The following is a 139,308-nucleotide window of genomic DNA, read 5'->3' as shown; positions in this document are numbered from 1 at the left end:
CTCAACGAACCAAAGTGGTCGTTTGGCAAGAGTAGTTTAAGCCTGATATGCCAACTTATAAGGTATTCAAAGCTTTTGTGCAAGATGTTACTGGCCTTAAACCTTGGCATCTTAGTTCTTAACTCATCTGCCTTGCAGAAAATAAATGAAGATAAGCTTTTCAATCTGTTCTCTCTATATGGGAACATAGTCCGAATCAAAATACTGCGCAACAAACCAGATCACGCCCTTGTTGAAATGGCTGATGGGTTTCAGGCTGAGCTAGCTGTGCATTATCTGAAGGTACTCTCATATTCGCAATTATCTGCTTCATTGCATTGAGTAAAACTAATTTTCTATTTTCATATGTATGATTACTGTTTTGCCGCATTTTGGATGCCAATGTTTTTCACAGGGGGCAGTGCTATTTGCAAAGAAGCTCGAGGTTAACTACTCAAAGTACCCAAATATAACAAGCGCTCCTGATGCGCACGACTACACGACTTCAAGTCTTAACAGGTTCAACAGCAATGTAATCAAGAACTACCGTCACTGCTGCGCTCCAACCAAAATGATCCACATTTCAGCCCTCCCACAAGAGATCACGGAGGATGCGATTCTTAACCATGTTTCAGAGCATGGTTCTGTTGTAAACACAAAGCTGTTTGAGGTGAACGGCAAGAGGCAGGCGCTCATCCAGTTCGAGAGCGAAGAGGAGGCGACCGAAGCCCTTGTATCAAAACATGCCACCTCGCTGGAGGGTAACACGATCAGGATCTCATTCTCCCAGATGCAGAGCATATAGAAACTCATCGTGGGGAAACTTATCCAGCTAATCGGATGACGAGTAGCAAGTTTTATTTAGGAAAGCATTGAACTTTAGATGTGAATCCTGTTCTGTCTTCTCCTGTAGGCCGATGCTTTGTCTTTTGCTGTACCATGCTGTGAGACTGACTGAACAAGCTTGACGTTGGGGCCTTTAGCTGCACCAAATGGTTTTAAGCTTCTTTTCTTTCCCTTGTTGGTTTTAGGCATCCAAGGATTGTGTCTGGATATTGTGCTGTTCTAAGAGAGAGTTCTGCCCTGCCATGAACAAATCGTGCCTGTTGATCTAAAAAAAAGTTGTGTTATTATGGAGGTGTTTGATTAGGCCAGAAGGGCCATTCTTGCTTGTTTACGAATTTCTTCTCTTCTGTCTTTGTACTAATCAGAACTTGTAAAGTGCAACATCACAAAACCATTTTTTTTCCCGATAGGTACACCACAAAACTTTGTACTCCCTCTCTCAATGCTGATAACACTTGTTCTTTGTAAGACTGTTATTTAACTTTAAAATCTTTAACTAAAAATAGCTTTTAAAATGTCTTAGAAATAAGGTGACCACATAGATTAGTCTTAAATAAAAAGTTATTTTTTGAGACTGTTTTTGTCCAAAATAATAAGTATTATCAAATTGGAAAGGGAGTACTAACCAGAACTAGCAAGTGAAAAAAAGAAAAGAAAGAGGGGTAGACATACGAATTACCGTTCACGTAGTTATTTCGTCGATAACCACTACAGATAAAATTTCGACAATTTTTTTTTAAAAAAAATTTCAGTTTGTTTAACTTGTTTGTATACCGAGCAATTTCTCAATATGAACCGACTCAAAAGGACCAAACGATACATCAGTTTTTGGTTTCTCGATGGAAACATGCTCAAGATGACCAAGCGTTAACCTGGTTTCAGTTGAAGTGCATAAGACCGGTACACAGCCTCCAGATGACCTTAGTTGAAGTGCATAAAAGAACCAGGACGCAGTGAAGTAAACAAGGTACAAATGCTATCGTTTTTTTTTCTTTTGAAAGGAGTATAAATACTATTGGTCACAGTACTGATATACATTTGGAGCGTGATTGAAAGATTACACAACTTTTCACTCAGCGAGCAAACCTAAGCGATGCGGACTAGTCAACACTGACTTTCGTATTTTGATCTGCCTAATCTACCAGCAATGCTGCTTCTCAATCACCTTGTTCCAGCTTTGTCATCCACCGATTTGCCCTCTCTCAGCAACTCTGGGCAGACCTACAAAAGCTAGGTGGCAATATCAGTATACTATGTATATTCAACAGAACAGCTGCTGAAATTGAGATGGCCATGGATCAGAAATCTATTGGCAACCGCCTGGGACAGGTTTACAGGCCTGATCGCATCTGCAGATTTTACCTGATGTACTCACGCACTCATCATTCTGTTTAAACGGGTGCTCTGACCCTTATGGGGTGTTTGTCCTGGTGCTGCAATCACCTGCGGCATGGTCATTCCTCCAGAAACAATGATTTCTGTAAAAAGTACAAAGAGCATAAGATTAGATGAATAAGAGAAATGTACTAGGATAAAACACTGAATTGGATAGGAGAAAAGACCTAGCACACAAACGGTAACTTCAAAATTTGGAAAAGGAACCAACCTATCCCTTCTCGAATGGACAAATTCGGCCTTATAATCTCCTCAGACCTAACCAAGAAGATGTCACCGATATATAGATGATTGGTTGGCACATATACACTGCACAGTTCTTCATCACCTTTGTCAGTCTGTAAAGCAATATTAAATGATCATCTCAGAGCGCACAGAAAAAAAGTGTCAATCATAGATAATAATGGCGTTATGAAGTTGCACAGAGCAACAAAATATGGGCCTCTGTAATATAATTAATATGTAACCAAGTACAGTATTTGTTGTGCTGCTTGCTAAATCAAAATGTACACCAATTTCTAAAAAGTCGAAGGCATCAGTTTCACTGTTCCGACTGCAAATGTTTGCTTTGTGTTGCTGTTTGGCCTTGCATAGGTCTACTAGCAAATCTTTAGTAAGCTATCTTCTAGTATAATCTCTAAGTTCAATAGTCAGCTAATAAGATAAGGCCAAGCAAGGTTTTGTAAAATTTCTTGTGACCATTATTTTGACTCAGATGAACATAACTAATCGTTGCCACTTCCCTCAAAGTGAGGGAACTATTCTAGAAACAAGGAAACACAGAAAAGGAGCAACCGAACACATGCTTATGAAAATCAACAAATTAAAAACATTCAAAAAGTTTCTCGGAGTCAGCTAAGCTAAGCAAGGAAGTTATACATGAATGAGGCATCTGGAGGTAATCATCTAGGCAGGTGTAGGCTGAAACCATCAAGATTCTATTCATTCTAGAGCACATGATATGTATAAACAAATACCTGAAGGATCATCGTCGATGTTATGAATCCAAATGCATATTCACCAATACGGGGATGACTAATTATTGCAACTTCTTTAAATGCCGTTGTATTTTGATCTGTCAATAAGAAATAAGAAAAAATTCTGGTTGAGAAAATGAATTACAACAAAGTTGGAAACTTGTAATATAATGATTAAAATGATACATTAACCTATCAATACCTACAAAAACACAACATGAAGACATGAAGTGGGCAGAAACATAGTGTTGCAACTTGCAACTATAATTTATGAGTTTCAGAAACAGTGTCAATGTGTCACTCCAAGTGAAAAACATGAATGAGTTAAAAAGAAATATCATGGGTAGACTATTTCAAAGCACATAGATTTGTATATACGTATGAATCACCTGGTGAAACAGCAGTGCTAACTTGCTTCGATGCAGAATATATGTGCCTTACAAAAGGCATTTTCTTAATAAACCATTCTCCAATCCAAAAGACAGTTGAACCCACCCATGAAGAAACAAATATTCCAACTAGGAATATGAATAGCAAGGAAGTCAAAAACCCAAGGCCTGAAAAGATGTGATAACCATTTGTCATGAACAAAATATTAATACAAGACATAACTTTTATTACTCCACACAGAACAAACCATGAAATTTTGCCAGTTATAGCTTGATGTTGTTATTGCACGACATACTGATGAATGGCTAAAAGTGTCTTGTTATTGGCATTGTCAGCAGTTCAGGATCAACATTGTATCCAATAAAAATAAAGCATCATAAACTAAATTACCTGACTAAAGCACCTAAACCACATTATTTCGCACCCAGATTTGCAAATCCAAGTTAATATTTGGAGATCAAGTCTAGATCAAACACACACAAAAAAATCCAGCAGGAAAAAAAAACATCCTAGTCTAATTATGTTAATATACAACTGCATTACATATAAAAAAAGAGTAATATACAGACTGTTATTTCTCAACTATTACAGTATAGTATTTTTCCATAATAAGTACAAATATCCAGAGAGAAGCATTTTTGCAAGAGTTACCAAATATATCAAATCCAAGCTTTGCATACAGTGGACTGAAAAATCCATCAACAAACTTAACAAACCACCAGGTGATGAAGAATGTAACAGCAACAGGGAAAAGAACTACGCTGCAAATCAAAAGAGGGATAAAACAGGTTAATAGGCTTGGATATAATCTTTAGCTCTTGTGATATGTCTAGATTAATTGTTGAAAAAACATACCATCCTGTCATAAATTTTCTTGACACCCAGCTTTGAAGAACAGCAAAACATGCCTGTTTAATCATACAAGGTTAAGCACAGAACTACTATTTTGAAGATAATTTAGCACATGCATGGACAGGAGAAGTATAACTCATTTGGGTGAAAACAGAAAATTTGTTAACACAATAATTCTGGATCCAGGTTGTCTAATTTGCCCAGTGAAGTCAACAGAATCTAATATTTATCAAATAAGAAATAACCCTTCAAAGATGGAAAACATGATCAGACTGCATACAAAACTAAACAAGTAATAATTCTCAAATGTGATTTTTCAGAAGTGTCAACATTAGAATAATAGTTTGACTCAGGGACCAACGTGTAGGGGCAAATTTAGTGCCATTTGTCAAATTCGTACTGTCAGACACATATTCCATCATAAGATTTTAGGTCTGTTAGTATACGCAATCCCTGCTTATGACAAAAAGAAAGTGTTTAAGGCATGCTCTAAAGTAGACAATTCCCAAATGTGTAGAAGCAGTAATAACTATAGGTCAATACAGCAACCCAGATGATCCGTTAGCCCAAGAATCATCTAAACTTTAAATCCATGTGTCCACGGCAAGAGGGCACTCCTCTCCTACACACTAATGTACAAACTATCCAACATCAACACTCGAGAATTTAAATCCTCTTGTTTGTGTTTCGTACCTAATTTTTACAACAGTCAGAATTTACATTTTATCCAATACTATGTCGAAATCTATGTAAGCATCATCATCATCATCAGGAAGTGTTTTGAAGCACATAAAAATCCATGCATAAAACACGCGCATCAACGCATTATGTGCCATGTTCATCCCATCAAGCCACAGAACGCGAGGGCCAGGTCAACGGTCCAATCCAAACAGCTAAGTAGCAGAAGACTGGACATCAAAAATCAAAACGCAGCAGGAGCACAGGCGCGCGGCGGCCAGATCCAAGCAACCATTAGGGTTTAATACTTTAATCCGTCCGGGAGGAAGGAAGGGGTAAGAGGGCAGAAGGAAGGGTAAGACCGATCTAGACCTTGCGGGTGGAGTTCGCCGGCGAGGTGGGCCGCGGCGGCGACTTGACCGGGTCCTCGGGGTCCACCGCCTCCGGCGCCTGGCCGAGGGGCACGGGCGCGTACTCCTTCTCCTCCGGCATTGCGAGGCCCGGCAAGGCGGCGCGGGGGGCGGCTTCCTTCCCGAAGCTTCCGGAAGCTTCTAGATGGTAGCTAGTGGCCGTGGACCTGGAGGATGACGATGCCAACGAAACCGAGGTGGTTCGCCGGCTTCGCTGTCTACCACCACCAGCAGCAGCAGCAGCAGCAGCAGAAGGAAAAGGAAGCGGTTGGTAGCGGAGTTCGTAAGCGAGAGGGAGGAAGGAGACGGAATTGCCCCCCAGGTGGGCCCCGCGCGATCCGAGGGACGGTGCGGGCCGCGGGCCCCACCCACCCACTGCTCCGTGGGCCCCGCGGCGGAGTTAGCCCTGCCTGCCTCACGTGGACGGCGGAGGAGGCCACGAGCTTCGGCGCGGGGGCGGCGGCGGGTCGCGGGGGTGGAAGAAGAAGAAGAAGAAGAAGAGGACGAAGAAGCCGGCGTGTGCGCGGGTCGTCGGCGTGGTCGCCCCGCCCGTGGTTTGCTCCGCCCGCGCGGGCGCCGGCTGCAGCTGAGCTGGAAGACGAGGACGAGTCGGCTACGGTTTCCACGTGGACTAGGTCAAAGGTCAGGGTTGGTTGACGAGGGCGGGGGCACCGGCGGATTGTTTTGGGCCGCTTATCTTGCGTTTGGCTCTGGCCCAGTAGACTGCTCAGTGGGCCAGAATTAGTGTGAGAACATGAGGCGTAAGTAAACCTGCTTTTGTTTGGTTGGGTTTGTGGCCTATATACTCTATGTGTTAATCAAAGTTAAGTCGTAACCTTTCAATTTCGATGTTAGAAACTAATTATCAAGATCATCCTCGCAAAGATTACACACACGCAAAAGTTAGTCGTAACCTTTTAATTTCGATGTAGAAACTAATTATCAAAAATATCCTCACGAAAATTATAAAACTTAAATAGTGGAGCTCGTTTTGTTTGTTGGCTTATATCAGATAAAGTCAAAATTTTAAATTTTGAAACTTAGTATTAGAATTGATTTTGAGGTTTTTTATTATTCTTTATTTTTAACATTAACTTTTAAACCTACTACTACTAAGAATAAAGATATAAAAGTTTTACATATAAATTATTTTTTACTCCATTCAATTTTCCAGGTAAAAAATGCATGCCATCTTGCACTCTTTATGTGGTTTGCTGCACTCATCCATGTCTAATTACAAGATCAGGCGAAAAGATTATAGTTATTTTCGTTTTATTGACTAAAGGAAATGATAGAAAAGAACAATTCCATCAAAATAAAGAACAAATACAACAGTGGCACTGCCATGCACCTTTCTTTGGTTTCTTGCATGGATGCATTTTGAACACACAACACCACCATATCATCATCTTGGCTAGCTACAAACTGAAGACTCTTGGTTTCTAAGGAAGAAAATAACAAGCTCTTAGTAGTCTCTAAGTAAGAAAACAACAAGAATTAAGTAAGAGAATATTCAGAACCTAGTATGATCTCTAGCTACCACTTGCCATGGAAGAAGTAAGAAACGAAGAAAGAACTACTGCTGAGGAGGCCGAGGTGGCGGCGGGTACTGGCTCGAACCAGACCAAGAACTCGTCGTCGCCGGATAGGTCCAGCCACCACCGTCCGGCCAGCTGGTCCACTGCACCGCCTCGCCGTGCTCCGCCGGCGCGCCGTAACCCGAAGAAGACGACGCGGCAGAGGACGACGACGGCACGGAGGCGACGGTGACCGAGGAGGTGGGGATGGAGGAGTAAGGCCCCAAAGAGCTACTCATGGCAGCGGCGGCGCCGCCGCCGTAGTAGAGAGGATAACGGCCGCCGCCGCCGCCGCCTCCTCCGTGTAGGAGCATCTGGTACTGCAAGTAGTCCGAGACCGCGCTGGCCGGGTAGGCCACCGGCACCGTCTGCGCCGCTGCGGTGGCGCCACCGGCGCCGGCGCCGGCGGGCGGGCTGCTGAGGCGCGCGTCCTCGGGGAAGTTGAGCTTGGCGCGGCTGCCGCGGAAGCGGAGCGCGGCCTCGTCGTAGGCGCGCGCCGCGGCCTCGGCGGTCTCGAAGGTGCCGAGCCAGACGCGGGCGGCCTTGTGCGGGTCGCGGATCTCCGCCGCCCACTTCCCCCACGGCCGCTGCCGCACGCCGCGGTACCGCCGCCCGCCGCCGCCGCCGCCGTGCTGATCGGCGGAGGACGACGCTTCGACGGTGTATGTGGGCGAGTGCTCGTCCATGGCGAGACCGAGACTAGCGCCGCCCTGCGGCACGTCGGAGCTGAGCTGCTCTTGCTGCCCTCCTGCGCGCGAGCGATCGAGCGAATTAGATCGATGAGAATTGAAGCGAAGCTAAGCTAAGCTAGCTAGCGCTAGAAAAGCTCTACGTATATAGTGCATCATATTTGACGACTCCGTTGTCTCGCGCTACGCAGGCTACGTACGCACTTTGACACTTTGCTTCCATGCATTAAATGTGCATCTTATCTCTGTCGACCGGCTGCGAGCTTGCGACCAGCTGCAAGAACGTACTCCCTCCATTTTAAAATATAAACAATCGCTATTCTATATCTATCAGATTTTTTTTTAAAAAAATATTTATAATACTAAATTAGTATCGTTATAGTTTGTTTGTTTGAAATAACATATGTAAATATCTCTATAAACTTGGTACAACAATCTAAGAAATACTTACATTGTTTTTTGAGAAAAAAATGCTTGATCCACATTAACAAACAAACAGAAAAGTGTAACAATGTAACAACTTACATATTATAATATAAGATTAAGTGTGAAATCTTAGAATAGAGAAAAGTAGTATATTGAATTGAATATATAGTTCAGCTTAAGTGGAAGAAAGAATGTCATGTGATCCACATTGTCAAAATTTTCTTAATTATTTACGTTGTGTTTGATTAGTAAAGCATACATGTAGGATCGGACAAGGTTTTTCAACACCTAGATGCAATGAAATCAAAGTTTCATTCGAAACTGCAGTTCGGATGGGCTATTTTGTTTCACGCAAAATGAGGCAGATCATTAGGAGGTGATTAATTAACTATTAAATGTTACAAACTTAAAAAATGATTTATTTTATTTTTTTGAAAAATCTTATATATGCAAAATTGTTGTACGAACCATTATTTAGTAGTTTGGAAAATGTGTTAACAGATAACGATAAATTAGCTCAGCCGAAATGCTAAATCAAACTCAGCTTTATATCCCATGCAATTAGCATTAGGCGCAATATTGTGCATTGCATTTCTATATACCCATCGTCGTGGGAAGGCTTGTAATCAATTTTGTTCCGTTGCATGAATGTTGGGTATATATAAATTTGGATGCACACATTTTCTCCCCTAAATATAAGATATATATCGTCCTTTTGTAGCGGTTGGATCTAATTAATCAAATTTAACGACTTCCACCGCCCAACTTCCCTCGCCGTTAGTTACACTTTCTTCCCCAGCACAGTTGTGATTCTTCCATCCTGACGCCTCACCTGACCGTTAAATACCACATACGTAGTACGCTGATACGCATCAATGCATCGGCCCGTATATGTACGTCTCGTATACATTTTTGCTACCACTACCCAAAGTGGAACTCTCCTTCCTCTCTCTCCTATCCCTATAGGCTATAGCTACTTAGCTAGCAATGCCAGATGCATTACCACTCCTTGACACCTAACAATTGCATTCAAAACCGCAACTTAGGCAGCGCGTACTGTTAGGCTGCTATCACACCGGCCGTTCCATCTAATTAAAGATGGAAAATATATATACATATATATATATATATATATGCACAAAATTGTTCTTAACTTTTAAAAAAGGCTGATGTGGCAAAGTAAATCTAGATTTCCTATGACTCGATCCCGTTTAGTAAAATCGAACAATTGAGAGCCTTATTCGTAAGAGTTACTACCATGTAAGAATTAATCTTTTAGTACGTGCAGCGGTGTTTGTTGGAGAACATGGTTATTTTGGAGAAAAGGCACAAGGCCCAGCTTTTACTAAAAGCATAAGGAGAACATGGTTATTGCTAAGTCACAAGGCCGGAAATTTTACTGACCAGTGTTAGTGAAATTGTGCATGCTATTTTATTCCTACTTTTGTTTTATATGTAAATGACTTATTCTCCTATACATGTACCATTATCTCTAGTTCTATGATAATTAAACCTAAAATATTTGGAGGTACTTTCAGTAGATGAAAAACCAACTAATATCATGGAAAAATATGTTTTCCGTGTTCTGCTAAACAAGCTTAAATTTTGATGTATACCTATCGTTTAACAAATTAAGAGAATGGAGGGAGTACGCAGTACGTACCCATCTGTTCAAAAAAGACCAATCCAGACTGAACATGGAGAGATGTATGTCCAGATACATAGTTAGAATTGGGTTTTTTTATGGAACATGTAGTATGTTTGTTGGGTATTTGGAAATTTTGGAATGAGTTAAATGTGAAGTTGTCTAACCATCTTTCTTGGTGAGATCTTGGAAGAGTTAAATTGATGTGAAGTTGTCTAATCATTTCTCTTGGTGAGATCCACATGCACGCAGGTGTACGATGGCCCGATGATGGGACTTTTGGATGTTGGAAATTTTGGAAGAGAGAAAACTCTGAGCTTTGCTTGCCATTTTGTTTTTCTCCCCCATTTTTCATAAATATCCACATCCCCATGCATGCAGGTGCAACGGGTAGATCATTTGCATGTATATGTTGTGCACAATTGCAGATTTTTTTTTCCCGAGGTACTCTCCCATATAAAAATAACCTCCAGTACTAATATATATATCTCTATCCAAATCCGTTGTACTAAAATGTTATAATCAGTTTTAGATTTTTTTTTAAGATGGAGGAAGTAAGCAATTGCAGATTTGTAGGGCCGGCTAATTATAATTAATTAGTCGGGCTTTCAAATACCAACGAACATGGATAGCATCAGCTAGCTCATTCAAATGGATAGAGAAAGTGGATATATATCGATCGAGCAAACTAATGTGGATTTGGTTTTCATCATTAACCAATATTCCCAATTATTTTGTATGATGATCTTTGAGTTTTCTTCGAAGAATCGTACAAAGTAATCGGGTTTGAAGTCAGAACAGGGCAAGTTGCCCTGTTCCATTGTTCTTTGCTGAATAAAGAAAATTTCAAGTATGCAGTCTTTAGATGAATGAATAAGCTTTAGCTTAGCTGGCAATGCAAGATAAAATTCAATGCAAGATAAAATTCAATGGCTGTGTCGACACGTAGCACTCCTCTCGTTGGAACCAAATCAAAATATTCGTTGAAACGGGACAATATTAGCATAAACACCTTTATTTAATTTGATTCTACCACGCAACATGAGTAACACATGCTAAACACGAAGAGCGTCGAGAAAAAGAAAATGGGTAAAAAAAAAAGCAAAAGCGTGTAAGTGCGAATGGGTGACGTGCAAACTGTTGCTTAACTTGCTAATGATGCAAGCATGCAACCATTCTTAATAAGATTAAAAATAAAATAGAAAAAGAATAGAAGAGAAGGAAATGATCCTCACCTGCTACGAACTCCGGTGTCGACGTCGGCGCTGCGCCGTAGTAATAATAGCTCCCCTGTGCGCCATGCCCGTAGTCGCCGCCGCCGCCGCCGGCGAGCGTCGTCGCCGGCACGTCCACAAGGCCAGACCACTGCCCGCCGCCGTGGTCGTCGTGGCCGGCGGCGACGACCCAGGTCAGCGCCGACACCATCGTGGACATCTCCTGAGCCTGGTACTCCCCGGACAGCACCGATCCCCTCGCCGCCGCCGCCGCCGCGGCCTCGAGCTCGCCACCGTCGTCCACCACATCGTCGACGCTCGCCTGCCAATCTCCTCCGCCGCGAAATCTCCGGCGTTGGTCGGCCATTAACTCGGCTGCTGCAGAGGCAATGCCGGCGCTCGAGTGCACTGTAGCTAGCGCGCACTGATCAAAATCAAAAGCTCAAATTGTTACTGGGATCGAGCCGTTCAGAGTGCTGTCCGATCCGTTAATTCCTTGCACGAGGCGGACTCGGACGAGACGACTGTTATATATATATACACAGATCGACTGTGAAAAAGGAAAGGAAAACATGTGTGTTCAGCGCTTCAGAATTCAGATAGCCGCCGCCTAAAAAAAGGTGCAGTTCAGATTAGACTCGGTCTCACTCGGGCTACCGCTAGCTTCTTCAAAAATCAGTTAATTAACCACGGTAATTATAGTTGATAAATTATAAGTAGTTATCTGGATCATAAGTTCATTCCCAACCCAATGACTAGAATAGTGTCCATAGCATTAAATAAACTGTTACTTAGAATAAAAAATGATGTGGCAAATGAATAAATGAGAAAAGCGAAAGAAATCATGTCTTGCATGAGACATGGTTTACAACATCCAAGACATTATATGAGATAAGTAGTATTAAATTTAAGTATGTATGATGTTTGCATTGGAAGAATAATGTCTAGTACTAGTTTATTGATGACGTGGAGTTTATGGAAATTATGTCTAGTGTTTGGGTTGAGAATGGACTAATAGATTAGCGATAATTTGCTAGATCGATGGATGGCTCGAATCCGGTGGACAGGTTCCATTGTAAGAAATTTAACTAATTAATTACTACGGTTATTTTATATAATACCTCCGTTTCAGGTTATAAGACTTTCTAGCATTGTCCACATTCATATAAATATTAATGAATTTAAAAATACATGTATGTCTAAATTCATTAATATATATATGAATGTGGACAATTTTAGAAAGTCTTATAATATGAAACGGATGAAGTATTATATTCTAGGTAAATTTTAGTATTACTATTTTTAATATAGCAAAAGTACTTAAGTCGTCGTGCAGTTTACTGATTGTTTTGCTATCAGTATGAAGCCAAGTCTTAATATGGTTAAAGTAACATTTTAAAATATGATAAAATAGGGCATCAGCAATACCAATTATTTGGTTCCAATTCTAAACATCCCAATTATACTATTTAAGTTTAAAAAATTGGCATGACACACTTTGAATTAGTATCCATCCAAATCGGCCTCTAATTAAGTAGGAAGTTTGGTTATCCGCACTTCAAGCTTATATACATTGTTATTGATCTACTTCCTTGAAAATAATTAATATATAACTAAATATATAAACGTAGCCGAATTGACATTTGTTTACTAGTAACTGGCGATCAAAGTGCGTCATTTGGAACTGCACCCACTATTTAATTAAGCTGACATTGGTCAAACTAGCACCGAGCAATGCAACGACCAAGTGACGTTGTGGTTCATGCACCCAACAGTATTGTCCCTTATCTGGTCCACGAAGTTTCTTCATTTGGTATTGGAGATTGCAAAATTTCGTCGTCCTGACCCGAATTTGGCTACATTTATTCTCGGCCGGGCTAATCGAAAATTCATCAATCGTTTTTTCCACGACGGCTAGAACTAGTCCTTCGAAGGCACGCGGTCTCATACCTTCTTGAAACTAACAGTGCTTAGAATTTTAGTTCCGAGATGAATTGTCCGATGCACGCGAGAAGTAGAACATATTGGGTTCAAGTTAGTTTGGATTGAAACCAAACCAGTCAACCAAAGGTTTACAAAATAACTTGAATCGAATATGAATCTATATCCCCGTAAACAAAAAAGAATTTATATCAATCCTATCTTCTCTGGCAAGGTTATATGTTGCTAAATATATATATTTCAAAAGGAAAAAGTGACAGATTCATTTTTAAAGCTTCATCTTTTGTTATATTTTGGTGGATTGTATATTGTACAACATATTTTGTGATGCATGCTTATATTGATAATTGCATTATACATTTTGATCTATTTGTGATATATCTATAACGTATTACATTATGTCTTTTTTGGGTCTGTAAAAATGCACTTTAGCCATCCATTTCTTTTTGGGCCGATAACAGGTTTTTGAATTCAAAAGTTTAGATTTGAATATTTGTTCAATGAAAACTAGTACTCCCTCCGTCCCAGAAAAAAAAAACAACCCTATCTATGTATCTAGACATGAGTGCATAGCAAGAGTTTGTTTTTTTTACGGAGGGAGTATGTGACCGCTAACAAGCCAATTACTGGTCCAGCACTAAGGAATCAGATAAATCACGAATATAGTGAATTTTTACGTTTGGGCCCTTTTGAAATATTATTTGTAAATAGATCCCTTTGAAAGAACTTGTTTTAAAGATGGACCCAAAGCTTGGCACCCAAGTCCTTGGTGCCGAGGGTAAATGCCTCAGCGTAAATGATGTTAGCGATGACACCCTCACACTAGTGACATGAAGTCCGTTGTGGGTGATGATGTGAATAGGTCAACACAGTGTCTTTGCAACCAAGGTTTTTTTTTTTTTACCGGAAGAAGTGATAGATGCCTCATGTTTTTTTTCTCTTTTATTCATGCTTGAAATTTGCTCCCTTAGGGAGAGTCAAACCCAAGATCTAGAGATGCTACTTGAGGACTTTAAGACCCTTTCGTGCAGCCTTATTGGCATCGACCTTCAACACCCTCATCCCATAAACAATTTAGAGGAAAAGAAGTAGGTTCACCCAAAAGGCGGTAGAACTAGCCATTAGGATGGATCCATCTAAACCGGTCGTTGTCGGTATCACGTTCAATCCCACTAATGTCTAGGTTGCCATCGTGAGCCAACATAAGCCAACCGTACACCACTCACCATTGCGAAGGATGTTTAGGATCAGGAGGAACGACAGACACGAGGATGGCTAAACCGATCTTATTAGACAACATCAAGCATCCCTGTCTCCTTACCACCTCTTGCCATGGTACCTTGCCCTACTAGGGCCAATTTACCCGATACCATTGTAAAAATTATGAGTTGAATGATATATTGGTCTAGGCCCTCACATATCATTCTCATGTACGATGGTATCTTGCAACTCACAAACCCTTATGATGGTATTTCCCAAATCCCCCCTACATATTATCACTATTTACGGTTTACAGTATTTATGGTTTATATGGCAACCTTGGTATTTCCAAGCGACCTATATATATTCTCCTAGTACCATATACCATGGTGTCTAAATAAGCCACGAACTTTTAACTACCATGACCTCTAAACTCTGTCGTGTTTTAGCTCCCTCTATATTTTCTGTTAAAAAAACAGAATAATTAGTACTAGTAGCATATTTTTCACTGCAGACACTAGGGTAGTGTTTGGTTGCAAGGATGGGATGGGATGAACCCACTTTTAGGGTATTTGGTTGAGGGGTGAGTGAGATGGGTTGGTCCTTGGAGAGAAATATTCCTCTTAGATCCGGGACCAATCCATCCGGGAAAAATGGCCGGAGGAGCTCGTCCCACCCGGGACGAGCGCACGGCGTCAGCTCGTCCACACCCACCATCACCTCCGCATCCGTCGACGCTTGTCCGCGCACTCCGCCACCTCCGCGACTGCCGCCGCCCCCACGACCGGCCGACCGTCGCCTCGTCCGCGACCGTCGTCGCCCTTGCGATCGACCGCCGCCTCCGCGACCGACCGCCGCCTTGTCTGCTACCGCCGCCGGCTCGTCTATGCCAGGCGCCACCTCTGCGACCGACTGCCGCCGCTCGACCGCTGCTTCTCTTAGTTCCGGGAGCCGCCTCGCCTTCTATCACTCGTCCACGACCCGCCTCTCCTCCGCGAGTGACCACCACTCGTCCGCGACCTGCCTCCGCTGCTTGTCCACGACCTGCCTCTGCCTCTCCTCCGCTCGCGCCAACGAGCTCCTCCGCCCCCACGCTCGCCGCTCGCTGCGCCCCAGCCGCTAGGAGCCAGACGACACTAACGTCCGTGCAAAGTTGTCCATCCTATCCCACCTTAATCCCTTCTACCAAACAAAAAGCTATTACATTCCCATATCACAAACTAAATTGACAACTAGAACCATCACATCCAAAAAAAAACTAGGATAGATGGAACCCATCCCACTTAGTCTCAAACCAAACACACGCTACAGGTACAATAGATTCTACCGATTCTAAAAACTAGGTAGGTCAATTTTGACTGAAATAGGGTGTAGTGGCCTGTGATTAGTTGCATAGTCGTCGTTATTACATCATTGTCCAGCACCTGAAGCATGCGAAATGCAACTCCAAGTTGGTAATGGAATGTTTCAAGAAAAAAAAAAGTTGGTAACTGAACAAACAGGTGCTATAGCTTGCTGTCTGCAGAAAAAACAGAAAAAAAATAAAAGGGCAACTCAGCTGAAATCTTTTAGAAGTAATAAACAGGTCAATTTTGATTTAGGGAATTCGACTAGATATTCACAGAAGTGGTGTTAATTTGCTGATTTACCCAGAACTCATGAACTCTGCCAAGGCCCTGCTTGAGCACATAGCTTAATTAGGAGTCGGTGGTCACATGCGGTCAATAAACGCTTTACAATACAACCGTAATTTAATCATATTTGAAAATTTACTCAGATCAGATTGCAGCATTAGTACTAGTACTATCTTAATAGGGAATTTCCAAAAGGCAGCGTGTTTGCTGTCTGACGGCCGGTTGACCACTTGACCTAATCTGCATCTATGCGCTATACTAAAAGCACACACGTCAGACCACAGTTTGATTAATCCAAAGAATTGCTTAGGCTAATCTGCATGCTTAATCCACAATGTGATTAAGGTTTCCAACTCTGAACTTTGCTTAATACAAAGATTTCACAAGAGCTTCTAGATAGTGGCAAAGTGCATAGGGATTGGGAGGTTTGAGGGGGTCAAGTTTCTTAGCTCGAGGAGGGGCATGCGTGCATGCCTGCCTGGGAAAAGCAGCCACACGCGAGCATTTCGTCAAACGGCTTTGAGTTCTTCCTGGTTTTGCAAGCCTGATCAATCACATTTGTACGGGTTGAGTTAAAAACATCACATCGTTGAGAAAAATCGCATGGTTTGTCACTGAAAGCAGAGTGTGGCCCCTGCATTACTTGCATTTGATCCAAGAACATGATGACGACGAAAAACGTGAGCTAAATGGTTTATTGATTTATTCTTTGTTGCTTTATATTCCTCCAATGGCAAGAGTTCAAACCAGCCTTAAGATTGATTTGTACCTGACAGTGTCAAACGACATGTTGATTTTGTCAGTTATATTGATTTCACACTACCGCTGCTTCAAACTTAAAGATTGAATTGGTACTTTTGGCACTAAAAAACTACAAAAGGCGCAAATATTATTGTCTTCGGAAAATTAACAAAGCAAAGGTTTTGCCAAACACATGGCAAAGTTAGGGCATTTCATCTCAGGGCAATGATGAAAAAGGAGGTGACAAGCTGATGGCAATGGTTGGCATGTCAAATGTACTAAAATGTTGAATAATACCTTTGCAGCAAGACAGAGCAATAATGTAAACTTCCAAATTGGTGGGTTTTTAACACCGACAAATTAAGAATACAAAATAGAAGCTACTACTCTACATTTTACATTCCTTTTGAGTTTTGACGATGCTACTCCATGCATGGGTGTCGAGCATGCGTTATCCCTGACAAAGCTACTGTTTGTTTTAGCTATTGCACCATGAAGACTTGCAAACGCGGCTAAGTCTAAGGTCAAAAGGCCTGATTTGAGGGGCCTATCTATGGACTGATATTACATTAGAGGAGACTGTGCAGATGCCTTTCATACTAGTAAGCAGTCTACAACATGAACATCTATCTCTTGAAACCATGGCTGTGTTTAGTTCCTTTTAAAGTTAGAAGTTTAGGTTGAAATTGGTACGATGTGACTGAAAAGTTATGTGTGTATGACAGGTTGATGTGATGGAAAAAGTTGGAAGTTTGGATCCAAAGTTTGGATCTAAACACAGCCCATTTTGTTATTGATGGAGTTTTCTAATCACAGAAAAGTGAGAGGCAATTATAGATAATACATTTGACTTTTTTCAAATTTTATTTAACTATTAGTTTTTCTAAAATATTTGTGCACGTAGATAAACATGCTAAACATTCTTACAATCCTTTTAATGACGAATCTAGTGTTACTATTTCCTGTTAGTTAAGTAATTGATGAATACTACTATATTTGTCTCAAGATATAGCAAATTTTGCATAGATGGGACATATTCTAGTATTATGAATCTGGACAGGTCCAGATATGTCTCATCTAACCAAAAATTACTATATTTTGAGACGGATAAGTAGTAGGCATTATTAGTCAAAATTTGAGTAAATATCAGTTGCATCTTATATTAAAAACGAAAGTAATAGAACACCAGTTAGTGAGATGTCTCATAGCACTCATATTAGTATATACTTCCTCTATTTTATATTATAAGACTTTCTAGCATTGTCCCTATTCACAGAGATGTACGGAGGGAGTAGTAGACAACACTGTATATTGTACAGTGCCTCATGGTTGAACATGTCTCGATGTCCCAATAATGTAACTCCAATTGAGACACCTGTAATTCCAATGAAGTGCATTTAGTGGAAGAGATGGCCCTTGATTATTGCCACCTCCTATCAAATTCCAAGCATGGGCAAGAGAAGCAAGAGGGCTCACTCGCATGGGCGTTGATCGATTGTGCTCTAAAAGCAAGAAAGGAGCAACTATCTTGGATTAATGAGGTACTGTTGTGGTGTGGATGCTAGATGTGTCCCATATGCTGATCATTGCGTCCTTAATTAATTTGCACATAACAAACTGATCTCACAGGTGATGCGTGCGAAGCTCATCCTTCCCTATACTCTTTTAAAAAGAGAAAGTATGCTGGCGTAGCCAAGGGGGCAGGGGGCCAGCGGAGGACTCCCCAAGGACCCCAACAGAAATTGTTTCCTTAAGAGCATCTACAATATGGTAAGCCACTCCTATAGTGTCTTCAATGTCCAAAGCAACGGAGCAGAGATACTCCTGCCCATAATAGGTGTCACAGCCACGAAGCCCCATGTATATTTTTACTTCCCTACCGCTAATCCACCGACTACACTATCTCTCTCTCCCCCCTCTTTTTCTTCACCCGCCCCTCTTCTTCGTCACCCCTCCCCTTCTCTTTTTCTTCGCCTCGTCTCTCTCCCGCCACCCGTCATCGTTGCCGTCCCCCCCGCCTCGCACCGCACCACCCAAGACACCATCGCCGCCTCCCTCCTCGTCTAGACACCATCGGCTGACTCCCTCTCCCTCTCTCTTCCGCCGCCACCGCCGCTCGCCTCTCTCTCTCCCCCCCCCATCGCCGGCAGCCCCGAGGGTGACAAGGAGGACCGCTGGAGACACGTCGGTGACCTGCGCGTCCTCTCCACCGTGAGGGTGATGAGGAGGGCCACCTACTCCACCGTGCCGCCGTCGACTTCACCCCACCATGCCGCCTCTAATTCTGGCCGAGTGCGCCACTGCCGACTCCGCCCCTCCCCCTCCGCCCATTGTTGAGGTGGTCAACGGCGAGCGGCGCGCAGATTTGCGTGCCGGCAGCCGGATCTGGTGGGCCGGCGCCATCTCCAAGTCGTCGCCGCATCTATCCCTCTGCTCGTCACCGCCTCTCTCTCCCTCTTCATCGTCACCGACGAAGCTCCTCTTCACCGCCGGATCTACTAGGGCGAGGGGTGGAAGGGGAAAATCCGAGGGTGGAGCGGTGTCCACGAGCCGCTCCCTAGCCTCGGTGCACCCAATGCGGAGCCCAGCTCCGTGGCTCGACGAAAAGGAATACAGAGAGGCGTGTCCCCCTTAGAGGGGTCGTGGCCCTCTACTGGGAGACGGCTTCGGCCGAAAAAGTCGACGCCGTGAGTAGGGCTACGCCTCAGGGACTAATGTACATGATCTTAAGTACCAGCTAAGTAGCTACAGTACCACTTATGTTTTTAATATACTACGGTGTTGAATTTTTAACTATCATTCGTTCTATTAAAATTTTGAGTAAATTGCATTCACGGTGCATCAACTTGTTAGGTGGGTGTAATTTGGTGCAATAACTTGAGAAATGAGTGTTCTAGTGTAACAACTTAGCAGGTAGGTGCAATTTAGTACAAAAACTTTATATGTGATCGTATAAATGCAACAACTTATAAGGTCGGTACGATTTTGATACAATAAATTAAAAAATTATGCGACAACTTAATTATTTGGAGTATTTTTTATATAAATTCAATTTTTAAGTACTAATTTCGACAATATACTAGCGCGGATTTGTATAAGTATATTTATATTTTTATCCTAATAACTAATAACTGAAAGCCAATTAAACTGGATGTAGAAATTATTATATTTCAGTTGATATTTGAGAAGGTGAAGAAAACAAAAACAAAATCTAGAAGGTAATTGGATGTAAATTGTACTATTATATGCAGTATAATTCTTAAAGATTAAATTCAATATTATAAGATAATATCCTTATGATTAGTATGTAATGGCATATTGACATCGTGAAAAACCCACCTAGCATATTTATTTTTAGCCAAGTTGATACACCAAAATACTAAATTGTTAAGTTCTTATACTAGAACACACCCACTCATCAAGTTGTTGTACTCGGACGCTCAATTCTCAAGTTCTTGCACTATATCGCACCCACCTGTCAATTTGTTATACCGTGGATGCAATTTACTCTAAAATTTTTGTGAAAAAAGAAATATAAGTTATGCTTAAAGAATATTTAATGATAAATTAATTCACAATAAAATAAATGATAATTATAAATTTTTAAATAAGACATTCAAGCAAACATAATTTTTTAAAATTATCCGTGTTATATATTAAAAAACGGAGAGAGTGTATAATTATCTAAAGCAATTAGTGTATTAGGCTTCCTCTAATACTAGCAAACGAAGTGTTTACGTTGGCTTCATTTTGTGCACGCAGGAGCGCTGCAATTAACACCAAATTGCTAAGCGTTCGTATTGCCAGCTGCTAAGCGTTTAGCAATGTTTTGTTATGTATGTTCTGCTACGGTAACACAGTAGGCTGAAAAGGATTCTACTATGTTACTTCCTCTGTATCACAATGTAAGTTATTTTAGCATTTTTCACATTTATATTGATGTTAATGAATCTAGACATATATATTTATCTAGATTTATTAATATGAATATGAATGTGGGAAATGCTAGAATGACTTACATTATGAAACGGAGGAAGTATGTCAAAATATATTATTATATTGATGAGCTCTATTATTTTTGAACGATCAGCACGAGATAGCGTGATGATTGTTTTCAACTAGGAATATTATTATGCTATATTGCTATTTTTCCGCGATCACTGTCATTTACTGAGTTGGCCTCTCTGTCACGTTGAAATATTGTCTAGCGATTGTTCATGAAGTAGACAAACCCGTTAAATTAAACCTAGCTAGCCTCCCAAGGAATGTACGCCAATGCCTCCCAACTAACCAAGTCAACTTGACCTTCAGCGCCGCGCCGCCGCCATTCCTACATGCCCATCCATCCATCCATCCATCAATGCCACGTTCAACGCTAACCTGTCTGTTTGATCAACCCACATTCCCCGCCAGAATTCACAGATCGCAACCACATGGATAACACCATTGTCCTCTGCTCGATGCATGTGAAAAAGACGCAAAGCGAACAAAACTGAAGCTCCGAGAGGACAAAAGTGTATTCCACCAGTCAACGAAACAAAAAACGCTGAAGTCTTCGCCTTCCTCGATCTGCTCCTCCTGGTGTTTTCTGGGAGCAAAGGGTGATACTATTACTATTTAATGGTGAAGAATTCTGTAGTGGATTCCAACTTGAAGGATTTATAAGCTTTGACATGCGAACCAGACGGAATTTGTTTTGAAGTGGACAGTGGAGAGAGCGAGCAAGCGGTGTGCAGTGTGTGAAGTCCTCATCTCTGAAGAAGGTTGCTTTCATGGAATGATAAGTTGATCACTACCAAAAAGCATAGCTAGCCAGTGATGACTGGTGAGTGATGAGGATTGAGGATGATGAAAACGCGTTAAGGTCAGCGTTCAATAAAAAAAAGAAGTGTATGAAACGACTTTCCAGCACAAAGATTCCTACAGATGAAATGAGACTGTAGCACAAGCAGCAGAATCTTTTTGCATGAAAAGAAATGCTGTAAGGGCAATTTTTATAGTGGAGGTGTGTGCCACATCTAATTTAAACCACGTCATCTTCTCATTAATTAAGAGGTAACAAGTACAACATATCACATCTAATGCACAAACCCCAATATTAGTTTACTCTCATATCATCTTGTACTTTTCTTAGAGATTGTGTGGAGGTTGCCCCTTGCATGAGGGGTGGCTCATTCTCTCCCTCCTAACTTCTCTCCTCCACCTCATCACCTAATCCTACGTGGCAAATTTATGGGTAACATGTAGGGGCTTATAGTACTTGCCCTAATGAGCAGTAAAAAAGATTACTAAATAGGAGTCTTTCCAAGGTACTGTACTCCCTCTGATTCCATATTAATTGATATTTTGGACAAGATTGGAGTCAAACTTTTATAATATTTTGATCATCAATAATTTAGAAAATATTTAGTTTAAAGAACTAGAACAACATATATAGGGCTTGTTCACTTTGATGAAAAAAAACCTTACCAAAATTTTGGCATTATTGCCAAAATTTTGGCAGGATTTCTTATATAGTTATCAAAATTTGGCAGCAAACTAAATGTAACCACTTTTTTAGCAACTTTACCAAAATTTGGTAAGGTTGAAAATGGCATCAAAGTGAACAGGCCCATAGATTTGTCTTTCAAAATACTATAATAAAAGTAAACATACATTTATTTATTATATATATATATATAGAAAAATAAGGTCAAAGATATATTTTGTAGACCGTGTCATTGTCTAAAACGTTAATTAAAATGACACCGGAGGGAGTACTACTTAAGCAAAGAACAAACCTGCATGGATGACTACAAATGTTCCAATTATCAAGCAGATTAAATGTGGTTGCTCTACCATACCAATTTCAGATTTTTTTTTTTTGGGTCCCAGTAGGCTCCACGGCTTGACATGCCAGCGCATCAAACCAACCAGGTTCAGAAATTGCAGCACATTAATCACAAATATAGTCAAGATCAAAGTAATGATATGACTTGCTATATATCCGACTGACCGTTGAGTGGACTTTGCCGATTTGATATACACAAAGATCAGCAACTCTTCAAGTGGGAGTCAGTATCAGTGCACCAATGATTAATAAGATCAACCTACTATTAACATGATATTTTGAGTTTCACATAAGCTCATTGAAACAGCCGTTGCAAAAGCCAAGCATTCACTGGTCACATGCTCTGGTCCAAATGGACCCAAAGAATTGTGAAGTCGCCTGGTTTGGCATTATCAGAATTCATGGATTAGTCCTCCAGTAGAGTCCTTTGCAGTAGTCAGAATCCAACAGCTAACTGAAGCAGCACTCACCCTTGAGCATATGGAATTTCCACAAAATTACAAATGGACATATCAACATTGAAATAGCATATTCTAGAAAAAAAAGCAGTGAGTGTTTGCTATGCTTGCAAACAAAGATGACAACATATTAATGGATCGGTATTCCCAAAAAATGTTAATGGATCAAACTCGGGCATTATCCAGCCTTTTCGGGTTTGCTAATTTTCTTCAACAAATTCCTTTTTCTGAAAGTGTTGTGTTTGTTCAGTCTTTTAAAATTATTAGCATCAAGATTGCACTACAAATTTGAATGGTATAACCTCTTACCGGTCATTGCCAGTTGGATTGGCAACCCAAAGTGTTATGAATTATGATCCCTGGGTTGGATGCTTTGGTCTGCTAGAATGTGGCCCTATTTTGAAAATAGCAATTACACATGAAACAATTGACTTCGGTAGATTTATTTTGCGTACCAAATATGGAATGAAGATAGAATTCAACTCCATAGAGGTTTGAGACCTAATGGAATATATAATCAAACAGCATTGTGATCAAGGTGATATACTGACCACAATGGAAGGTAAAAGATCATAATGAAAGCTAATGGAGATGCACTACAGAAATTCCTGAAGGAAGCTGCAGAGGAATTACAGGTGGATGAGTATCATGCAATAGTAATTTACATAAAGAATCATGAAGACGCTGTGAGATCAGATTGCCACACAAAAAAAGAAAAAAAAAACACAAATATGTGACCCCAACCGCACGGAATCTTTGACTAAAGTAACTGTTCATACATGAAAAATGATTGAAAATACCAATTACGGCAGTCAAAGTCAAAATGCGTCATGTGCATTTTTCTTTCTTGCTCTCTGGGTATGTGTCATACTGTCATCATCAGTTAAACAGCCTTGAAATCCAAGTTCAGGTTTCTGACACATCTTCTCAATGCACGAATAACTGACTAGTGAGTTTCTGTTTGAAATGGAGGTGCAGCCTCATGGCCAGAAGCACTTCTTCTAATTACATCTGATGCACTTCTTCCAATTACATCTAATGACATGTCCCAATTCCCACTTCTACGATCCCAGCTCGAGTGCCGCACTCGTACCTCACTTCCGATTGCAGGAATCTGCGATTCAGAACCTATCGCAAGTTTGGCGTTGGGAATGCCTTCCATCTCACTGCAGTCCTGACTTCCCATTTCAAGATCAACATCCCCATAGTTGCGCCGCTGAGAGATCTGCAGGAGATCACTACCGATCTCAAGATCATCTTCTACTTTTGCCCGAGGGCCACCAGCTGGCTCTTCTTCCATCTGCCTGCCAAAGTTAACTACTGGAGCTCGTACTTCCTCTTGTACATAGGCTCTGAATTTGTGTTTTGAAGGTTTTGTCTTACTACAGAAGACTCCTAAGCAATTATTCAGACATCCTTGATCATAGACATTAGGCCTGTTGTCTGATCTGTATCGAAAGTTCTCGTATGTGGTCTGCAACATTGAAACATCATATTAGAGATTTGTACCATGACTTCAATGGGAAAAGAGACCTCGAGGCTCGAGCATATGACAAATAAACTCATAAGGCTATAATGTTGTTTTTGCATTTTCCATAGAAGCAATTAAAAATTGACCTTCCTGGAGCTTGTTGAGCATAGAACATATAGTATATCACTTATTCTAACCCGGCATTTGCGCAAGCCATCACAACCCTATTTATCATATTAGCGATTTGGCATGCTATAACACTTCTCTTTAACATTCAGTTTAATAAGCAGGCAAACAAAACCTTGTGTTCATGAACAAAAGTAATCACTAGACAAATAAATCACCAAACTTTGTATTAAAAAACTAACCTGGTTAGTGCAAATGAGATATGAATGAAATCCAGTGAGTCCACCAACAAACCAGAGGGCGATGAAACAGTATATCATAAGCACCAAAGATGCTGGAGAGTGTTTCAAAGCCTTCCACACTGTAGGATAGCCCTCCTCCATGAGGAACTTGATGTATAACGCCGACATTGCAAATACATAAATGCAAAGAAGAGTCGAGGAGGAAACAAACAGGAAAAAGAATCGATAATTGCGCTGCACAATGTAGAAATGAAACAAGAATGGTCAGAAACAAAGCAGTAAGAGACAGACTGAATCAAACTTACAATTAGATTTCAAGAACCATTCCTTAAAACAATTGCAGCAAGAACGATATTGTGAGCATCTCTCAATTTCAGATATGTTTTCCAGCTAGTAAATGTTTCAGTTGGTCGATCCTGTGACGTGCAGGGATTTTACAGGATTCAGAATAAAATTAATAGCTTCTTGCTAGTCCATAAATACTAGAGTATTAATACCTAAAATGTGTGGTTCCTAAATGTACTGAAGTTATGCACTATCTGAAACTAGTCATGGTGGAATTCCCCTGAATTGAAGTAAAAAACTGTGGGCTTATTATATGCATGTATAAGTTGGAACAGAAGCATGTCCTGCCAACTGGTGTTAAATTGGGATATAAAGAGCAGAACTATGCAAAATTAACTGAAGCCAGGTCAAAAAAGGTACAGCCACAGTAGTCCAGCATGAAATAGATCATTAATAATTCCAAGCACATCATACAGCAATTTTTGCACAACTGATCAGGCATGAAAGGTCTAAGGAGAACACCAACTTCAGCGATAGGGAATGAGTTATGCGTCCATTAACTAGAAGTGACTAATGCTCTTTAATAAGGCATGTTTGGCAGAGCTCCAGCTCCAGCTCCACCTCTCCTAGAGCTGGAACCCAACCAAACAGTTTTAGCTCCACCCTAAAAAGGAGCGGAGTGGGCTGGAGTGCTCCCACAAAATGAACGGAGTTAAATTTAGGAGTTCGAGCCTTGCCAAATAGGCCCTAAGTAGACAGCAACAATCATGTTAACCATGCCTTGTTCTATGGAGTATGATAACAATCATGACATGCTCCAATTGCTATGTTAACCCATTTATTAATAATTGTGCTCAATCAAATGGGTTTATTCCATCGTCCAGAACGAAATTGACCCTATCTTGCACAATCCATATAAAACTTATCATCCCTCTCTCAGCTCTTTGGAAGGATACATGTGAGATCCCGAGTTTGCTACTTACTAACAGTATTTAATAAAATGAATGCATAAGCCAAAGCCAGGAAAATACATTTCTTAAAACAACTAAATTTAACCCCAGAAACTACAATATATTGTGTATGGGTTATCTCTTGGTATACTTGCCCTCTAAGGTGTCAAGATAAATGTAACAAGTTAATGATTCTGTTGAGCTCATCAATTTTCATGAAAGCTGAAATAGCTTTAGCAGACAGAGAAATTGTACCTGTCCAATGCATTGTCCAACCCAAGGGCAATGATGATCAAAGCGCTCGACACAATTGTTGCATATTGAACAGTGCGAACACCGAGGGGGCCGGTAAATCATGCAGGTGTCACAATACTTTACTTTCACAAGCATCCCATTAACCATTATTTCTTTTACACGGGGAAATTGCAGCCTGCCTGGTGTGCCCCCGTTCAATGGATTGCCATAGGCAAACTCTTCCTCCGGTGGATGCGATGCGCGAGGCACAATGCCAGGATCCTGAGCTGAGGTGATGAACAACAAGGTAAGTACCTGCAAATGCACACAAAAGAAGGACAACAAAGCCGTATTCAGTCGAGTGCTCAAAATGCAGTACCATGTGGCTACTACCTGAAGGAACCAAACCAAGACATTGCACTCACATAGATCATGAAGAGTACTGCAACCGCAGGAATCGCATATCCTGCGTTGTAGGTGGAGAACTGATGCCGGAGATGCCGCGCAACGAACACGCAGAAGACGAGAACAGGCACCACGATGAGCGAAACAGAGACGAGCAGGGACTTGGCATCGGGTCCGAATATCAACCTCCCACCAAACAAGAACCTCTGCATATACGAAGCGAACCAACCATTGTCAGGGGCAGCAACACATCACATTGCACTCTGACATATGCAACAGGCCATCAGCACAGACAGAGCAACCCAGCAAATCTACTACTGCTCATACCTGGAAGCACCAAGAGGGTTCTTTTTTCTTTCTTTCTTTCAAAAAAAGAGAGAGGCAGCAAGAAACAGAATTTCCCGAGAAAGAGACTGTACCAATCGTCCACCCAAGATTCGGAGCTCAAGAGGAGGAAGCGCGAGCAAGAACAAGAGAGGTATGTGAGGGAAACAGGGGGGGTAGGATCTTACATTATTCCCTTTCCAAGCTTCGTAGACTCGCTTCTGCGGCTGCGCCATGGACGACGTCGGCGAAGGTCCTCCGGTCAGTGCCACTGCCCCATCTCAGACCGGCCCCCAAATCGGGTGGTGAGAGCACGGAGGAATCGACGCGCGCACGCGGAAAGGGAGATTCGGAGCAGAGGTGGAGGAATCGAGTGGGAGGGGAGATGGGCAGAGGCGAGGCGAGGCGAGGCCAAGAAAGAAAAGCTGCGTGCTTGCGTTGCCTTTGAGCGTGAGGTGAGGTGTACAACGGGTGCCTTTTTCCCTGCGTGAGGAAAAGAAAAGGATAATAAAATCAGAGAGACAAGCTGGCAAAGTGAACTGGAGTGAATTGCTGAAGAAGAAGAGGGAGTGTGTGCTGCGTGCTCTATTGCTCTTTTTGCAAATGAAACCTTGGATTTTATAGGAACGACACATATAACATTCAGCAGCAAAAGAACTTCGAACCAACCATAGCACATGTAAAATTGGTAGTGGTAAAACTTATCGAAGGTTTAACACTACCGTTAACTCGGCTTCACGGAGAACCAAGATTTCATAAGGACTGCTATTTAGCGCATATGCATTCTCATCGTACGCTTTTTCTGAAAACGTTCATCTAGAAAATTTTCATCTGAAAAACATTTAACTAGAAAACTTTCATCTGAAAAGGTTTTATGGGAATACTTTTATAAGAAACTTTCATCAAGAACTTTTTTATGAAAACTTTTATATGAAAAGGTGCATGCTATGAATAAATATGCGCTAAATAGTAATCTAGAATTCTTTTTCATTTGTATGAACCATTCAATACAAATAGGTTCAAGAGGATACACTGCAACTTGCAAAACTTAATTCATATCTAGAAGACATGTTTTCATCTTTATACCAACATGTACCTTCGTATTTAATTTAAGCTCCCATTTCACTCATATGGCAATACATTAAATCATTCTACAATTAATTCAACTCATTTGCATAGCCTATTGGTAAAGAACAAAGTGTTGTGACTTAAGTTATGAGTAATTAGCATGATCAAAATACACTTAAAAATGAAACCTTGCCTCCAAATTACTCTAAATTCTAGTCGGTAGCATGTTGCTACTCTCTTACTGATAATTCCAAAAATTTCTACTTCAAAGAACTATTCTTAAAACAATCCAAAAATGTGCGAGGGCTACGCGCAAAGAAAGCCAGGCAAGCAAACAAAAGCAAAAGGGCAGCAAATGCTCACTAGTCCCTGCACCGGGTCTAGGACGGGAGTTTCCAGGTCGCTGAGGGGCCCGCGTATGGTCAAACAGCCAGGGACAGTGATGGTTGCACGGTGGACCAGGCCCAGCCAGCGAAGTCCCCCTCCAGCTAGGAACATCAAAGGGAGGCAGGTGGGGCCAAGAGGACAGACACGAGAAGAGAGTCTACGACGCTAGGGTACTTTCATCCATTAGACTACTCGATCAAAGGGCAATGGTAGGAGTAATGGTTTGCTCAAGAGTTGATTATAATTGCACGTGTGCTCACCAATCCATTCGCAAACAGAGGATAGCAATCATATTGTTTGACCGACAAGAACATATTTACTCTTTTTCCTAATCACAAAAACTTTCACTGTTATTGTATAATCAGGGTCTGAAACTGAGGAAACTGACACAAAACATATTTTTAACTCTCTCGGTTCAGTATGAACCGGCACATCTAAGAAAGAGATGGCAACCTAGCAGGTGAGACCATATGGGCAAAGAAAGATTGTCCATGGTAGACCAGCATTATGACATCCAACACCGATGTGGAATGTAGGAGAAAACTAGAGGAAATCCGGAGGCTTTGGAATCCTATGAAAAAGCTGCTTTTCAGCTGTCAAGAACCAGGGAAGGACAATCAACTTTAGATCTCATTGCTACAGAGTCTGAGGGGAGAAAACACGCTGGATGGAACCTAGACAAAACTTTGATCGATCGCTACTAGCCTTGTCCCCAATCAAAATAAATCATTCCCCTTCATTTTGTTTGAAGGCAGAATTCTGCACTTTATTGCGGCATTCTATGTTTCTGCAGCGTTCAATATTTTAACGAAGCATTATTTTTTTCCATGTACTATTCTGTTCATGAAACCAGAAAAATCAAACCCACATTCGTTCTGTTCATGGATAGCAGAAGTGGGAAGATGGACCATTGTGTTACATTACGCAAATTCCTTAAGGCTTTCAGAACGATCAAACTCGAGAGATAAATGGGAATAGGAACAAAGGTAAAGCATTAAGGAGTACCCAGTACTGACCTCTTGCTGCTTAACTGCCATGGCATTAGAAGAACGGCAGGAGTTAGCTGGAATATGGGTTGGATGGCATCAATGCTGAACTGGTGGCTTCCGTGGTCCAGACTGGTACAGTACAGGATAATAAAGGTGATAGCTCGACCAAGAGAGCAAAACAAAGGCAAGAAGTCAGTGCCTGGAATGTGCATGTCCCAGCCAAATTGCCAATCACACTGTTACGTGTAGTAGTCTGAAGAAGGTATTAGTCACATCTAAAAAATTAAAAGCATGAAAGTCAGGTGGCAAGGGAGTGACCAGCAAAGAACACCTGAAGAACCGACTCATATCTGGAATAAACACCTTTACTTTATGCCCGGTTTGCCTTCTCTTTTCCATCTTTGAGATTGATAATATCTGAAAATTGCAACATAATTTCATTAGATATGAATATATGAGTCCACAGTCCACAGAACACATAGCTCTTAGCAATCATACCATAGAAGAACGAAACAAAGTTTGCGTGTTTACAGGTTGCAGAATATATTACATGAAGTACATTTACTGAAAGATTATAATACTACAACATGTGTGTTTGCTATTGTAATGTTCTTTCACTCAATATGTAACAATATAATTGTTGTTGGCTCAAAACTAAAAGAACAATTTCAAAGCAAACAATTACATAATTTTTTTTAATGTAACAATCTGGTGGAAAATCTGTCACATATTGTTCATCAAGTCACTCTCTAACGCAAGGAGTGCAACACATCGCATCACCTTCCTTTTCTTTCTTTTTCATACTTCAAAAGGGAATCCGACACTTCTTGGTGCTTCAAGGATTCAAAAGTGGTTTTCGGGAGCTCAAAGGCGAACTTGCATACGCTCGGTCGCTCCGCCTCCGGGGGTGACGCGGGCGGCGAAACAGGCCGCGCCGCCCCCGACCCCCTCCTCCCCTCCCCCACCTCGCCGCCGCCCGAGCCACCGCCGGCAAAGCCAGGCGGCTGCAAGGACGGCGGCGGCGGGGCTCTCTCTTCCCTCGCTCGCAGTCAAGCTGGTCGGGGCGCCGGCAAGACGGAGCTCAGGGCAAGGCGCCGGCGCCGAGGAGAAACCGACGGCGGCGTCCAGATCCAGCGCCGGGATGCATGGATACGGCCCCCTCATGGCTGGATTTGTTGCTCTGGGCGGCAGAGAGCCGGGGACGGCGAGTTGGCGGCGTCGGCGGCTGGAGTGGTGGCGGGGCGGAGGAGGCGGCGGCATGGCCATGTCTGCAGTGGCAAGCGGCGGCCGTGGCCAGATCTGGCCGGTCGGCTGGCGCCGGAGGTGGCTGCGGTGGCGGCGTCTGCGGTGGCGGGTGACGACGGCGACAGCTGAGGCAGCTGCTACGGCGGTTGGCGACGGCGGCAACTGCGCTGGCTGGTGGCGACGGCGACGGCTGAGGCAGCCGCTGCGGCGATTGGCGAAGACGGCGACGGTCGAGGCAGCCGCAGCGGGGACCATGCGGCGGCGGCTCAAGCAGCCGCACCTGTCGTGGCGGCTGCACGCGTGTAGCGCCCGTTCCGTCGTGGCGCCTAGCGGGAAAAATTATCTTTTAAAAACCCTAATTGCGAAATTTGTTTCTTTGCTTGTTGTCTAGTGTCCGTGCCATCTCAAGATCTCAATCCCCGATCTATCGTCGAGTTCAAATCCGAATCCAAATCCTTCCAAATCAAATTCCTCCGCAAAAGTCTATTTTGCCTCCCCCGGGGGTCGATGGGCCGATTTCCTCCCGGCCCATCTCCCCCTCTCCCCCGGCCCATCTCCCCCTCTCCCCTCTCCCCCGGCGCGCTCTCCCTCTCTCTCGCTCTCTCTCGCCCCCTCCTCTTCCCGGCGCGCTCCATCTCCCCCTCCCTCGCGCGCCGCGCGCGGGCGCGAGAGCCGCGCCCTGCACCGCTCCGCTTCTCCCCCGCTCAGCTCCGCTCCGCCTCGCCCGCGGGCCGCGCGCTCTAGCGCGTAAGCCGCCCGCGCCGAGCCAAGTCCTCCCCCTCCGCTTCTCCCTCGCTGCCGCTTCCCGCGCGCTGTTGTTCGCGCGCGCGCCCGCGTGGTCCTCGCCCGCACCGCGTGGTCGCCGCCCGGCCCCGCTGCCCTGCCGCGCCTGCAGCCGCTCGGTCCCGCAGCCAGCGCGTGTGCCGAGCCGCGCCGCTCCATCCGCCGCGCCCTCCCGTTGCAAGCCGCGCGCGCGTGCCGTGGTGGCCGACCGCCTGGTCGCCGCCGTCGTTAGCGTCTACCGCGTCTGTCGCCCGTGTCGTCGCGCCGCTCCAAACCGCCCGCCGTCATTGCCGTCGTCACCGCTTGGCCCCCGCCACTCCGCGCGCAAGCCGCCAAGGGACGGAGGCCGCGCCCCTCCTCTCTCTGCCGCGTCGCCCCGCTCCCCTCCTCCTTTTTCCCGAATCGGCAAAGGGGCAAGCCCCCTTTCTCCCCCTCCTTTTCCCCTTTTCCCCCCCTCGCCGGCGTCATCCTCCCTGTCGCCGCTTTGGCCGCGACCGCCGAGCGCCAGCTCGCGCCCTTGACCGCGCAAGTCGGTCCCCAAACCGACATTGCCGCCCATTTAAACCCCAGCTCCTTCCCCTCCAATCTCCCTCGTTTTCGCCTCCTCGCCATAGCTGCCGCCCCCGTGCTCTGTCTCGTCTCCGCCGTCCTTCGCCGAGCGCCGGAAGAGCCGGTGCGTTCGAGGACGCGGAAGGGGACTTCGGCCGCGCCCTCTTCTTCCTCTTCCTCGGCCCGAGGCTGGAGAGATTACTCCCGCGCCGTCGGCCTCTCGTCACAGCGCCCCTCCTCATCTCGGTGATGCCTCCCTCCGTTCTTCCTCCTCGCTCCATCTCCTCCCCCTAGCTTTTGGTAGTAGCTCGAGTAGACTCCCCGTAGATAGCCGGCGCCGCCCCGACCGTTGCCGTCGCTCGCCGTGCTCTCGCCGCCGTCGCCGCTCGAGCTCCGTAGCACCCACACGTCGCTAGCCTCGCTCGGCGTAGCTCCGTCCAATCCGACGCTAGCATCGAGTTCCCGAAACCGCGTAGATGCTCTCACCGTCGGGAATCGGTCCCTCGTGACCTCGTCGGCGTTTCCCTCTTCCCTCCCCGCCGGTTGTCGCCGCCGCGATTCGCCGCCGTCGAACTCCCTCTGGCGAATCCGAGCCGTTGGCTCGTCTCCCCTCATCACGAACAGCCGCCCGGTGTGCTCGCTTTTGCCCGTATCGCCGTGGTTCGCTCCGCCGCTCGCCGCCACCACCCGCCGTCCATTCGCGGCCGGGTCGTCGTCTACCTCCCGCCGGCCCGCGTGGCAGCCACGTAGGCGCCACGTCGGCGCCAGCTCAGCCTAGACTGGGTCGAGCCGACCCCGGTCAGTCCCTCCCCGTGCGCGCGTTCCACCGCGAGCCGTGAGGCTGCTCGTGGGCCCGCCGCATCCGCATCCACCGCGAGCCGCGCGCGTGCACCGCGTCCCTCCCTCGCCCGCGCGCGTACGCCGCATGCTCCCTCCGCACGGTGAGCCGAGCCACTGACAAGCGGGTCCCACCCGGGACCGCGCGTGGTGAGCCCGGTCCACCGGCCCCCTCTCTCCTCCCCTCCCGCGCGCGCTCTGGGCCGGGTCCTCTTGGGCCGGCCGGCCCATTAGCTCGGCCGAGCCGCGCTTCTTCTCTCGGGCCACGCCCTAGCCGCCCGAGGGAAGTCTACTTCTCCTCCCTCTTTCTTTTCTTTTTCAAAAAGGATTTAATTTAATCCTTTTTCCTTTAGACCAAAAATCAAATAACCTTAGAAATTCAATATCTTTCCAACCGTAAATCCGTTTGACTCCGTTCAACTTCCAAAATTCCTCAAATCTCGAGATCTTTCTAATGGCATGCTTAGAGGTCATTAATAGGGCTTTATTTTCGCCGTTTGTTGAGTTGTCCCGTTTCGCGTGTAGTATCGGAGCCCGAAGACCCGCGGTGCGAGGATTTCGAGGATCAAGCTCCAGATCTCGAGCAAGGCAAGCCACCTTTGAACATCTTGAGCCTATATTTGAAATCTAATTATATTGCTTGCAAAATATTATGCATTGATAGGATTGCACTTAATCTGTTGTTCCGTCTGCAAGGCAGATTGGCAGACCTACCTAACTTGTTACATTTGATCCTTCCATTGTTAATTGCTATACCATGTCCCCTTGTAACCATCCAGTTGCGCCTCGATATTCGTGCACCCTGTGCCAGTATCGACGGTCGCCTTCAAACTTAAAATCCGAGTAACAACTTGGGTAAAACTGGAGTTTTACAAAAGACTTGGAAAACCCGACACCTGGGTCGGTGCTTGCGAACTAAATGAATTTTCAAAACCGCGGACCGGGGAACGTACCGGGTGTACGGTTTCCCGCTCTCGCACTTAAGGACCGATTCCTTGGAATTTCATCCAAACATAAGACAAGTACGACCACATGGGTGGAATGGGACACCCCTGGCTGAGTAACTAGCTTATCAGGGGAGCCTTGATGCCGAGAGACATGTGGATTCGCTGGGGTGGTGTCGGGGAGGACCCCTGGGCTTCCTGGCACAGTATGGTATGGGACCTAACCTGTTGTTGGTCTGGGACCCCTCTCGTCGGCATATGGTAAACCTGTGTCGGCTTTGGAAATGCCTTGTCATGAAAGCTTGGAGGTCTCCCGACGTGGCTGATCCCCACGGGCTGGGTGATCCGGGTTAGTAATGTCGTGTGGGTAAAGTGTACCCCCTCTGCAGAGGTTAACAAACTGTTCGAACAGCCGTGCCCACGGTCATGGGCGGATGTGAGGTGATTCCTAGCGTAGTTTGGTTTGACTACTGCTTGTGAAATTGCTGTGTGAAAAGGGGTTCGGTGTTTGAAAAATCTGCAGCTAATGGGATCAGCTAGGCCCGGGTGGCCGTTGAAAAAGCTGTTGGCCGGGTGCCAACCTTGTTTAAATTCTAAAGACTGATACATTGCACATACTCCGACCGGACGAGACGCACTGTCTCATCCGTGTCGTTTGAGAAGCACTCACTTAGTTGTTTCAGAAAAGAGTTCAAATAAAATTAATTGCAAAAACATCAGCCTTTCCTTGAAGCCTGCATTAAACACTTACTTCCCATGGCTTGCTGAGTACTCCCGTACTCACCCTTGCCCTATATAAATAATCCCCCCCAGTTGCTGAAGAAGATGAAGCGGATCCTGCTGATGAGGAGTTCTTCCAGGAGCAAGCCGGCTACGATGAGTTTTAGGGTTTCGGCCTAGTTCCCAAGTCGCGCCTGTGTTTATTGGTCCAAGTCCTGGCTTCCGCTTTCCTTTTGTAATGCAGTTGTGAGCTCGGGATCTGTCCGCAGCCCAACATGACTGTACATCTACTCTATAATAAAGAGACCTCTGTTGCTGTGATATTCTGTCTCCCTGTGATACCAGCACTGTTTCCTGGGACTGGTATCGATTAACAGGTTAATTTGGAGCGTCACGGGCTAGTTCCGGTCGGGACTAGTTCGGGGCGTGACAACGCGGTGTCGGCCTACTGCGGCGGGAGACCGGATCCCCTCCGTTGAACTGCTGGTGGCGGTTGGCGACGAGGCGGCGGCTTGTGGCGACAGCGGCTGGCTACGACGGCTGGAGACGGCGGCGGCGGTAGACGGCGGCTGGCTTGCAGCTGCCGCGGCTGTGGAGGCGACGTGTGGCGGCCGGGGACGTTGGCGGATGCGACAACGGCTGGCGGCGTCGTACAGACGATCGACAGCGGCAGCAAGTGGAGGCGTGACGGTGGGAGGCATGGCGGTCTTCAACGGCTAGCCGGGGGCGTGGAAGACAGGCGCACCTGGACGGCGCAACAGCGATCGGAGAAGGGTCGGAAGTCGGCTTGGTGCAGAGAGGCGCAGCCGATGACAGGAGGCCGGATTGGTGCGAGATGCGCGTCCGGTGGAGGAGGCCGGTACGGCGCGAGAGGCACTGCCGGCGGCGACGGTGGCCAGCTTGGCGCGAGAGGCGCGGCCGATGGAGGGAGGCCGGATTGGCGCGAGAGGTGCATCCGGTGGAGGAGGCCGGCTTGGCGCGAGAGGCGCGGCCGGCGGTGGAGGAGGCGACCTCGGTGTGAGGAGGAGCTGCCGGTGGGTGTGGTGCGGTCTTCAGCGCACGAAGGCTGACCGGCGGGGGACGCCGATGCAGGGGTCCCACATGTCGGCAGAGCTTGAGTAGTGGTGGAGCATCGGTGCGTCAGCCGTGGATTCGCAGGTGGTGAGCGGCGGGTGAAAACCCAGCTCGGCTGTAGCCGGACCGACAACGATGTCATTCCCCCTCCTGAGGGCGTTGTCGTGCTGTCTCACCCCTCAAGGGCGGTTGCCGGGCGAAAGCCCAGTCTTGACTCCTTTGAGCCCTGACGGATGGCAACGGCGGTTCTTCCGTCGCTTCTCTTCCTGAAGACGTCATTTTGGCATCCTCTAGGGGCCGATCTCGTCTATGTTCCTTTGTTGGTCTAGCGGCGGTCGGTCACGCTTAGCGGCGGCCGGTCCGGTGCTAGCCTTCTCCCGGGTGTGTGTGTTAGCACTGTCGGTGTGTGGGTGGGGTTTTTTTTTCTTTTTCCTGGTTATGACCTTCCAGGGTTGTAATCTTATAATTTTTTCCTGCTCTATCAATAGAACTTCGCACCGTCTCGTGGGGTTTTTTTTTCTTTTTCCTGGTTATGACCCTCCAGAGTTGTAATCTTGTAATTTTTTCCTACTCTATCAATAGAACTTCGTTCAAAAAGAAAAAAAAAGGGAATCCGACAACACAAGATACTACTCCTGCAGGAATCTTGTCAACATCAACAAGAGGTACATAGAAAGCTGCAATCCGGCCATCAGGCAAAAACTGCAAGGTTCTTCAACTGAATCTAATACAAACGCATATCTACCTTGGATTTTCTGGATCCAACTCCTTCGATGCAAAGGCCAACTGCTGCAAACTCTTTGCTCGGAAAAAAAAAAATCTCCCAACCGCAATCCTGATCACACCCTTCCATTGTTTCTTGTGTGATGCTGAAAACAATGAGATAAAGAAAAATAGCAGTAGCACATTGTTTCTTGTGTGGTACTGAAAACAATGGGACAAATAAAAATATTACTACTATCACATTAGATGGTTATAATTCTTTTCTGAAGAATTCTGAACCTATTTCTACAATTCTACTTGGTGAAGGCTGCAGGTTTCGAAGAACTGCTCTGTAGCTATATCAATCGTAGAAGTACAACAAGAACATGTAGTAGTACTACTGAAGTGTGCAAACTGCAAAGAGGGGAATATGAAAAGGTGGGAATCTGCTCTGACAAGTAATGGTCATTGTCATTTGTCAATCCAGCAGTCGTCAAAATCTGCTTTCAGCTTCTCAGAATGCGAAGACGTAAATGAATGAAATATGTAAGACAATGCCGGTTCGCAAATCTTTATTTTCAATTTTGGAGGGATTCGAAAGTTTTTCTCTGAACTACCAGTATAGTTCCTTACTTGTAGCAATGTTATAATCAATCATATAGGAGTAAGTAATACCTGCTGAGATTATCGTAACGAAATTGCCATTCATCAGGTGAGCAACCGGAATGCCCATGTTCAACCAACCTGGAGAACACAAAAAAAAAGTTGGGAAGCATAGGTTAACAAAAAGGATCATCAATATCATCAGTAACAACCATAGGTTAACAAAAAGGCTTGTTCACCTCCCGCGTTCGCCGTCTTCATCAACCCGGGTTTCGCATCCACCTGCGGCTTGGCTTCCTCGCTTGGATTTTATTACCCATATCACCATTCGAACTCGCGAATTGGGCAGCGGAACGGGAAGCAACCCCTAATTTTGGTTCGGCTCCATTCCCTACATCGAATCCGTTTGGTATGATCAGGGATCCCCTCCATCTCGAACCCTTTCGACGGCGGCGGTAGGGGGGAAAATACCTACACCTGCGACGAGGGCGCTTTGAGGGGGACTCGATCGGAGCGGCGCCGGAGTCCGAGCCCTCGCTCCCGCCGCCGTCTGAGAGGGAGGCGTCGGAGGACGGCGCCTTGGGGGGGATTCTTCGCCGCGCCTCGCCTCCACCTCCACCTTCTTCACCCGCACCGCCCTTGCAACACCGGCCGCCGCCGGCGGCAACGAAGGGCGCGAACGCACGATGAGAGCCCAGCCCACAGCACAGGTTGTGCATCCGAAGGCCGGCGCAAGCGATCCACCCCCAAAGGCCCAAGATAAGCCAGTAACGGGCCAGATGGGCTGCCTCCCGTTCAACCGCGGCCATGTGAGCCTGCACGATCGCGGGGCATAACGCGCCACCGCAGCGTAAATAAGTCCATTTCACCTCCCTCATCTCTTGCGCTGCGTGAATAACATCCCTCAACCAGAAAAACGGGTATATTACCTCCCCAAGTGTTAAAACCAGTACAAAACAACTCCCTGGTTTTTGACAGTGGTTTTGCTGACGTGGCAGCCTAGTCATCGAAAAAATTGAAAAATTATGTGAGGGCCCACATGTAAGTGCCATTTCCACTCTTCCTCCACCACTCTCCACTCTCCTCTCCCCTCTCTCCGTGGACAGAGCACGGTCAGGGGAGGTGCCGGAGCGCGCGGGAGGGATAGGGACCGCCGGAGGATGTAGGCGCGCGCCGCGAGGGAGGGGTTCGCCGGCCACGGCGCCCGCGCGGGAAGGGTTCGCCTGCCACGGCAAGCGCAGGGGAAGCGGTTCGCCGGGATGGGTCATCGAATCACCACCACTGCCGTCGCCGCCGACGAGCTGGCTCCTCTCGTCGCCGTCGGTCCAAAGGGAGGAGACGGAGACCTTGCTCCCCTTGTCGAAATCGGCGGAGCTCAACCTGGGCATCGCCATCGCCGCCTCTGACTCCACCTCCCGGATCGGCAAGACAACGGCGGCTGCGCAAATCCGGCAGCTCAGCGGCGGTCTCCGCCGCGAGAGGCCGTGGTAGTGGCCGGCGGGGCGATGAGAGGATCTAGTAGGCACCGGTGTCTCGACATCAGCGGCGGCAACGGGAGCCGTGGTGGGAGACGGCGGGGCAGCGATAGTGGCCATTGTCGGGCGACGGCGCCCGGGCTTGTTGAAGAAAGGGGAAGGGGCGGCGTCACCACAGGACCCGCGCGCAGCCGGCTGACGATCTCCTCCCCATGCGCGTCATGGCCGGCTAACGAGCTCCTCCTTCCATGCCGGCAAAGTTGTCGGCAACGTCGCTGCCGAGCAGCAGCAGCCGTCACGACTGTCCTGCCGCTCCCGCCGAGCTCCCGCCGCTTTGCCGAGATCCTGCCGTCTCGCCACTCCCGCCGTCCTGCCGCTACCACCGAGCTCCCGCTGCCCCACCTCTCCCGCTGCCCCGCCGCTCCCGCTGAGCTCCCGCCGCCTCGCCGCTCCCGCTGTTCTATCGCTCCCGTCGAGCTCCCGCCACTTTGTGATCCCGCCGGCGTTCCTACCACTGTCCCGTTGTCCCGTCGCTCCCGCCGTCCTGCTGTCGCCGAGTTCATTTATTATTTTTTTTACTCACTGACATGTGGGTTCTATTTAGGTTTGTTTTATTTTAGAGCCATATAAGCGCTACGTCGATGCCACATAGAAAGTCAACCAACACGTAAGTGCCACGTAGGACAAAACCGCCTCCGAAACCACCGAGGGAGGTGATTTGCTCTGGTTTTTAGAGGAGGAGGCGTTATACCTGGTTTTCCGGTTGAGTGATGTTATTCACGCAAGCACAAGACATGAGGGAGGTTAAATGGACTTATTCCCACCGCAACGTAATACATGATTCTCAGCCTCTCAGGAAGTTGTTACGTAATTTACTCAGAAAATAGTAATCAAAATCAGATTTGCTATAAAACTTCCGCAAGTTTTTTTGCGCTCAAAACTTTCATCAGATTAATAACCATCGAATCGCCTCAACATTTATGCATGAAAGGAAAAAAAAATTGCTAGAAAGAATTTTTCGCACATGTTACACTTAAGATTTCTAGTTACGGTGTAGTTATAATACCGTTACAATGTAATTACACTCTAATTATACTATAGTTGCATCTAATAGTTTTTGACTAAAAAAACTTGCGGCAGTTTTTTTAGATACTCCCAAATCAAAATTCGGTCAAAATGTGAAACACTGGAGGATGTAAAAATCCAATGGCACAAGTATTTTGCAAGAAAAGAGTGCAGCACACATGAATTTCTGCGAGATCCCTCGTTTCAGACACGACAGTGTGCCAAGAAAGATATCACAGAGCGCTATTCACCATACCAAAATTCAGGAAAGATCCTTCCAACCACCAGGATAAATAAGTGTAAACAAGAGGTACCGGTTATAGTATTGCTAAACCACTTAGGATGCATTCCTCATCTACTCACCAGACCAAACAATTCTCAAAACCAGAAAGATTCTATCATGTGAATCATTTCTAAGTTCTAAGTGAGCTTGTATCCCAAAGGTCATCCAGCCTACTTAGATGCCGAAGACCTTACATAAAGTTTCTGAATATTCTAGTCCTCAAGGTATGATTGTTACTTGTTAGAGCCCTACTCTTTCTTTTTGTTTTGCTTGCTATCTGTATCTTCTTCACAAGCTTCCTCCTCTTCCGCTTTGGACTCGTTGTACTCAAGGAGCTGGCAATGTAATAAAATGTCAGCAAGTATAATCATAATAAAATACGAAAACAATAAAGGTAAAACTAAGGATACGCATAACAGAAACTAAACTACCCGGCCACTCCCACTCCCACGCCAGCAAGCATCAGCTTTCACATACACACTAGATACATATATTATACGTGGGAGGCGAGCCCTACTGGTGTATCAAGTCCTAGCTAGGATTAACGGAATAATTAACTATTTGCCACTCTTACAAGTGGTGCTAAATTATTTGCCACTGGACCCACATGTCATAGACAGTGAATGGCAAATAATTAATTGCCACATCTTAAAAGTGGCAAGAAGTTAAATGTCCCAGGATTAACCCATAGAGGCAATCCCAGGGAGTAGGAAAAAAGTTCCCCACTGACGCACAGATTTCAGTGATAAGGATTGAGCCCATGCCTGGCTGTTCACTCCACTGCGAACCAGCAAACCAAGTGATTTTTATCTAGTGATCAAAAGATAGAAGGAAAATAATCTAGTCATTTTTAGCTAAAAAAATAATTTGATGTTAGCAACAAAGAATATCATCCATGTTCAAAACTTCATCATGTTCTCAGCCTTTCAGCACCGGAATCGCATAATCTCTAACGATGCGTACAAAGCCATTTCATGCATAAATGGTACGGGCATTGCTCACAGCTTAGAAAATCAAATATTTAACAGCGTGTGGTACATAATAACTTAACCATAGCAACACCATTCTAACACTAACATCAAAATAAATACAGCGACTCTTCCAACAAATTATATCAACCATCCTATTGTACATAAAACTCCCACGTCTTTGCAGTAGCAATTAAGCATCATGAACGAAGGCTATTAACTTTGAGTTTTTAGTAATGTAACAAAAAAAGGGGCCCCTTCAACAGAATAAATTACGCAGCGTACTCTCAAGTTTCAGGACAATGGACAGGTTGGGAAATACCATGGTCAGAGTTAACAAACTTACCGGCTTTACTTCACCATTCCACAAACAGTGAACAGCAACAAAACCAATCACACCAGGAACAATGTACAACAGAGCAGGCTGCATATGATGAGAAAATAAAGACAATGAAAGAAGAGGGGCATTAATATTTCAGAGATGACAGAAATCAGAGGCAACTTTCTTTTCCTGTTATAACTGGAGTCCCGGTTGGATCTTGATGTAATTTTATTTCCTTGTTTTTCCTTTTACAAGGTTTATAGCTTCCTTTGTACTACTACAAGTTTATACAGGGTGGAGGTGGTCTGGTGGTGTAGAGGTGGCAGATGCACCAACATAATTACCTTCTTTTTCCCCTTTTATTTATGTATGTATAACAGTTCATTTTGTTTAAAATAATCTGTATACAGTAGGCTCTCCCTCACTGTTTCCCTTGGGAAAAAAAGAGGCAACACGATGGCGAGAATCCTTAGTAACAGAACTCACCTGTGCAGCTTGGAACCAGTTCATCACTATTATTGTCACAGTCAGACCCACGGTATAACCCAAAAATGCACTATTAAAATAGCGGTTCTTAATTCCTCTTGAGACATCAAAACGCAGCGCAAGTGCCACAAATATACCTGGAACCAAAAGTAGAAGAGCATATTATGTGTCAATACAAGAGTTGCACCTTGCAGAATATGTGTCAATTTCATGATTTACACTATTGAATGGTGTGAAGACTGCTAAGGAAAGACAAACGATCAGTGGCAAGTAGCAACTAGCAACAACAAATTCTTCGAGCTTTAGTGCTAATAAAGACAACAAGGAGTTTAATGCATTATTCAGTAGAAGGCATCCACATGCATACCCTAACCAACCAACTAAACTAATCCCTGGAAAAAAAAATTAACGAACCAGGGTAGTGCAAATGATTCTGCTATTCATTTTATTTAGATTCAAGTATAGAAAGTAATATCATAGCCAAAAACCAACATATATCCTCATTATAAAACTAAGTAGTTTGAAGACAAATAGCCAACCTTGTTGGCTTCATCTGGATAACAGAGCCAGAATTCAGACTCGGAGTACATTTTTACAAGCAACTCAAAGCAGCTGAAATGCTGAATTTACAATTATTTTCTGGCAATACACACAACTGTACTCCTATTACCAGCAAATGGAACTAAAATTATATCTACATTATTTTATGATATAGTTGATTTGATTCTCTGCTACATGCCTACGCACCTTTAGAGCCACAGGAGAAAAAAATAGGAACTCAAATGATGTAGCAAACAGATACAGTTTTGAATCGGGTTACTATTTTTAACAAACAACCCAGTTGAACTAACAGCTTGCTATAGATCATAAATTCAAACAAGTTCTCAATCTAATGCAGCTGACAGCCTGAATGACCCTATTCAACCAGAAATCACAGGCCAAATAAAAGTTGAAATAAATAATCTAAAGATTTTATTACTAACCAGGTATTACAATGTCACCAAGGCCAAGCATAGAGAACGGGCGTGCAGCATCACCTGTAGGAAATAGAAGCTGTGCAAAAAAAAATGAGTAGAACTAGATTAACCTTTTTTTAGAAAACTAGTATTTCTAAAACAGTATATTTGCAACCTAGAAAACGAATTCACACGGGATGGATTAAACTTAGAGCTAGGTCATATAGCAGCGTGCGTTGATGCATCAATGAAGGAAGCACGTACAAGAAGAGCCGTTCCTCCAATCGACGCAACAAAGCGGATCAATGTAGGTGAGCTTACTGACCATTCACACAGGGTTAAGGTTGCTGCCATGGCGGCTGCAGTGTGTGATTGGCTAATTAGCCACCGAGCACATAAAGAAACATCCAAAGAGTTTGAGACGACCATACAAACATACAGTAACATAGAGAGGGAGAAAACCTAGAGGTCTCCGGCGACAAAGAGGTCGACGAACAACAGGGAGTAGTTTCCGCGGATTGAGAAGCCAGATATTCAGGGCGAGTGGTGGCGGGCCGGAGGCGGAGGCGGTCGGATCTGGGAGAGGGGGAGCAACGAAGGGCGAAGACAGTAGGGGTCTTTGTGATGAAAATCAGGTGGTTCTAGGGTTTCTGTAAGGGGTCCCTTGGGCCGGTATTGTTATGGGCCCGATGGCTCATCCTTAGCCTTTCTTGCAACTGGACGGCACAAAAAAAGGAAAAAGCGGCGAAAAAAAAGAAACAGACGAAAATAACTACTGGAAACCTTACGTATTTTTTGATTAGGTATAGAAATGAATGGCTATTGCAACAAGAGTGAAATCAAGGAATACTTACCTTTATTGGAGCATCAAATGACTTGGCAACACTGACCATAACTGGAGTGAAGAAGACCCAGAAAATATCATAGAAAAAGAGTCCGCTCTGAATTAAAAGGGAATACCACGATACACAAAAGTTACAAATTAAAAATGCTTTACACAATACGGTGGTGTATACAAATATGGACTTTAATTTCGCAAGCAAAAGAAAGGCAACCATAAATTATAGCATATCAGAAAATTCAAATTATCATTGCCATGCTCAACTAGTAATGATTTTGATGGCTGAAATAATAAAAGGTGCTTTGACAAGTACCACCAGAAAATATAAGTTTCAGTTCAATACAAACAATCCATACCAAGAGAATAGCACCAGTTTTGAATGATCCAAGTGATAGCATCTCGATTCCCTGGATGGCAAAGAGAATCAGGGATTCAGGTTTCTCTACAAGTTGGTGGGAAAAAAAACATATCTACGAAACTTTCATACCGTAATTAATTTACTCATGCATATTAACATTATATCTCAAAAATAGCAATAAGATCAAACCTGAATGCAGAAAGAAATCCCCAGAACGTTGTTTGCTAGCCAATGCTTCTTCGCAGCATACCATATGCAAAAGAAAAATCCTGGGATCGATGCAACGACTTGAGATCTGGTAAACTCCACCGAGAGCGCTGAAATAAGAAGTGAATGAACTTAAAAGACCAGTAAACAAAGAAGTGACTTGCATGATACAATTTCAATGTTATTGAAAGGAGGATCCTTTTTTGCCATTTCAATAATTTCCTAACAAAAGGAACTGACATACTAACAGCACCTATATGGTTCACTCAGGAAAACTGGATACCATATCCATACAACATGCTGTTAATGAAAGCATATTTAGATGCCACTAAATTGTTTAGGAACAATTTAAATACTTAACTTTACTCTTAACGTCTTTTGAATAAGTTGTGTTACTTGCTTGTATTAAGCGATATCATGTATTTATGATTTTGTAATACAGTACAGACAGTTTAAAGTTCTGCTCTAGGATGAATTGGTCTACTGGAAAAAGACACCATGTTCCCAAAAATAAAACCAAATCCTTTCTAGCTATGACACACAATAAGTATATGGATTATGTCGCCACAACATTGTTTTGATGTATGGCAAATTGGCAATACTAGAGATGCAACCAAATAGTTCCCTCATATAGTAGACTACTAATAGATAGGATTACATAGATGTATTGATCTGACATGATACATGATGGCAATAATGAGGTGTGAGTCATACAGTGGAAAAGTGGAGCACGCCAAACAATGGCATTATCGTTCCATTCTTTTGGAAGAAATCGTTTTATGGAAGGCAGCAATGTTGCACTGCAAGAGAAAAACATAAACATTCTTAATTTCACAAAAACAGTATTAAGAAGTTACATGTGTGGAAAAACTCTTCTAATAATAGGATTTGAACTTACCAGAGAGCAGCGATGCCAAGAATGAAAAAGTAGGCAGTGAGAACAGTATTGACCAAATCTTTTGAGAGAAACTTGAATAGAAGGAAGAGGGACAAAAGCATAGCACTTCCCACCAAAGGAAACCGCATAGCATGTTCTTTGGACATTGTCTCCTATATAAGAAAAAGGCAAAAATTAAGTTATTCAGAGCCAGAGGTACATGTAGGAAGTTGGATGAATAACCTATCACATTAGTGCCCAGCAGATGGATAAAACAAGTTCAAGCATATTGCTTACAGCGGGTGGAGTTGGCTTAACAGAACGGTAACAGCCCACATAGACGGCAAGGCATGCTGTCAGTATAACATTCGCATTGGGGTTTACTTTAACCACAAGTGGAGCCAAGCTCAAACCTGCATACAATGTAAGATGCATAAAACTGCAGCTCAGCAAATATTCAGTTTGTCCAAAGGAAAACAAAAATGGTTATGAACACCGCCAACACCACGATGGCTGAATTGAGCATGTAAATGTACCTGCAAGAGCCAAATTGGCAGCTCTCTCATGTGTTTTCATTGTCACGGAAAATATCAGGAAGATTCGTTCTGAAGTTCCAAGGTGAATCCACGAAAATAACGAAGCAACAGCCCAGATACTTCACGGTATTGTCCCTTCTGAGATATAAAAGAGCATTGGTTAATTATGGTTTACGAAGGTCAATAATATGCTAGCAAGATTTCGCCTTCCAGTGTCTCTACTCATTTAAAAGTATCTGCGAGCAATACTGTGCTCTACACCCACAACAAAACCTAATAAACAGCGGATAGACCTAACGATTTTTTTTCTTTTTTGAAACACAAGCTGCTATTAGCACTACACCACGCATCAAATAAATTCACAACAAACTCGACGGTTTGATTGGACGGAGACCAATCAATCAAAGCCCTGATGAATTTGCAATCTACGCGAGGGAAGTAATCGCAAGACCTTCAATTCGAGTCGAGACGAGACTTGAGGTAGGCGGGAGGAGGTCGGCCGGCCGCGCCTTCAGATCTGCTCGCCGGCTGCAGACAAAGAGTACGACCGGAGAGGGTTTGAGGTGCCGCACGGCAGAGGCCCCGCCATGGATCTCGAATCGGAGGAGGAAAAGGGGAAGCGGGGATGGTTGCTCGCGTACCTCGGTTGGATCGCTCGATCGATCGATTGATGGATGGATGGATCAATCGATCTGGTTGATGGCTTTGACGCGTCTTTCTCCCCCCTCTTCACCTCTTGCCAGCGAGGGCTTTGGGCGCTCGTCTCGTCCGTGTCTGCTCGCGTACGGTATCTGCGTAGCAATATGTATCTGTATATACGTTATGCTGCTGTATAGTTACTATTCTAACTTTGCCTTTTTCTTCGTTGATTCTAATCTGATCCTTTTCTATTGCAAACGAAACTACTACTAGCAATCAATAAAAACTCCGAAATAAATGACCTCTTTTTTTTTAAGGAAGACTACCGAACAGAATATGTAACGGAATAGCAAATATATACCGATCTGGTACTTTCGATACCATATCATGCTGATGTCATCACACGTAAGTATCATATCTTAACATGATACATGTATGTACTTAATTTATTACTAAGTATCATGCTGATGTTAGCATTGTACCGTTGACATCAGAATCTGTATCATATTGATGTTAGATATTTCATTATAATAGTATATTGTTTCGTAGTATTTCTGTGTTTTTTATTATAATGTACTGCTCGCCTTCTCCTACTTTAGATTTTTTTCATTTTTTTAATTTTATAGAAAAAATTAATTATGTTTGTAATTTTTTCAAAGTATTACATATCCACACCTCTAACACCATTTGGGAGGTCATTTTTCATGACATTTAGACCATGTTTAGTTCCCCAGAAACTTTTTCAAAAAACATCACATCAAATCTTTGGACACATATATAAATCATTAAATATAGATAAAAGAAAAACTAATTGCACAGTTTGCATTTAAATCTCGAGACGAATCTTTTGAGCCTAATTAGGCCATGATTAGCCATAAGTGCTAAAGTAACCCGTATGTGCTAATGAAGAATTAATTAGGTTCAAAAGATTCGTCTCGCGGTTTCCAGGCGAGTTATGAAATTAGTTTTTTCATTCATGTTCGAAAACCCCTTCCGACATCCGGTTAAACGTCCGATATGACACCCAAAAAAATTTTATTTCACCAACTAACACAGGCCTTACATGTCATTGGGGCATGGTAATGGTTGCGCGAAGGAGGACTAGCTATTTTACAGGTGGCTCCTCTAGGTCTAACGGTAATACTTTGAATAATAATAAGAAAAAGGTCTCTAAATGTTTTGGTAAATCTCTACTATTAATAAAACTAGCATGGTGGCCCGCGCAGATTGTGCGGCTAGCATCATTATATTTTCTCTCATATAATAACATATATGTTTTCTCATTATATTATTCAAATATATTAAAATGACAACATAATTTTAAATTTTACAATAACTTTACAAAACTACTAATGTGTAATATTCATATTGTATTTTATATACGTGTTAGTTATTAATTATTTTTAATATCAAAGTTGTTTATAAATATATATATTCCTATATGGACTCTAGACTTGTCTTTTAATATTTCTTTTTTTTAATTCCGAATTTTTTGTAAATTGTATTTCTATATAGACTCTATGCTCTTCTTCCAATATTATTTATTTTTATTCTTAATTTTTATTATTTCTAATTGTATTTCTATGTGGACTCTAAACTCATCTTTCAATATTCTTTAATTTTTAATTTCGAATTTCAGTTACTTCTAAATTGCATTCCTATATTGACTTTAAACTCAACTTCCCATGTTTTTCTTAATTTCGAATTTTAGTTATTTGTAAATTGTATTTTTATACGGACTCTAAACTCTACTTTTAATTTTATTATGTTTATTCCAAATTTTAGTTAGTTTTAAATTCCTATATGCACTCTATACTCTACTTCTAACCTTCCTTATTTTTTAATTCTAAATTTCTATTATTTCCTAATTGTGTTTCTATATGGACTCTTGTAACGCTCCGCTTTTCGTGAGACGTTAAAAACTAATTCGGCAAAATCCTAATTGCGAAAATTCATTCTTTGTGTGCTGAGTCTAAGTCGTGCCGTGGATCTCAATTCAAATCCCGTTGTTCCCTCTCATTGAAATCAAAATCCTCCACCTCAAATTTCCTCTTCCAATTCAAGACTCCAAATCAAATCCCGAAATTCAAATCCTCTCTTGAAATCCTTGCGAAATACCTGTTCCTGATTCCCATTTGAGTTCCTTCCTTGACTCCACCTTGTTTCCCTAAGACCAAGCATCAAATTCGAAATCCAAATCCAAACCCCCAACTCGAATTCTCTCCAAATCTGTCTTCTCTATAAAAGTCTATTTTGCGTCCTCATAATTTTGGATGGGCTGGATCCCCTCCCCTCGGCCCATCTCCCCTCTGCCTAACTCCTCCCTCTCCACGTGAGTTGCACGTGCCCCCACCGAGCCGAGAGAGAGCGCCGCTCTCCCCCTCCCCCTCTCTCTCTCTTCGCTCTCTCTCTCTCTCTCAGTTCTCTCTCTCTCCCTTCTCTCCCGGCGTCGGTCTCCCGTCGCCGCCTTTCGATTTTCGTCACCGCCCGCCGGTTCCCGCCGCCGCGGTTTGAACTCTCCTGCCGCCGCTATTCGATTTTGCTCCGCGCGCGCTCCTACGCGGTGGCCGACCGCCCGGTCGCCGCCCGTGCCCGCGCTGCCGCCTGCGTCGCGCGCTGCAACCCGCCCCCACTCCCTGTGCGCGTGCTTCCAAAACACGGAGCCAGAGCTCGCCCTCCCCCTTCTCTCCCTCCCCAAAACGGCATGGTCAAGCTTCCCTTTCCCCCTTCTTTTTCTCTTTTTCCCAACCTCAGCCACCGCACCTCCACTGCCGCTGCTTGGCCGCTAGCTCCGAGCACGACCGCCAGCCGAGCTCCCTTGACCACCTAAGTCGGTTTCCTCCCCCAAAACCGACTTCCCGCACCTATAAAACCCAACTCGAGGCCCGCCCTTTCCTCCTCGTTTCCTTGCCGAACCTCCACCGCGCCATTGCCGCTGCACCATCTCTGCCGCTCGTCGTCGTCACCTTCCCCGCCGTTGCGCGTGCCGGGAAGCCGGCGTGCGCGCGGAGCCGAAGAGGACTCCGGGTGCCCTCTCCTTCCTCTTCCCCGGCCCGAGGCGGAGGCGATCCCACCCGTGCTGTCGGACCCTCTTCCCGGCGATCTCCCGACGCGGTAGCCCCCGTTCACCCTCCCCGCTCTTCCTCTCCCTCTTAGCTTGCGCGGTCACTAGCCTGGACCTTCCCGAATGTGCCTAGACACCGCCCAAGCGTCGGCGCTACTCGCTGTGAGCTTGCCACCGTCAGCACCCGCTCCCGGAGGCCGCCTCTCATCGCCGGACTTCCACGGCGCCGCTCTGCCCCATCCAACCCCGGGAACGAGTTCCCTGAGTCCTAGAGATGCTCCATCTCCGACGAATCGAACCCTCGTCGTCTCGTCGTCGTTTCCCCCTTTGCTCGCTGCCGGTTGCCGCCGCCGCGATTCGCCGCCGCTGGCCGCCCTCTGGCGAATCTGAGCCGTTGGCTCACTCTTTCTTGTCCTCCTTGTCGTTCTGATGTGCTCCCCGTCGCCCTCGCCGTCGCATGGTGTCCCGGTGAAACTGCCGTCGTCCGCCGTCCATCTCGGCCTCCCCTTCTTCCTCCTCCCGCCGGCCCGCGTGGCTGCCACGTAGGCGCCACGTCGGCGCCACCTCGGCTTTGACCGGGCCAATCCGGTCAGCCGCACCCTCCCTCCGTCTTCCCTCCCGTGCGCGCGGTCCACGACAAGCCGTGCAGCTGCACGTGGGCCCGCCGCCATCCGTCCACCCGGCACGCCGCGCCCGAACCATGCGCACCCGAAACCCTAGCGCCCGGCCCCGCGTGCGCCGCTTCCACCGTGCACCGCCTCACCGACAAGCGGGCCCGCTCGGGACCCCGCGAGGTGAGCCCGGTCCACCCGGCTCCCCCCTCTCTCTCCCCGCACCCCTCTCCTGGGCCGCCTCCCCGTAGCCCGCGCCGGCCCAATAAGCTCGGCTGAGCCACGCAAATCCCCTCGGGCCGCACCCTAGCCACCCTGAGGAAGTCTGATATTCCTCCCTCCTTCAATTTCTTTCCAAAAAAAGGGTTTAATAAATTATTAAATCCTTTTTCCTTTAGACAGAAATTCCTTAATCTTTAGAAAATCCATATCTTCTCAACCGCTCATCCGTTTGACTCCGTTCAACTTCCAGTAATTCCATAAAATTGAGATCTATCTAATGGCACTATTAATTAGTCTAATTAGGATCTTTCTTTTGGTCTTTTGTCTAGGTTTTCGATTGTTTGCGTATAGTTGCGGTTACCGGATTTTTCACCGATCGTGGTTTTCTCGAAGATTCGTGAAGCTTCGTGAAGACCTTGAGCAAGGCAAGTCACCCTTTGATCAATTGCTCCTATAATTGGAAAATCATTATTATTTTGTTTGCAACTTGCATTATTAGGGTCACACACTTAATTTGCTTGGCCTCGGTTTGCGTGCCAAACCGACGGACCTACCCAGTAGTCGCACTAATTCCTGTAGGCTGTACTACCCTGATTCCTTGTCGCTCCACCCTTGTTGTACTTAGGTATATGTGCTCTCTGAGCGCGTGTACCAAATATCCCACATACACCGTTGATTGTCGAAAACTTGGGAAATGGGTTTGTGAAGCCTTGAAAACCCGACATGTGGTGTCGGTGTGTTTGAAAATAAAATAAATTGTGAAAACTCGCGATGCGGGGGTTGTGCCTATGTGGCACTATCCCGTATTCGCATATAAGGACCGATTCCTGTGGGAAACTCATCGAACATAATCAAAGTGCAACCACAAGGTAGAATGGGACACCCTGGCTAAGTAACTAGTTGGTTCAGGAAAACCTCGCATGCCAATAGTTGGGAACGCCGGGGCGGGGTTGGACAAACCGGGTTCCTGGTAAGGCAAGGACGAGAAGCTTGCTCACTTACCGATCAAGGTGGTTGGAGTTGATTTGTGAATGCCTAAAATGGCCTATATTTAAGTGAGGATTTGATCCTTCTATGTGGCATGAGGTAACCCTGAGTCGGCTTGGGAAAGGCTTTGTCGCGAACCTCTGACACCGGCCAGTGTCTGGAGTAAGTTCGTGTCTTGTGGGTAAAGTGTACCTCTCTGTAGAGATTAATTAACTGTTCGAACAGCCGTGCCCACGGTCATGGGCGGATGTGAGGTGGTTCCTGTTGCGTAGATTTGATTGCCTGTGCTTTGTTAAAAGTTGTTGTGGTGTGGGAATCGTAACCAGAATCAGCCTATGTGGCAGATGGATGACCTGAGTGGTCAGAAACAAATCTGTGTGATTCGGGATGTCTACGGGCATCAAAGACTAGGCTTCCCGAGTGAAAGCGGATTGTTGTGCTGCCGGGCAGCTGGACTCTGGGAGTCCGAGAAAATGAAAAAGGCTCTGGGAGCCGCCTAATCAAGTGAAATGGCTCTGGGAGCCGATAAGTAATGATCTGACCCGGGAGGTCGGTACATTACCATTTGAGTTGTTGAAAAGCATCTCTTAAGTCGATTTGAGACGCAAGTCTCTTTTCGACCCAAACTTAAAAAGAAATAAATCACTTAGTAATTTCAAAAGTGTTTCAAATAAAGGATTTGCAAAACAACCTTGCCTCTCTTCCAAGCTTGCATTAAACACCTAAATTCTCGTGACTTGCTGAGTACGAAAGTAATCACCCTTACTCTATATAAATATATATGTAGTTCCTCTGCCTTGAAGTGAAGATGAAGTGAAGTGAAGATTAGGGTTTCGTCCTGGTCCCCAACCGTCGCCTGTGGTGTTGGGTGTTAGTCCGTTGGTTCCGCCGCTGCTGCTGTTGTTGGTGTTTCCCCGTCAGCGTCGTCGGTTGCATTTCTCAGGCTGTTCTGAGCTGCAACCTAAGTTAAGGTAAATAAGTCCTCTATTTATTTTAAGGATTTGCAATGATTCATATTTGTCACCGTGGGTACCAGCACTATGTCCTGGGACTGGTACTGAGATCGCGGTTTCGTAGGAAGCGGTTCGCGCCGTTATTACTACGACACGCTCCTGTCAGGTGCCGTTGTACAGCGATGCCGGATTGGGGTGTGACAACTCTATACTCTATTTCTAATATTCCTTATTTTTAATTTTGAATTTCAGTTATTTCCTAATTGTATTTCTATATGGACTCTAGTCTCCTCTTCTAATATTTCGTATTTTTTAATTCCGAATTTCAACTATTTCTAAATTGTATTTCTATATGGACTCTAGTCTCCTCTTCTAATATTCTTTATTTTTAAATTCCGAATTTCAGCTATTTCTAAATTGTATTTCTATATGGACTCTGCCTTTTCTTTTTCTCCAGTTAATGTGAGAATTTCTAGGCCATGAGAGCGAACGTGGAGGCTCCTTTTTCTATTCCTTTCATTAATAATATAATAGATTGAAGATGTTTTTGTCGGTACTTTGGTACATCATCCGTGTATGAGTCGGTTTTTAAATTCGTTTGTTTTTGGAAATACAGATCTATATTTGAGTCGGGTTTTAAATTTCTTCGCTTCTGGAAACACAGAAGGAGTCGTATAAGAAATCATTTTAAGAAAACTCGCATGCTAACTTGAGATGATCGGACTCCTAACTGTATCATGATTTTGTAGAAAAATATGTATCCAAGCTAATTCTCATAGTGAATTCCACATTAACTAAACCGCATAACAATAAGAAGATTAAAATAATTTTCACCCGTTGCAACGCACATACATTTTTTTCTAGTAAAATTAAAAATAAAATTATTCCCTACTTTGCACCTTGCCCCCTGGGCTAATAAGGCCAGTGGCCAGATGGGCTTCTCCTTCCCGGATCGTCCCAAACCGTATCAACCACCCCAAAAACCGCGGCCCGTTTCCCCTCTTCCTCGCCGTGCTGTGTGCGCGTCGCGCCCGCGAGAGCCCGAGCCGTCGCCGTCGCGCGGCATGCCGGCATGGCGCGCCAGTCGCCACAGCGCCCACCGCATCCACAAACAGCAACCTCCGCGGCATCTCAGGCTCTCGGCTCGCCATCCATCCGACACCCCCTGTTTGACCCCGGAACCGCAAGCCCGCGACCGACGAAGACGTGGAGGCGGAGCGAGCAGCCGCACGCGGCGCCACCACGCAGACAGCCATCCTTGTGCCGATTCTGCTAGCGGCTAGCCCCGGCCGGCGCCCCGGCCACGCAGCCGGTGACTGTGAGGAATTGATGAGCCAACAACGACACGATCCATCACCGTTCCAAGTCCACATCCCTCGATCGCGAACGCTACTCCACTGTACCGGTACACTGTAGTATCACTCTGTCACTCACCTCACTCCCGTCGCATCACCAACCGGCTCGATCGGTTGGTGCTGACACCGGGAACAGCGGCCACCTGCCATCTCATCGCCTCTTTAACTGTCTGACCCTCCCAGTTTCTTGCTTGGATCACGGGCTAAAATTATACTACCTGTCATATAGGATGTTTGATACAAATTAGAATTATAAATGTAAACTAATGACAAAACCCATTTCATAACACTGAACTAATTCGCGAGACGAATCTATTGAGTCTGATTAATCCATGATTAATCTATATGATGCTACAGTAAACATGTGCTAATTATGGATTAATTAGGCTTCAAAAATTTATCTCACGAATTAGCTCTCATTTATGCAATTAGTTTTATTATTAGTCTATGTTTAATATTTCTAATTAGTATCTAAACATCTGATGTGACGAGGAATTCAATCCATGGATCTAAACACCACCTTAAACTTCTCTTGCCCATGCACTGGTGTCTGGCGCTCTGGTTTCAGTGGCCTGTGCTGTCCCATTCAACCAAACTGCAATTCTTGGATGAACATGAACGTGAACGTCAGGAAACCGCCGAATGCAATAACTAATGTCTCAGCAGTTAAGAAAAAATCTGTCACTTTAGGTGAACTATCCGGAGAACAGATTTTCCTGATTTCCCTCACGAGCGAGATTGCGAGAAGTTTCTGTTTGGACATGACAGCGAGGCATAACCGTCTGTGTGTTTTATTTCAGGGAAGAAACCAAACGGGGCCTTGGCTTGGCTGTGCAGATTTGCAAGCATGAGATATCCTCACTCATCAGTCATCACGTTGCGTTGCAAATCCCTGACCTCAAGCTACCCAAAGGATCTTTCATATTCTTTCTCCTCACTCCTCACGTCGTTCCATTGCAAATCTTGGAGGTGATGATAATTAGTCGCGAATTCGCGATGCATGCACCTACCCGGGAGGCCATGAGGAACACGCCAATAAATAGGCAGGCACAATCGACAAGCCACAGGACAGGACAGCAAAGAAGTTTCGGTTCATATATACTCCTACTCATAGTAGTAGTACTTCATTTCTTCATCTTCGCCGTTATTTAAGATCAGCAGCCGCAGGAGTAGTACAGTACTTGCAAAGTCATGAACACGAAGGAGCAGTACAGTACGCATAGTAACCGATCTCCGTTGCAATGCCTACTACTCGATTGCAGAAGCACACCGAGATTGAGCCGAGCACAAGTGCACGAGCATTTAAACCCAAATGATCCTTTGATGCCAAGCAAGCCTGAAATTTTTACATTTTGGTCCTTTTTGAAAATTTATTTTACAAATAGACCCCTGAAAAAACTTAAACCGGAAATGGTCCTTTTTGGGACGCCAGAGTGGCTGGCGCCGTACCCCAACATGGCGGCGCCATCCACACTGGCGCCGTGCCCGTGCCACCGTGGCACTAGGGCTGTCGTGGAGGTGCTGACTAGGCCGAAGGGGGCGCCAGCCAAAGTGGCGCCGCCCCTCATACCACGGCGCCAGCATGGCTGGCGCGCCCCTCCTCTGCGGGCCCCACCAACTTTCTCCCCCCTAAAAATTTTCGCCCTGTTCTGCCTCCGGGCAACGGCTGGCGCCCCTCCCCGACCGCGGCGCCAGGGTGGCTGGCGCTCCCCTCCTCCCCCCATCGAAGCCCTTCTGCCTCCGGGCCTCGGCTGGCGCCGCCCTCATGGACCACGGCGCCAGGGTAGCTGGCGCCGCCCTCCCCCAGCCCGAAACCCTTCTGCCTCGCGGCACTGGCTGGTGCCGCCCTCCCCAACCGCGGCGCCAGGGTGGTTGGCGCCGCCCTCTGCCTCCCTGCAAATTGAAGATCCATATTGCACAAATGTACCAATTCACAGTTCGCAATTCAAATCACAATTCACAGATTCGTACAGACTAAAACAGGTTCCAATTGCACAAATCACAATGCCAAAAGTCCATCACATAGTCCTCTCATAGTCCATCACATATTCCACACATCAAACAATGCAAAAAGTCCATCACATATCCCACACATCAAACAATGCCAAAAGTCCATCCTATATTCCACACATGAAACAATGTCAAAAGTCCATCACATAGTCCTCACATAGTCCATCACATTTTATATCACATAGTGCACCACATATGTCATACTACCAACCAATAGATTAACTTCATACAAATTACTTCTTCCGTTGGCGCCGAATTGCTTGCGAGCCCGGAGTGTACCTATATTTGAAAATCCAATGTTTAAAACATTTTAAAAACAAAATAAGGGAAATCAAATAACATTTGAGAATGGTAAGCTCATTTTACCTCTTTTTCGCTGCCCGAGTGGATCGCAAGTTGTATTGCGTGGGTTGCGTCCCCTGAGGCGCGTCGGGAAGCTGTGACATGTCTATCTCCTCGGCGTCTGGTACGACGTAGTCCTCATCCTCCTCGTCTTCGTCGTCATCGTCGTCGCTAGGTGGAGCCGGCGCCTTCCCCTTTCCCCTCTCTTGCTTAATGCGTGACGACGACGAGCCACCAACTCCTTCACGCTCTTCTATCCTGATGGAGTGTCGAGCGATACTTGGACGCGCGGATTGAGGTAGTGGTGGTCGTAATCTCCCCAGTTGGTACACGTCGTCCAATCCAACCGACCTGCAACCTAATCTTGCTGCAAGTTTCCGGCACCTTTGACGAACTTTCTGCATTTCAAAAAAAAAAAGAAGTTTGTTAGGCATAACTCAAGTAATGCAAAGTGCTAAATAAATTTTACCTCTAAAACATTGCGGAGTGTGTTCTCCGTGTCCTCACCACCCCTCGGAGCTTGGAGGGCATGCCCCATTTCATTCACACTCCTGAGGAGCTCTCTCGACTGAAAGCGTGAGAAGATATATGTTAGGGTCTAGGGTGCAAATGGAAATAACTTTGACAAATGCAAGAAAACTTACGACTCTGTCTCTAAGTGGGGCGTGCTCCATTTGATATCCAACTCTAGTCCGGACATCATAGGGATTCCGCCCCTCATCAGAGTCGCGGTCATCCTCTATGTCGGCTTCCGTCCAAGTAGGGCGGAGGAACAGTCTATATGTCCTATGCAGCCAACGAAGGTACTCTGAGAAAAGATGATTTTGGTGTATAGTCTCGATGTACCTGTCGTTCCTTCCGGCTGTCCTCCATTCATCAATGTATCTATTATGCTCTAGCCCCCAGTCTTTCACCTTCTTTGTTCTCACCCTGTCATACCTAGACAAGTAGAAGGTGATGAAACAATAGTGAGCATCGACAAGGGTTAAATGGTACAAAATTGAACATTGATAATGAAAGCAAACAAAGATAAGAAATATTTACTTGTGTAATTCAACTCCAGTTGAGATGTCCTCAACCGGCCAATCTTGTTTCTTCCCGAACTGTCGCATGACACGGTGCGGAAGGTGGTACTCAACTGCCCAGAAACAAATCAATGGGCACTGGTACATGAAATAGTCAGAGTCTCGATTGCACATCGAGTTCAGGGTCAGGCTTGAAGCCTCATTTGTGTGGTATGGTAACCACTCAATCTGCAAAAGTTGAAGAGATGTCGTTGGTTAGTATCTCAATTAAAGAAGTAAATGTCTAACTAGAAGTGATATTGGAAGTACTTACATGTTGAGGCTGTAAGCAGTCCATCTCATTGACATAATGCTTGTATGCCACATCCCGGTGAGCATGTGCAGTGGCAGTACTCTCAAAAAGGTAGGCCACTGTCTTCTCCATGTCTGGCTCATTGTAGGGCCAAGGAGTGAAGCTTTGCCTCCACTTAGGCCTTCCAATCGGTAGTCTTAACCACATCCACATCTGAATCAATAGCACACAACCACTCATGTTGGATGATGGTGCCTGACGACAACAGGCCTCACAGAGCTGTCTATATGTCCACGCCAACACTGCTGAGCCCCAACTGAAACGGCCCAGATCACCAAGGTTGGTGACCAAAGGAATCCATATCGCCGAAGCAATGTCACCCCCAGCATCAGGAAACAGAACCCCTCCCAACAAGTGCAAGATGTATGCACGGGCATAACACTCAACACGCCATGGCTCAGCATCGTCGTCAAGATGTGAGAAGTTCTGACTCAGCCAAGACAGGGGTATTCCATTCTGCTTCTTCTTCCCCCCTTGCCCCTGCTCAATATTCAGTGGAATGCCAAACAGCTGCTGCACTTGTGCATGCCATCCAGGAGTCTCTGTCCTGCCCGTCACGGCATGCCCCCGTAATGGGAGGGCCAAGATCATAGCCACATCCTGTAGAGTGATGGTCATCTCACCACTGGGGAGGTGGAAGCTGTGTGTCTCAGGCCTCCATCTGTCCACAAGTGCTGTCAACGCAGGAGCGTTGAACACTGGCATTCCTCTGCTCACGACCAAGGCCACCCCGAGTAACCCGGCAGCCTTTAGGTACGGGATGTACCTATCGTCGAACACTGGGAGGGGCATGAGCTCTGACTCGGAGCGGTTGAAGTACCTACATTAGCAATTGTAAATCAATTAGTTAATATAATGTCAAATACACGCTACCGATACTTATGCACAAGTGAATCAATGCCGATTCATACCCTCCCCGCCTCGATCGCAGCCCCGCGATGACGGGCCTCGTAGTACGCCTCCAAGGCTGGGTAAGTCGGCGGTTGTCCCTCCTCGGCCATCCTACATGAAAAAGTAATAAATTCACCGTTAGTTACCAATGTGACATATATTAAAAGAAAATGAATGCGAGAACATGAGTAGGAAAACAAAATATTTACCTCCCTGACACTTATATTTTTTTTTGGACTTCTTCTTTTTTGGACGCTTAGGACACTTAGTTTTCTTGTGACCCTCCTGGTGACACAACGAGCATCTATTTTGCACCGGCGCAGCATCAAGTTGAACGCATGAAGATGGTTTCCTTCCAGAACCACCCAGACCCGAGTCCATTTCGTTCTTGAATCGTTTCGATCTCCTCTTCCCTCTTGTTTTAATCTTCAAATTTGGGTCAGCAACAAATTCTTCACCATCGTACGGTGGCCACTATGTGGGGTCGAGGTATGGCTCAAAGCGACTTGCCCATGTGTTCACAACGGCTATTGAAGAGAACTGATACGGCATTCTGTTGGGAGATTCCTCATCAATTGCATGAATCAGATAAACGTGTATAAGATGTGAGCAAGGCATATGGTAGAGCAATGGCCTTTGGCAAGAACATAAGTTCCCCTCACCTTCAACTTTGAAGGCTCTTGCGCCGAATCTAACACCACCACGCGTTATACCACCCCTCTCTGTGAACTCGTATGTCTTTTTCTGCTTATCAAAACACCTTGCAGTGTGTTTGTTCGCCTTACTTTTTTGCACCTTCATCTTACTATCAACCTTGGTGGACCAACGCTGCCCTAACTGGACTCGCTTCAAAGCTTCATCATGTCTGTTCACGAAGTAGTCATTGCACTTCATGAACGTAAATGATACTATGGCCGTCACTGGAAGCTTACGAACACCAACTAGCACGCTATTGAACTGTTCGGCCATGTTGGTTGTCATGTAACCCCACCGGCGGCCATTTCTATCGTATGCACGAGACCACTTATCTTTATCCAACAACTCATCTTCAAGCCATTTACGAGGACCTTCGGGAATACGCTGCCTTAGTGCCTCAACATCCCTCTTAAATATCCACTTCTCGTCAATCTGACATATCCTTAGGAGCTCTTTTGTCTGATGCTTGTCCGCACCGGCCTTGTGGAAATTAGCACTGAAGTGCCTCATGCACCACCGGTGGTGAACCAGTGGCAATCCTGGAACAGGAGTCGTCATGGCATTCATTATACCAGCATGTCGATCTGAGATAATACAAACCTCCCTATGCGGCCCAACCACAACCCGTCGGACAAGATCGATAAACCAGCACCAGTCTCGTAAATTCTCTTTCTCCACCAAGGCAAAAGCTAAAGGTACAAGTTGGTCCTCCGCATCAGCTGATAATGCAGTCATCAAGGCACCACCATATTTCCTAGTTAGGAAGGTTGCATCTATAGCTAGTACTGGCCTACAATGCTTAAAAGCCTCAATGGAAGGACCAAAGCACCAGAATGCACGCATAAAAATTTTCTTGGTCACTACATCAACGTTGACAACCCTATCAGGATGAGTATCGATGTGGTAGACCATACTGGGATTCCTCTGCTTAATGGCTTGCAGCAAAGTGGGCAAACGGACATACGCTTCACCCCATTCACCGTAAATGAGCTTCATAGCCTCCTCTCGTGCCCTCCAAGCCTTGCCATACTTCACCCTATACTGGAAAACCTCAAATATATACAAAGCTAACGCAGAAGCAGAGAGTGTAGGTTGCAGTTTTATGGCATTGCATAACCTATTTGCTATGAACTTTGATGTCAGCTGCCGGTGGCTCCCTGAACCTTCGGCAGTAGCACAACTATGTTCCTTACCTACCCGTGATATCCTCCACATGCCACTAGACCTCTTAGTTGCATGGACCTTCCATTTGCACCGTGGGTTTTCACATTTAACAGTGTACCTCCTATTTGCGGCAGAATTGACAACACGGTATGGACGATGGTGCACGATGGCGTACTCCTGGAGCCATAGCTTCAATGCGACCATGGATGGGAACTCTAAACCCTTTCTGAGACCATCCACCTAGAATGGTTCTGGCAACTGATCTAGGTTGATGCCGCCATCTAGTAGTGCACCATGGGCATGTGTTAGGTCCCTAAACTCAGGAATGTCCGGCTTCCTCCCAAACACCTTCTCAAACGCACGACATTCCTCTAATGCTAACTTGTCATTATTAGTAAGTGGAGGGAATGGACGGTCATCATCAGAGTCTTCAGCAAATTCAACATCATATTGCTCAACACTTGCCTCCTCGTCAACATCATCTCTATTGACTTCTACCGAGACAGAATCGTGACCACCACTCAATTCGACATAAAAGTAATCATCTGGATTCATATATTGGCCTGCTACTTCTGTCGGGTATTCAGGGTTGACTCCGTACGACGACCAATGAAAACTCGCCGACAAATGTTCACTTAGATCAAGCCCCTCTTGTACTAACTCCCTTTTCATCACCCTCGCTTCATCCACATCATCAGTACCGCAATGTCTCTTTGATGGTCCTGCCTCCCATAAATCATTTCCAAGCAAAGGTCTCTTCTTCTCTCCTTCCCCCTCCAAGTCTTCTCGTACCAACTCAGTCTTACTTGCACCCCCTCCACGACGAGAATAATATGTCACAAAATTCTTCTCAACGTAATGATAAGAAGGAGATTTGTTTAGATCCAAATTTTCTACGGTACGAACTAACTTTGATGCAAACACCTCTAGAGATCTAAACTGAGACTCTTTTACCAAATCAAAGTAAACTTCCCATTCCAACTGACCTATCACATTTAATATATACTTATGCCCTTGACCAATATCGTATCTCCCATAGAAACGAATCTCCACATTATCCTCGGTCCATCCAAGAACTTCTTTCACTCGTGACCTTAGTTCATCTAGAGTTGGGTGGGTGGGAAACAAAATGGTCTTCAATGACATATCCTCAAACTCAACATGTGCACCAACATAAGGTTCCACCACTCTACCACCGTAGTAAACACGAACAAGTTTATCCATCTACACCAAAAAATCAAATGTAACTTTGCAACAAAAATTAAATCTTCATTCCTAAACGTAGTCCAAACCGACATATTATAACCAATGCATAACTTAAATTGTCCCAAAGCTACTACTCCAAAAAAATATTTAATCCACCTACAACTATCAACAAGTTTACTAGTGCATTACACATCGAAATATTACAAATACTCCGTCATACAACCCAAACCTCCGTCATGCCTCAACCATAATTTTTCATCCATCCATCCAACCAAACCATCCAAAAATTAACATTACCACATATATGGTTAAAAAAATCATGACACCAATGAGTACATTGCAAACATGTAGCACTACAACAAGCCAATCCTAAGAACAAATGCTAAAAATCATAAATTTGGGTAAAAAAGGGGTTCTAGGGTTACCCACCGATCTACAAATTCAACCAATAAAAACGAAAAAAAAGAGGGGGGAATGAAGGAGTCTACCTTTCTCTTTGATTTCCACAAAAAATCCCGCGAAAAACGGCTTCAAATTGAGTGGATTTGAGGTGGAGAGGTGAGGGGGAGAGAGAGGGGAAGAACTCCTGCGCTGCTGCTGGGGCTGGGACTTGGCGAAAATGGGAGTGGGGAGGAGAAAGGTGGTGGGGCCCACGGGGTTTAAGGGTCGGCCCACAGAGTAGGGGCGCGCCAGCCATGCTGGCGCCGTAGTATGAGGGGCGGCGCCAGTGTGGCTGGCGCCCCCATTCTGCCCAGTCTGCACCTCCACGACAGCCCTAGTGCCACGGTGGCACAGGCACGGCGCCAATGTGGCTGGCGCCGCCATGTTGGGGTACGGCGCCAGCCACTCTGGCGCCCCAAAAAGGACTATTTCCGGTTTAAGTTTTTCTAGGGGTCTATTTATAAAATAAGTTTTCAAAAAGGACCAAATTGTAAAAATTTCAGCCAAGCAAGCCGCCTCCCTGCGACACTGCCCGTGTATGTGTCGCCATGCCTGCCTGCCTGCATTCGCAGTGAAAACATGCAGTGTCCGGCGAGGAAATGGAGCCCATGCAGTGTATTTCTCTGAAAAATTTCAGAGCTGTAATCTTCAGATTTTATTTTCTCCCAACGTATCACGGCTGCATTATGCAACAGATTTTGGAGGCAGGCTGCAGCTGATCTATATCTGTATCACTATATGGCTGCACTGTAGTGGTGGTTCTGAAGAAATGGGGCCATCTCATGACGGTGATCCGTCACCGAGGGAGACCTTAGCTATCATTGCCAGCTCGCCTCTTTTTGGAGGCAGCGGCTGCATTGCCAAGCTCCAACTGTGCTCCATGTCCCATTCACTCCCAGTAGCGTGTAAAAGCAGAGGAGATCGAGTCCTCTCTGCATGTAATTACTCCCCATCTTCTGGTACGTACTGATTATTCAGATCTATCGCATTAGAGAGAAATTAACATACGATCGATCGTATCCGGTTTATCACAAATAATAATTCGGTGGCAGCCTTCAATTTGCACCCCAGAGGACGATCAGAGCCGTCCTGGAAATCGTTATAAACGGATGAAAGGATATGCACATTACTGCATGCTAGCTGTACTCACCTTCCATTCCAAAATGCTACTGTAGCAAAGCATATAGTATCATTCTTTGCACTGAGCATGTTTATCACTAGACTGTAACAGATGGATCTGAAAAGGAAATGTTCCATTTGCAAGAGAACTCATCTGACGGATCGATATATGCTTGCAAGCTGCATTACACATGCATGCATGCATCAGCATGCTCTATATATGCTGGTACTGATTGAGCCACTTGTAATTAACCGTGCAGTTTTGCCATCAAATGCTTCTACTCATTGCTCACCGGTAACGAGCATTATATTGGAATCTTGTCACAGAAGCGACCTCCATTTCTTCTCTCACCTTGTCTCTCTGATCATTCATTCATTCATGGAGATCGAGCTTTTGTGCTAGCTAGGTTATTGTGACGCCTAGTCACGGGTCATGGCACGCTAGAAAGAAAGAAGGGCACTTAGGGCGCAAGGTTACTCATTTCACATCAACGCCACAGCTGCACAGATTGTCGGTAGCTTGCTTTGTGCTTGCTGGCACATGGTGACATGGAGTTTTTTCACAAAGGGAGAAAAGTGAGAGGAGAACAGATTGGCATTTTTCTCATCCTTTTGGCTTCTCCGTACGTGTTTATAGCAAGAGGGAAATGTTAGTAATAGATTTGCCCACATATGTAAAGTTAGTGGTAGTACAAGACAAGAGGCACCAACCTGTTATCCATTAATTAGAAGGTCATAGCACTTGCATACGTACAGTGCATGCTTAGCAGTTTCTCAGTGACTGGAGTATGAAACAAAAGTGTAAAGCCAAACGGAATAACGGTTGGTGATGGATTAGTGTTTCTGTGAGTAGTATATGTCACCATAATTCCCCCGGTGTCATCGGTCCTGTTCTTCATCTTGGAATGTCTCAGCTTGGTCCTATGGGTATATGTATAGGTGCTCACGTAATAGTAAAATGGAGTTTTATCCTCATTGTTAATTTCCTCCTCCGCTGATAAACCGTGGAAAAATAAACAAAGCAACTAAAAATAATTTATGGACATAATTTTTATATATGTGTTGTTACTTCTTAGTAACTTAAAAGCCAATGTTCCCCGCAAAAAAAAACTTAAAAGCCAATGTTAAAAAATAAATTAAAAAAGAAAAAGACCTCAAAACTGAAGTTAGAGACTTGAAAATTTAAGAGTAAAGTCCATCACGGTCTCTAAACTTGTACCGCTGTATTATCCCGGTGCCTAAACTCGCAAATTGACCGTTCAGGTCCTCAAACTTGTTCGATTGTGTTATCTCGGTCTCTAAACTTGCATGTCACTCATTTAGGTCCTCCAACTTGTTCAGTTGTGTCAGCCTGGTCCCTAAACAGGACGGTCTAAAAACTTTATATCAAAAAATAATTCATTACTTTTTCATGTGAACTCTAATGAAGATAAACTTTATATCAAAATTGTAGCCCTCGACGCGACCTACAACTTTGTAGTTGAAAAGTTTTTGAATTAAAACTTTTTAGGGTCCCAAAATATTGTTGCATGTTTATAGATTTTGAAATTTAATTTTAAAACTACATTTTGGGACAAAAATGACTTAAAATAAAAAAAATCAACTATAAAGTTATAAAGTTGTAGATCGCGTCGAGGGCTACAAGTTTGATATAAAGTTTGTCTTCATTAGAGTTCACATGAAAAAATTATGAATTATTTTTAAATATAAAGTCTTTAAACCGTCCTATTTGACCCAGATTGATATTCAAATCCAAGTTTAGAGACCGGGGTGACACAACTGAATAAGTTGAAGGAACTAAACGAGTGATCTGCAAGTTTAGGGACTGGGATGACACAGTCGAACAAGTTTGAGGACCTGAACGGTAGATTTGCGAGTTTAAGGACCGAAATGACACAGCGGTACAAATTTAGGGACCGGTGATGGACTTTACTCAAAATTTAATATTTGGCTCTATTTATCAAGACTTAAGCCAACAAGCGAAGGATGGATATATTTAAAACCCAATAAATTGCTCTTGACCAAAATGATGGTACGAGACAATGCGTAAAGCACTGCATCGTCATCAATAGCTAGATGCCTTCATCAACCAGTGTCAGATCAATGTTCTAAATCTCCGGCTATAGCTGGAGATAGCGGATTGGAAGGAAAACAGTTAGGATATTTCAATTTTAATGCTATAATTTATCGGCCTCTAATAGCTGCACTTAGCCAAAGATAGCCGCTAAATTAGCCGAATATAGCAGCACTTAGCTGTGGCTAAAAGATTTAGAAGCAAAACTGAAAATGGACTTTAGACATGCGTGGCCCACGAAGTCCGGCCCAACAACGAGCCCTAAACCTCCAGTCGGCTCCTATCCTCTCCCACTCGTGCTCTGTGAGGTTGTGGCCAGGAACGGCGGCAGCAGCGGCTCCTACGGCGGCAGCGGTGGCGGCGGCTCCTCGCCCAAGCAGCAGCGGTGGCTGCTTCTTCTCCCGGTGGCGGCGGCTCCTCCCCCAAGCAGCGGCGCGCGGCTGCTGCTTTTCCCGACGACGACGGCAGTTGCTTCTCCCAGCGACAGCAGCTGCTTATCCCGGCGACAACGGTTGCCTCTTCCCAACAACAAACGGCCACCATTCCTCACCCGTCCCTTTCATCAATCGTCCTCTATGTGCAATCAAGTAAGTGATATGTCAATTTTTAGTCCAAATTTTATCAAAATTTTGAATTTTTTCCTAATATTTTCGAAAACTGCTAAACGTCTTAGCTGTAGTTATAGTCGGCTATAGTTGCTCTTAGCTGCTGGAGAGCTTAACCGCTAAGAGGCTTAGCCGGAGATTTAGAATCTTGGACCAGATCATCAGATTGTCACCAAAGCTTGTCTTCGTGCATTAGACACTCAAATAAAAAAAAACTAGCTGGATGGACCGCGCAATTGCGCGGCTAGCACCCATATAAAATCACATATTTTTTTAGTATGATTTTACTTAAAAGTTATTAAATAGCTATCTCATTGTATTAAGACTTTGAAAGACCAAACCTTACCATCCTCGTGTTTCTAATTATATAGTTTTTAAAAGTCACGCTAGTTGCTACTCCTTATGCCATCTCCTTCTTTATTTGCTTGCTCGATCTACCACCATTATTTCTATTCATTCTTATTAGAACCTTTAAAAATTGGATTTTATAGTTTTTAGAGTTTATTGTCACGTTGGGTTTCATTTTTATAATTTCTAGATGTCCCATCAAACATTGCCATTATACTCCTCTACGGCCCGTCCACTGTATCTTTTCTTTATCGTCATTAAGATTTTAAAAATCGAACATAATTATCGTTTAGATTCATTTTTTACTTTCTAAAAGTCCCGCCAAACCGTCAGCGGCTTTGCCATTGTACTCCTCTACGGCTCGCCCGCTACCTCCCTTCTTTATTGTCATTGAGATTTTAAAATCGAACATGATTCTAATTGTTTTTTATTACTTTTTAGAAGTTCCGAACCTTTAAAAATTGGACTTGTAGTTTTATTTTTTATATTTTTTAAAAGTCCCATCAAACGATGCCACTATGCCCCTCTACAGCCCGTCTGCCGCCTACTCTTTATTGTTATTGTGATTCTAAAAATCGAACAAAACTATCGTTGGAATCCATTTTTTATTTTCTAGAATACCCGCCAACCGTCGGCGGCTTTGCAACTATACTCTTATACACCCCGCCTGTTGCTTCTACTTTTTATTGTCATTGAGATTTTAAAAATCAAATATGATTATCAATGCGGTTTTTTTTTTACTTTCTAGAAGTCCTGGCAACCGCCTTACTCGTTTGCTTTATGGCCTGCCTGACGTCCCTCCTTTTAATCGTCATTAGGATTCTATTTGATGTTCTATTAATAATTTTTATATGTCATATCAACCACCACCACTATACTCCTTTATAGGTATGTTCCTTAATTTATCTCGTCATGTATTTTAGATGGTCTTTTCTTTCAATAATCTTTATTTTTATCACAAATTTTAGTTATTTATAAATTGTATTCCTAATTGAAATCTTATTTTTCTTTTTCTAATTTCAGTTTTTTTTTAATTTTAATTAATACCGTATTGTGTTCTTTTAATGTTTTTATTTTTTTTGTTTTCAATTTCAGTTGTTTCAAAATTGTATTCCTACTCGAGCTCTCTTTTAATTTTTCTAATTTTGGATATTATTTTATTTTTTTTATTCTAAATTTTAATTAATCTCATATTGGGTTCTTATCTGGATTCTTCTTTCAATATTGCTTATTTTTAATTCCGAATTTTAGCTAATTTTAAATTGTATTCCTATTTGAACTCTTCTTTTATTTTCTTTTTCTAATTTCGGATTTATTTATTTTTATTTCGAATTTTAATTAATCTCGTATTGTGTTCTTATATGGACTCTTCTTTTAATATTCCTTATTTTTAATTCCGAATTTCAGCTATTTTTAAATTGTATTCCTATTTGGATTCTCATTTCCTTTCCTAATTTTGGATTTTATTTTATTTTTATTTTGAATTTTGATTAATCTCGTGTTAGGTTCTTGTATGGAAACTTCTTTCAATATTGCTTATTTTTAATTACGAATTTCAGCTATTTTTATATTGTATTTCTACTTGGACTCTCATTTTCTTTCCTAATTTTGGATTTTATTTTATTTTTATTTTGAATTTTGATTAATCTCGTGTTAGGTTCTTGTATGGAAACTTCTTTCAATATTGCTTATTTTTAATTACGAATTTCAGCTATTTTTATATTGTATTTCTACTTGGACTCTCATTTTCTTTCCTAATTTTGGATTTTATTTTATTTTTATTTTGAATTTTGATTAATCTCATATTGGATTCTTATATGGAAACTTCTTTCAAATTTGCTTATTTTTAATTCCGAATTTCAGCTATTTGTATATTGTATTTCTACTTGGACTCTCATTTCCTTTCCTAATTTTAGATTTTATTTTATTTTTATTTCAAATTTTGATTAATCTCGTATCGGGTTCTTAGAAACTTCTTTCAATATTGCCTATTTTTAATTCTGAATTTCAACTATTTTTATATTGTATTTCTACTTGGACAATCCTTTCCTTTTCTAATTTTAGATTTTATTTTATTTTTATTTCGAATTTTGATTAATTTCGTATTGGATTCTTATATGGCAACTTCTTTCAATATTGCTTATTTTTAATTCGGAATTTCAGTTATTTTTAGACTGTACTTCTACTAGGACTCTCCTTTTCTTTTTTTTTCTCCGATTAATGTGAGAATTTCTACCACTCATAGCGAACGTGATGCCTCCTTTCAAAGCCGTTTTAATAAAATAATAGATAGATAGATACACCTCATACACGACGCCAATATTTTTGCAATGTCAAAATCTAAGTAAATTTTAATAGTGTCATTTTTTTAAAAGATTTTTGTGTATTATTAGCATATTTTAATAACAAAATAAATAAGTACTATTTAAAACACCGCACATTTTGACATCAAATCAAAATGACCCGTAGGGCCGTCTAACAATCTGACAGTAGAAAGTAGTAGATGAAGGTGTGGTAAGCTATCAGCAAAGGTTACATGTCAAATACTCCCTCTGTTTCAAAATATTTGACACCGTAACTTTTTAGTACATGTTTGACCATTAATTTTATTCAAAAAATTTAAGTAATTATTTATTATTTTCATATCATTTGATTCATTGTTAAATATACTTTCATGTACACATATAGTTTTACATATTTCACAATTTTTTTAATAAGACGAATGGTCAAACATGTGTTAAAAAATCATCGTTGTCAAACATTTTGAAACGGAGGAAGTAGCTCACACCATAGCAAGTATAAAAACTATGTGCCACACTGTCAAGAAATGGTAATTGTGTTATATACTTCATTCGTCCTAAAATATATGACTCCATCGTTTTGCTTATTGACGGAATAAGTGAAATATCATAATAAAACTTTTATATACGTATTCATAGCGATTTAAAAGCAAAGGCTGAAAAATAAACTACGATGAAAAAACCTCAAATTTAACTTCAAATTTAAGGTTGAAAATTTAAATTTTGGCTTATAAGCATAAGCATAAGCCAAAAGATGGAGCTGATACAACCTTCTAGCTACGAATGATAAATATTTGTTTATATTTGTAGATAAAAATGCATGGAGGGAGTACATACTTAGAGTGATTTTATAGTTTTTGAGAGGTACCATGAGTTGTCATATTTTCTAGTGTAAAATATGGTACCTCCCAATACCTCTGGTACTAAGAGGTACTAAAATTTACAATAGAAACATTGGTACCTCAAAGATTATAAAATTACTCATATATTTACCATATTGCCAGGTCTATAAGGAGGCTAAGAACAACCATTGCTATCGGATATAATCAGATGGAGTTTCTGCCACTCAATTCTAGCCCTGAATACTACCGACTGTGTTGGTGAGACGATGAATAGTGCAAACTTCATATATAGTGTAAATATGTAAACTATCACAGGATATGTAAATAGATGTATGATATTTATTCACATCACCCTGAGTAATATTTTACTCTTAGGTTTAATCATGAGTATATTTTTACTTGAATTGGCACAATTTTGGGACAGAGGGACTATCATATTCAAGATAAATTTATACATGACATTTATATATTTTTCAAATAAATATTTTTAAATTTAGAAAAAAATTTGGCATAAAAAATCAAACTTGATAGTTTCCCACATTGTAGTACCAATACTCATCCGTCGCTAAATATAAGGGATTTAGTTAGGTGTGGTGTATTCTAATGAATTTGGACAGATTTTACGTTTAAATTTATCGTACTATATACGTCGTATCAAACTAAAATCAAACTAAAATCGCTTATATTTGACTGAGGGATTACCTCCTAGAACTCTCGATGTGTAAAAGAACTACAGGGAAATTTCACCGTTTTCCTCGTGAACTTGTCGTAGTCTGAGATCCTAGCCAGGGCCAGACCCAGAGCCCAGAGTTTCCCCTGCCATTCGCTGTTACCAAAAGAGATCACCCGATCCCCGATCGTCCCTTCAGACAATGCCATCCATCCGATCGACCGATGGACGGTCCAGATCAATCTGGACGCACACGAGAGACCTCCCAAACTTTTCATGCGTCGCACTCGTGCACTGTTCGTGCCCACCCGAAAAGGCGAGCAGAAGGTGTACACCCGGCACAGTATCGTGGAATTTTTATCCCCGACGTAAATACTGCCGCAATTTTGACAATTCGATCCTTTTTAAAAAAAAATACTTATTTTAATATTAAACCGTGTCACAAACTAATTTTAAAAATAAATCGTTTTCTTGTAACATCATAGTTGGCACTGAGGTATAACACCTTAGCGCCACTTTCATTAGCACTGAGATGTCATTCTACATGTCACGGCTAAGAGAGAAGGGCTTCCACCACCAGGCTAGATCTTCCATGCAGTAAGGATGTACATGCATGATGCATAGTATTAGTAAAACTGACGGTGTTACGCTGTATCACATCCAATACTATGGATCTGTTTGGAAGAGTTTAAAATTCTGAGAAACTGCTGATTATAAATAACTTTTGAGAATATGAAAAAGCTAAGTTTTTCAGTTTCTGACTACTAATTCATTTTCTAGATTTTACAATTACATCTTCTCATAATCTTTCAGATAAATTGTACTGTTTAAAGAAGTTTCTGATTTTGGGAGAAATTGTAGTTGTTACAAGCTCTTTAAACATACTCTAGATTACTGTATTATGAAGTTTCTCAGAATCTAGATGAAAAGTTGTTTGAAGGAGTTTCTGATTTTGCGAGATGTTGTAGGTGTTAGAAGCTCCATAACATGCTCCACATTGCTCCCTAGAGATTGATTTTGAGTTTTTGCTTGCACTGTTTGATCATTCGTCTTATTCAAAAAAAATTGGAATTATTATTTTTTTTGACTTACTTTATTATCCAAAGTACTTTAAGCACAACTTTTTGTTTTTTATATTTATATAATTTTTTTAATAAAACGAGTGATCAAATAATATAAAAAACTTAAAATCCCTTATAATTATAATTATAAGACAGGGGGAGTAATGTGTATGAAACGGAGGGAGTAACCTCATACTCATAGTATGTGACCACCCCACCCCGTTTTGACTTTTGTGGTAGGTGGATCAAATGGAATTTAGTACTGCAACAGTGGGAGACTAGGGAGAGTAATTAATCATGGAAAGTCTAGCTCCCATCTTAATTACTCCCTCCAGTGTCAGTTTAACCCAGGCTTTGCTTCACCCTGCCACGTACCGGCCGGGCCCACGCGCACAGAAACGGACAACCCCACTGACTCGTGGGCCCACAGAAGAAGCCACCCCCCAGCCTTCACTCGCGCAGTCGGTCGGTCACTCCACCCACTATATGCCGCGGCTGCTGCTGCTGCAGTGTGAGCTGCTCGTGGCAGTACTACCATGCAGTGGTAGCTAGCTAGTAGCTAGAGTGAGGAGGTGTGCGAGTGCGGGAGCGGCAATGTCGCCGCCGCCGGCGGCGGCGAGGGCGCCGCCGGTGCTGAGGAACGAGCTGTCGAGGAGGACGGCGGTGCTGGGGCTGCGGCTGTGGGTGCTCGTCGGCATCGCGGTGGGGGCCGCGTTCCTGCTGCTCCTCGCAGTCATCTCGTTCCACCTCGCGCAGGCCCGGCGGCGGAAGCCGGCCGCGAAGCGGGCGTCCTCCGCCGCGGCGGCGGCGGCGGCGCCGGGGGGCGCGGCGGTGCCGCTGTCGCCGGCCACCATCCCGCCCGTGTCGAAGGAGATCCAGGAGGTGGCCGTCCACGTCGGCTCCCTCCGCCACTACCTCGAGGCCGGCGCCACGTTCCTCAAGGAAGGCGGCGGCGTCGGCGGCGCGGTGGTCGACGGTGACTCGCTGGGTGGCTCCACCGTGTACGGGTCGCAGCGCGTGCACATCGAGGCCGGCAAGGGCCGCCGCATGGTGGCGTACGCCGACGGTGAGGTGGGCCCGGTGGCGTCCGACCTGGCGGCGTCGGCGCAGGCGGCGGTGGGGGTGGGGGTGGGGCCCGAGGTGTCGCACCTCGGGTGGGGCCACTGGTACACGCTCCGTGAGCTGGAGGAGGCCACCGCCGCCTTCGCACCCGAGCATGTCGTCGGCGAGGGCGGCTACGGCATCGTCTACCGCGGCGTCCTCGCCGACGGCTGCGAGGTCGCCGTCAAGAATCTCCTCAACAACAGGTGCGCGCCGCAGAGATCGCATCTTTTCTCGCCATGTGCCATTGCCATTATTTTGGCCCCGTCCGTTGCTGACAAAAACATCTCACACACTTTGTTGTTGCTGCTGCTGCTGCTCGCGGCAGGGGTCAGGCGGAGAGGGAGTTCAAGGTGGAGGTGGAGGCAATCGGCCGCGTCCGCCACAAGAATCTCGTCAGGTTGCTCGGCTACTGCGCGGAGGGAGCTCACCGGTACACTACACACACCACGCAATTGCCAAATCGCCGCCTTCTTTTTTTTCTTTCCTTTTTTTGGCTGTTCTCTTACCAGATCATTCCTACCTACCTACTCCGATCCTACCATTTCTTGCCTGTGATCTCAGGATACTTGTGTATGAGTACGTGGACAATGGCAACTTGGAGCAGTGGCTTCATGGCGACGTTGGACCGGTTAGCCCTCTGTCTTGGGACATCAGGATGAACATCGTGCTTGGGACAGCGAAAGGGTGGGTGAACTATCATCAATGCTTCCGATTTTCTCGTCATGCATTGATGCATCTTCTTAATTTGCAGCTTTTGATTGTTTTTTTTTTTGTGAAATTGTGTGATATATCTCAATTTTGGGGGTTGACATGGTTCAGGATCACATATTTGCACGAGGGGCTGGAGCCGAAGGTGGTGCACCGGGACATCAAGTCGAGCAACATACTGCTGGACAAGAGATGGAACCCCAAGGTCTCGGACTTTGGCCTCGCCAAGCTCCTCGGTTCAGACAACAACTATGTTACCACGAGAGTCATGGGAACATTTGGGTAAGATGGATGTGAGGTTCTCAATTGTGTCGAGCCCGGTGAAATGTAAGATGTGAGCACTGAACACTAAGGTCTCTCTGGCCATCGATTCTGCATTTGCAGTTATGTAGCACCGGAGTACGCGAGCACCGGGATGCTGAATGAGAGAAGCGATGTGTACAGCTTCGGGATCCTGATAATGGAAATCATCTCCGGTCGAAGCCCGGTCGATTACGCAAGGGCTCCAGGAGAGGTTGGCTCTTCATCTGGTTGAATACTGAAACAAGCTTATGTTGTGTGTACAATGTGCTTCTTGGCCTTAATTTCTGTGGGTGCATTTCAGGTTAACCTAGTAGAGTGGCTCAAGAATATGGTGAGCAACCGGGACTATGAAGCTGTTCTGGACCCAAAATTGCCAGAGAAGCCTACCTCCAAGGCACTGAAGAAGGCTCTCTTGGTTGCTCTGAGGTGTGTGGATCCCGACTCGCAGAAGCGGCCAAAGATGGGGCATGTCATCCATATGCTCGAAGTCGATGACTTCCCATACCGAGAAGTGAGCCTTCTTGTTCTTTGCATCTCTCTGAAGTCAATCATATTTGCTCATTTGCTCTTCAGATCATACTATATGTGCATGGTAACTAATCCCAAGTTACATAAGATGGAATCCACGCAATTGTCGGGTTACCGTGATAAGATGCTAAAATATTTGCTCGATTAATCTAATCTATGCAAATGTTTGCTGACATTAAAATGGTGGCGCGTCTGCATTTCAGTTTTAAGAAATGGACAAGGCAGGGGTATCAGGATTAAAATAGGACACTGTTGGCTCTGATTGCAAGCTCCATGTCTGACCCTCGGTCGACTGTTCTTTGCAGCCTTGTCGAGATCAAATTATGTTACTGCCATGTTACCTGACTGTGCTCTGAACTTCTCTACGAGATGTTAATTACACTGTCATCCCGAAAAAGAGTATTAATGGCCTCGAGATCACCACGTCAGACTTGATTACTATTGCTCTTGATTAACTAATTTATTCCCCTAGTTGGTACAATCAGCACGACCTGCATATTATTTAGTAGTTCACAAAGATGCCAATGAATTATTTATTCTGAACAAAATTAGCATGTTTCTACTGTTCTATGTCAACCTGTATTCTGTCGTTTTACATGCCATCAGAAGATTCAGAAACTTGGACTTCATGCCTGAAACAGAGCAGTATTCTTGACACCTTAAAATTCACCTGTCTTTTGCCTGTCCACACTGCAGGATCGTCGGACTCCGCGGGCGAGCCCACTGGACAGAACAAGAACATATGCGAAGCCGGTGACGGAGTCGGGCGACGAGGGCAACACCACCACAGCTGCCAGTACGCCATCCAGATTGCACGAGAGCTTGAGATAGGTCTCACTTGATCGATGGCCTCATCAGGGCTCTAGCTAGCGCTGTAACCTGTTTTTTTTTTGTCCGTGTCGTTTGCTCTGGTTGTGCTATTCGTGTTGATCGGTTGGTGCGTAAATTTTGTGCGAGTGTGGTGGTAGCTGTGGTTGGTTGCATTTGCCTTCCATTCATGCTGTTGAACGCTCTATGTACTGTGGATTGACATAGTTTGCTGCCGGCCGACTGCTGTATAGGGAATGCTTGCGATTCTGGCAGTTTGGAATTTTGATTGTTCACATCTTACCTGTCCATTAAACGTTTCTTGCGTAGAACTGTCAACTATTGAAACACGCCTCCCAAAATACCAGCTCTAATCGTTTGAAGAAATGGAAATGGCATTACCAACTTTTTTTTTTTTTGGGGTAAGATAAACGTATCCGAAAGTATGTTCCGTTTGATGATTTACCAAATTTTACCGCGGGTATGATTTATCAAATTTTACCGACGGTAAAAATAAGGTCATTTAGGGGACTGAGGAAGTGATTGGTATAACAAATTTGGTGTTGTGTTCGATAAGGTTGTGTTTTTGGGTAGGCTATTTTAGATAAGTATGATGATCAATACGTTCCAGACATAGCTCTAGGATACACATGTGTTAGATAGAATTGTTCTTAGTACTTGATAATGCCAAAAACAACTTTAATAACGTTAGAAACAGTAGCGAACTAATTAAACATGCCCATGGTATCGGACCACATTGATCAACATTCAAATCAGTTGGTCGTACAACTGTTCTTAATTAGTACTGCACAATGCTTAAGAAAACCTTAATAACATTATAGACTAGCTAGTGGTCCGTGCAGTTACGCGGCTAATACTATACAAAACTATCTAATTTTTTTATACATGGTCTTGTTTAAAACATTTTAAATAGTCATCTTATTGTCTTATACTAATTTTAAAATGTCAAACCTTATTATCATCATGTTTCTAATTTTATATTTTCTAAAAGTCATGTTACCCACCATCTCTTAGTTCTTCGCCGTCTCTTTATTTTCTGGCCTACCACGACTTTTCTTTATTCATCTTGGTCCTTTAAAAATTAAACCTTTTAGTTTTTAGCGTTTATTGTCTCGTTAAATTTTATTTTTATAATTTTTACTGTCTGGTTAATGTTGTCATTGTATTTCTTTATGGCCCATCTGCTACACCCACTCTTATTGGGATTATAAAAATCAAACCTGGTTATCATTAGGGTTCTCTTTTACTTTTTAAAAATCTTATCAACCGTCGCGACCCTACTCCTTCACAGCTTGTTCGCTGCCTACTCCTTCACAATGCTTAAGAAAACCAAAATAACACTATAGACTAGTTGGGTGATCCGCGCAATTACGTGGATAGTACTATACAAAACTATCTAACTTTTTATACATTGTTTTCTTTAAAATTTGTTAAATAGTCATCTCATTGTGTTATAATTTTAAAATATCGAACCTTATCATCATCGGGTTTTTAATTTTATAGTTTTTAAAAATCGCATCAGCCGCCATCTCTTAGTTTTTTTGCCGCCTCTTTATTTCCTTGCTTGGCCTGACACGACTTCTTTTTATTCTTCAAAGGGATTATAGTTTTTAGAGTTAATTGTCTCATTATGTTTCATTTTTATAACTTTTAGAAGCCCTGTCAACTGTTATCATTATATTCCTTTACTGCCCGTCTCTTGCACCACTTTCATTAGGATTTTAAAAATCAAACTTATTATGGTTTGGGTTCTTTTTTTTTTTGCCTTTTAGAAATCTTGTCAACCACTAGGACCGTACTCCTTTACAGCCTGTCTACTACTTTTTTTTTGTTAATCGTCATTGGATTCTAAAAATTAATTAATCTAATCGTCGTTGGGGATTTTGTCGATGGGTTTTACCCGTCTATGGTATCTATAATGTATGGGATACATTGGTACTTAGGTATACACGAGATTACGGTAAAAAAGATATGAGATAGAGATTTGTATACGCTTCGGGCTTTCTACCACGTTGATTAAAGCTCAAATCAATCGGCCCCTCCAGCATTTGGCCCTAGACCACGAAGTGTCGAAGGTCCTCCATGACGCTGAGCTGCGGGGCCGCAGTGATCAGCCGCGGGAAAAATGGAGGAGCTGCAGTGCAGTGCTGCTCCATGTGCTTCCGCGTGAACGGAAGTCGAAGTCGTTGGCCACGAAAGGAGGGGGACAAGAAACACCTTTCTAGCCTTCCTCGCACTTAATCCGGATCGGGCCGCGTATGGTGATTGGTGAATGGTGATCGACCTGGCGCAGATAAGTGCTGGCCGCAGCCGCAGAGGCGCAGACACGCAGTAACGATTGCCACCCAGTAACGCAGGTCGATTGCCACCCGTCCCCTGCATAGGCGCATAGCAGTGTTATGTTAACGTACGGTTTGCTTGGTTTGTTTGGTGCGGCGAGTACGGTACTGTTAAGAAAAAAGCACGAATTACCCCCTGAACAATTGCGGTCGGCCGAATTACCCTCTAAACTCGAAAACCAGTCATTGCTCACTCTGAACTTTCAATACTAGACGAATTACCCCCCTCGATCCAATTCACAGCGGTTTTGTCCTACGTGGCGTACGCGTGGCAATCCGGTCAGCATTTTCTTTCTAAAAAAATAGTGGGACCCACCTGTCATACCTCTCCTTCCTCTCTTCCTCTCTCTCTATCTTCACACTCTCTCTCTCAATCTGCACGGTGATGGGGAGCCGGGAGCGCGAGCGGCGCGTGGGGGCGGACTAGCGGTGGGCGGCGGCGCAAGGGGCGGAGGACGGCGGTGGGCTAGCGACGAGCGGCGCACGGGGGCGGACTGGCGGTGGGCGACGGCGGACGCGAGCAGCTGGACGGGTTGATGAGCGAGACGTCGTCGCGGAGGGGATCTCAAGGTAGTAAGGTAAAGCGGCAACACCATGACGCCGACGAGCTTCCCCACCCAGGCGAGGAACATGACGAGCTGCAGCGACGGCGGCGGCGGCAAAGGAGGCGAGCAGCGGGGAATGAGGCGGCGGCGGCGAGGCGAGGCGAGGCGGCCGGCCCGCGCACGAGCGCCCGCTACTCGCCACGCCCGCCGCTGCTCCCGCCGCCGCCGGTTCCCCTGCCTACCCCGGAGGGCGCCGTCGCCGCCGACACTTCCCCCGCCCGCACTGGAGGGCGCCGCCGCCGCTGCCCCCGCCCGCCCTGGAGGGCGCCGTCATCGCCGCTGGTGGTGTGTGATGCGAACCCGCTAGGGTTTGTGGCCCGATCTTTCGATGAGAGGTAAGGGATAACTTGATTGGATGAAGACGACATTCACGGCCCGACTACAACCGTCCAAAGACGTTGCGCCTTAGCAACCGATACACCGTCTCCAATGGTCGCCGCTAACTTGTGGTGCGCGTCAACCCGGCCACGAGGGCACTCGTCCTGCAAGCAATCGAAGAACAAGCAAGAACAAGTAGGACAAGCACTGAAATTGCTAGATAAAGATGAAAGTTTCACTATCAAACACAATATGGTGGGGTTCCGATTACAGGCAGACGGGCGGTTTAGCCAACACGCGCGCTGCGAGCCGATAGCAAGTAGCTATCTCTATCATCAAAACCCAAGAAACTGTAAAGGGGTATCTAACTATTTAAGGAGGTGGGAGGATGACCTAAGGGAACCCTAGGGTCGTGCTCCACCTGGTTGGGGCGCACCCCACATGGGCCCCACTTGGGCCGGGGTCCCATACGAAGTTACAAGCCCATAGGCCCATTATAGGTGACGCGGCAACTTGTTGCTTCAATTGCGGCTCAATAAGATGGAATTTCACAATGAGGATGGATCCATTGGAAAGAGGACTCCAAGAGCTTTCCATCAAGTACTCACGGGCCGAAAACGGAGGTCGTATGCAGATTCGGCGACCGTTTGAAGTCAGTAGTGTAGTAGGTGGCTGAATCGGATTCCAGCACTTGGAGGACTTGATCTTGATATCTTCTTGTTCATCCATGATGTGAGCAATGGTTGCATCCATGGTAGCCATGGTCACATCATCCTCCCCTTCTTCACGGAAAACTGTCCTCGGTTTTTCCATATGGTGCTCTTTGCGTAGTCCATTTACAACAACATGTTTCTTCCAGTCAAAACAAGGCAAACTCGAGACAATTTGGTTAGCAATAACATTTCGCTCTAGCTTGCATGTTTTATCCACATGTATAGGAGGTTCTAAATCTGAACATATGTAAACTCTATGCACCAAATATATTCCTCTATCATCAGATTCGCCAAATATATGAAAAATAGCACTAGTTGGACAAGGCAAATCAGACTTAGCAAATAATTTCTTCTTCAAATTATCGAGCTCACAAAAATCATCAAACTGAACATAGCCCAAAGTATTTAAAGATGATAGCAATTCATGTTCCTGTACTTCATTAGCAATGTGAACAACATGCTTAAAATTGGCACACAAAGAAACACTAGAAATAGCATGTTCATTCACCAGTTGTGGCATGGATATAAGTGAAGCATTATCACACAACTCTTCTTTATCACAAGGAACAGCAAGTAAATCAACTTGTGACAAAGGCATCTCAGCAATTGTTTCCACTAATGGTTGCTCTTCTCTAGCATGAAAAGCTGACATTTTCAATTCATTAACGGCACACTCACCTTGATTAATTGCAGCACCATTAAGATTACCTGTGGTTCTCTGTTCGGATGATGTAGCTGCATCAGTCTTCTCTTCTTCCTTCGTGAGTGATGGAGATGGCACCTCGATCCTATTGCTCTTCTCCCCGTGAATGTTCTGAGCTCCCTGCAAAATGTCAGTAATAGGAGGCACAAGCATAGCTTGTTTCTCCCTTAGGTTCTTTAAAATATTGCTCTCAACACTGCAAGCAAGCATGAACAAGTGGCCTATATGATTATATGTCACATTAGTAAGCCCAGCCTGAACATCGGAATTAAGCCCTCTAAAAAATCTAGTCATTGTGTTCTCATTGCTTTCTTTTAAACCACTATAAGTGATACAAATTTTAAAGTTGTGAAAGTACTCCCGCACGGTTTTGTCACCTTGTTTTAAATGTTCTAATTTCTCAAGGAGAGTACGTTTATAATATGAAAACACAAAATTTTTCCTCATCATTGTTTTGCATTCATCCCAAGTTTCAAGCTTATTGCCAACAGTATACCACCAAAAAGATGCAGAACCAGTACACTTATTACTAGCAGCCTTAATCATTTCAGTATTAGAGAAATCATACTCGTCAAATTGTTTGTCTACTGCTAGCTCCCAATCAACATAAGCGGCGGAATCATACTTACCATCAAAAACTGGCAAAATAGATTCTACCCTTGCAAGATCATTATCATGTACCTCATCAGCATCATGTTGATCACTCCTCATGTCGCGACGAAGATGTCGATATGGAGCACAGTCATCCCCAATTGTCTTGCGTATCCCTGCCATTGTTAGTAGAAAACAAGAAACATGAACAAAAATATGTACGCTCCTATCAACTACTAGGTAGTGGTAGCTCGAATATCACACACACTCAAGCTTTTAACCAAGCTCTTACAAGTTCTTACCAAAGCAAGCGGAATGGTGACATACACCGACTCAATCAAGCATCCCAATGGAGGTTGGATGTATCGATGCATTGGCAAACACCTGTTGTACGGCTGCAATCAAATCTGTGGAGCTCTGGGTAGGCTTAAATATGTAGCAAAGGAATAGCAAATGCTCAAATCAGAGAATGCAAAGTTGAATAATTGTTCAAAGTCAAGCACCGTGCTGGTCCTAGGCTAGAACGTACTAGAGACGCGAGCCTAGACACAAACGATACCACAAGATAGCACTAGGAACAGATCATGCACAACTCTGATATATGAAGTTCAGCTCAAACATAACAATATTTTCTCTTTTCTTTCTTTCTTCTTTCTTTTTTTTTGATTTTATTTTACAAAAATAGATTCAAGGACCTCAATGTAAGATTATAGGGACTCAAACGTAAATACAAAATTTACAGGGACTCAAATGTAAAAGTTCAAACCCAAAATTAGAACTATACTAAAATGGAATCCTCTCGTCCTGTAGGTTCCGTTTTTGCAAACGGATTTTCAATCCGATAGTCGAAAAATTTTCACCAAGCAGTATGCAAGATCACGGTATAGATTGAAACCGTGACCGAGAGGAGACACTCGGACTCGGCCTGGTCGCGGACCCGGGGTGGTGGTGGGTGAGGAAAGGAAGGATGCGGCACTACCTAGGAGTCCGGTTATGGTGAGAGAAAAAGGGAAACTGATTTCAAACAATCTGATCTACTATTTCTTTCCAGATTAAACTCTCATACTTCCAAAAACAGATTTGGAAATTCTTCTTCCTCCTCTCTACACCGGCAACAAGCACAGGCCGATCTATTCACGGGCAAATCAGAAACTCAAGCAAATCCTAAATGCAACTCCAAAACTGACCGATAAAAAATCCTGAAAACTACAAAAACAGAACCGTGGCAGCGAGCCGATTCCGTTTTCGTAGGTCCCGACAACAACAGAGACACGGTGGCAGCGACGACTGTGGTACAAAACGTGACCAGAACTCGAAACTCTAAACGAACTAGACGCTAAGACCAGCAACACGACGTGATGATGCAACACAAAATTCAACAAAGCAAAAACTGAAAAGAACAATGCAATGGCACAATATGGCTAGGTAAATGATACGAATTTTTTTGTATGGCTATTTTCTGGTTATAGGAAGATAAAAACTCACCGAGCAACGAAAACTCTGATACCACCTGATGCGAACCCGCTAGGGTTTGTGGCCCGATCTTTCGATGAGAGGTAAGGGATAACTCGATTGGATGAAGACGACGTTCACGGCCCGACTACAACCGTCCAAAGACGCTGCGCCTTAGCAACCGATACACCGTCTCCAATGGTCGCCGCGAACTTGTGGTGCGCGTTAACCCGGCCACGAGGGCACTCGTCCTGCAAGCAATCGAAGAACAAGCAAGAACAAGTAGGACAAGCACTGAAATTGCTAGATAAAGATGAAAGTTTCACTATCAAACACAATATGGTGGGGTTCCGATTACAGGCAGACGGGCGGTTTAGCCAACACGCGCGCTGCGAGCCGGTAGCAAGTAGCTATCTCTATCATCAAAACCCAAGAAACTGTAAAGGGGTATCTAACTATTTAAGGAGGTGGGAGGACGACCTAAGGGAACCCTAGGGTCGTGCTCCACCTGGTTGGGGCGCACCCCACATGGGCCCCACTTGGGCCGGGGTCCCAGACGAAGTTACAAACCCATAGGCCCATTATAGGTGACGCGGCACCTTGTTGCTTCAATTGCGGCTCAATAAGATGGAATTTCGCAATGAGGCTGGATCCATTGGAAAGAGGACTCCAAGAGCTTTCCATCAAGTACTCACGGGCCGAAAACGGAGGTCGTATGCAGATTTGGCGGCCGTTTGAAGTCAGTAGTGTAGTAGGTGGCCGAATCGGATTCCAGCACTTGGAGGACTTGATCTTGATATCTTCTTGTTCATCCATGATGTGAACAATGGTTGTATCCGTGGTAGCCATGGTCACATCAGTGTGGGACATCACCAACCCGTCCAGCCGCTCGCGCCGCCGCTCGCCGCCAGACCGCCCTCGCGCCATCCGCTCGCCGCCAGTCCGCCCCCGCGCGCCGCTCACGCCGCCGACCACCGCCAGTCCGCCCCCGTGCCTCGCTCGTGCCGCCGCTCGCCTCCAGTCAGCCCCCGCGCGCTGCTCACGCCACCGCCCACCTCCCGTCCGTCCCCGCGCACCGCTCGCCGCTCGTTGCCAGTCCACCGCCGTTCTCCGCCGCTCGCGCCGCCGCACACCGCTAGTCCGCCCCCGCGCGCCGCTCGCGCTCCCCGTCACCGTGACAGAGAGAGAGAGAAGATAGAAAGAGAGGAAGAGAGGAAGGAGAGGTATGACATTGACAGGTGAGTCCCACTATTTTTTTTTAGAAAGAAAATGCTGACCGGATTACCACGCATACGCCACGTAGGACAAAACTGCTGTGAATTGGATTGAGGGGGGTAATTCGTCCGGTATTGAAAGTTCAGGGTGAGCAATGACTGGTTTTCGGGTTTAGGGGGATAATTCAGCCGACCGCAATTATTCGGGGGGTAATTCGTACTTTTTCCTACTGTTAATTTGATAAAATATGATTTTTTTTAAAAAAAAATGGTTATGTTAGAATCATATGGGTATACTCCATATAATTTTGAAAATAATTTTTAAAAAAATCAAGGGGCCACCATAGTAAGGGTAGCAATACTTAATCATCTTTGGTTGTGTTTAATCCACGTCAAAATTAGAAGTTTAGTTGAAATTAGAACGATGTGACGGAAAAGTTGGAAGTTTGTTTGTGTAGAGAAGTTTTGATGTGATGGAAAAGTTGAAAGTTTGAAGAAAAATTCTGGAACTAAACACGCCGTTTGTTAGTTCAATTTGTATATCACCAGATAGACTTGCGCTATCTCACTCAACAATAAACCAATAAATTGTTATTTTTATCTTTAAGGTCCTTTATAGGAGACTGGAATTGCTAGTCACCTCAGACAGGAGGGAGTAACTTACGGCGGCTGGCCCCGATACGTCACCCTGCACGGCCAGCCGCCGTCATCACCTCCTTGCTCATGAGGGTGGTAGTGAGAGAGAGAGAGTGTGAGTGGAGAGGAAGAGGAAGAGATAAAGGAGAGCATAAGATTGAATAGGTGGTGTTGAGAGTGAGAGCTAGATATTTATTAGTAGTAGTTATCCTGTGTATATATGACTTCGTTCTCTAGGCTCCTATCGGATGGCCTAATAAGCCAAAGAAAAAGCTAAATTTTGAATTTTTAAGCTTAATTTTGAGATTGATTTTGAGATATTTTTAACGTAGTTTCTTTTTCAATATTGGCTTTTAAGTCACAAAGAATACATTTATAAAAGTTTTACCTATAAATTTATTTTTATTTCTTAATAAGCCAAACGATGGGGACCCTAGATTTCCCGATAGAATAGAAGGGATTAATTTTACGTGTCAACAAGTTGGATCAAATTCTCATGGGAAAGGGATTAAATGATCACAATGGTACGCCAAAAAACGTTGGAGATACGTGCTAACGATACAGGTTAAAAGCAGACATTAAAAGCCTTTAGCTGTTACCCCAGTACTAGAATTTACCTCGCCACGTCTCCTACGCCCTCGACAAATTAATGCACGACGATCGACCTCCACGAATCGTGAGTTCGAAACACACCACCGGAGCGGAAGCAGAGTATGTGCCGCCTCACCGTAGCGGCCGCAGCGGTGTTCGCCGCCGCGGTCTCGGTGGCGCACGGTGCCCGCGTCTTGGAGGAGAGGATGTGGCGGCCGGTGGGCGCGCGGGTGGTATCTGCGGGCAATTGGCCCAACATCCTCGACTCCCTGCCTCTCGGAGAACCCGACTTCGCCGGCGCCGGTGGCCCTGTGGCCTCCGCCTCCGCCTCCGCCGGCGCCGACGGAAAGAAGGGCTCCGGCGCCTTTGGCGTTCATGGTGAGAGGTTCGGGGAGCGGGAGCTCAGTATCAACGTGTACGACAAAATACCTCTCTTTGGACCGTGATTTGATATTCTATATTCATCATCCATGTGTTAGCTACCATGCATATATGCATGTTCACGCATTGACTAAACGAGAGATGATGATTCAAGCTTCTCGAGTTTTCAATAAAAGAAAAGGGACATGGTAATTACAAAATAATATAATTGTACTATAGGCATATTTAACATATTTTTAGAGGAATTTTTTAATGTTATGTAGGCAGTCCCTACTGATACACATCTCTACCCCGTATTACTGTGGATTATGATAGTCTTGTTTTTTAACGCTACAAATGGAGTATTGGCGTATTGTGTGTATTAAAAAACTGAACTAGTGTGAGAGAATCAGAGAATTACCCAAGCACATGAGGTCCATTATTGTTGGGCCGGAACGTGACTCTCTCCCCCGTGCAGCCCATATAGTTGAGTCGGAATGCTTTCATTTCATGTTTCTCATCTTGATGTCGAGTTTGAATCGTGTTCTTAAATCATAATATCAGATATAACACGTTCCGGTAAAGCACCAGTAATATAGTGGTGAAGTCGTGGGGTGCGTGACTCCATTCACCAGGGTTTTAAGTCCTAATACCCACAAATATTATGCACATGCGGTGGATTTTTAACAGGATTTTAGTGAGATTAGGGATGTGCCACATGGTTTCTATCTCTTAGAAACAGGATGTGTTAGGATGTGAGTGTGGTGTTTCATGTGTAATAGTGTGTGCGTGCGCAACTGCCATGTAATAAAAAGGGAAAAAACATCAACTTGTAAAATTAATGTAACTGAGGTCCTATCACAATATAGTGCCCGATTCGGCTGAGTCGGTATGGGATCCACATGTATGGGCAATTCAATTTAAAACAAAAATAAATAGATAGATGGATCCCACATATCAGTGACTCATCCTCTCCTTCTCTCTCTGTTTCTCTCAACCTTTCTCCGCCCTTTTTCTCGGTGGCGTTTTGTGGCCGGGGATGAGATGGGTTGATTAGGACGTGCGGCTGAGTGGGATGGTCATGCAGGCACAGGAAGAAGGCATCGGCGTTGGGGAAAGAGGAGGAATGGGGATCCTGCCAAGGTCGTCGCTGTTGGATATCGCAGCGCGTCATCACAGCCTCGCGAGCAGTTGGGCCACCTCTAGCCGGCTTCTCCGCTTGGGAGCCGTTTCCATACACTTAGGTTTGGCGGTTGGCCGACTGCCGCTATCGAGAGCCGAGGGGGCTCGCCGCCTAGTGCCCCAAGCCCTTCCCGTTTGCCTCCCGCCGACAACCGCTCTTCTCCCCATCAACCACGTGGAGTTGGCGGAGCTCGTGGCGGACGCCAACTAGGTGAGGCCGAGGTGGAGCTCTCTCATCGTCTCGGGCCATCCTCTTGTCCCGCCTCCGGCCAGTAGCCACCCTTCTCACTGTCGATCACGTGGAGTTGATGGAGCTTCCTCATCGTGTCAGGCCATCCTTCTCCCTGTTGTCCACCTCTTGCTGGTGCCTGCCCCTCACTCCGTCAGCCGCACGGAGTCGACGAAGCTCCCTTGTCATGTCGGGACACCCTTCTTTCTGCGGCGCGCTCACCGCCGGCTGCCGCCAGCTAACCTTCTCCCCGCTTATCCGTCGGCCCTATCCACGCCACACGTGGCTTGCCTCCTAACCTGGTGAGGATGGGACAACCCTTTTCCCCGTTGATAGGAAGAAAGAGTTGGCTATTGACATGTGGGGTTTGCATGGGTCCCACGCTAACTCGGCATAGCTGACCAGAGTCAAAGTGTCACGTCGGACGAAACCGGGAGCCGTACTGCCTTGGGACAAAAATTAGCACAGTTTTATGAGTTCAAGGATGGGCTATTTCTGGTAATGCGGTTCATGGATGAATTTCAATCCCAGCGTCAAGACAAGGGACCAAAAGTGAACTTATTCCAATTACCACGTACGTGTGGTCCATTATAGTTGGGCCGGAACGTGACTCGCACTTGCGTGCAGCCCATAATAGTTGGGTGGTTGGGCCGGAACGGAATTACCGCGCGTGCATCCCATGGCTCCATCAGTGTTGACCTGTAACGGGACTCCCCCGTTTTCCCGGCTGCCGGCGGCTGCAGCCGCCGCCACTGCCGACACAGGAAATTCTCAATTGGACCTCCTCGCCACCCTGCGAGTTGCCGCGACTCGATCCGTTGCGGCCACTCCCGAAGTCCCATCTCGATCACCGGCCGGTGCTCTGCATGCGTGTCTCGAGTCTGGACAACAACATTTTCTCCACGCTAACAGTCGAGAGAAAAGAAAAATAAAGAAGATCTGAACCCAAATGCTAATACTAGTGTACACTCGTCAGTTGTCTCTGTACAAAACCACCATGGCGTATCGTTCCGCCGCTATCACCGGCCTAGCGCGCCACTCCGCAGCCGCAGATCGAGTTGGGTCTCCCACCCACGGCGACAGTGGCGACGGCACCATGCACGGCCCCGCGCGCCAACGGATCAGCGAGCAGTGGATCGCCTCGACCGATCGACGTACAGCAAACGAGCCAACCAGCCGTGTCCCTTTCCCGGCGAGGAATCATCGGTCGCTGGCTTAGCTAGCTCCATGCCTGCATGCGCAGCCGGTGAATGCGGGGGGCCCTGTTTCGTCTTACTACGTGAGATCGAGTCACAGGTCACATGTCGCAGTCAAGCATTAGCCCTTGTTAGCCACTGGCCACCAGCTAAGCTAAGTACTAGCTAGTCAGTGGTCACTGGTCACTCACATTACATAATGAGAACTTAAGCATCTAGACAGATCGAGCTGCATGGATGCATCATAATGCCAATCTGCCTTTGTTATTTGTACCTGGAATCTGATCGCAGGATAATCCACGGCCTTGCCTGATTAATCAATGAATCAATGATCATTGATTTGATTATTCTCTGCTTGGACGCTTGGTCCATACTGTACATTGATAAAGAGTAAATTCATGTGATGTTTGCTTGCACCAGTACTAACCAACACGTACGCCTCGCCCAATCAGGAATCCGTGGGGGCAGCCTCGCCATGAATGGGGGGCTAACCGTGTCTTCATACCTGTCGGATAGCAATCACTGTCTGGTGATTCTGAACTCCGGAATGCAGAGGCAGCGACGCAGCGTCACATTTCTGAACCGACATCCGACAATGCACGTTGTGAGTGTTGCTCGCTGAGATGATTAGGCGTTGATGTCTTCTCCTGTACAATGAGTGCCCGGTTATTTGTTCGCCGACGATTGTGGGCGTGCTTAATCTGCTGTTCGCAAGAGTTTCGCTGAACAAGCATCATGACAGGATGATTACAGATGCTAACACAGGAATAGTTCAGCTATGTACTATTTTGGCTTGTGTTCTTTCTAGAGGTGGCCAAGTGGGAGGCAAGATAGCTGGCCCCCAATTCCGTTAAGATAGGAGGAAACAAAGTTTCAGTCTTCCAGAGCACAGAGTTACAGAAAAGATAAAAACAGAGAAAATGAGTTGCAGAGTTTACAGTGAAGGAATCAAGAAAACCAGACACACCCTGCTGTAAACAGCTGCTGCTCTTGAGCTGTATTGCCGAATCTCTGCAACTTCATGCTTCTCCCTGATGAATAGCAGAACTCCCTGCTTTCCATTCCAGAGAAAAAACATGCATTATAAATGGTGTTTCAAAAATAGAAGAAATGGCCGCACCAAGCTACTGGCGAATGCGTTAAATGTGCAAATGATTGGGTTCGTTTCGTTCTGGCAATCTAGTCGCGTGTGGGAACATACTTCACCATTATCAACTTCCATGTTCATCCGCGTACTGAACACATGACAAGTCCAAAGAGTAACCCGTTTTCTTTTCCTCACGTTGTCCGTACTAGCCAACAAGGCAACAAGTTTGAGCAGACTCTACACTGAAAAAACTAACAAGATTGCTGTAGCATGTGCAGAGAAGACAGGGCAACTGGGCAACGGACCAAACGGTAGATGCATGATACGCCATCATACACTTGTAAAGTAGTGTACACTCAACTTTCCAATTGCCCGGCCCTGTACTACAAGACGCTACGTCCAAGTCCAACACCACGCGTGGTTCGGATCGCAAATAATCGCCGGTTAGTAACACCATGACCACGAGGACATTTCCGGTTCTTAGGGCTCTTTGATTCGTAAGGAAAATGTATGTATTTTGGAGGATTTTAATCCTATGAAAAAAAATCATATAAATGCCTTTGAAACAAAGGATTGAATTCTATCCAATCCTTTAAAATTCCTATGGAATGGGTAATCCTATGCACATTTTGGAGAAAAGTTAGCAAGAGGTCTAACCACTTGGAACATTTCCTCTGAGTCTATCTCTCTCATCTGATTCCTTCGTTTTTCCTGTGGTCCAATCAAACGGCCATTCCTGTATTTTTCCTATGTTTTGCAATCCTCTGGTTTACAATTGTATTCCTGCCAAAATCCTGTGTTTTTTCTATTCCTCTGTTTCTTCATTCCTACGATTCAAAGTGCCCTTAGTTTGCACTAGCTTGGCCTTACAGGGACTACGCAACCACCAATCGGGTCGGATCCATCCATCTCCCCAATCCCCTGTAACACCCGTACGCCGGTAGTACGAGTTAAATAGCCGGTGCATGCATCGCTACATACTACGGTGTAGTGTACCACGGTCGCGTCGACGTGCCGGAGTTCATCGCCGGACATGGCGACCGCCGTCGTACCCGGGATTTGCCACGCGGTGGCGTTGATGTGGCTTCTTCTCGTGTTGTTTTGCTGGGCGCCGGGGTTGACGTCGGCGGCCGATACGGCGGCGTACATTGTGCACATGGACAAGTCGGCCATGCCGAGGGCGTTCGCCAGCCAGGCGAGCTGGTACGAGTCCACCCTCGCCGCGGCGGCGCCCGGGGCCGACATGTTCTACGTGTACGACAACGCCATGCACGGCTTCGCGGCGCGGGTGACCGCGGACGAGCTGGAGAAGCTGAGGGGGTCCAGGGGCTTCGTGTCGTGCTACCCCGACGACGCGAGGGCGGTGAGGCGTGACACGACGCACACGCCGGAGTTCCTCGGCGTCAGCGCGTCGTCGGGCGGGCTGTGGGAGGCGTCGGAGTACGGCGAGGACGTCATCGTCGGCGTGGTGGACACGGGCGTGTGGCCCGAGAGCGCGAGCTTCCGCGACGACGGGCTCCCGCCGGTGCCGGCACGGTGGAAGGGCTACTGCGAGTCCGGCACGGCGTTCGACGCCGGGAAGGTGTGCAACCGGAAGCTCGTCGGCGCGCGCAAGTTCAACAAGGGGCTCGTCGCGGCGACCAACCTGACCATCGCCGTCAACTCCCCGCGCGACACCGACGGGCACGGCACGCACACGTCGTCCACGGCCGCGGGCTCGCCCGTGGCGGGCGCGTCGTTCTTCGGCTACGCGCCCGGCACCGCGCGCGGCATGGCGCCCCGCGCCAGGGTGGCCATGTACAAGGCCCTGTGGGACGAAGGCACGTACCCGTCCGACATACTCGCCGCCATAGACCAGGCCATCGCCGACGGCGTCGACGTCCTCTCCCTCTCCCTTGGCCTGAACGACGTCCCGTTCTACCGAGACCCCATCGCCATCGGCGCCTTCGCGGCGATGCAGCGCGGCGTGTTCGTGTCAACCTCGGCCGGTAACGACGGCCCCGACCCCGGCTTCCTCCACAACGGCACGCCGTGGACGCTCACCGTCGCGTCGGGCACGGGCGACCGGGAGTTCGCCGGCATCGTCAGGCTCGGCGACGGCACGACCGTCATTGGCCAGTCAATGTACCCAGGCAGCCCGAGCACCATCGCGAGCTCCGGGTTCGTCTTCCTCGGCGCGTGCGACAACGACACGGCGCTCGCGAGAAACCGCGACAAGGTCGTGCTCTGCGACGCCACGGACTCCCTCAGCGCCGCCATTTTCGCGGTGCAGGTCGCCAAGGCGCGCGCCGGGCTGTTCCTCTCCAACGACTCGTTCAGGGAGCTCTCCGAGCACTTCACCTTCCCCGGCGTGATACTGAGCCCGCAGGATGCCCCCGCGCTGCTGCAGTACATCAAGAGGAGCCGCGCGCCCAGGGCGTCGATCAAGTTCGGGGTGACCATCCTGGGCACCAAGCCGGCGCCGGTGGTGGCGACGTACTCGTCGCGCGGCCCGTCGGCGAGCTGCCCGACGGTGCTCAAACCCGACGTGCTCGCGCCGGGCTCTCTCATCCTCGCCTCGTGGCCGGAGAACGTCAGCGTCTCCACCGTTGGGAGCCAGCAGCTGTACAGCCGCTTCAACGTCATCTCCGGCACGTCCATGTCGTGCCCGCACGCGTCCGGGGTGGCGGCGCTGATCAAGGCCGTGCACCCGGAGTGGAGCCCCGCCGCGGTGCGGTCGGCGATGATGACGACGGCGAGCGCGGTGGACAACACCAACGCGCCCATCAAGGACATGGGGCGGGCCAACCGCGGCGCGACGCCGCTGGCGATGGGCTCGGGACACATCGACCCCAACCGCGCCGTGGACCCGGGCCTCGTCTACGACGCCGGGGCCGACGACTACGTCAAGCTCATGTGCGCCATGAACTACACGGCGGCGCAGATCAAGACCGTGGCGCAGTCGCCGTCCTCCGCCGTGGACTGCGCCGGCGCGACCCTGGACCTCAACTACCCGTCGTTCATCGCGTTCTTCGACCCCGGCGCCACCGCCCCGGCCGCGAGGACGTTCACCAGGGCGGTGACCAACGTCGGCGACGCGCCGGCGAGCTACAGCGCCAAGGTGAAGGGCCTGGGCGGGCTGACGGTGAGCGTCTCGCCGGAGAGGCTGGTCTTCGGCCGCAAGCACGAGACGCAGAAGTACACGGTGGTGATCCGCGGGCAGATGAAGAACAAGACCGACGAGGTGCTCCATGGGTCGCTGACGTGGGTCGACGACGCCGGCAAGTACACGGTGAGGAGCCCGATTGTGGCGACGACGGCGAGCTCGGCTCCGCTATAGGACACCTGCACAGTGACTAGATTACGCTCTCATTCTCATAAGTCATTTCCGTTCGACTTAAAAGGAAAACAAAAACAAATAAAAGCAACTAATACTTGTGTGTCAGCAGCAGAGCATACGATAAAACGGTTTTAGATGTTGTAACTTTTGAAATGATTTTTTCAAAAGGAAAACTTGAAATGATAATATTGGAGGTTAGCTAGATTCTTCAAGATGACAGTGTATGCAATTTATTAGTTTTTCGAAACAGTTCATTACTATTTCTTTTTTTCTTTTCTGTTTGATGATGGGAAGACAAAAAGGATAAAGCGGAGCACATTTTCCTTATCTTTTGATTCAATCATTTGTTAGGTCTGAATCGACCATATCCCGTGAGAGTCGAATAATTAGGAGTGGCACAAAGATGGTCTGTAGGTATGCCAATGGATCCAAGCAATCCGCTGTTGATACTGTTCATCATGGAGTTCTTCTGGATCCCAATTCCAATATAAGTAGTGGAGCATCTGCCCTTGCCCTGTCATAGACCATAGGCAAGTAATTCATGCATATTTTGTTGTCAGCAATATGGGTACCCATTACATTTAGAAGTTTGCTGAAACAATATTTTTCTCAAGCAGATATAAGATGTTTACGTTAAACAATTTACACATAGGAAAAAGAAAAATGTGAACAGCAGGGGATTTCTTCAGATGGTCTAAAGTGTCTAACCGCCGTGGCGCCGTACACCCCTGATTGAACCAATACATCCCCTTAAAAACTGAAAAAGAATTGAAAACAATAGATGGCTTATGTGTAACAAGTTGCACTCTGTACAACTCAAGCTTGCGAACATTTTTGCAGGATTATTTTCAAAAAGCAAAGACGTCGTCCATATACATATCTGGTTGATTCAATTTTACCATCATCGGCATAAAAAGCATTTTATAGCTCAGCAGTCCTGCATTAAGCATCACCATCGAGACTAGACTATAGGAGCTACAGTACACTGTTACAAACATGGTCCAAAACTTGATTGTGGTAGGCAATGAAGCTGCACCATTGCCTTGTACCTTATTCAGATCCGGTTGCCATCAAGAACTCTCCCTCACATACTAGGTCGCCTCCAACATATGCTTTTCCTTCCATCTTTGCGATTCCAAACCTCTTCTGCAACTTGATCAGAGTCATCCTTATAATCAAGGTGTCTCCAGCAATCACAGGCTTACGAAATCTCACTTTATCAATCCCTGCAAAAAAGAAGTTCTCTCGAGATCCACCAACTTCAGGTTGCAACATAACCAGACCTCCAACCTGGGCCATTGCCTGCACATCAAGGTAAAAACTATTTTGTCACTAGGCAGGGAGTTGTCTTGCTGATGCTAGACCAGAGGAAATACCTAAGATCGAGCACGCATGTTCTCATCAAACAGAAAGAAAAGGAAAAGTTACACCTACGCCTCAAGGAGGACACCAAACAATAGCATCAAATACCAGATTATTTTGAAATCCTTTTATAGCCTTTATAATTCAATGCATCAAGAAGCTTGCAGATCATTAGGTCATGATTGCTATCTATGTAGCATAAACGTATAAGCCTAAGATACTTATGTGTGTTGCTACCACCTAGCACTACCAGTTATAACTACAATAATCAAGGACAGTTCACTCAGTTCATCACCCCAATAGTTCGTTAACTCTTCAGGCACTCAACCCATTGTGCCAAGTTAAATAAGAATGCTTATTTTTTTAGTTTAATTATGACAACATTATGTTCAGTAGTAAAGAAAATGAGCAAGGAAAACCTGTCATGCTGAAACAAGGCCAAATGATTATAATTTCAAGGGAAGCACCAGTAAAGTAACCACAACTTAGAAATTGTTAAATGTAAATTAAGCAACATATGAACACAAACGTACTGGCAAACAAAATCAATGTATACCTCCACCATAAGAACACCAGGCATTATAGGTCTCTCCGGAAAATGCCCTGGGAAGAAGTTATCATTTATTGTAACATTCTTGATCCCAACAGCATATTCCCCTGGCTTGTAATCAATCACTCTATCAACCAGAAGGAATGGAAACCTACATGCACACCCACAAAAACATACTAGTTAACAGAAGAAACTTAAGTATGCTTGATCAAATAAACATGTGATAGCAAATCCATAACCCAAAAAAAAACTATTTTCCCCTTCGTTGACAATGCCATGCTGTTTGGTTATTAGCATTCTGCAAGGTTTTACAGCACATATAAAACCGCTCTTTTTTCAGAAAAGAAAGAAGAACAACACTTCTTCTCATTCCCCTCTCTTCTTTTTTTGGAAGTGATGCTATTTTTATGTTCATTATGACCAAGTCTTATAGCTAGAGAAACTCGGGTCAATGTACACACTCCAGAAGATCACCTTTCCAAAGCGGCACACGGCATATAACTGATGTAACTAATGGATCTTGTAGAGCACTAATCAGAATCTGTTTCGTACAATCGCATCAGAAGTTTCCTTCAGTCAAACGCACTAGCAGTCTAGCACCCCGTGAATTGCTTGATTAAATGCCACAATCCACACGTATATAACTAATAAGGAATTGGCTCAATGTTCCATGATCAATCCAATCGAAGCTATGCACATAATCATGCTTAAACAAACAACCTGAATAACAAAAGAAAGAATAGAGTAACCCAAAGAAAACCATTTACCTGTGCGGCAAGATATCGCGGATTTGGTTGATGTCCATCACAGCCGGGAAGGGAGGAAACCCTGAACCACCAGAGAGATCACCACCCCAGAAACACACGGAACCAGTCCAGTGACCCAAACAATTAATTCCAATAGCAATACAAACAAACAAGAGTTCAACAAGGGCGAAGAAGGTACCGACTCTTCTCTATGGGCATCTCGCCCTCGCCCCCGTGGCCGGCGGCGGCGGCGCACCGGGCCACGACCGGCCTGGCGGCCGGGGCCGAGAGAGCCGCCGGCGCGGGGCGGGGCAGGAGGGGAAGGCGGGAGGGGAGGACACGGGCGGAGGGGAGGGAGCAGCACGGAGATCTTGGCATCGCCGCGGTCTCCATTGGCGCCCGCGCCCGTTTGGGCTGTTGCTGCGGAGAAGGGGAGGAGGAGGAGGACGAGCAGAGTGGAAGCGTGGCGAAGGGGAACGAGGTGGCCAGGTGGAGAGAGGGGTTTTAGTGGAGCTTTGGGATCTCAGCCAAGGTTTGACCTATACCCTCTTGGTCGGCAAAAATCCTCGAATTCAAATCTTGGTGGCTAAACAAACGTATGAATAATTTTAAAAATGGGGTAAATTGATTAATAAGATTTTAAAAGGATGTATTTAGAGAGATTTTCTTCCGTCCGGTAGATTGTACTGGTAGGTACTAGCACCGGGAGGTACAAAATCAAATCTGGCCGTCCATCTTTAGGGGGTACGATTGGGAAATAAGAAAGAGAAGCGGAATGATCTCCGGAATCGCGCCACCGCTTTCCTCCCTAGGCGGCGCTCTTTCTTTCCTCCCTCCTCACCGCTTCTTTCTCATCTATTCCTCCCTCCGAGCGCAGAAACGGAACGGCATAGTCGCGCCACATGCCCACATCCATGCCCCGCCATCGCCGCCTCCCACGAATCAGACACCACCACCTCCCACGAATCAGCCGTCGCTGCCGCCAGCGGACCACTTCGCACGCCACCTCCTACGGATTAGCCACTGCCGCCACCTCCCACGTATTAGAGGGGAATTGAGATTGAGATTGCAAAAACCCTAGTTCCACCACTCAAAACGCATACTCCCTACGCGAAAAAACAACATTACCTTTCCACCACTCTAAGTATTCCGGTACCAGCTCATGGGCAAATATGTACGTGGAGGTACCTTATAATTTCCACCATCTGATCGAGCTGAATGAATAGCTGAGATTTGGTACCGGGCTAGTACCGTGGTACCTGATGGACGGGAGCAATGCTCGTATTTAGAACGAGCCTATATAAACTAACCCAGGTTCAAAATTTTGGACTTTAGCAGCAACACAAATCACTGGTAGAGAAAGGCTTTTTTACTACCGGTTTGTAAACATCTGTAGTCCCGGTTTTCCAACCGGGACTACGAATCCGGGACTAAAGATCGATTTTTAGTCCCGGTTGGTAACGCCATTTTTAGTCCCGGTTGGTGTTACCAACCGGGACTAAAGATGAAGTCAGATCCGGTTGGTAGTTTCTCTTTTCTTGTATTGTTTTCTACTTTGAATATTGATTTCACCACATCCCCCAGAATCACAGAACAAAACATCATCTCCAAATCTCAAATCGATCAATTACAAATCCACCATCTTCAAATACAAACATCACAAATACATCACATATTCACATCGCACACAGATCAAATACATCACAAATTCTCAAAAGCAAATTCATCACAAATCCGAAAAAAAAACAAATCCTCCACTGCCGCCGTCGCCTGCCCGCCGCCCTCCGCCAGGCCGCAGCCCAGCCGCCGCCGCGGCCGCTTCTTCCGCACGCCGTCGCCTGCTCCGCCACAACCGCAGCCCAACCACCGCCTGGCCGCCGCCCTCCACCGGGCCGCAGCCCAGCCGCCGCGCGGCCGCCCGGCCCCCACCGCGGCCGCTTCTACCGCACGCCACCGCATGCGCCGCCGTGGCCGCATCCACCGTCCACTGCGCGCGGCCGCGCCTGCGTCGGGGAGGGAGCCGCGCACCGCGCCTGCAGGGGAGGGGGAAGAGAGGTGAAGGGGAGGAAGGGGGAAGAGAAGGAGGAGATGAGAAGTTGAGAAGGAGATTGGAGAAAATAAGAAGGGAGAGGAGGAGAGATGAGAGGGTAAGGCTGTGCGCGCGAGAGGATCGAGGAGGCGCGGCGCTTGCTCTGCGATTTTTTTTTCGTTTTCTTTTTTTCTCCCGGTTGTTATAAGGAACCAGGATTAAAAATGGATCTTTAGTCCCGGTTGATAACACCAACCGGGGCTAAAGATAATAGAGGGGTCTGACACAGCCTGTCTTCTTTTAAACCGGGACTAAAAAAGTAAAAAGTGACGTCAGCTCTTTCAACCGGGACTAAAGATGATCTTTAGTCCCGGTTGAAATTCAAACCGGGATTATTGTGGATTTTAGTCAATCGACCAAAGATGGTTTCTCTAGTAGTGAATCTCCCCAGAAATTTTCAGATTTATATGAATTTGATAAAAATTTATTTGAATTTAGTAAAAAATATGTTAAAAGTTTAAATGACTTTGGCTAAAAAACGAAATTCATGATATTTCGGCAACCTGAACTAACCCAACTAATTATGGACAGATACCAACTTTTCTCTATTTTTTGTTAAAATATTTAAAAAATATTTTTGTTACATCTCTACTATTTAAAAAACCAGTAGTGGTGGTGGTGAGTCCTAACGATCCAACGTCGAGTATTTTCCTAGGATCCTCCCCGCAGGATCGACGCTCCAGGTTGCCCCAACCATCTGCGCTCGCATCGCGCCGGAATATGAGCCGCCAGATTGTCTAATCCAATGGCTCATATCGCTTCCGCCTCTCTCCCATCTTCCTCTCGACCACTGCCTCGATCCCCTCCGTATCAACCGCCGCCGCCGCCGATCCGTCGTCCTAGCGTCGCCTTCATCCTCCTTCCTCCCCATCCCCAAGCGCCCGCATCCCTCTCCCCCTGCCGACGGCTGCTCCACATCGGCGCCCAAACCCTAACCTCGCCACCAGCCGATCTGCCACATACGCCGCCACAAATCGCCACTGCCACCGATTCCTCCAGATCAGGCACCGCCGCTATCATCGCCCTACCGCCGTCGTCGCCGTCCCGCTGGCCGCTGCTCGCGCCCCTCCGCTCATCCTTTCCCCTCCCCCCACCACCGGCGAAACCCTAGAACCACGCCAGTCAGGACGGAATCGAATCCGATCCCCATCTCGCGAGTCGTGAGCAGAGCAGGGGAGGTGAGGGGCATCGTCGTTCCATCGCGTCGCATCGCCCCATTCGACGCCGCCGAGATCGCCGTCACCCGAATCCTGCGACGCCGCCGAGATCGCCGTCACCCGAATCCTGCGACGCCGCCGGACCCTTCTCACGTCATCGTCCCCTTCCGCCGCCGCCGCGCACTGAACCAGAGGCGAGGTCTTCCCCAGCCACCGCCGGAGCTTCCCCATCCGCCGCGGCCGGAGTCGACGTCGTCCCCATCCGCCGCCGCTGGAGGCGAGGTCTTCCCCATCCGTCCCCAGTCTCGGCCGGAGCCGATGTCGTCCCCATCCGCTGCCGCCGAAGACGAGGTCTTCCCCATCCGCAGCCGCCGCCACAGTCCACCGCTACCCACGAGGTCGTCCCCTTCCGCCGCCGTCGCGCACTGAACCGGAGGTGAGGTCTTCCCCATTTGCTGCCGCCTCCGCCGCACTCATCGCCTGTCTTCATCGTGCGCATCCCTGCCGTGCGCCATGTTTAGTTGTCTTCACCCTCGACGCCCCGGAGCCGGACGCCCACTGCCCACCTCCACGCCACCGGACAACCTCCATCCCTGCCGTCCTCCTCTCCATCGTGTGCAACTTCTTCGTTATCTACACGCCCGAGGAGAGATGACTCCTACCGCGGAGGTTGATGCACACCCGCCTTCTTTCTGTTGTGCCAGTATTCTCATCGATGAATGATTTTACCACACAACAGCAAAGCTGTTGCCATCTGCCGGCATTATCTCAGGTTTGCTTTTCCGCATCCTTCTCTCCTTATCAATTTCTTTATGTGCCCCTTGTCAGATTGCATTTACTTTCTCCTTCTCCTTTCTGCTATCAAATAGGATCAATGAATTGTTCCGTGAATGCTGATCATATTATGAGAATTTTCCCCTAGCTAAAAATAAATTAATGGAATCTGTAGCAATATGCTATATGTTAATCTTGAATTTGTGATAATGTCAACATTCAACCTTTCGACTATGACCCTATGTCACACTGATTCATTGTCTTATCCGTTGATTTCCAAATTTGCTTGATCGATACATGTTAGAATGCAATTCCAATAGATATGAAAATAACAAAATTGATAAAATGTTTGATTATGCTATGAAAATTATATAAAATGAAAAGCTCAATTTTTATGTAAATCATTGATTCTGGGTACTTAATCAACTACAAAAGGCATTGCCCCAAATCCCAAATTTCATAATTTTATCAGTTGGTCATTTTTGCTTTTGATCCTTTCACACGATGACAGTACCTCTGAGGTATTGTTTCACCTTCACCCTGAATTTACATGACAAATCCTAAATGAAATTATAAATGCAGCTCTCAATTTGGTTTACCTTTCACCCTGAATTTGCAAGATTCAAGTGCAGGAGCTGAAAATTTCTCTTTCAGGGACCAAGAAGAATACAAACTTAACAGTTAGGTATAATCATAAGATTATATAGTGTGTTTCATTTTGTTATCATTAAACTGATCCACATGGTGTTCAAGTGATTACACAAGTGTATAGATTGTTTTAAAAGTTGGGTTCGATAGATATGTAGAATTCCATGCCGCCATCGCTGAAGCCGCGCAGGCAAGCCTCAATGTCTGCACCTAGGCCTTCAGCGGGTGCAGCTACTGTGTGCTGCGGATGGTACCCTTCCATTACAGTGAGGAGGTCTTCCAGATCAGCTATCACGGTGGTTCCTTGGTGTGCCCATGGGCAGCACACCAACTGTTTGATGAAATGCATGATCGAGGTGCACTCCTGTTACTGTTTTAATCCTTATTATTATCTCATATTTACTCTATTTTTCACTGTATGTTGTGATTTGAAGCTCTGCCTATGTAAACTAAAATTGAATTGTTCCTTGGTCTCGAATACTTCATATGGTGCAGACAAATATTTCATTTTTGCAGGGTAGAACACCCTATTATTTTAGTGTATATATTTACTATGAGATACTTCACTTTTTAATGACTATTGGAGTCACGTCAGTATGTTAATAGTGATATAGATATGCTAACCTGTCCAATTTTACCTGATATTCCCAACACAATAGCTTTGTTTCTTGACTGAGATTTATTTGTCTCCTGTTTCTATTGCAGTTAAAAGTTTGCAGATAAATTCATATTTCGTAATCGATCAGCAAGCCTGGACAGTGTTCCAAGGGACATGTGGACTCGGCTGCAGTATATCTATTTGTTTGATCTTTAGTTGCATATAAAATCCTTTTGAGATTTATTTATTTTAACCCAGAAAAAAAAGGAGATTTATTTATTTTAAGATATGTCCCTTTATTGTTCAACTGCAACTGATTTGGAAGTCCATACATAACAAGATGTAACAGATGGGCCATTAAGAACTCTCTGAGTCCGTTCTATCAAATATAAAGTAAGGTGACTTGCCCTTCCCAGTATTACCTTATTACTGTTATTTGCCTTCTTTTATTTGATAAAAAGGTCATGTGAATCATGGAGTGGAATATTAAAAAGCCACTGCATATAGCATTGCTTTATCTGGATGAGTTATCATCAAGCATCATCATCATCCTGATATTTCTAATCAGCGTTGCACATCTATTTTATCAAGCTCCTCTGTTACTTTCTAGCTACATGAAGTGGAGTTACTAATATATTGCTCTATGAAGTGAAAGTTTCTTTCTGCTCAAAAAACTACTCCTATAATACAATGCCTAAATATGCCAATTTTCTACCACTACTGAATCTGAAGTTTAACTAATGTGCTTCATTTCCATGTTAGCCTTTATATGGTTAGCCCACCAGTATTAAGATTAACAAATTGCTTGTTATATTTGTGAGAACTGAAACCGCTTCTTTTGAAATGGGCTCTAATTGTTGAAGTCTATTTTTTTTTCATGTTTTTTCATGGTTTGAGATGAATTCTTAACTGACCAGGAAACAAAATATTGATATCTTTGGAATTACTTGCTTTGATTTTTAAATACATTTTGTCTTGTAACTTTATTTGTTTTTTGTTAGTGTTGAACGATTGCAAACGAATGGTGCATCACTTGCTGGTCAAGTTCCTCAGGAGTATAACTTTGTCATGTTTCCGAAATTGTATCAGGATTAGCTATGAATTGGTCTTTGCTCTTGTGATTATTGTAGAGTTACACTTCAAGCTCGTGGATGCCGCTGGTCCATATTCTGTGATTAACAACATGATTAAAAAAAGTAAGGTTACTTCGATTATGTACTGCTGCTTGAACTTCATTTACTATAGGTTTACAGGTACCTGTGGATTGAGAGGGTCACTGGGTCATCTTTTGAAGTTGGTTTGGATGACCTGAAGCTATCAGGTAGATTGTGGTGTTCTTTTCCTCAATTATGTAGAGGGGAGTTCTTTTTCTGGTATTGGAGTTCTTATGAAAGCCACTGAAAGACAATCTTTACATTTTGTAACGTATTATTACATTTCTCAATACATTTTGTAAATTTCAGTATATTTCACTGAAATACAATCCTTACATTTCGTAACGTGTTATTACATTTCTCAATACATTTCGTAAATTTTAAGTGTATTTACATGTTTTCTATGATGTATTATAGGAATACATCTATTTCACATGCAGGATTCCAAATGATATATTACTACGATGGATTCCAAATGTCCAACATGCTATATAATTTATTGACAATAATGATTCTCTATTATTTCTTTTTGTGTGAATTTAAATTATCTTATTATCATTGCTTCCTAAAACATATACAATATAGTTCTTTGATTTGTATATAATTTGTATATAAAATATCGCCACTTATATTCTGTCTTGAAGGGAACAATGATCAGATTCTTCAGAAGAAGACTCTTCGAGGATAGCATCATTGGAACCTGCTAAGCACTTTTACATCCTTGACTTCAAAGACTGGTTCCGCCGACATACCAACTCGATTTGATTTTTGCTCTAATTTGCTCAATGTGGTTGAGTTGTATTGTTCTTCTGGAGTTTTTTTTTTTTCATTCGATCTGTGTTGTGCTCTTTCTATCTACTGGTCAGACCGAACGCCTAGTGCAAGATGAGCTGCATCACTTGCTATGGCGGGCCTGATGGTTGCATCACCTGGTGACATGTTTATGCCTGCAATTTAATGTAATAGTTCTCTATCTTTTTTTTTGTTATTTGGACATATGTTATCTTCAAATATGTATTAAAGTGATTGGGTATAATGGTTGATGCTCTTGAATTGCACTTTGCCTTAAATATATTTTTATGTAACCTGTATCGAATTAACACCAAATTTGACCGATTCTAGGATACTTAATTTTATTTTAATGAAATTTAATGATTTATTAACCAAAATATTATGCCACCGTGGCGTAGCACGGGCATATTACTAGTAATTTTAGAAATTCATACCTAACGCGCTCATAAAGAATATTTTTTATAAGGTGGCAGATGACCGTTAGCACATACTAATGATCATCTATTCATCTGTCGGGTGGTTCAACGGGTGGTCATTTTATAGGCGGCCCTTTTTAGCCTTGTAGGGCCGTCTGCCAAATAGCTAGCCCGATCAGACGGCTATTAGCATACACCAAGACTGTGTATGTCATAAAAAAATCATATGAGAGAAGGGTGTTAGGTGTGTAGAAATGTAAAATTTTGGAACCAAAATATATATTTTACAAATGCTTTATTAAAAAATAAAAGAAAATTAGAAAATCTACAGGACGGCCTCCCGTTGCGGTTACGGGATATATTTAGTACAAATTACTCTACCCCAACCGTTACGCTATACTGTTTGTTTCTTCTCTCCTCTCCCCCACTTCAACCTCTTCACTGTCATCCACTCCTCTCCTCATTCTTCCTCCTCGTTGCTCTCCAGCCTATTCTGCCGGCTGCTGCCTTCCCCCACCACCCCTCGCCAACGGCGCTCCGCTGACGGCGACACCTGAACAGATTCCTCTCTCGGAACCCTCCTCTCACTATTGGTATGGCCACGAATCTGCCCCTATTTTTCCTCTCGATTTAGCTGACGATTTTCTTGCGCAAAGGCACCATCTGCTATGCAGAGTTTCAATTTGTATCTTCCCATCCCTATTTCTTCACATTCCCTTATTTTCATGGTGTCAATTTCTATCTGCATTTGTGTTCTATATACCATAGTCGATCATCCCTGACTTTTTTTTTAAATTTTCCGTTTCTCCTTTTCTTGCTTTGTTTTTTCCTTGAGCGAGACACTTTGAGATTTAGTATGAGTCATGTAAATTATATTGATACAATGATATTATGTAACATAGATTATATTTTTCTCTCTTTTTAACTGCTGTTCGTGTTCTTCTCTGCCGCCATGCTAATACGAACTGATACCAGTATGGTACCAGTTGCATGGTACTTGATACCTGTGACAGCTGGTACCCGATACTTATGATACCTGGCATCTGGTACCTGTGATACCTGGTACCCGATATCTGTGGCACCCGGTACTTGATACTTGTGATACCTAACACTTGGTACCTGTGATACCTGGTACCTATGACACCTGGTATCTGATACTTGTGATACCTGGCATCTGATACCTGTGATACCTGATATCTGGTACCCGATACCTGTGACACCTAGTATCTGATACTTGTGATACCTGACACTTGGTACCTATGATACTTGGTACTTGGTTCTGACACCTGGTACTTGTGATATCTGGCACCTGGTACCCGGTACCTGGTATAGCATGGTGTATAAATTAATCACACATTAAAATTGTCCCGTGACTTCACTTTTCCACGGTATCCCGTGAGCTAGCTGCCCTCAAGAAAATCGACAGATGTCTTTCTTGTAGGCCCATTTAGCAAACCAGGCCCACCAAGCCCCACTAGTAGTTCATTCTAAGACCCGCAGGTTCCAGAATTTTTCTGATCTCAATTCCGACCTTTCTAGAACTAGAACAGAGCGAACTCTAATTCTTCCCCTTCTCCCCCGCTACAAAACCGCCCAAACCCCAGATCAAACCAGGTGCGTTTGCAGAGCAAAACCACCACCAATCACTGCCTCCGATCCGACTGGATCAGGTAATCGAGCCGAGGGAACCCGCGAGATCGGATTCTGACGATGTTCTTCTTCTTCGTGGGGGGCGTGGAGCAGGGCGCGGGGCGGGTGCTGAAGGAGGCGGCGCGGCGGTGCCTCCGCTGCGGCGGCGCGGCCGACCTGGTGGAGACCGAGAAGGTGCTCAAGCTCTTCTTCGTCCCCGTCAAGCGGTGGCCCGGGAAGGACCCCGCCTACCTCTGCCGCGAGTGCGGCCTCCTCGGGCCTGGATCCCTCGGCGGCGGCGGCGGCGAGGCCGGGACGGGGCCGCCGCTCCTCCCCCGCGACGCGCGGTGCGGCGCGTGCAACCGCGCCGTCGCCGACCCGCAGTTCCGGTTCTGCCCCTTCTGCGGCTCCGCGCTGTGATCCCGACCGACGCAGCCGGCGATGGATTTCTCTTTGACGGTATGACTCCTTGCTTTTTATTTCTAGCAGTAAGCATTTTGGTTGCGTGATGAGTGTAGATGTAAAACGAGCTCCTTGTAAACTACTGACAAGAAGATTAGCAAAATAAGTAATCAAGTGAAGTCTACTCGCGCATCATATGTTTATGTCGTTAATCATCACATTGCTTGACGATGCCTGCAGCGGTGCAGCCTGCTCATGTTTCTGGCATCAATGCATTGTCCATATTACGCATGTAATTGTCAGGTAAATCTTAAATGTCTTACTAGTACTGTATAACAGTATAACTTTACCATTTGCACTGATACAGTCTGAAATACAAGTAACATGTTTTACATTACATTTGCAAATTACTCTCTACATGGATGGTACTACCGGTATTCTTACTGAAGAACAACAACAACAGATTTACACGTTGGTACTTGGTAGTAGGAAAAGAATCAATTAAAACTACAAAACATTCACACATTTTTTACCACGGAACCGGACTCAGACGACCAAATCAAGAGATGGACCTCGGCATTGCGGGTTGGTTTGGTTTGTGGCCTAAATAGGCCTTACGAGTTGGTTTGGTTTGAGGCCTATATTGGCCTTACCAATATTTGGCAATTTCAATAGTGTTTATTGTCTATTTAGTTTTTGGAGCCAAATTTTGGCATGCATAAGAAAATAGGCCATTTTAATAGTTAATTTAGGCTATTTTGGCTTCAATCCAAACACAATTTTACCTTTGCCAAAATTAGCCATGCCAAAAGTTGCCAAAATTTAACATTGACAAAAATTGGTAAGGCCAATTTAGGCCACAAACCAAACCAACCCTACCAAATTTTGTCAATGCCAAATTTTGACAAGTTTTGGCATAACTAATTTTGGTATGGCAAAGTTGTGTTTGGATTGAAGCTAAAACAGCCTAAGTTCACTATTGAAATGGCCTATTTTTTTAGGCATATCAAAATTTGGCTTCAAACCAAATAGATACTAAACATTATTAAAATTGCCAAATATTGGTAAGCCTAATTTAGGCCTCAAACCAAACCAGCCCTGCAAAACCTGGACGGGGCCACTGGGCGGGGCCACGGACGCTTCTACACTTGGCCATAACCTTTGGTAGGAGGGTACAGCGCGCTCGGCCCATATACTTGATCAGCCGCAGCAGTGAACTGCTGGTTAGGCGCATATCCTTGCGGCGGATATCCCGTCACAACCGGTGCGGCGGGGGCCTGCTGCGGCTGCGGCTGCTGGCCGTCGGGCTTAGGCTCGACCGCCGCGGCGACGCGAAGCATGATGTAGGACTTGATCCCGAACACGGCGGCGGCGAGGCTCAGCACGGCCGCCCTCCTGAAGACGCCGTCCTTGAGGTAGTAGCACAGCGGCGCCGTGTCGCGCGTCACCGGCGCGTTCCACGCCGCGCCTTGCACGAAGGACACACCCGCGACGATCGCCGCGATCCTGTACACGAATATTTTGTGGGGGAAGATCAGATTTGCATGCGCCTCAACATTGAACTGTCGATTGACAAAGAGACCCGAAGGCCGAAGGTACACACGGTTGTTGGCGAGAGGGTGCAATTACGTACGAACTCGTGGAACTCACCATGAGAAGACAGAGCAGACAATGCCGGTGACACGCCTGGACTCGGAAGCGCCGGCACGAGGCCTGCAGCATCCGCAGCAGCCGGCGACGGAGGAGACGATGATCTGTGCCACCGCCAGCAGGAGCACCGCGCATATCCCCAGCACGAAGGCGGCGTTCGCCGGGTACTCGCACTCGCCGCTCGACACGTCGATGTCTTCGGGCTGCAACAACGAAAAAAATTGCTCATCCACAGATCACAGAATTCGCAACACTAGTGCAGCGGAGAATCAAGATAGATGTGAGCCATGTGATGTGACAGTGTAGCATAGTAGAAATCGCTGTGCTTGTTACGGTGAGTTTTTTCTCCTCGGCGATGAACCCCAGGACGGCGCTCGCCACCGCGAACAATCCTACCACGGCGGACACGACGAACACTCCCGTTTCCATCTCTCTTCAAATGCTGAAATGCCTATGTCTCTCCCTGTCGTGTCGTCTTCTCTCTAGCCTCTAGCTTTGCTCTGAGATGAGAAGCGATGCTGCCATACACAGTATTTATACTGAGCGTCTCGTGCTGAAGCTATTATTTCTATGATCATTTTATTCTGAATTTGTGCTAGCTAATACCTGTGCAGACGTGCAGTTGGTCTGTTTCGATGATTGCGTTGACCCTAGAAAACATAAGATTCATGAGACAGCTAGTAGTAGCATTCTGAATGCTAGCTAGCCAGCTCGTTAACGCTGCCATCTGGCATCTGCCGGCGCGATGATCGCTCGAGTTCTATAAGCATGCTGCCTAATTAACCTAGGACAAACATAAACATTATGAGCTGAAAAAGACACGCAGATATAAACGCATGAACTATTTCTTTGGACAAAAAAAAAGAAGCAAACTGGGGACAAGCCTGATAACATAAATAACTGCTAGAACTGAACAGCATGGTGTTTATCTTATACCAACTTGAGTTGACACTGACGAGGTGACAACTACTGGTTAATCATGATCTGATTGCTTGGATAATATAGTGATATAGTTTATCAGTTTAAAATTATTCCCCGCAATTCCTGCCCATGTTCTTGAAGAAACTGACCACAAAGAACATCAGTTGGAAACTTGGAATGTGCAGGTAGCTAGAGCATCGCCTGCCGTTGAGTCAAAGTCAGCTCGAAACTCAAGACGTGCATCCGTCAACTCTGAGGCTGTATATAGGCGAGGATGGATTCTAATCTTGCCCGTTCGTCCGTTTCTTCCACGTAACTAAATGGTTATATTTTTTTTAAAAAGTAATAGGATAGATTAATACATAATATATCACTCTACAAACACTTAAACTTAAATTTAAATTTCTATAAGTTATAATAAAAACAATAAATTAAACTTTAATTAGTATATATATTTACAGACAATTTGTTTTTTTTATAATTTATAAAAGTTGAATTTAAACTTGTATGTTTGTGGAGTGATATATTACATACTACTAATCTATCTTGTTATTTTTTAAAAAATGTATTTTATAACTATATATTTAACATGTAAAAGATAGGTGAACGTCTACCGAGTGCTAAAAAGGGGTCCGAATGTTTGCAGTTGCAGAGCGTCCTGATTAGCCGGCGGCTTCCTCGACAATCATCTGGGGAAGTCAGTCAATTAGTGCCTGATCAGAGAGACGCTTTGCATAATGAACACAAAGAACAAAATGGTCATCTCTAATGGTTAAACGATCTGTTTAAGAAAAAAGGTCAGTGCTTCGGAGATCTGTTATATTCTATCACTGCCTGTTCACTTAGTGCCAAATTTGAACCGGCATAATACTGCTCATAGTTTTTTTTTTAGGAAAAGGGATTATATTACCCAACTAAAGAGTCTTCACAAACAAAATGTGAGATGAAATTAGATTTATCATCCGGCCAAAACTCAATAAGAGCGAAATGGCCTATAATCTAGTGGTTACAAAAGTCTTAGTAACACCTTAGATCTTAAGTTTGACTTCCTGTATAAACGAATTTTTCAGGATTTAATACTGCAGAGTATCCTCACTCGTCTCATGGAGGCACGGGAGGTTGAGCGGGATCCTGACAACAACGACACCCTCGACCGGAGCAACTACTGTTGGATCTGGCGGCATGGGCCTCGAGCCCTCTGGACACATATAGCCACGATTGCCTCAGGTGCCTGGATGATGAGTTGATCTGTAGGCATATGGTACTACTTGTTCTTTAATTTAATTTGTTCTTGAATGTTCTTAAATTTGTGATAATCAATTCGGCTGTGATCCCTCATGTTTTTTCCTTCTATTTTTCTTGCAAAGTTGATTTGGCATACGATTTACTTGCAAATGTTGCAAATGTGTGTAAACATATGAATTGGGCATCAATATAAATCATTTTGACTTTCTTTTTTTTTTCTGAAAATAGGTATCAGTGATTGTAGTTGAGCAACATGGCCGCCAGCCTACTGTTGGTTAAAAAACCGGCAACGTACGTACGATGCCGTTTTTGAACTGTTAGTGATGGCCTTCTGTTTGTTGATATATAGTGTGATCACGGTTGACTCACGTGATCTTCTGTAACATAACCCCAAACGAAAACCATACAACGATCTATTATATTATTAAAACAGCTATGAAAGGAGACACCACGTTTGCTGTGGGGGTTAGAAATTCCCGCATTAATCGGAGAAAAAGAAAACAAGAGTCCAATTAGAAATACAATTAAAATTAGCTGAAATTCAGAATTAAAAATACGCAATATGGAAAGAGGAGTTCATATAGGAACCCAATACGTGATTAATTAAAATTCAGAATAATAATAAAATAAATATCAAAATTAGGAAAAGAAAAAAAGAAGAATTCAAGTAGGAATACAATTTATAAATAACTGAAATTCGGAGTTAAAAATAAGAAATATTAAAAGAAGAGGACATCCAAAAATCCAATACGAGATTAATTAAAATTCAGAATAAAAAATAAAAAAAATCGAAATTAGAAAAAAAAATAAGAGTTCAAGTAGGAATACAATTTAAAATTAACTTAAATTCGGAATTAAATATAAGCAATATTGAAATAAGAGTACATATAAGAACCCAATAGTAGATTACTTAAAATTCAGAATAATAAATAAATAAAAATCAGAAATTAGGCAAATTAAAAAGAGAGTTAAAGTAGGAATACAATTATGAAACAACTAAAATTGAAAATAAAAATATCAAAAGAACATAATAATAAATAAAATAAATTCTGAAATTAGAAAAAGAAAAAAAAGATTTCAACTAGGAGTAAAATTTATAAATAACTAAAATTGGTGATAAAAAAATAAGACTATTGAAAGAAAAGACCATCTAAAACACATGACAAAATTAATTAAGTAATAGGCCTATAGAGGAGCAAAGTGGTGGCGGTTGATGAGACATCTAAAAACTATTAATAAAACACCAAATAGAATCCTAATGACGATTAAAAGGAAGGACGACGGGCATGTCGTGAAGCAATCAGTCAGGGACTTCTAGAAAGTAAAAAAATAAACCCCAATGATAATCATATTTTATTTTTAAAATCTCAATTACAATAAAAAAGAGAGGCAGCGGGTGGGTCGTATAGGAGTACGATGGTAGAGCCGCCGATGGTTGGTGGGTCTTCTAGAAAGTAAAAAATGAATTCCAACGATAGTTATGTTCGATTTTTATAATCCCAATGATAATAAAGATTACGCGGCGGATATGTCGTAAAGGAGTATAGTGGCAGCGTTTGACGAGATTTCTAAAAATTATAAAAAAAACATGGAACCCAACGAGACAATAAAACTCTAAAAACTATAAGGTTCAATTTTAAAAGTTCAGGCTTCTAAAAAGTAAAAAAAATAAACCCTAATGATAATTATGTTTGATTTTAAGATCTCAATGATAATAAAGAAGGACGGCAACGGGCGAGTCGTAGAGGAGTACAGTAACAAAGTTGCTGACGTTTTGGCGGAACTTCAGGAAAGTAAAAAAAAAGAAACTTCTAGAAAGTAAAAAAATGAACCTAAAAAAGAAACCCAACAGGACAATAAACTCTATAAGTTTTTAGATCCAATTTTTAAAGGTTACAAGAAGAATGAATAGAAACAGTGGTAGATCGAGCAAGCTAATAAAAAAATAATATGACAGAAGTAAGGGGTAGCAACTGATGTGTCTTTTAAAAACTATAAAATTAGAAACACGAGGATGATAAAGTTTGGTCTTTTAAAATCTTAAGACAACGAGATAACTATTTAATAAATTTTAAGTAAAATCATATTAGAAAATATATAATTTTATATGGGTGCTAGCCGTGCAATTACGCGGGCCACCCAGCTAGTTGGATTTTAATTAAACTCTCAAAGAACATCCCTTGTTATTTGCATGTCACTCAAATACTTATAAACAAATTAAAAATAATCTAAGAAGATTTCTTAAGATGTGATATATCCTTTCACAAACATGCAAGTTAAAATTCTATCCTTTGTAAGTTGTAATAAAGAAAAAACTATAGCTAGTTAAGATGTATTCGTAGTTAAATTCTTCACGTTTGTAAAATGATATATCACATATTAATCTATTGGGTTAATCTTTTTTAAAACTTTTTTCATAACCGTTTAAGTGACATACAAATAACGATGACGATGAGATATTTCCTCAAGAGTTTAGAATGGTTTCCCAAATATTCATGAAGTGAGATGCTATTTGGAATATATACATATACGTGTATTTTACATGAGAGACTCTTTACAGCAAGTCAGCAACCGGGCATATATAATAATTATTTAAGTATATCACGCATAGGTTCACTGTCACGTACTGACTTACAGTGCTACACCTGAGCATCCCCTGGAGGAGGATGAGGAGGCAACGGCTGATCCGGCGCGTGCGATCCGACTTGAGCAGGAGCAGGAAAAGCGGCAGCGACCTGCGGCTGCGGGTTCAGTGCTCGTCCGTCCCCTCCTTGCTGTGGCGGCGCCGGCGGGGCAGAAACAGGAGGAGACAACTGGGCGGCCGGGTGGCCCATCGCGATCCCGGCCGCCGGCGTCGGCTGCTGCTCTCCCGGCTTTGGCGTCCGTACTGCCTCGTTGCGTTGCCCGCGGAGCGTGACGTAGGAGGCGATCCCGAGCGCCGTGGCGGCGAGGGCCAGCACGGCCGCGCCCGCGAAGATGCCGTCCTTGAGGACGTAGCACTAGCACACCGGCGCCGTGTCCCTCGCCACGTTGGCGTTCCACGCCGCGCCCACCACGAACAGCACCCACGCGACCCCCGCCGCTATCCTGCACGTACACGTACGGCCCCACGCGATCAGCTACGTACGCACGAGGTGATCGATATAACCAAACGGGAAGCGGATCCTCTGACTTTGGCTCCAAAGTCACGGTTGTGCAGTTAGCATTGTATCAACCGTTGAAACAATGAGACGACGACGGTGACACGGTGGCCGGCTTGTGGGATCGGCGGCCGGTTGCATCATGTACCATGAGACGACGGCGCAGACGATGCCGACGATCCGCTTGGTCTCGGACGGGATGGCGCGGGACTTGCAGCAGCCGCAGCAGCCGCCGACGGCCGTCACGGTGATCTGCGCCATCAGAAGGAAGATGGCCGCGCAGATCCCCAGCGCGAACGACGGGTTCTGTGGGTACAGGCACTCGTCGCCGATCAGCAATACGTCCGAAATCTGCAACAAATCATTCCCCGTTTGTCACGCATGCTCACTGGAGTCACTAATCACTAATTACGCTCATCAGTCATCACATGTATATCAGAGAACGGAGATATCTAAAGAACATGCATGCATCTTAGCGCAGTATGCTCACAATGATCTTTGTGCCCTCGGCGGAGAACCCCAGGATGGCGCTCAGCACCCCCAGGGGCCCGACGATCGCCGACACGATGGCCACCGTCTTGTCCATTTTTCCCGGCCACCCTCCTCCCTCGTCTTGGTGCGTTTATATACAGAGCTTTTTAGCTAGCTCGGGCACACTACTGGAGAAGTGGGACTTTAGTTCCGGTTTGCAACCCCTTTATTCCCGGGTTGCAAACCGGGACCCCGAATCCGGTACTAAAGATGTCCAAAATAATCGGGACTAAAGATCCATGAATTGACATCACAAATTCATCTATGAATTGACATCACAAAATCATCCGCAACTTGACAGAAACATTAAAAAATCATCCACAAATTTACATCACAAAATCATCAATAAATACACAGAAACATCTAAAAATCATTCACAGAAACATCTAAAAATCATTCACAAATTTACATCACAAAATCAACCCAAAAATCAACACAAAATCATCACAAAGTCATCGATCCCCTCCGGCTTGCCCGCCACCTGCCACCTCCTCTCCGTGTGCGCCGCCGTCGGCTGCCTCCCTTCGGCGCGCCCGCTGCACGTGCGCATCCGTGCGCGCCGCCGCCCGTACCGCCGCCCTCCCTCCCTGCCTCCCGCGCGCCCCCGGCCATCTGCCGCTGCTTGCGCCGACAACGTCGAGGGGAAGAGGGATCGATGAAAGAGAGTGGACGAGAGGAGTGGAGGGAGGATTGGAGGAAGAGTGTAGAAAGAAGATAAGGAAGAGAGAGAGCGCGAGAGATGGGGATGACGCAGGAATAGAGATATTTATTCCCGATTGGTATCATCAATCAGGATTAAAGATCTATCTCCCGGTTGGTGTTACCAACCAATCTTTAGTCCCGGTTGGTGTTACTAACCGGGACTAAAGATCAAAAAATACCTATGGCTTTAAAACTGGGACTAAAAATGTTTTTACTTCCCATTCCTACTTAAACCGGGACTAATGATGTTTTTACTTCCTGTTCCTACTCGAATTGGGACTAATATTATTTTTACCTGACCCAGCAAAGATAACTTATGCAGTAGTGGCACACGCTGATCGCTGATCGCATTTCGATCGAGGCATGCGGCCGTAATTTCTCCGTGGATATCCGTTTAAGCAAGTTTGGCTGCAGCCTACAGGCACTATGGACAGCTGCGTCTTTGTTTACAGGTTTACACCGACCCTGCCGGCACGGTAACTTGTATCTATATGGCTGCATCGATAATTTGCTGCGATGTGCTTACAAACATACTAGACTGGAGCAAATATTGAGATATCGACTTGGAGCTCAATTATTTCTATTTGAACATCTACGTTCCGCCTTGGTAGTCGGCAGATCTTGACATGGTTTTTGGATGTTTGGTCCTATTAATTCCATGTTTTCTTTGGGGGTACTAATTCCATGCTATATTGTTTTCCTTAGTTCACTACTAAAGCCGTTATTGTCGCAGCTGCTACCGCCGTCGCTGCAGCCAAAGCCACCATCACCACCGTCGCTCCCGCCACTTGATGCCAGCCACCGCCATCTCCGCTCATGCTGTCCCCAGGCGGACTGAGCGGATCTGCCACTCCCGTGGCATCGTGGTAGATCCGCTTGGTATGAGGCCACCGCCACTTGCCATTCCTGAATTGGGTGGATCTGCTGCCCTCGTAAGTGCCAGCGGTGGATCCGCTTAGTCCGAGGCCGCCACTGCTGCTCCCGTCGTCCAGTCCACTGCTCATCGTCGCAACTGCCTAGCCTGAGCCTGAGGCTGGACCGAAGTGGGAGGGAGAGAGGGGAGGGGGGAAGTAGGGGAGATGAGTGGGAAATGGGAAGAGAAGAGAGGAGAGAAAAGGGGAGAGGAGAGATAAAGGGGAGGTGGGGAGGCCAGACGCGCTGAGAGAAATAAAGAGTGGACGAGGGGTTGTTGCCGAACTGCACACGGAGGAGAGAAACTCTTGCTTGTGAAAATCCATTTTTGTAGCGGGACCTCTTAAGCGAAAATAGGCTATTTACGAAAATTGATTTTTGCAGGCGGGCCTTAACCAAACCGAACATCACCCAAATATTTTTACATAGATGTTTCTTTAGCTTGTCTAAGATAAAATAAGGGATGCGGCGTGTAGTAGTGAGTCAAGATGACCGGTTGGTAGACAGGCTGAGGCACATATTGGTGGCCCAACGTATACATGCTACTAGTGTGATATCGTCGGAAAAGAAGGATTTCATGTTGGTTGTCCTAGCCAAAGCATGGTCAACCCGTCGCCGAAGCCTCCATGGCTGATGAGAACATCACCTCCTTTCAATACGCATGAGGCTAAGAGATGGAGACCCACCTCGTTATCTAGGAGCAGGCCGCATTAAAATCGTCTCCTAGCCTCATTTAGACTATGTTTTCAATGTTCTACATATGTATGAAAAGCTAACGAGAACACCTTTCCAATGGGTCTGGTCTCACGTCAAGACTCCTTATAAGTCTATGGGAATCATTTAAGCAAGAGAGCGTCCAGAATCTGCCCAGGTGCTGCGTCACCGTCTTTAGGCTCATTGGGCCGAGTATCGTGTCGGAGTCCATTAGGGACGTATCCAGGGGGTTCTAGGTCGATCCTAGAACCTATTTAATCAATAGCCGTCATTGAATTAGGGTTAGGTTTTGCTTTGATTATATATTCTGTCATTGTAGTTTCGCTGCTAAATCGTTTCATGGAATCCTAACTTGTGAGATTCATCTTAAATTCGCAATATATTCAGATTGCATCTTCTACTCTCTTACCTATGTTCTTGATTCGCTTGCAAGAGATAGTCTTATTGGCGAGGTCAACAGTTGTTTGACTCGGGTGATAACCAATGGAGGGGTGGTGTGCTAATTGCGAGTGGTTCGGTCATCCTGATTGAAGCCTTTTAATCATTAACGTCGAGTTTCCACAATCGATTTATTAGCGGAAGATCGGGACCCTAATCCTCATCAATGGCTTAGTGGGTAGCAGCCTGGCTGACACAAAAAATATGAGATATGTGTGGACGGCCTGTGATGTAAGATGTTTACAATGAATTTGACACCTTTATAGAGAGTTTAAATTTGAAAACATAATATTATATCCTTTCTAACTTTGATCATATTTTTAGCAAAATTATTTAGAGATAAAAACGAGTGTAAGAGTATCAACAGGTTTTATTCTACCACGCGGTAGGCCCGTCTAAATATACTTGGCCAAAAGGCCCGCAACCCGATGGTATGGTTCACGGCACGAAGATTTGGCCCGACCTAGGCACGACACGACCCGACTGTTATCTGGCTCGTGCCAGCCCAACCCGACCAATGGGTCATGCCTGGGCCTCTTCCTCGGCATGATAGGCCGGCCCGGCACGGTCCAGCCCAACGATTAGGGAGGCAAAATATACTTATTACAGCCATGTAAGGCACGACTCAAAGAAATAAGGGACGCAAAGTGCACTTATTTCCAACCATATAAAACACGGCCCAAGAGATGAGGGAGGTAAAATAGACTTATTCTAAGGCGAGCACGATGAGCTGCTTGTGCATTCATACCAGCACGGTACGACCCGCGCCTTATTGGGTCATGTCTAGGCTGCATTTATAGCCTGTGGGCTGACCCGGCACGACATAAAAAGTATGCCGGGCCGTGCCAGCAACCAGCCCGACATGCTTTGAGCCGTGCCCTAAAGTATGCCGGGCCGTGCCCTAGATGGGGCTGTGATCGGAAACGATTTGGTATCGTGAGATACTGATACCTCGAGATACTTTTTATTGAACTGAAGCAAACCTCGTACAAATAATTTCAGATTCCGTGGCCTGTGCAGCATGAGAAAATCAAATAAAACTTACCGGGAGATCGTCCCGCCATTGTCGACGAAAGAATCACCATCGCTAGCAGCAGCAGAATCTGGAGCAAGAAACTTGTCGTGTTCATCTTAATTAATTATAGCTAGCTAATTTAATTTGTCTAGGAAATTTGTTGTGATTCAGCTTTCAGAATAACGAAGCACAAGTGCAGGACAAAGTCGATTAGAGGAATTTTTGAAGTCCAGGGCATCGACAGAGATGGGCAAAACCACAACATGCTGCAGTTCAGTGCCATTGTGCCAATACCAGGGATGTTTCGAGTCACTTGTTTATATGATGGATGTATTTTTCAGCCGGCCAAACTCAGGGTCAACTGGTGGATTCTTTGGCTTTAATTTGTGGCGTTCGTTTTCCGTGCACTAATTAAACAGTTACGGCGACTTGGCAGCTTAACTATTTTCTTCGTTGTCATTCTAAAAAAGGGCATGTAATAGTCGGCGACTAACTGTACTACTACTCCCTTCAACCCAAATATTTAGAGTGATTATACCGTACTTAATAAGGTATCAAGAGTTTCCCCCGTAATATTTGGTAACTCCGGTATTAACAGGTACTATCAAATTTATACTAAAAATTTTTATACATCTCACTACTACATAAAGATTTTTCTGTACGAAAAGCCCTATCTTTCACACATCTTTTATGAAACTTTAGGACATATCGGGCAGAAAAATCTATATCAATTATTTTGTACTAATGAGCACTATAAATATAAGGGATTTCTTCTATAAACATAGAAGTAGTAAACAACCAAACGTACGAAGAATGCCAATGATCACATACGGGGAGTAGACAACTAAACATATGACGGGTGGCCTAATAACTATCCATCTAAGTGATATATATACCACATAGTGAATTTTTGACTGACCTGTGTACTGAATCAAGAGCGCGTTGCATTGTGGTGGATTATGACTCTACGCTGACAATGACATCAACCTGCCACTTCAAAATGCCTCTAAAAGTTGCTTTATGGAAACAGTCAAAGTATATGAGCTGAACACACCCACAGTTTACAGAGAAATTTTAGTCCAAACAAACAAAGTTGTGTCGTCACTGGTGACCAATATAACCAGGGATTGATTCTCTTCTGCATCATTTGGCTGTCTATACTTGTGAATCTGGCGGCGGCGGGAACTGCGGTTGGCCCATCGCGACCCCGGCCAGCGGCGGCTGCTTGGCCGGCGCCTCGTCGGCCTGCCTGCGGAGCATGACGTAGGACGTGATCCCGGAAGCCGTGGCAGCGAGTGCCAGCACGGCCGCGCCAGCAAAGATTCCGTCCTTGACGACGTAGCAGTCGTTGTTCACCACCGCGCCCATCCCGAACAGAAACCACGCGATCCCCGCCGCTATCCTGCATATCCGCTCCCACGCACGCTCGATCAGTTTCGGCATGAATCACGGTTCGTCGAGTATAACCACACCGTACCGGCGGTGATATCGGCGGTGACTAACCATGACATGACAGCGCAGATGACGCCGATTATCCGCTTGGTCTCCGACGGGATGGACCGGGACTTGCAGCAGCCGCAGCAGCCGCCGACGGCCGACACGGTGATCTGCGCTAACAGCAGGAAGACGGCCGCGCAGACCCCCAGCGCGGTCGCGGGGTTCTCCGGGTACAGGCACTTGCCGCCGACCAGTATATCGGTCACCTGCAACAACATCGTTGGCCGTCGTCATACACACTGATACCACTACTCGCGCATGCACCGCAGCAAGCTCATTTTTGCACATGTTGTACAAGGAAAGACATCGGTAGTGTGCTTACAGTGATCTTTGTGCCCTCGGCGGAGAACCCCAGGATGGCGCTCAGCAACCCCAGGGACCCGACAACCGCGGAGACGATGATCGTCGTCTTGTCCATTTTCCCGGCCATTCTTCTCCCAAGTCTTCCCAAGCCTTGCCTTGTGTGCGTGACTGCGTCGGTCTTTATAAACAGCGAACGAGCTGCCCCACTTCTACGATGTCACCAGATTTACGCCAGCACGCGATTGGGAGGAAGCTGGTAACGAAACAGGCTTGCTTAGGCAAAAGTTGGCAGGGGCTGTTGACAGATGCGGGTGTCTTTGTTTACATCGAGCATGCAGCCGGCACGGTAACTTGTATCGACCAATCAAATTGCTGTGCTGTGCTTACAATTTACAAAACGGTACGTTCTATTGTTATTCCCAAGAAAAGCGATGTTCACGAATTCACAAGCCGACAATCGGTTTTAGCATCGGAAGAGAATTCTCACAGTAGGAGAGCTAAGTGTGTATATCAGGGAAAACTCTATTCATCCAAAAGATATTCCCTCATTTTTACATGTCACTTAAAAGTTATCAATTTTTTTTTAAAAAATAGTATGATAGATTAATATGTGACATGTCACTTCATAAACATGCATATTTAAATTCAACTTATACAAGTAGAAACAAAAATAATAAATTTGACTACGAATAAAACACGTAATTCATGGTCATATTTGTTATTTTTGTTTCGAATTGTATAAGTCGAATTTTAACTTGCATGTTTGTGAAATTGATATATCTTCATAATTTTTTAAAATTTTTTGATTACTTTTTTAATGCTATGCACAAAACAACCGGATGTCGGACAAAAAATCCACTTCCGCATATCGGCTCAAATAATGGGATGGTTTCACGTTACTCGGCCCAGCCGAAGCATAGTTGGGCCCTGTCGAGCCACCACAATATGGACTTTGTTTCGGCCCACTAAACGAACATTACTTTGTTTCGGATGGTTCATTCCTCATGATTGATATCGGACGGTGCAAAAGAATTGTGGTGATGTGGAAGTGTAGGAAAGCAGGAAAATACCATTAAATTACACTAAGTGGGGATGATTTGTATAGATTTATAGGATTACTTGCTAATCTATGTGATTTGTCTTAGCTTTTAATTTCACTAAGTGGCGATGATTTGTATAGGTTTATAGGATTACTTGCTAATCTATGTGATTTGTCTTAGCTTTTAATTTAGGTGTGATCATCTTCTTAGAGGAGGGGTTTATAGATTCACAACCCCAGATTTACTCAAAACACATACTCCGTAATCGTCGATAGGTTTTAATTAAGACCTTACCAAATTTTAATGGTGTTAGGTGAGTGGAAGGTTTTAAATCTATCAAAATTTTTTGGTAGAGATCGATAAGGTTCCATCTTTTCTAATTTATTTACATACTAAATTTGAATAATGGTAATTGTTGATGGGAGCAAGTACTACTTCAAAGTGATAATTATTTAAGATAAAGTTTAAATCGTACTAGAAAACAACTATTTTAGGATGATGAAAGTACATGCCAAATGCGTTGTACGAGAAACGCAACATCACAAATCACAAACCAGCTCGTAAAATGGGTGTGTTTAGTTCACACTAAAATTGAAAGTTTGGTTGAAATTGAAACGATGTGACGGAAAAGTTGGAAGTTTGTGTATGTAGTAAAGTTTAGATGTGGTGGAAAAGTTAAAAGTTTGAAAAAAAAGTTTAGAACTAAACTCGGCCATAGTCACTTAATTTCCAAACTTAAGAAAGCTAGCATGTACTACTACACAGTACGTGCATGTATCTCATATACACAGAAAGCACGACACAAACTTTATGACTACACCCTTTGGTTCGAGTCACAGGGTGACACCATGACATATATACTGAGGTCACGGTACTACACCTGTGCGCATGGGAAACGTTGCTGGTTCGGCGCCTGCCATCCATAATAGCCTTGAGCAGAAGCAGGTGCCGCGAATTGCTGGTTCGGTGCTTGCCCGTACCACCCACCTTGTGGCGGCAAAGTAGCCGGATGAGCGAACGGCAGCTGGTTCGGCGGCGGCGCTTGACTGGCACCGATTCCCTGAGCCGGCACAGGAACCAGAAGAGGATTAGGATACACCGGCTGGAACGCGATGACCATCGGGACCACGATCGCGGCGTGGGCTCATCATCATCGTACTCCGGCTCTGGCCTCGTGCGGAGCATGAGGTACGTAGGAGGTGACCCCGAGCACCATGGAGATGAGGACCAGCGTAGACGCCCTCGTGGATCTTGTCGCAATCCGAATCCTCGACCGCGGCGTGCAGGAGCAACACAAACACAATCACCGGCACTATCCTGCACGCAACGCAAAAAACGCGGCGCTTGCCGTGTATGCATGTGACGTAGCAACGATGCATCCCATGATCGATCAGAGCGCGTGTGACGATGGGTCACTCACCATGAGGTGATGGCGCAGACGACCTGCACCGTCTCGGAGAGGATGCAGCAGCTGCGGCAGCCATGGCGACGTGTGTTATCATTAGGAAGATGACCGCGCAGATGCCCAGCTTGACCGCTGCTGATCTCGACGAGCCGTGGTCAACTTAACACTGATCACTACTAAAAAATAATTTTTAGCAACGTTGGTCTTTTATTTTTCCAGACGGGTATGACCATTAGAGCCAAATAGCCGCCTACAAAAATACAAATCAGAGTGAAACCTGCTGCCTGCCCGCGAAAATCCATTTTCGCAAACGGACCACTTAAACGGTCCGCCTGCAAAAATACATTTCATTTATGCAAGCGGATCTCTTATGTGGTCCACCTGCGAAAATACATAGCGAATATAAATAGAGGCTACATACCCTAGATTTTTTCTAAGTCCTCTTTCTCTCGCCTCTCTCCCGGACCTCTCCCCTCCCCTAACCTCTCCTCCTCTCCCCGGCGCTGACGGCAGCGTAGGGTGCACGGCGGCTACCGTTGAAGGCGGCGGCGGAGGGCGGTGGACGGCGGCCGGCGGCGCTCCCCTCCCTTGCTCCCTCCCAGATCTGGCCTGAGGGGGGCGGGGGGAGGGCGGTGGCCACGCGTGCGGCGGCGGCGGAGGGCAGCGGCTACCGGTGGAGGCGGCGGCGGAGGGCGGCAGCTACCGGCGGGAGGCGGAAGGTGGTGGCGGGCAGTGGCGGAGGTGGGCGGCAGCGGCTCTCGGTCCCTCCCTCCCTCCCAGATCTGGCCTGAGGGGGGTGGGGGAAGGGCGGTGGCCGGCGATGCTCCCCTCCCTCGCTCCCTCCCAGATTTGGCCTGAGAGGGGGCGGGAGGAGGGCGGTGGCCACGCGTGCGGCGGCGGCGGCAGCGGGAGGTTGGCGGCGGCGGGAGGAAGGGGGCCATGACGATGTCAGTAGAGGAGGAACCGATGGCCTGGTCAGCGCGCAAGGAGAGGAGCAGCCGGCCAAGAGGAGCAAACGGCCAAGAGGAGCGGCGGCGGCTCTGGGCACCAACTTCCTTCCCCCCAGACGCCGGCGGCGGAGGAGAAGCCGACAGTGGCGGCAGCGCAGACAGCACCGGCCGCTCCACTCCCAAAGCTGGACGGAAGAGGGGAACCGGCCGACAGTGGCAAAGGCAGCGCTCCCCTCGCTCTCGGGCAGCGGCACCGGACGGAGGTGGAGAGCCGTCGGTCGGAGGGGGATGCCGGCGCCGGCGGCGTCGCCAGCGGGTAGCACCGGATTTTTTTTTGTTCCCCTGCTTTATTTTTGCAGGCGGGCCACGGACCCGCCTACGAAAATCACCTATTTTCACAGACGATGGGATAGCGGTGGATGACTCCCCCGCCTACGAAAACCGTTTTTTGCCGCCTGTGAAAACTATTTTTCTAGTAGTGGATGCCGCCGGTGTCCAGAAACATCACGAACGCGATCACCACCGCAATCCTGTACTATCACGCAGTATGGTGCACACACATACGTGGCGGAGTGGCGGGCGAGCGGCGGCTCCTGGCGCAGAGAGAAGATAAAACCGAAAGGGAAGAAGAGAAAAAAGAGTAGAGAAGAAGATTGCTGACTAGGATTGTTTACTCCATATTTTTTTTTCTTACTTACATGTGGGCTCTACATATTTTTTTATTTTTTCTGATTAGGATGCCACGTCAGCGAAACCATGCATCTATACTACTTGGAACTTTTTTTTGACGGTTTTATATAGTTAAGGGATACACATTTCTGGTATTGCAGTTAGGAGATCTCAGACAGACTCGGCGTACAATTGGGGGACCTTAGGTGAACTTATTCCTTTATTCTACCACGCGATTGAACCATGTAAATATAGTTGTCCAAAAAAGGCCCGCAGCCCGATGGTATGGCCCACGGCACAAAGATTTGGCCTGGTCTAGGCACGACACGACCCTGTCAGGCTCGTGCCGGCCTGACTCAACCAATGGGTTGTGCTTGGGCCTCTTTCTCGGCACGACAGGCTTGCCCAGCACGGCCCAACCCAACGAGTAGGGAGGCAAAACAGATTTATTCCAGTTATATAAGGTACGACTCAAAGAAATAAGGGACACAAAATGCACTTATTTTCAACCATATAAACACGGCCCAAAAAGATGAGTGAAGCAAAATAGACTTATTCTAAGGCGAGCACGATGGGCTAATCGTGGTTTCGTATCGGCACGATACGACCCGCACCTTATTGGGTTGTGTCTGGGCTGCATTTATAGCCTGTGGGTTGACCCGGCACGACACGAAGAGTATATCGGCCGTGCCAGCCCGACATGCTTTGGGCCGTGCCCTAGATGTGCCTGGGCTGAGGTCGTGCTGGGTGGCCCATTTGGCTGTCTATACATGTGAAGCCTGCGGCGGCAGGAACTGCGGTTGGCCCATCGCGACCCCGGCCAGCGGCGGCTTCTTGGCCGGCGCCTCGTCGGCTTGCGTTCGGAGCATGACGTAGGACGTGATCCCGAACGCCGTGGCAGCGAGGGCCAGCACGGCCGCGCCAGCAAAGATTCCGCGCTTGACGACGTAGCAGTCCGGCATGGTTGCCCCCTTGCCCTCTATGTTCACCACCGCGCCCACCCCGAACAGAAACCACGCGATCCCGCTATCCTGCATATCCGCTCCCACGCACGCTCGATCAGTTTCGGCATGAATCACGGTTCGCCGAGTATAACCACACCGTACCTGCGGTGATATCGGTGGTGACTAACCATGACATGACGGCGCAGACGACGCCGATGATCCGCTTGGTCTCCGACGGGATGGACCGGCCGGACATGCAGCAGCCGCAGCAGCCGCCGACGGCCGACACGGTGATCTGCACTAACAGCAGGAAGACGGCCGCGCAGACCCCCAGCTCGGCTGCGGGGTTCTGCGGGTACAGGCACTCGCCGCGCGCGCCGACCAGTACATCGGTCGCCTGCAACAACATCGTTTGCCGTCGTCATACACCGATACCACTACTCGCGCATGCACCGCAGCAAGCTCATTTTCGCACATGTTGTACAAGGAAAGACATCGGTAGTGTGCTTACAGTGATCTTTGTAACCTCGGCGGAGAACCCCAGGATGGCGCTCAGCAACCCCAGGGACCCGACAACCGCGGAGGCGATGATCGTCGTCTTGTCCATTTTCCCCGCCATTCTTCTCCCAAGTCTTCCCAAGGCTTGCCGTGTGTGCGTCACTGCGTCGGTCTTCATTAACAGCGAATGAGCTGCCGCACTACTACTACTGTCACCCCATTTACGAAAACTAGCTGGGTGGCCCGCGCAATTACGCGGCTAGCATCTATATAAAATTATATATTTTTTAAGTATGATTTTACTTAAAATTTATTAAATAGTTATCTCGTTGTCTTAAGATTTTGAAAAACCAAATCTTATCATCGTCGTGTTTCTAATTTTGTAGTTTTTAAAAGACACATCAGTTGATACCTCTTACTTATGTCATATTATTTTTTATTAGCTTGCTCTATCTATCGCTGTTTCTATTTATTCTCCTTGGAACTTTTAAAAATTGGATCTAAAAACTATTAGAGTTCATTTTCCTGTTGGGCTTATTTTTAATAATTTCTAGAAGTCCCGTCAAACGCTGCTATTATACTCCTCTACAACCGTCCACTGCATCTTCTCTTTATTATCATTGCTATTTTAAAAATTAAACATAAGTATCGTTTAGGTTCATTTTTTTTACTTTCTAGAAGTTTCGCCAAAACGTCAACGCTTTGTCACTGTACTCCTCTACGGCTCGTCCGCTGTCGTCCTTCTTTATTGTCATTGAGATTTTAAAATCAAACATAATTATCATTGGGGATTATTTTTTTTTTACCTTTTAGAAGCCCGTACCTTTAAAAATTGAACCTTATAGTTTTTAAAGTTTTGTTGTCTCGTTGGGTTTTATGTTTTTTTATAATTTTTAGAAATCCCATCAAACACTACCATATACTCCTCTACGACCCGTCCGCCGCATAATCTTTATTGTCATTGGGATTGTAAAAATTAAACATAACTATCGTTGAAATTCATTTTTTACTTTCTATAAGACCGACCAACCATCAGCGGCTCTACCATTGCACTCCTATACGACCCGTCCGTTGCCTCTCATTTTTATTGTAATTGAGATTTTAAAAATCAAATATAATTATCATTGAAGTTTATTTTTTTTACTTTTTAGAAGTCCCGCCAACCGCCTTGACTGATTACTTCACGACATGCCTGTCGTATTTCCTTTTAATCGTCAATAGGATTCTATTTGGTGTTTTATTAGTAGTTTTTAGATGTCTCATCAACCGCCACCACTCTCCTCCTCTATAGGTATGTTACTTAATTAATCTCATCATGTGTTTTAGATGGTCTTTTCTTTTAATAGTCTTATTTTTTTATCACCAATTTCAGTTATTTATAAATTGTATTCCTAGTTGAAATCTTTTTTTCCTAATTTCAGAATTTATTTTATTTATTATTATGTTCTTTTGATTTTTTATTTTTTATTTTCAATTCAGTTGTTTCAAAATTATATTCCTATTTTTATTCCGAATATTATTTAATCTACTATTGGGTTCTTATATGTATTTTTATTTCAATATTGCTTATATTTAATTCCTAATTTAAGTTAATTTTGAATTGTATTCCTACGTGAACTCTTATTTTCTTTTCTTTTTTCTAATTTCGATTTTTTATTTTTTTATTACGAATTTTAATTAATCTCGTATTGGATTCTTATATGGACTCTTCTTTCAATATTCCTTATTTTTAATTCCGAATTTTAATTATTTATAAATTTTATTCCTACTCGAACTCTTCTTTTTTCTTTTTCTAATTTTGAAATTTATTCTATTATTATTTCGAATTTTAATTAGGTTCCTATATGGACTCCTCTTTCCATATTGCATATTTTTAATTCCGAATTTCAGCTATTTTTAGATTGTATTTCTATTTGGACTCTTTTTTTTCTTTTTCTCCAATTAATGTGGAAATTTCTAGCCCCCAAGCGAACGTGGTGGCTCCTTTCAAGGCTGTTTTAATAATATAACATAGATTGTTTAAGCCGGACGTTCGGCACTTGGAAAAAAAATCGGCTCACCATCCCATCTACTCCACTCGTTCTCTTTCAACTCCACCAGCCACATGCTAGCCTTATCTCTTCAACTTCCCAATTTTTCTCTCTCTAGCTCTCCCTAACTTCCTACCTAGCTTATCTCTCTCTGCACAACCTCACCAGCGACGGAGAAGGTACGATGACGACCTCACCGGCGCTGGCATGCCCCACAACTAGCTTCGAGGCTACGGAGGAGGTGCGACCACTAGTACAATAATGATTTTTCCGTGTGGTCGGAATCAGTTTTCTCATGCGGATCTTCCAATGGTCTAGAACGAGGTATCTGCGAAAATCATGATTTTCACGTGTGGGCGCCCGCACGGGAAAATAAAAAAATCAAAACCGGAACACTAATCCAGCTAACGCCGCCGCCACCACCGTCGTCGTCACCGCCTTGCCCGAGGCCTGCAGCCGTCACCATTGTCGTCGTCACCGCCTTGCCCGACGCCCGCCGCCGTCACCACCGCCGTTGTCGCTGTCACCACCGCCGTCGTCGCCGCATTGCCCGAGGCCCGCCGCCGTCGTCCCCGTGGTCGTCGACGATGAATCCGACCTCGCCGCGGTGGCAGGCGACGGATCTGGCCTCCCCACAGTGGTCGGTGATAGATCCGCTCTGCCGCCACCACCCTAGGCAGGGGTGGATCTATAGTTATAGGGTTGGTGTCAGGCGACACCGACGACTTTCGGCAAAATCTATAGCGAAACTGCTTATTCATATACTATAACACCATGATCTAAGTATAATTAGCATACTATGGCACTGATAGACGCGTTCTGACACCAACGAATCGATTTTCTGGATCCGCTACTGACCTTAAGCGATGCCGATGCTGATACCACCGCTGATGCTGCCGCCGCCATCGATGCCGCTGCCTCCGCCGCTCTAACCGCTCTAACCGATGCCGCCGCCTCCGCCGCCATAGCCGAGGCCGATGCCGTGACGCCGTCGCCGGTGTTTGATGGTATTTTGGTGATATGCAAGGATTACTCGTATTTGCCAAAGTAAGCAAACAATGTGAAAGTTATATGCACTAGTGGAGCTGGCTCTAGCTTGTCATTCTGTACGTGATGCATGGCCATGCAAATACATGCACAGGCAGAAGCATACACCATGCCCTATATATACTTGGTTAATTAGTATGTATATGCGCGCACGTGTATAAACTAAAGGAAATCAAGAGCTAGTCATATCCCATATGATAATTGGCTGGTGAAGCAATTACGTGCATGCATGCATAGCAATGCACAAACATATTATATATATGGTCCTCAATTAATGGCCAGGTGACACTGGTGGAGAAACCATCTTTCGTCGGTCGGCCGATTTCCACAATAGTCCCGGATGCAATAAAAACCGGGGCTAAAGATGATCTTTAGTCCCGGTTCAAAAGGGTAACGGGCATATTTGATCTTTAGTCCCGGTTTGTGTTACCAACCGGGACTAAAGATCATCTTTAGTCCCGGTTCGAATGCTGTCAGGACCTGTCAGGCCCCCCCGGGATCTTTAGTCCCGGTTGGTAGCACCAACTGGGACTAAAGATCTTAACTTTAGTCCCGGTTGGTAATACCAACCGGGACTAAAGATCCCGGTGATCTTTAGCTCCGGTTGGTGCTACTAACCGAGACTAAAGATCTTAACTTTAGTCCCGGTTGGTAATACCAACCGGGACTAATGATCCCGGTAATCTTTAGCCCCGGTTGGTGCTACCAACCGGGACTAAAGTCCCACCCCTATATATATATATGTCTTCTTCCTCCTCCAGCTGCCCGAGCAAGCTTCAAAATTTCTTCAAAAAAGAGGGGAGGTCATGCCAAAATTTCTATTGAATTTATTTTGGTGATTACATACAAATCGGAGGTGCCTAAAAGGTTTGCAACTTCATCCTCCAATGTTTTTTTTTGTCATACTACATTTGCACCTATGTTTTGCACACTTTTTTTGTCTCCAAAATTTAGTTGTAAGTTGATGAGAGAGAAAATGTGTGTGGGGAAGAAAGAATATATAGAAATTTAGTTCATTTGCTAAACAAGGTTTTATAAAATAGTTGAGAAGGAAAACTCTAGTGAAAGTTAATATTAAATAATAGAAAACAAACTAAAATAAAAATTAAAAGAAGTAAAACACATTAAAATTAGTTTAAAACTTTACAAATAGTTTTTAAGAATTATTTGGTGTAATATTTTATGATTTTTGTATGAATAAAGATATCTTATAATTATTGTATGACTGTCATTATTGTAAGAATAATTATTTGTGTGCGGTTTTTTTGACTCATGTAGATGGATCGGCAATGGATGTACGCTGACCGGCGGTCCAAAGAGTTTATTGACGGCGTGCACTATTTTTTGAGAGTGGCCGAAGCTAACGGGCAAAGGGGTTTTATTTGTTGTCCATGCAATAAGTGTAAGAATCAGAAGGAGTATTCTGCATCCAGGACTATTCATTTCCACTTGTTTGAGTCGGGGTTCATGCCAAGCTATAATTGTTGGACATCCCACGGAGAGCAAGGTGTTGAAATGGAAGAAGATGAAGTGGAAGACGACAATATTCCGGACTTTGCTCAGTATGTTGGATTTGAAGGAAATCAAACGGGCGAGGAGGAAATAGCTGCTGATGGTAACGACGTTGCGGATGATCTTGGTCAGATGTTGCAGGACGCCAGGGAAGACTGCGAAAGTGAAAAGGAGGCCCATAAATTGGACAAGATGTTGGAGGACCACAGAACTTCGTTGTACCCAGGTTGCGAGCAGGGGCAGAAAAAGTTGGATACCACTCTGGAGTTGTTGCAATGGAAGGCAAAAAATGGGGTTAGTGACAAGGCATTTGGCGATTTATTGAAACTCGTCAAGAACATTCTTCCGGGGGGAAACAAATTGCCCGAGACAACGTACGAGGCTAAGAAGATAGTCTGCCCGTTAGGACTGGAAGTTCATAAGATTCACGCATGTCCGAACGATTGTATCCTATATCGCGGTGAGGAGTATGAGAACCTAGAAGCATGCCCTGTTTGCAAAGCACTACGATACAAGATTAGACGGGACGATCCAGGAGAAGTTGACGGGCAGCTAACAAAGAAGAGAATTCCTGCTAAGGTGATGTGGTATTTCCCTATAATACCACGGCTAAGGCGTTTGTTCAGGAACAAGGGGAATGCTAGAATGTTGCGATGGCACGCTGAAGAGCGTCAACAGGACGGGATGCTGAGACACCCCGCCGATGGTTCGCAGTGGCGAAACATCGACAGAAAATTTAAAGAATTTGGAAAGGACGCACGAAACATACGGTTTGGTTTGAGTACGGATGGCATGAATCCTTTTGGAGAGATGAGCAGCGGCCATAGCACTTGGCCCGTTACGATGTGTATCTACAACCTCCCCCCTGGCTATGCATGAAGAGGAAGTACATAATGATGCCGATTATTATTCAAGGCCCCAAGCAACCTGGTAACGACATCGACGTGTACCTAAGACCACTGGTCGAAGATCTTAAATAGTTGTGGAAGAAGGAAGGTGTCCCCGTGTGGGACGAGGACAAACAGGAGGAGTTTAACCTACGAGCGCTGCTGTTCGTAACCATCAACGATTGGCCTGCACTTAGCAACCTATCCGGACAGTCCAACAAGGGGTACAAGGCTTGCACTCACTGTATGGATGAAACAGAAAGTACGTATCTTAAGCACTGTAGGAAGGTTATATACATGGGTCATCGTCGATTCCTTGCAGCAAACCACCCGGTACGGAAGAAAGGCAAGCACTTCGAACATAAGGCCGACCACCGTACGAAGCCTAAACATCGCAGCGGGAAAACAATGTTTGGTATGGTTAAAGATCTTAAAGTAGTGTTCGGAAAGGGGCCTGGAAGCCAGCATATAGAGAGCGAAGATGGTCACGCGGCGATGTGGAAAAAGAACTCTATATTTTGGGAGTTACCATATTGGGAATTCTTGGACGTACGCCACGCAATCGACGTGATGCACCTCACTAAGAACCTTTGCGTAAACCTTCTTGGCTTCCTAGGTGTATACGGAAAGTCGAAAGATACACTGGAAGCACGTAATGATCTGAAGCATATGGAACAACGCGGCGACCTTCACCCGGAACCAAAGGAGAAAGGAAGCCATTACTTGAGTCCAGCCAGCTACACTCTTAGCAAGACAGAGAAGGAAAGTATGTTTGAATGCTTGGAGAGCATAAAGGTACCGTCTGGATACTCCACGAATATCAAGCGAATAATAAGCACGAAGGAGAAGAAGTTCACAAACCTAAAGTCTCATGACTGTCACGTGTTGATGACACAACTGCTACCAGTTGTAATAAGGGGTATCCTTCCAGACAATGTCCGGGCAACAATAACAAAGCTATGTGCATTCATGAACGCAATTTCGCAGAAGGTCTTCGATCCGGATAGATTAGAAGCCCTTCAGAATGAAGTGGTGCAATGTCTCGTCAGTTTTGAGTTGATATTTCCACCTTCATTTTTCAATATAATGACACATCTGCTTTGTCACCTTGTGAAAGAGATCCGTATTCTCGGGCCTATGTACCTACACAACATGTTTTCTTTCGAGAGGTACATGGGCGTTCTGAAGAAGTATGTTCGTAACCGTGCTCGTCCAGAGGCAAGCATCGCCAAGGGTTATGGAACAGAGGAGGTCATCGAATTTTGCGTAGAATTTATCGAAGACCTTCGCCCAATCGGGGTACCTGAATCACGCCATGAAGGGAGACTACGGGGAAAGGGAACTCTCGGAAGGAAAGCAATAATGACGGTAGACAACAATTTATTCCGTAAAGCCCATTTCACTGTTCTGCAACACTCTTCATTGGTAGCTCCTTACATCGAGGAGCACTTGGCTCTAGTTCGCGCCAGGAACATCGGTAAGTCCGATGCATGGATTACACGGCATCACATTGATACTTTCCCCGCGTGGCTACGACAACATCTCATGGGTAACGAGTCGATCAACCAACAACTTGCCTTCCTGGCGAGGGGACCGTCTGGGTCGATCGCGACATTCCAGGGATATGAGATCAATGGGTACACATTCTACACGAGAGCCCAAGACATGAAGAGCACGAACCAAAACAGCGCTGTTCGTGTCGATGCCATGGGACACGATGGAACAACTGCCACGTATTACGGTGCCATCGAGGACATATGGGAACTTGACTATGGTCTTCTCAAGGTTCCTCTGTTCCGGTGCCAATGGGTTAGATTGACTGGTGGAGGCGTAATGATTGATGACAGTGGGATGACAACTGTTGACCTTAACAAGGTTGGATACTCGGACGAACCTTTTGTCCTTGCCAATGATGTAACGCAAGTCTTTTTCGTGAAGGACATGTCTAGCAAAGGAAAGAAGGGCAGAGGGCCTGATGAGCCTAAGCGTCAAGTGGTTCTCCCAGGCAAAAGAAAAATCGTCGGAGTTGAGGACAAGACTGACGAGGATTACGATCAGTTGGATGGGCAACCCCCTTTCACGGTGACGATTGACCCTAGCATCCTCCTATCAAATGAAGACACCCCTTACTCACGCAGCGATCACAAGGAGGGAACAATAGTGAGGAGAAAGTACGTGCGGTCAACCGTCACCGCCGATGTAATGCCGTAATTATTGTGTACACGATGTAAACTATTTTGGATGTATTGATTATCCATATAAATCAATTGATGTATGGCATATGTTAATTACGCACGATTATTAGAGGTTTCAACAAGTTTAAATCATGTATATGTTAGTTATATGTGATACTTACAATTTTTAAAAGTTTTAAATCACACAGGTGGCAATTTCATATGTATGTTAATTAGAGTTTTTAACATTTAATTTACTAGCATTCATATGCTAATTATAATTGACTAGAGGATTTTTAAAAGTTTTAAATCACGCAAGTGGCAATTTGATATGTTAATTAGAGTTTTTAACATTTAATTTACTATCATTCATATGCTAATTATAATTGACTGGAGAATTTTTAAAAGTATTAAATTTAATATATTTTTAAAACTATCATTCATATATTAGAGTTTTTCACAATTTAATTTACTATCTTTCATATGCTACTTATATATGACTATTCGAATTTTTAAAAGGTTTAAATCATGCATGTGGCATTTACATATGTTAATTAGAGTTTTTAGCATTTAATTTAATATAATTCCTACGCTAAGTACATATGATGATTACAATTTTTATTAATTTTAAATCATGCAGTATGTACATTAATATCTTAATTAGAGTTTTTACCAATATAATAATATCATTCATATATATGCTAAGAATATATATATATATATATATATTGGAATTTTTATTAATTATAAGTCATATATTTGCTTATTACGATTTATCCACTTAATTTATTACAGACAAAAATAATTTTTCGAAGTAATTGTCATCAATCTTTGTACTTTAAATAATGTTAATGCATTAACTTCTATTTTATAAACACATATGTATGCGAAAATCATATGCAGTGCTATAATCTTTTGTCCCGGTTCTTAACCCTAACCGGGTTTAAAAATAATTTCGAAATAGCGGGAAAAGATATTTACTCCCGGTTGTTGAGAACAACCGGGACTAAAGATCTTTTCTTTACTCCCGGTTGTTCTCAACAACCGGGACTAAAGATATCAAGATATCTTTAGTCCCGGTTGTTCTCAACAACCGGGAGTAAAGATTTTTTCTTTACTCCCGGTTGTTCTCAACAACCGGGACTAAAGATATCTTTAGTCCCGGTTGTTGAGAACAACCGGGAGTAAAGATCCAGGGGTATATATATTCCCGGTGCGCCCTTGTCTTCTTCACCAACACTCCAAAGTTTTCGGCCGATCGATCTCTCTCGGCCTCTCTCCTTCGCCGCCACTGCCTAGGGCAAATCCCCGCGCCGACGCCGCCGTATCTCGCCGTCGTCTCGAGCTCGTCGTCCTCGCCGCCGCCTCCGCCTCCTCCGCTGCCGCCGCATCTCTGGGGTGAGAGCCGCCGCATCTCCCTTCATGCATCTCGATCTCTCCGATCTCAATCTCTCTCCGTCGCCTTCGACGCCGTCGCCTTCGACGCCGCCGCCTTCGACGCCGCGCAACGCCGCCGCCGCATGCCAACGCCACGCCGCCGCCGCCGTCGCCACGCCGCCGCCGCCTTCGCCGACGCGCGCGCAATGCCGCCGCCGCCACGCCACGCCGCCACCGCCACGCCACGCCACGCCACCGCCGCCACGCCACGCCGCCGCCGCCACGGCCCCACAACGCCACGCCGCCGCCGCCGTCGCCACGCCGCCGCGCCAACCGCCGCCCCGATGCCGCCACACCGCCGTTAACGAACGAGAACGAGAACGATCGAACGAACGAGAGCGAGAACGAACACGTCAACGTACGTTGCCGCGACAACGTGAACGAGAACGAGAACGATCGAACGAACGTGAACGAGCTAGGGAACGTGAACGAGCGAACGAACGAGGACGAACGTTATCGTGAAATGCAATATATATATATATATATATATACATGTATATATATATACATGTATATATATATATATATATATATATATATATATATATACATGTATATATATATATATATAGACATGTATATATATATATATATATATATATACATGTATATATATATATATATATATATATACATGTATATATATATATATATATACATGTATATATATATATATATATACATGTATATATATATATATATATATATACATGTATATATATATATATATATATATATACATGTATATATATATATATATATATATACATGTATATATATATATATATATATACATGTATATATATATATATATATATATATATATATATATATATATATATATATGTTACTTCGCATTTATCCTAATACATTTTTTTTATCTTGCAGAAAAGACGTGTTGTCGGAGTCGTCCGTCAAGCCTGAGTGGAAGAGCTAGCCCTAGAAGGAATTGGAGCAGGCAAGTGACGTAATAATATAAATGATTGTTATATTTGTAATGCAATTAATTAAGATTATTAGACCTGTAATTAGACTTATCATATAAGATTGTGTAGTGTTCTAATATTATTTGAGTTTTAATATAAGATTATTTTATTGCAAATTAGACTTAGTATGACATTATTGACTACGGAATTGGTGCGACTCCTAGGAATTGACTATTGTAGTCTTAATTAGACTTAGCATATACGCACGAAACACTTAGCATACATTAGTATTTTAGTCTTAGCATGTAATATTATTTGAGTTTTAATATAATATTACTTTATTTGTAATTAGACTTGGTATGTAATTATTGACTACGGAATTGGTGCGACAAGTAGCAATTGACTATTGTAGTCTTAATTAGACTTAGCATATACGCACGAAACACTTAGCATATACATGACTATTTTAGTATTAGCATGTAATATTATTTGAGTTTTAATATAAGATTATTTTATTTGTAATTAGACTTAGTATATAATTATTTACTAGCTAGGGTTGTATAATATACGTCACCTAGACTTAGCTTATATCACGATTTGTAATTAGACTTAGCACGTAAGGTTGTGTAGGGTTCTAATGTACGACATTTACACTTAGCATACATGACTTAGATTGTTAAAACATAAATGTCTCGTGACTTAGCAGATGTTTCTTGTATCAACAGATGGCTGACCGCGATGAGGAACAGATATTGTACGCTACAATCGCGGAGGGAAGCAGCCAGTACTGGAATGAAGAAGAGGGGAACGAGGATCCAAACCAGTACTTGAACGAGGAAGGGAACGTGGAGAGGGATGCGGAGGGGAACCAGCAGGGGCACGTGGAAAGGGATGTGGAGGGGAACCAGGAGGAGGAGGCTAGTGGTAGTCAACCCTCCGTTGGACAGAAGAGGGCACGCGGGCAACGAGGTGCAGCGAAGAAGCTTGAGGGTCGGCACATCATAACGGAAGTGGAAGAAGATGGACGTCCTAGTGCCCCGGCCGAAGCCGCCAAGAACTATGTACGTCACAGCGGTTGGGTTGTGCGGGATAACGTGCCTGTCAGTACGGTGTACTGGCGAAGAACAAGGGCACGCGGAGATCATGAGAGTTTTGTCCCAGATTCGGAGAAAGAGATGCTGTGGACCACAATGCTCGAGACATTCACCCTTCCTGCGGGTACAGAGGACAAAGTGAAAAGGTGGACTCTGAAGAAAATGGCAGAACAGTTTCAGAGCTTCAAGGGAGATCTGTACCAGAAGTATATACTGAAGAGGCAGACACCGAACTTCGACACATTCCCAAAGCTAAGGGATCACTGGGACGAGTTCGTTGCATATAAGACAGGTGAACAAGGGAAGGCGATGATGGAAAGAAACAAAGAAAATGCCGCCAAGAAGAAGTACCATCACCACTTGGGGTCAGGAGGCTATAGCGTCGCGATGCCGAAGTGGGAGCAGATGGAGGCTAGCTTGATTGAGAGGGGTATCGAACCGGCAACAGCCAATTGGCCGGAACGATCGAAGTTCTGGTACTATGCTCACGGTGGAACGCTCAACCCAGCTGATGGCTCACTGGTCTTCGGCTATCAGATACAAGAGGCTGCGCGACGACTAACAGATGCAGTGGAAGCCTCCTCTCAGGGCACGTTCCGACCAGACAGAGATAGGGACGAGCTGACACTCGCCCTGCAGACTCCAGAGCATCCAGGACAAACTCGAGGGCAAGGGGTGATTCCTTGGAAGATTGGTTTCAAGGAGGACATCCACACGTACAGGAGTCGGATGAGGAGCAAGAGAGATACCGAGGCGAAGATTGCAGACCTAGAGTTCCGGGTATCGAGCAACGAACTCAACATGCAAGAGGAGGTGGCAAGGAAGGTTGATGAACGCATGGCCGCACATCGGTCCCATGATCCCCAGCCGACCATTCCTCCTGCAATGGTGAGCCCGTCAGGAAACCGTAGCAGCTGCGCCTCAACGGGGCAGGTAGGATCACAGAGCATGGACGCCATGCAAACACAGGACGAATCGACCTGTCCCGTTGATGACATCACTCAGCGGACACCATGTGAGCTGCATATTCCTTTGAAGAACTTATCAATAAAGGTAAGATTTAGCCATTCCGCTAGTTGCTGCTTATATATGTTGATTACTAATAAATAATCTCTCACAACATGAAGGTGGCGTCGGGCATGGCCATCCCAACGGACCCTTCAGGTACTTACCACTGCAGGCCGATTCCAGCAGGATACTCCAAGGTCGAAGTTGAGTTGGTCGAAGGCGCGTACGAGGACCTCGAGCTGGATTACCCTGGAGGAGACGGTGAGACGCATCTACGAGGCACATGCCATGCCATTATTCTATGGCGCAGGCGGTACATCATCCTCCCTGGGCGACAAGCGGCGTCTCGTGCACCATCTCCTCCGGCTCCGCCATCTCCTCCTCAGGATCCTGCACCGTCTCCTCCTCATGCTCCGCCAGCACCGTCTCCACCTCAGGCTCCAGCATCGACTCCTCAGGATCCTGCACCGACTCCTCCTCGTGCTCCTACACCTACTCCCCCGCAAGCTCCTCTTCCGGCACCTTCAAAGTTAAGGGCCCCCCCCAGCTCCACCGCTTGCCCACACAAGGGCAACAAAGAAGGCGAAAGTTGACGCCGCCAAGAACAAGGACCCGGGGTACAATTGCACGCAAGAGGAGCTTGACGCTTACGTTGCATCAAAAGTCAAGAGACAATTCAAGCCTCGAAGTCCAGAAAAGAAGATTCCTATAGACCCCAGTGTCAGGAACTTCTTCAGGGGTATGTCTGCATCTGTTAAGGAGGCCATCAAGCTATCGGACTATGAGCGAACGCTGAAGAAAGCATCTTCTGGAAAGTCCAAACCAGTCCCTCAGCTTGGAGAGCAACCAAACCAGGAGATCGAGCCGTTGGTGACCGGTAAAGAAATGACGATAAAACAATTTATTACTGACACCGGTCTAACTACGGATCAATTGCTAGGAGTCGCACCAATCGAAAAGGCGAAAGTGAAATACATGTACGAACTCGGTAAACCGCTTGTCAAGCCTGAGCTGCTGCAGTCTCTACCCACACAAATGTACAAGTTCCATCAGCTGTACATGGAGATGAGCGCCACCGGTAGAGAGATGATCGGAGCGAGGATCAGGGACACGGACTTCTTGCAAGGAGATGACATTCTCTGGATCAATTTCAGGGGAATCTACGAACTATACCAGCTGGACGCCCTCGACGTCTCTATTATGAGTTGCTGGATTTTGTAAGTATATCGTTCAGTTAGATTTCTTACTATACGTCTCCTTTAATTAATTAGGTCCTTGTATATAAGTAGACCACAGAAAATAATATACTCTCTTTTATCGTTGTAGAATGGAGATTCAAAGGGCCCGACGGCGGAGGGTTTTCGATACTGGATTCATCGACCCTCGGAAAGTAAACGTCGCAATGCTCGACCAATATCCACAAGAAACAGAGGACAATCTCGTCCATCTCCTGAAGGCGCAGCATTACAAGACGTTCATACTGTTGCCATACAACACAGAGTTAGTTTAATTTTACTGTCTTCCTACATACCAAATTTCATTCCCGTACGAACTTGCTAAGTGTTTCATATGTAATGCATCCCACGCACATTGCAGATTCCACTGGGTGCTTTTACTCATCGACCTGGAGGCCTGCACCGTCAACGTATATGACTCAATGGATAAAAAAGAGTCTACGTTTGACAAGGTTTTTGAACTTATAGACAGGTACCGTCATAAGTTCCTTTGTTAATTAAGAAAATCTTGTTATGTTAATTGCTACTACGAATCATAGCTTTAAACTCCATGTAGGGCTTGGTATCGGTTCCGTCATTTGGTCCGCGGCAAATGGAGAGAAAGACTTAGGCGGAAGTTCAAATTTCCTGTGAGTACACATGCTCTACATTTATATTTCTCCGATTCAAATACATACAAGTGTATATTAATTAGATCTCTCGTTGTTTGTCATTTATTTGTAGTGCGCAAAGCAAAAGCAGAGAACTAACTTGTGCGGCTATTACGTGTGCGAGTATTGCCACTGCCTTGCAGACCAAATCATCACCACAAGAGAGCTCGATGTACGTACAAATAAATTCAAAATTTCATTACGTAGCGATTTCTTGTTTAATTACTAATCAATTTCATACATTCATATAGTTTATTCGCATGAGGGATAACCTGACCACACACAAGGAATTTATCGCGGCGGTTCAAGAACAACTCATGGGATTCATCAACGAAGAAATCCTTGATCCCAAGGGTGGATTCTACTACAACGGAAACACAATTCATCGGTCCTTAGCTTCTGAGCTAGCAGCGAGTACTACTACGTCGAAACCGTAGCTAGCTAGGACATATAATGGATTGTAATTAATACATGACTACATATGTTTCTATATGCATGTGTACACATTTTCTATAATGTAAATATATGTTGTTCATATATATATCTATATACATATGCATTTGCATAACATATATATGTATAAATACATATATATATGTATGCATATATATGTATTGAAACATATATATGCATGGTTTATATATATATATATATATATATATATATATATATATATATATATATAAACCATGCAGCAACAGGGGCATGCAAAAAAAAAAAGGTCAGCTCTATCTTTAGTCCCGGTTGGTGTTACCAACCGGGACTAAAGATCGATCTTTACTCCCGGTTATTTCACCCGGGACTAAAGATAGCGATCTTTAGTCCCGGATTGGTACTCCCGGTTTGGAAACCGGGACTAAAGGGGGTTATGAACCGGGACTACAAAGGGTTTCTCCACCAGTGTGATTAGCGAGCTTAGGAAATGAGCTTAGCCCATGACTGTAAATGACGCGACCACGGCGCACTCTACGCGTGCATTATCAGCTAGATAAGCTCGGCTGATCAAATTGAAGAGATAAAATATGGCTGTGATTTATCTAAACGAATCTAGCTAGTGTGTTCCAAGCGGGTTGTGCGTGCGGATAAAATGGCAGCGCCGCACGCGACGCGCCTTTTGCCAAATCCCCACAGCGAAGGAACTAGCCAACAAAATCTGATAAGTCATGATTTATCTATTGGTTTAAAAAGTTGTGTAGGTCTATTGTCTACAAGAATAACGGAAGGAATCGCCACCAACGGCTGCGCACGCGCGGGCGGCTGGGCCTCCATCTCGCCGATGTTTCAGAAGTTAACAGAGGGAAGCCTCTTAATTACATATTCCTCTCTCTCCTCTCGCGTTGTCCTCCACGAGCGACTCGGGAGGCGACGACGCCGCCGCCTCTTCGTCTTCAGCGCCTCCTCCCCCGCCTCGCCGCCGCCTGAGCGGGTGCTGGCAAAGCCGTGCGCCCGCAAGGACGGCGGCGGCGGGGCCTCTCTCCCCTTGGCGCCCGGCGGCTGGGGACGCCGCTCGTCGGCGACGGTGGTGCCCAGATCCACCATGGCTGGCCGGATCTGGGGGAGCGGCAGTCGGTGGCGGGGAATGAAGGTGGCGGCGGTGGACGACGCGGCGCGGGAGGTGGCGGCTGGGGACGCCGCTCGACAGTGGCGATGCCCAGATTCGTGCGGTGCTGGCTGGATCTAGGGGAGCGGCAGCCGGCGGCGGGGAAGGAAGGTGGCGGCGGTGGACGACACGGCGGCGGCGGCTGGTGGCGACTGCGGCTGGCTGGCGTCCGCGTCGGTGACTGCGGCTGCCGACGGCGGCAGGTGACGGCGGCGGCTGACTGCTGGCGAGGAGGCGGCTGGTGGCGAGGCGGCGGCTGCTATGGTGACTGCTGAGGCGGTGACGGTGGCGGCGGCTACTGATGCACCGGATGGCGACGAGGCGGCGACTGGCGAGCTGTGGCGGCGGCCGAATGGCTGCTGTGGTGGCAGTTGGCGAGGCAGCGCCGCGGCGGTGGCGGCCGTGTCTGGTGGCGGCGACTGCCGACGGTGGCGGATGCGGCGGCGGGGAAGGCGCGGAGAAGTAGGCATGGCAGCGGGGAAGGATGCGGCGACGGGGGTACGAATGCGGTGTCGACGACCGGAAACGGGCGTTGATGACCGCGAAATTGCGGCGGTGGCGGCGGCGGCGGTGGAAGGAGGCATGGCAGCCTCAGACGGCTAGTCGAGGGCGTGGCAGACGGCTGCATTTGGCCGGCGCGGCAATGGTTGGAGGAGGGTCGGAGACCGGCTTGGCGCAGAGAGGCGCAGCCGATGGTAGCGGAGGCCGGCTCGGTGCGAGAGGCGCGGGCGACGGAGATGGAGGCTGGCTTGACGCGAGAGACGCGGCCGATGGAGGGAGGCCGGATTGACGCGAGGCGCGTCCGGTGGAGGAGGCCTGCTAGGCACGAGAGGCGCGGCCGGCGGTGGAGGAGGCGACCTTGGTGCTAGGAGGAGCTGCCGGTGGATGTGGCGCGGTCTTCGGCGCACGAAGGCTGGCCGGCGGGGGGCGCCGGTGCAGTGGTCCCACATGTCGGTAGAGGTTGAGTGGTGGTGGAGCATTGGTGCATCAACCGTGGATTCGTAGGTGTTGAGCAGCGGGTGAAAACCTAGCCCGGCCTTGGCCGGGCCGACAACGATGGTTAATTCCCCTTCCTGAGGGCGTTGTCGTGCTGTCTCATCCCTCACGGGTGGTTGCCGGGCGAAAGCCCAGTCTTGGCTCCTTTGAGCCCCGACGGACGGCGGCGGTGGTTTTCCGTCGCTTCTCTTCTTGAAGACGTCGTTTTGGCATCCCCTAGCCGAAGCCTCTCGATCGGTGCAAGCATGCTCTAGGAGTTGGCTTTGCGTTGGTTCTGAGGGTGTTCTTTTGGGCAATCTCGTCTGTATTCCTTTGTCGTCTAGCGGCGGTCGGTCACGCTTAGCGGCGGCCGGTCCGGTGTTAGCCTTCTCCCAGTTATGTGTCTTGGCGCTGTCGGTGTGTGGGTGGCGTTATATTTTTTTCTTTTTCCTAGTTACGACCCTCTAGGGTTGTAATCTTGTAATTTTTTTCTGCTCTATCAATAGAACTTCGCACCGTCTTGTGCGAGTCGTTAAAAAAAAAAAGAAGTTAACAGAGCCCACAGGCCACAGATGTGTTTGACGCCAGGCGAAGGAGATAAAATCAAAGTATAAACTAGAAGGTTATTAGCAGATAACAAACCGATCGATCAAACATATCCTCAGCGGACTTGACGCGGAAGAAAACGGCGGACGCGTGGCGTGCGGCACGCTCCACCGACCTCCTACATAAGGACGTCAATGCTCGGCAGCCCGGGCATCCATCAACACACATCCATCCCGAGAATCAACGCAATAATCCATCGAAAACGCATCCATTCATCAACACACATCAACCTGACAACCCATCGATGCACATCCATCTGTGCACCTCCTCCTAGAAGGCAACCATCCATCAGCGACATCGGCCGGCGGCAAATTAAGCAACAGCGCGTACGCGGCCGGAGCACACCGGCAGCGGCGAGCGACTTCGGACGAAGCGGCGGCCGGCAGGAGAGGACCGGAGGGAGTTCGACGAGGAGAAAGATGAGATCAATGGCTTCCCAAGGTAAAAGTTAACTAAGATTTGTTTCCTTCTTCTTTCATTCATATGCAGCACGTACACACGCATGCATGAAGAGGTATCAACTAGCGCACAGAAGAATACACTCGCGCGGCCACGCCGGCGTTCACTGGTGTTTAGCCGATGCGGTGGCAGGAGATGGCGCCAGATGAGGGCGACGGCTATCGATCTACACCAGCATACGTCGGGTTACAGATCGAACTGGCAACCGGCGGCGCTGCGTGCAGACAACGGTTGCTACCGATCTACATCAACAAATATCGTCGGGCTACGGATCAGATCGGCGACCGGCGGCCTCACGTACACTCATCACACGGCAGCAGCATATCAAGCCGAAGCTAGCAGTTGCACGTTAAGCCATCTCCATTCAGCAAACACATGTTGTGGCAACATGGCCGACCAACCAGAGGACGACACGTCATCACCATGCTACAGTGCCATGCACAAGGAGTAGTTGGCCAATGTGTTGACTAATAAGTCCCTTTTTTTTCTATTTTTTTCAATGGGGTGCTGAGCTGTGATTAAATTCGGTTATTATCCGCGCCGATCGTCTCCAATAACTCCTGATTCTTTTCTAATCTAATCCCGATGCAACTGCTGTAA

At 45.4% G+C, this 139,308-nt stretch overlaps 14 protein-coding genes, 2 long non-coding RNA genes and 1 pseudogene across 26 annotated transcripts in view; 5 read left to right on the top strand and 12 right to left on the bottom strand.

Annotated features, from left to right (window-relative positions):
- Positions 1–1,109, top strand: part of LOC4338905 (polypyrimidine tract-binding protein homolog 3) — a 5,669-nt gene extending 4,560 nt beyond the window's left edge. For all 3 annotated transcript variants that reach the window (XM_015783906.3, XM_015783905.3, XM_015783907.3), the window contains exons 14-15: positions 139–282; positions 395–1,109. In XM_015783906.3, the coding sequence (XP_015639392.1) occupies positions 139–282; positions 395–784 (534 nt within the window). In that variant the 3' untranslated portion in view covers positions 785–1,109. The remainder of the gene's footprint in view (positions 1–138; positions 283–394) is intronic.
- Positions 1,110–1,784: 675 nt separating this feature from the next.
- On the bottom strand, positions 1,785–5,797 carry LOC4338904 (protein LIKE COV 2). 2 transcript variants are annotated; one of them, XM_015785312.2, is made up of 8 exons: positions 5,490–5,797; positions 4,443–4,495; positions 4,239–4,348; positions 3,587–3,754; positions 3,198–3,295; positions 2,432–2,558; positions 2,188–2,303; positions 1,785–2,055 (listed from the first exon to the last, which is right to left on the bottom strand). In XM_015785312.2, the coding sequence occupies exons 1-7, from the start codon at positions 5,607–5,609 to the stop codon at positions 2,197–2,199; spliced, it is 783 nt and encodes a 260-aa protein (XP_015640798.1). In that variant the 5' UTR covers positions 5,610–5,797; the 3' UTR covers positions 1,785–2,055; positions 2,188–2,196. The 2 variants fall into 2 exon arrangements, with proteins under 2 accessions (XP_015640798.1, XP_015640797.1); XM_015785311.2 differs by having other exon boundaries at positions 1,785–2,046.
- A 1,019-nt stretch (positions 5,798–6,816) lies between these two features.
- Positions 6,817–11,580, bottom strand: LOC9267785 (ethylene-responsive transcription factor ABR1). Its single transcript, XM_015782963.3, has 2 exons — positions 11,100–11,580; positions 6,817–7,852 (listed from the first exon to the last, which is right to left on the bottom strand). Exons 1-2 carry the CDS (start codon positions 11,443–11,445, stop codon positions 7,104–7,106), a joined length of 1,095 nt encoding a protein of 364 aa, XP_015638449.2. The 5' UTR covers positions 11,446–11,580; the 3' UTR covers positions 6,817–7,103.
- Positions 11,581–23,458: 11,878 nt separating this feature from the next.
- LOC4338902 (protein S-acyltransferase 8) lies at positions 23,459–27,332 on the bottom strand. Its single transcript, XM_015784528.3, has 5 exons — positions 27,108–27,332; positions 26,616–26,801; positions 26,212–26,505; positions 24,722–24,955; positions 23,459–24,356 (listed from the first exon to the last, which is right to left on the bottom strand). Exons 1-5 carry the CDS (start codon positions 27,153–27,155, stop codon positions 23,829–23,831), a joined length of 1,290 nt encoding a protein of 429 aa, XP_015640014.1. The 5' UTR covers positions 27,156–27,332; the 3' UTR covers positions 23,459–23,828.
- Positions 27,333–36,130: 8,798 nt separating this feature from the next.
- LOC136356744 (uncharacterized) lies at positions 36,131–37,505 on the bottom strand. Its single transcript, XR_010741680.1, has 4 exons — positions 37,292–37,505; positions 37,060–37,211; positions 36,893–36,961; positions 36,131–36,384 (listed from the first exon to the last, which is right to left on the bottom strand). It is a non-coding gene; the product is annotated as an uncharacterized lncRNA (long non-coding RNA).
- Positions 37,506–39,530: 2,025 nt separating this feature from the next.
- On the bottom strand, positions 39,531–45,980 carry LOC4338901 (signal peptide peptidase 2-like). 4 transcript variants are annotated; one of them, XR_010741207.1, is made up of 14 exons: positions 45,836–45,980; positions 45,646–45,722; positions 45,195–45,332; positions 44,956–45,071; positions 44,680–44,831; positions 44,496–44,581; positions 43,764–43,891; positions 43,573–43,623; positions 42,838–43,316; positions 42,640–42,734; positions 42,403–42,472; positions 41,420–41,556; positions 40,958–41,035; positions 39,614–39,978 (listed from the first exon to the last, which is right to left on the bottom strand). XR_010741207.1 is itself a non-coding variant. In NM_001402559.1 (13 exons), exons 3-13 carry the CDS (start codon positions 45,232–45,234, stop codon positions 39,892–39,894), a joined length of 1,032 nt encoding a protein of 343 aa, NP_001389488.1. In that variant the 5' UTR covers positions 45,235–45,332; positions 45,646–45,722; positions 45,836–45,980; the 3' UTR covers positions 39,531–39,891. The 4 variants fall into 4 exon arrangements, 2 of the variants coding, with proteins under 2 accessions (NP_001389488.1, NP_001389489.1); NR_175276.1 differs by lacking the exon at positions 42,640–42,734 and having other exon boundaries at positions 39,531–39,978; NM_001402559.1 differs by lacking the exon at positions 42,640–42,734 and having other exon boundaries at positions 39,531–39,978; positions 43,230–43,316.
- A 9,147-nt stretch (positions 45,981–55,127) lies between these two features.
- Positions 55,128–61,339, bottom strand: LOC136356469 (uncharacterized). The gene is made up of 9 exons (XM_066310370.1): positions 61,200–61,339; positions 57,855–60,729; positions 57,666–57,756; positions 56,716–57,574; positions 56,422–56,630; positions 56,022–56,316; positions 55,847–55,945; positions 55,402–55,775; positions 55,128–55,314 (listed from the first exon to the last, which is right to left on the bottom strand). The coding sequence occupies exons 2-9, from the start codon at positions 58,024–58,026 to the stop codon at positions 55,269–55,271; spliced, it is 2,145 nt and encodes a 714-aa protein (XP_066166467.1). The 5' UTR covers positions 58,027–60,729; positions 61,200–61,339; the 3' UTR covers positions 55,128–55,268.
- A 9,312-nt stretch (positions 61,340–70,651) lies between these two features.
- Positions 70,652–73,917, top strand: LOC4338900 (probable serine/threonine-protein kinase At1g01540). Its single transcript, XM_015782534.3, has 7 exons — positions 70,652–71,478; positions 71,601–71,705; positions 71,837–71,959; positions 72,095–72,265; positions 72,368–72,497; positions 72,588–72,797; positions 73,511–73,917. Exons 1-7 carry the CDS (start codon positions 70,766–70,768, stop codon positions 73,643–73,645), a joined length of 1,587 nt encoding a protein of 528 aa, XP_015638020.1. The 5' UTR covers positions 70,652–70,765; the 3' UTR covers positions 73,646–73,917.
- Positions 73,918–87,781: 13,864 nt separating this feature from the next.
- LOC4338899 (subtilisin-like protease SBT3) lies at positions 87,782–90,445 on the top strand. Its single transcript, XM_015785216.3, has one exon. It carries the CDS (start codon positions 87,892–87,894, stop codon positions 90,175–90,177), a length of 2,286 nt encoding a protein of 761 aa, XP_015640702.1. The 5' UTR covers positions 87,782–87,891; the 3' UTR covers positions 90,178–90,445.
- A 554-nt stretch (positions 90,446–90,999) lies between these two features.
- On the bottom strand, positions 91,000–93,313 carry LOC4338898 (uncharacterized). Its single transcript, XM_015785219.2, has 4 exons — positions 93,039–93,313; positions 92,857–92,917; positions 92,096–92,240; positions 91,000–91,479 (listed from the first exon to the last, which is right to left on the bottom strand). Exons 1-4 carry the CDS (start codon positions 93,226–93,228, stop codon positions 91,228–91,230), a joined length of 648 nt encoding a protein of 215 aa, XP_015640705.1. The 5' UTR covers positions 93,229–93,313; the 3' UTR covers positions 91,000–91,227.
- Positions 93,314–95,709: 2,396 nt separating this feature from the next.
- On the top strand, positions 95,710–100,243 carry LOC4338897 (uncharacterized). 4 transcript variants are annotated; one of them, XR_010741547.1, is made up of 6 exons: positions 95,710–96,517; positions 96,603–96,853; positions 97,488–97,540; positions 97,654–97,859; positions 98,209–99,422; positions 99,900–100,243. It is a non-coding gene; the product is annotated as an uncharacterized lncRNA (long non-coding RNA). The 4 variants fall into 4 exon arrangements; XR_010741546.1 differs by having other exon boundaries at positions 97,476–97,540; XR_010741545.1 differs by having other exon boundaries at positions 97,438–97,540.
- Positions 100,244–102,075: 1,832 nt separating this feature from the next.
- On the top strand, positions 102,076–106,414 carry LOC4338896 (uncharacterized). 2 transcript variants are annotated; one of them, XM_015782687.3, is made up of 2 exons: positions 102,076–102,551; positions 106,136–106,414. In XM_015782687.3, exon 1 carries the CDS (start codon positions 102,174–102,176, stop codon positions 102,510–102,512), a length of 339 nt encoding a protein of 112 aa, XP_015638173.1. In that variant the 5' UTR covers positions 102,076–102,173; the 3' UTR covers positions 102,513–102,551; positions 106,136–106,414. The 2 variants fall into 2 exon arrangements, with proteins under 2 accessions (XP_015638173.1, XP_015638172.1); XM_015782686.3 differs by lacking the exon at positions 106,136–106,414 and adding an exon at positions 102,735–102,891.
- Positions 103,558–104,629, bottom strand: LOC4338895 (protein VASCULATURE COMPLEXITY AND CONNECTIVITY). Its single transcript, XM_015782685.3, has 3 exons — positions 104,478–104,629; positions 104,145–104,347; positions 103,558–104,000 (listed from the first exon to the last, which is right to left on the bottom strand). The coding sequence occupies exons 1-3, from the start codon at positions 104,571–104,573 to the stop codon at positions 103,637–103,639; spliced, it is 663 nt and encodes a 220-aa protein (XP_015638171.1). The 5' UTR covers positions 104,574–104,629; the 3' UTR covers positions 103,558–103,636.
- A 2,535-nt stretch (positions 106,415–108,949) lies between the features above and the next one.
- Positions 108,950–110,036, bottom strand: LOC4338894 (protein VASCULATURE COMPLEXITY AND CONNECTIVITY-like; annotated as a pseudogene).
- Positions 110,037–114,739: 4,703 nt separating this feature from the next.
- Positions 114,740–115,715, bottom strand: LOC9269376 (protein VASCULATURE COMPLEXITY AND CONNECTIVITY). The gene is made up of 3 exons (XM_015783063.3): positions 115,582–115,715; positions 115,266–115,465; positions 114,740–115,164 (listed from the first exon to the last, which is right to left on the bottom strand). The coding sequence occupies exons 1-3, from the start codon at positions 115,687–115,689 to the stop codon at positions 114,918–114,920; spliced, it is 555 nt and encodes a 184-aa protein (XP_015638549.1). The 5' UTR covers positions 115,690–115,715; the 3' UTR covers positions 114,740–114,917.
- Positions 115,716–120,056: 4,341 nt separating this feature from the next.
- On the bottom strand, positions 120,057–121,256 carry LOC107276176 (protein MODIFYING WALL LIGNIN-2). Its single transcript, XM_066310374.1, has 3 exons — positions 121,082–121,256; positions 120,759–120,967; positions 120,057–120,652 (listed from the first exon to the last, which is right to left on the bottom strand). Exons 1-3 carry the CDS (start codon positions 121,244–121,246, stop codon positions 120,391–120,393), a joined length of 636 nt encoding a protein of 211 aa, XP_066166471.1. The 5' UTR covers positions 121,247–121,256; the 3' UTR covers positions 120,057–120,390.
- Positions 121,257–136,745: 15,489 nt separating this feature from the next.
- LOC136356678 (uncharacterized) lies at positions 136,746–137,252 on the bottom strand. Its single transcript, XM_066310922.1, has one exon. It carries the CDS (start codon positions 137,250–137,252, stop codon positions 136,746–136,748), a length of 507 nt encoding a protein of 168 aa, XP_066167019.1.
- Between the last annotated feature and the right edge of the window lie 2,056 nt (positions 137,253–139,308).

Source organism: Oryza sativa, chromosome 5 (assembly GCF_034140825.1).
Source record: "Oryza sativa Japonica Group chromosome 5, ASM3414082v1".
NCBI lineage: Eukaryota > Viridiplantae > Streptophyta > Magnoliopsida > Poales > Poaceae > Oryza > Oryza sativa.
Note: the sequence above shows the minus strand (reverse complement) of the source record. Positions and strands in the feature narration are given on the sequence as shown.

Excerpts from the sequence above, each read along its gene's own strand:
- LOC4338901 (NM_001402559.1), bottom strand. The coding sequence starts at position 45,234 with ATGAAAACACATGAGAGAGCTGCCAATTTGGCTCTTGCAG. Across the intron at positions 42,473-43,229 it reads CATTTGATGCTCCAATAAAG|CTTCTATTTCCTACAGGTGA; the intron begins GTAAGTATTCCT and ends TTTTTTGCACAG. Across the intron at positions 39,979-40,957 it reads GGAATGGTGAAGTAAAGCCG|CTCCTTGAGTACAACGAGTC; the intron begins GTAAGTTTGTTA and ends TTACATTGCCAG.
- LOC9267785 (XM_015782963.3), bottom strand. The coding sequence starts at position 11,445 with ATGGCCGACCAACGCCGGAGATTTCGCGGCGGAGGAGATTGGCAGGCG. Across the intron at positions 7,853-11,099 it reads GACACCGGAGTTCGTAGCAG|GAGGGCAGCAAGAGCAGCTC; the intron begins GTGAGGATCATT and ends GCTCGCGCGCAG.
- LOC4338900 (XM_015782534.3), top strand. The coding sequence starts at position 70,766 with ATGTCGCCGCCGCCGGCGGCGGCGAGGGCGCCGCCGGTGCTGAGGAAC. Across the intron at positions 71,960-72,094 it reads GTGCTTGGGACAGCGAAAGG|GATCACATATTTGCACGAGG; the intron begins GTGGGTGAACTA and ends GACATGGTTCAG. Across the intron at positions 72,266-72,367 it reads AGAGTCATGGGAACATTTGG|TTATGTAGCACCGGAGTACG; the intron begins GTAAGATGGATG and ends CTGCATTTGCAG.
- LOC4338898 (XM_015785219.2), bottom strand. The coding sequence starts at position 93,228 with ATGGAGACCGCGGCGATGCCAAGATCTCCGTGCTGCTCCCTCCCCTCC. Across the intron at positions 92,241-92,856 it reads CGCGATATCTTGCCGCACAG|GTTTCCATTCCTTCTGGTTG; the intron begins GTAAATGGTTTT and ends GTGTGCATGTAG. Across the intron at positions 91,480-92,095 it reads CTGGTGTTCTTATGGTGGAG|GCAATGGCCCAGGTTGGAGG; the intron begins GTATACATTGAT and ends CTTGATGTGCAG.
- LOC136356469 (XM_066310370.1), bottom strand. The coding sequence starts at position 58,026 with ATGGACTCGGGTCTGGGTGGTTCTGGAAGGAAACCATCTTCATGCGTT. Across the intron at positions 57,575-57,665 it reads CTGCGATCGAGGCGGGGAGG|GTACTTCAACCGCTCCGAGT; the intron begins GTATGAATCGGC and ends TTGCTAATGTAG. Across the intron at positions 55,946-56,021 it reads CCCCACTTAGAGACAGAGTC|TCGAGAGAGCTCCTCAGGAG; the intron begins GTAAGTTTTCTT and ends TCACGCTTTCAG.
- LOC9269376 (XM_015783063.3), bottom strand. The coding sequence starts at position 115,689 with ATGGCCGGGAAAATGGACAAGACGACGATCATCGTCTCCGCGGTTGTC. Across the intron at positions 115,466-115,581 it reads CCGAGGGCACAAAGATCACT|GTGACCGATATACTGGTCGG; the intron begins GTAAGCACACTA and ends ATGTTGTTGCAG. Across the intron at positions 115,165-115,265 it reads ATCTGCGCTGTCATGTCATG|GATAGCGGCGGGGATCGCGT; the intron begins GTTAGTCACCGC and ends GCGGATATGCAG.
- LOC4338896 (XM_015782687.3), top strand. The coding sequence starts at position 102,174 with ATGTTCTTCTTCTTCGTGGGGGGCGTGGAGCAGGGCGCGGGGCGGGTG.
- LOC4338895 (XM_015782685.3), bottom strand. The coding sequence starts at position 104,573 with ATGGAAACGGGAGTGTTCGTCGTGTCCGCCGTGGTAGGATTGTTCGCG. Across the intron at positions 104,348-104,477 it reads CCGAGGAGAAAAAACTCACC|CCCGAAGACATCGACGTGTC; the intron begins GTAACAAGCACA and ends TCGTTGTTGCAG. Across the intron at positions 104,001-104,144 it reads GTCTGCTCTGTCTTCTCATG|GATCGCGGCGATCGTCGCGG; the intron begins GTGAGTTCCACG and ends ATTCGTGTACAG.
- LOC136356678 (XM_066310922.1), bottom strand. The coding sequence starts at position 137,252 with ATGCCTCCTTCCACCGCCGCCGCCGCCACCGCCGCAATTTCGCGGTCA.
- LOC4338902 (XM_015784528.3), bottom strand. The coding sequence starts at position 27,155 with ATGGCGCAGCCGCAGAAGCGAGTCTACGAAGCTTGGAAAGGGAATAAT. Across the intron at positions 26,506-26,615 it reads CAGTACTCTTCATGATCTAT|GTACTTACCTTGTTGTTCAT; the intron begins GTGAGTGCAATG and ends GTGCATTTGCAG. Across the intron at positions 24,956-26,211 it reads TTGGACAATGCATTGGACAG|CGCAATTATCGATTCTTTTT; the intron begins GTACAATTTCTC and ends TACATTGTGCAG.
- LOC4338899 (XM_015785216.3), top strand. The coding sequence starts at position 87,892 with ATGGCGACCGCCGTCGTACCCGGGATTTGCCACGCGGTGGCGTTGATG.
- LOC107276176 (XM_066310374.1), bottom strand. The coding sequence starts at position 121,246 with ATGAAGACCGACGCAGTGACGCACACACGGCAAGCCTTGGGAAGACTT. Across the intron at positions 120,968-121,081 it reads CCGAGGTTACAAAGATCACT|GCGACCGATGTACTGGTCGG; the intron begins GTAAGCACACTA and ends ATGTTGTTGCAG. Across the intron at positions 120,653-120,758 it reads GTCTGCGCCGTCATGTCATG|CGGGATCGCGTGGTTTCTGT; the intron begins GTTAGTCACCAC and ends TATGCAGGATAG.
- LOC4338904 (XM_015785312.2), bottom strand. The coding sequence starts at position 5,609 with ATGCCGGAGGAGAAGGAGTACGCGCCCGTGCCCCTCGGCCAGGCGCCG. Across the intron at positions 4,496-5,489 it reads CGGCGAACTCCACCCGCAAG|GCATGTTTTGCTGTTCTTCA; the intron begins GTCTAGATCGGT and ends ATGATTAAACAG. Across the intron at positions 3,755-4,238 it reads GCTTGGATTTGATATATTTG|GCCTTGGGTTTTTGACTTCC; the intron begins GTAACTCTTGCA and ends ACATCTTTTCAG.